At 37.1% G+C, this 144,179-nt stretch overlaps 2 protein-coding genes across 3 annotated transcripts in view; one reads left to right on the forward strand and one right to left on the reverse strand.

The window, feature by feature from the left end:
* Positions 1-2,054: 2,054 nt before the first annotated feature.
* LOC134533929 (translation elongation factor 2) lies at positions 2,055-119,659 on the forward strand. The gene is made up of 12 exons (XM_063371746.1): positions 2,055-2,354; positions 2,740-2,954; positions 16,841-17,034; positions 38,340-38,548; positions 40,889-41,013; positions 48,602-48,710; positions 52,190-52,303; positions 91,668-91,916; positions 99,239-99,655; positions 102,907-103,612; positions 116,639-116,763; positions 119,388-119,659. The coding sequence occupies exons 1-12, from the start codon at positions 2,352-2,354 to the stop codon at positions 119,454-119,456; spliced, it is 2,535 nt and encodes an 844-aa protein (XP_063227816.1). The 5' UTR covers positions 2,055-2,351; the 3' UTR covers positions 119,457-119,659.
* A 24,408-nt stretch (positions 119,660-144,067) lies between these two features.
* LOC134533936 (ras-related protein Rab-43) overlaps positions 144,068-144,179 on the reverse strand; it is a 16,129-nt gene continuing 16,017 nt past the window's right edge. For both annotated transcript variants that reach the window (XM_063371758.1, XM_063371767.1), the window contains exon 5: positions 144,068-144,179. This exon is cut by the window's right edge and continues 299 nt beyond it. The gene's annotated coding sequence lies outside the window, so the exon portion shown is untranslated.

Below are 144,179 nucleotides of genomic sequence, written 5' to 3' on the forward strand. Positions count from 1 at the left end.
CCAAGACACATAAATAAGGGTTTAGGTGTTGAATATGCAATACCTGTACCCTAACCATATTCCAAGTGCACTAAACGGCTGCCTATCTGATACCTTACAGGGGTTCAGTTAGGACTCGTTTTGGAATATGACCCGAGAGTTAGGGTACGGCAGTTGCCCAACAAGGCAGTGCATATTCGCTACCTTACTCAAACGTCTTGGAATACCGCCCCAAAAATTAGTGCCCTAAAAATAAGGGACTGGCTGTGTTCTATCGTGCACTTGAAATATTTTAAGGGTACAGGTTTTGCATATTATAAACCTAAACACTTTATTTTTGTGTTTTGGAATACCGGCCTAAATTGTTTTATACTTAATATCTACTAGAGGTGGGTCGAAAAGTATCACTCTAATACTTTGTCACTGATACGCGCCTGTATCAGGAACGGCAAACGAGTACACTTGAAAAGTATCAGAGACTTTAGTATCAGTTCTTAATTCAGCTGGAACAACACCACGGCCAATGAATACAGTACCCGATCGCAGATGACGGTCACTTGGGCGGAGCTTGTGAAAGGGGAGGGAGCAGGAACGACGAATAAGGGATAAAGAAGGGAAAGAATGTAGGGGAGGAAGCGCAGGGGAAGGCGTTGAAGCCTTGAAGGAGAGGCGCAAAGCGATATTGTTACAAGCAGGGCTGCCACTCATGGGTTTTTCCACCCAGATCTGGGTTTTTCCAATGGTGTTTGGGTTTCTGGGTTTTTAAATAATGAATTCCAACAATTCTAGGTTTTTTATAATTTTAATTATTTTTATACCTAAAACAATAATAAAGGTAGTAGCTACTGTATCTGTTGCAATATCTGTTTGATAAATGCAAACAAGTCTATGTGTTTCACACACAAAAATACATATAAACACAAAACTAGTTTTCGAGAAGCTAAGTCGAATATTAAATTAGACACATTCTTCAAAGAGGCTTGCAGAACACAAAACCAATGCAACAATTAACCTTCAAACCAATCTTGTAGAATCAGACTCTGAATAAAGACTAACGTACATGATGCAGTTTTATAAAAACAATTCCTGGTTTAAAGGATGCAGTGATGGTGTTTGTTTTGTCATGTATATATTTGTAGGTTTTTTTATGATATGTACTGGTCCAAGATTTACTTATACAGCCATTTTGCTGCAGTGTAATTTTCTTGTATTGGTTGTATTTAACCGTGTTCAGTCTTGTAAGGTAATTAATTGTTTTATATTAAAACCAGTTATGTTTATATTTTTGAATTAGTACGCAAACATTTTCAACGATAGCATTTTAGACGCATCTGGGTTGTTTACCCATGTGTCTGGGTTTTTTTGTAGGTTATCTAGGTTTTTCATGAATATCAGAGTGGCAGCTCTGGTTACAAGTCGTTTTGTTTATTGTCCTACTTCAAAGTACGCTCAGTGCGCAGTGCGTGCACCGTCTCGTTCTATAATAAAACTAATGAAATTTTAATATTAAAAAGTACATTAATACAAGATATAATATTTATATTTGTGCACCTAACAGCTATGAAAATGCAAATAAATTCTCAGTTGACACTAATAACAGATGTAATCAACATATGGACTTTCTTTTTTCGAAAACAATTAGTAACTAGTGTTTTTATACATTAAAAATTCACGATTTTATCAAAAATAAAAAATAAAAAAACAGATAGGTACATTAGTGAGCATACTATATCAATGTTTACGTTTCAAATGTTTCTTCAGATTAGTCGATGATTTATAACTCAGTTTTTGTTTACACAAATTACAATTAGCAAACTCATTATTTTCCGTGAAAAAATTCCACACAAATGAAGTCTTTTTCGTGCACTTATCCATTCCTTATTTCACTATAAAGATACTAACTACAAAGCATGACAGCCCACAAATTGGTGATACACGGCCAGGACGAACTGCAGTGAATGTTGAACTGATTGATACTGGCTGTATCAGGCGGGCATGAGAGTAACAGAGGTAGAGAATTACCGGGCGTGATAAATATTGTATCAGATTCTCCTTCCGGTCGCACGGTCTGCGTACGCGGAGCTTTGTTGCTTCCTGGGACCGTCTGATACAGAAGTATCAGAGACTTGTAACTAGGTTTATTACTGAATCAGTATCAGGTTGGGACTGATACCGAAAATTGCTGTCCCAACACACCTCTAATATCTACTCTATGATAAAAGTTTTCTATAATATGTCTCTTCTATGTGCACCATTTCATTCCGTTCCAATTTTGAATAGTGGCAACTCGTGTCTTGTTCCTTTCACAGGGAGTCCGCCATTGTTGGCGATAGGTATTTTACGCTTGCACAGGAAATCGATTGCCATCCAAAATGGTAAGGCTAATTTCAGCATTATTTTAACTTATTGTTGTTGTGAATTTGTTGTTTTGTTGTTTGAAATCGAAATGTTGATATTCGGGTTACTTTCAGAATTCAATACTGTGATGTAAAGATAGGTTGCTCAACACTTTGAAATATAGTAATCCCTTCTCAAAATACGGTTTTTAGAATGTTTACGGGGATTTACGCTTTACAAATTATTCGTTGGGTTGCACTTTCTTAGTTTTGTGTTTTTATTACTTTTTAAAATAGTTTTTAAGCTGCAAGCTGGACAGAAAGTTGATTTAGCGTATGGTATGTGTATTAGTTCGTGATTGAATTATTTTTGTAATAAAAAAAACATTTTATTGCTTTACTTCGTTGATATTTTGTGTTCTAGGTGAATTTCACTGTAGATGAGATCCGGGTGATGATGGACAAGAAGAAGAATATCCGCAATATGTCTGTCATTGCCCACGTGGATCACGGCAAGTCAACACTGACAGACTCCCTGGTTTCAAAAGCTGGAATTATTGCCAGTGCCAAAGCTGGTGATATGAGATTTACGGACACGAGAAAAGATGAACAGGAGAGATGCATCACTATTAAGTCCACGTAAGTTACTTTTATCGGTACTCTCTTTATGTTTTTGTTGAAGTATTTGCTTCCAGCACACAATTCACCATGTTTTAGTTGTGTCGTGGGCCAGTTCCAAGAGCGACAGTGACAGTGTTTACCGTGTTATCTATTTGTATGTCCAGTTGCATCATGAGTTTTGAGTGCTACATTATTGTAAATGTCAATCTAGGGTAGCAGCAGCAGCTGGCATGTACTGCCTTAAAATAAACGGAGATGAACAAGTGAGATTAAGTCTTGCAATTATCACTTTGCAGCAAATGACTGCCCTAGATAATCATGAAATGCTAATTTTTTTTTACAATACTGTGATGTAAGTCATGCCTTAGATTCGCCTATGGCCTTTTGCACTGCTACTTGACCATGGTTTTACAAATTATGGTTTGAAAATGATTGTAAGCTGTTGGAAATTTGCAATCAAACTGGACTCCTTTGCTAAAACTCATTAGATTGTAAGTTAATTTGAATTTACAAAGCAGCAAGTGTTGATAAAAAATTAGGCACATTTGTATTGGTTGGATTAATGTTACACCATTTTGCTGGTATATTGATTTTTTATTTTTGGCAGAGATTTGAAATGTTTATAGTTGGCTGCCTGTTTTCTCGATAAATGGTTGTTGCTGAGGCCACAAAATAGTGCCTGTGGTCACTGCTTGTTTGTTTTTTCATAATTTAAAAATGGGTAAAATTGATTTAGCTGCAGATTTTTCGTAAAAAGAAATCAAATTGGGAAAGTTTTTTTTTTTTAACATTGCAGTCCTTCCTCTCTACAGTTTTGAAAATTACTATTGGATTCTGACAAAATTTATGTTTATATGTAAAGTAATTTCATTTTAACATTACCACCCTGTGTAAATACACGTGTATCTGTTTTGGTAGAACTTGTCATGTGTTAATTTGTATTAATATGGAAAACTTCCCGTATATTTACTGTTTCGGTTTTGTGTTAAATGTGGTTTTTTATTAAAAGGAAAGTACTCACGTAATCTAACACATATTTTCGTGATTGCTACTATTTAGACAAATTAATTTTGGTAAACCGCAGGTTAAAGTGGCCACAGTCTGTGCTTGCTGTAGTGGTTTTGTTGTGATTAGTAGCATTTGTTTCTATTTGTTATCTCCCGGTTTGTTATCACTGCTCTACCATTTACTCGTTACTAGCTGCAACCTGATATTGGTTCTCAAGAGATCCTTAGGATTATAGTGTAGCTGAGATTGTCTTCTAATAGAAGGGACTTTAATGTCAATATGTTATGGCTAGGGCCAAGACTGTCTTCCATTCTATTTGGTTTTCACTTGAAATGGAAATATTAGGATGGACGACTTGGCCCCAGCCGTAATGTACTGGAATTAAACATACCTGTTTTTGAAAACAGGTTTGGCTATGTTATGTTCATTAGGATTTCTCGAGAATAACAGGATCCTGTTACAGCTATTTCATGAAAACAGTTGGGTGGCGACAACAATCAGAATCAGGCCATCTCTCGTGGAAAGCATTTTTTTATACTAAGAAAGCACGTATGGTGATGGCCGTGTTACTACACAGGCTACTTACTGTGACCCATAAACTGTAATTTGTTAGAAACCAGTAAGAATTTGGAAACTGTTCTTAGGGTTCGGATAATGTATGTAATGTTAAAAAAAAAAAACTTGGATTTTTATATAAAAGATTAATGGGGAAACCATGATTTTTAAAATTGCCTAAAATTGAACATACTGATATTAGTATATTTTTTAAAAATACAATTCGAAAATTAATGCAAGTGTAATAAAAATCCAATTTACAAGTGTTTAAGGCATTTAAAAAAATGTGTTCTTAATGTGGGAAGTGTTTGTAAGTAGAAAAAGAAATTTGATTACAAATGTTTTGTTTATGATCTGACATTTTGTAAATCATTTCTGTAAAATTTGTGTCTGATAATAATAACCTACATAAAATCTGTTCAGATTATAGAAACGCATACAACTACTATGCCAGTTGATAATCATGGTTTTAAATAACCAGTTCAGTTGGTTCTTCCCAAAGTTATTTGGCTCTCAAAACTCAAATGGTGTTTAATCATTATAAAATCTGTTCATGAAACATGTTCAAGCAAGAACTCAAATGGTACACCTGGGAATTATCAATATAGTGCTGTTGACTGCTGCTACTTGTATGCTAATAGCTTCCAGCACACAATGCGCCATGCCGTAGTCGTGTCTTGGGCCAGTCCCAAGAGCGACAATGACAGTGTTGGCTGTGCTAATGGAAGCAGATAAGTGCAGGCTGCCATAACGCTACTGCAGGACCTCTATCTTTATGTCCAGTTGCAGCATGCTGAGTGCAGTGTGCAACATTATCTCTGAAAGTTAATGGTCGAAGCTGATGACACCAGCATTCTCGCTTTGAATCTTGGATAGCAGTTAGTGTCAATTCAAATGTAACCTTGGGAGGATTTTCCTTCTCTATTTAAATCAATGTCAATCTAATAATTTTGTTTCGCGAATAGCCATGCTTCTGTACTAGCATTCTTACATTGATTCTTAGGCGGCAGCTTCTGACATTTCCCATTAATAGAGTGCTGGGTTGCTTCAGTTTGAAAAGTTTAGGGAAATTAAAATGGTCACAAAGAATTCCTTTGAATTTCTGGGAAATTGCCAAATATTTCTGGAAATTTTTTTTGTGTGGAAGCAAAATCAAATTGATAACAGTTCTGTGAATGTATCCCATGATTATTTTTCCTTTTCGTGAAACCACTGGCTTTTTATTTTATCATAAAAAAGGGGGGGGGGGGGGCTTATTTCCATATATTTACAATTTCAGTAGCAGACATTCAATAGTTTTAGGTGAATTGATAGGAATTGTTTACAAATATGTGTATCAGTCTGAAACCACATTAATTTTGCTATGCTGTCTTATTTTGATGTACTTACATCACTTGTAATCTATGCAACATAGTTATTTCTAGTAATTGTGATGATTTACTGGCATCTGCATATTAGTAAAGATAAAATTCGAAGACTTAGGAATGGTAGAATAATTATATTGTGTGTATGAAAATTTCAAGTAAGCTCTTTCTCATGGTAAGGAGATAATGTTTGAAGTGTTTTAAAGAAGAGTATATTTATTTGTAATGTTTTCACTGTTCATGTTTACTGAATGCTTAGTTGAGCCTATGTGTTATATATATATATATATTATTTTTTTATTTATTTGGAATTTGTCACATGCCCACCAACAGTCGTAGACTTTAGTGGTGGGCACTACATGTAATACAGGAACACAGTTATCACTACCAGTGTATGGACTCCCACCTCCGTCGGTACCATAGGAGGAAAACATCTATAGATGGCCAGCAAACGAGAGCAAGAGTACCGCACACTAGCAGTGATAATACCAAAACAGACAAAACACTAACAAAGAACCATAACACAACACATAAAACATATAGGTAAAAACATATTAAATGTTAAGAGAACAATTAAAGGGAAAAAATATAGATATGACACATAAATCAGAATTTATTATTAAACACTGTTGGAATTCAAAAATAGATTATGTATTGTAGTTTGTTATAAGTCTATAAATAATATCATTATGAGTATGAAGAGTACACAGAGTAGACCGTAAGCGGGAACTGAATTGGGGAATTCTTAAGGCAGTATTAGTATTGTCAAGAAAATAAGGACATCTGAATTTATGAATGTAACAATTATGAACAAAAAGGGCATCATGATATGCCCTGCGGTCTACCAGGGGTGTCCAAGTGGGGTGTGGGAGGTTCCTCGTAATATTTAAATCTATAACTTTATTGTGAATACTTCCAATTTTTTCAGTATCCGTTAAGTTGATGCCATTCCAGATAACAGAACCATGTTCTAATTTTGATCTTATAAGTGCCATGGGGCTTGAGAGATAATAGAATTTGCTAATTTGTATGAATATTTAATTGGATGGTATTACCTAGTGAAAGATAGGACCTTGGTTTTATTTTTGTTTAGTTTGACCAAGTTTCTTAGACACCAATTATTAAATTTAATAATATATTGTAATAATTCACAATCATCTAAGGAATAAATAATTTTATAGATTTTTAGGTCATCAGCAAAAAGAATGCCAGTAGAGTAGCAAAGTACTTGTGTAATGTCGTTAATAAATATATTAAAGAGAAGAGGTGAAAGAGTACCTCCCTGGGGAACACCAGAACACGCATTATACTGAGAAGATCTATGATTGTTGATCGATACAAAAAAACCTCTGTTGGAAAGGTAACTTGAGAACCAATTGATATAGTTTCCACAAAGACCAACATGGGATAATTTAATAAGAAGTAAGGAATGGTTTACAGTATCAAATGCTTCAGCTAAGTTGAAGTAACAGGCATCGGCCTGACCCCTATTAGTAACTATATTATATACAGGATTAAGAAAGGTAAGAAGATTAGTGGTAGTAGACATACCAGACCTGAAACCATGTTGATTATTGGAGAGAAAATTACGAAGTTGAAAATTTAAAAATTTAGCTAATTTTTTAAAAAATTTAGGAGAACCCATTACATATTGATATTGGCCTGTAGTTTGAGACATCTAATTTTGAACCATTTTTATGAATAGGAATCATTTTTGCTATTTTCCAATTATTGGGAAATATATTCGTTTTCAGACTGGTGTTAAAAATGTGATAAAGTAGAGGTACTAAAAGTTGGGTGCAGCCTTTAAGAATAAAATTGGGAATACCATCAGAACCTGTGATTTAGTAGATTTTTAGTCCTTAATTTCTCAAAGTATTAGACTTACAGAAATTTTAGGCACAGCTATAGTCTCAAAAGACATGACTGACGTAGTTATTGGGGGAGAAGTATTTGGGGTTACATATACACTAAAGAAATACTGAGCAAACACATTCGTTATCTCAAAAGAAAAACTTAACTGCACATGTTATGTCAACGAAAAAAAATTCATCGAGAATCATTTAGACGTTTGGGACAAAACACAATGTGTTATGACCATGATCACCGCATCAGCAAGGGGTTGGGATAGTGATTTATAAAACTGTCGTTCAATGTTAGGTAACCTCAGCAGACAAAACTGGCAGCCTCAAGAATAGATTAAAATAATGAATATAGTTTAATATTACATACCTGCAATCTGCATTACATTAAAATTTTTGTAATACATGTTATACTATTTAGTGTCATGTTTTTTTTACTACTGAATTTTAAATTTGCTTTACGTCCCTTTTTCCATTTGTTAATCCCAATCTTATTAATTTTTTCCAACTTAATTTCGCAGTCTCTTTTAGTACTATGATTGCTGCATAAGTGCATTAATATCATCCATCATACAGTCATATTTTTTTAAATGTTTTTTTTTTATAATAAAAGGTTATACGGTTATAGTATTGAATAATTAGTTTCAATACGGTGAGTTCTACAGAGTATAATCAACTATAGGTGCAAATGAAATAATTTTCTGAATCTTTTCTTCTCAGAAAGGTGATTATCATGTACCTAAGTATTATTTTCTTAGAAGGTATAAGTTTTAAGATTAAAATGATGTATTTTAATGGCAACACAAGTGGGCTGTGAGATTATTGGTGTCTGGAAGGTCAGGGAAACTTGTGGATTCAGGCCTGAAAAGTCAAGTAATTTTAGAATTCCAAGTGCATGTAGCAGTACTTGATATTGCAGCCATTATCAACATTATTAAATGTTAATTTTTGACTATACTGTAAGAATGTAAGTCTTGGCATACATTCTGTTAGTGACTCGATGCTGTTGACTGCTACTACTTGTATGCTAATAGCTTCCAGCACACAATGCGCCATGCCGTAGTCGTGTCTTGGGCCAGTCCCAAGAGCGACAGTGACAGTGTTGGCTGTGCTAATGGAAGCAGATAAGTGCAGACTGCCATAACGCTACTGCAGGACCTCTATCTTTATGTCCAGTTGCAGCATGCTGAGTGCAGTGTGCAACATTATCTCTGAAAGTTAATGGTCGAAGCTGATGACACCAGCATTCTCGCTTTGAATCTTGGATAGCATTTAGTGTTGATACTGTAACGCAAGTCACAGCATAGATTCACATAGTGACTCAATGCTTTTGACTGCTACTACTTGTATGAATAGCTTCCAGCACACAATGCGCCATGCTGTAGTCGTGTCTTGGGCCAGTCCCAAGAGCGACAGTGACAGTGTTGGCTGTGCTAATGGAAGCAGATAAGTGCAGACTGCCATAACGCTACTGCAGGACCTCTATCTTTATGTCCAGTTGCAGCATGCTGAGTGCATATTGCTACAAAATAGTTTACCTCGTGTCACTGGAGTGTTGTGAAATATCTCTGCAACTTTCAGTACTTTAAGTAAATTTATGCTACAGTATTGACATTAGGGAATTTACTAAATTAACTAATTAGCTCATTATGGATTGTGGACATTGGCGCCACCACGTGGACCCGTCTCTGGGTCGTGATGTCGCCTGTATGGGTGCTAGGCTCGATCCCCCCAATACAGCATTAAAGCCTACCCTACTAACCCACTCTGAGGGGGGGGGGGAGGGAATGCTTTTAGTACACTACCGATCATGGTTGTCAGTGGGATCTTCGGGTGTCCCACATTCTCTGGTCTCCTATGCAGGAAGCACAATCATGTACTCACATATCTGGTTGGAGGGTTTTACTCTGGTTGAGTCATACATGTACAAACACATTTATGTAATAAGCTGTAAAAGATGCCAATGGTGATTCAACTGGTTTAGGGGAAGACCAGGACACAGTGTGGTCTTGTCTAGAAACTGTCGCGTAGTTTGATTTAAAATGTCCTCCAGGACTTCTATTAATTAAACAGTCTACTACCCAGGATAGACCTCAAAGGTGAAAAGTGTTTAAAAAGACTTTTGACGCCAGGTGTTAAAGATAGGTTGAAATGGAACGGTGATGTTGACGAGATGCGTAGGTTGCTTCTACCTAGGGCAGCACATGAAAGAAACTGGGTGTGGTCTGACTGTCATTGTTGTAGAAAGCAGTTGAATTACTGTTAGGCCCTTTATAATTACATGAAGCAACAGGTAACACTAAGAACCTCCTGAACACTAAATAATAATTCACATTTAATTATTAAGTATTAATTACATTTATATTTAGTAAGTATTAATTAAGTTCAAAAATAAACTGCCTGTGTAGGGGTGCATTCTGATATGTTTGTGCATTGCGCTGCTCAGCCCTTATTCAAGCTGAAAGAAAACAAAAGTCTAAAATATAAGTAAAATTACCAATTATTAGTTAAATTATTATTTTAAGGCTGTGGGACCCAGACTATTATTTTAAGGCTGTGGGACCCAGACTACTTGCCTCTTGCGGGGCGGGCAAACATATGCTCGCACACGTTCGTTGGTGCGATGTTTGAATAGGTGGTGGTGGGAGAAGAGCAAGGCACATCGCACTTAGGGAGGGCGTAGCTGCGATCGATGTCAGTATATTGTGAATATGGAGAATGAAGGAAACTTGCTGAATGTGGTGATATTAGATTTTACTTGTTAAGCTATTATTTACGAAATTGATTTCAAATAGTCTTGGTTGTTGGCAATTAGTTCTTAATTTTTGTATCCTTTCCATTCCGTTGTTTTTTGTCAGCGTTGCATTCAAGCTCCTCTTAACAAGTACAATGAGTTTTCTTTACTTGGATGTGCTCATTAATAGGTGTCTTATACCACAAAAATTACATTTTTCTAATTATGAAATTTTAATGGTTTGTTTAGTAAAACTTTTGGAATGATGCATTAAAAAGTTGGTAAATATGTAGTGTAGCGGTATTAATGGGAAAAAAAATGTTAACATTCCGAAAATACTTTTATTATATGCTCTTTCACTTCCTCTTTTCATTAAACACGGCGGAGATAAGAAATTCCAAATACTTTAGGAGATAATCGCCATTCTTATTTTGCAATACAAGACCTGTACAATCATTCGACCAACGCCATGTTTTTTTATTTTGCCGTGTGTTCGTGAATGCCTAATTAATTAAAATGGTTGATTAGGTCAGGTCAGTTACATTATAAATACTTTCAAACTGACATTATAAATAATGTGAATTTATTTTAATGGTTCTTTAGTTTTAAAGTATTTATAATGTAAATGCCCTGACCAAACAAACCGGGACAAAGGATGAACAGTCAGGGTGGCCAGCCAACCGGGAAATCGGGAAATACGGGAAATAGCCAGGATTTCTTAAAAAAACCAGGAATACCGGGAATCAACCAGGAATTTTTATTAGAACCGGGAATTTTTTTATGAAGTAACGGTTACAATAACATACGGCTGTTAAATGATCACGTTCACCACCCGTCGAAGCACGACAGCGTGCTCGTGTGCTATATTTTGTGAAAGTTAATTTGTTCATATTGCATTTAAAAACTTTTGTAGTACGTAAGAAACCGTTAACAATTCAGACTTCCATACTTATTATGTTTCTGTATTCAAAAGCAACAGCATTTTGGCTGAAAACGTTGTTGTAGGGTGGTAGTAATTTCTCGCACTGCATGTTGGTAGCACTAGTTTTGTATGTATATTTGTTTCTACTTTGCGCTCATGTTGTTGCGTCACGGTATCACGGATACTTTTCTCGAGTTTTTTTAAAAAGTTTAGTTGTGCGGGACGTTGTTTTGAATTTTTTAAACTAACATGTAATTGGCGCAGACTATCAAAATGTGAACGAGTTCGGTCACCACGTACAATGACAAATATACGGAAGAGTTTGAATGGGTGGAGAAAGATCCAAAGTGCAGGACACACGCTATTTGCAATTTGTGTAATGTTAAAATCAATATCGGTAGCATGGATGGGAAGAACAGCATTAACCAGCCACGCAAGAGAGGCAAAACACGTGCGTTTGGTGTCAAGTAATTTTTGTGACGTGAGATTATAAATTTTTTGTTGGTGGTAGGTTTTGTTTTAAGCAAGTTCATTGATTTAATTTTTAAGCCTATAGTTAAGTTGTCGATTGTTTAACGCCAATAAAACATCATATTGTGTGTGCTTTGTGTAACAAAAATGCAAATTGTAGGCAAATATTGATAAAAACCACCCTTGAAAAAACCTGGAAAAAACCAGGAATTTTATTATCCCAGAAGAGTGGCCGCCCTGACAGTAGAAACTCACGTAATTTTTTTTTTACTTATTACTTGCGCAACAATATCCAAATAAAAAATAAAACATTAAAATTTGAAACGTTAAAAACTCACCTAAGTTAGAGGCGGGTACAATTCCTTTACCATTAGTAGAAAATGATGTAGTCGTTCACCTACGCCGCGAAAAAAAATAATTCATACTCGTAAACAAACAATGGTGAATGCCGCATGAATGCACATGTATTGTGATGGAAATTAAAAAATTCTATATCTCCTAAAGTATTTGGAATTTTTTATCTCCGCCGGGTTTAATGAAAAGAGGAAGTTAAAGAGCATAGAATAAAAATATTTTCGGAATTTAAAATTTTTTTTAAACAAATATCGCCCAAACTATGAAAATTAAAAAATTTGATATCTCCTAAAGTATTTGGAATTTCTTATCTCTGCCGGGTTTAATGAAAAGAGGAAGTGAAAGAGCATATAATAAAAGTATTTTCGGATTTTTAACATTTTTTTTTGCAAATACCACTACACTACATATTTACCAAAAGGTTTTAACAAAGTAACTACACAAACCATTGTAGTGAAAGGTCTTAAATCTATTATGTTTCGAAATACGGCCTTGCCAAATTAGGGCATTGGCAAGATTTTTTGAATGTTATGTTAATATATAGTTATAACAAATACTATAGAAAAATCAACATACTATAAAGTATGAAACTATTTCAAGACAAGTTGTAAAAAGCTGCTTTATAGAGTAAAAAAAAATTAGTGTTGATAGCACTCAAAAACTAATTACGGAAAGGTACGTATGCAGGGTGTCTACCGACCGGGAAAAACGGGAATTGTACAGGAATTATACTGCCCGGGAAAAATACGGGGATTGTGCGGGAATTTATCCCGATGTCCGGGAACTTTTGACTTTTACCCGCCCGTCAACAACATTTATATATTAATATTAAAAAGGGAAGATTTTACTGCAACACAATCGTGAATCGTGTGATTATTGCTTCTCTACAATATGCTGGTGCTTTATTGCAGAGTGCTGAATGCAGACGATGGGATCAACCAACACAAGTTGCCGCGTAATCGTGATAACCACTTGCGTAAGACGCGTGGACTCACCCAGTTTTTTTTTTTTTTTTCTGTGGTCGTTCGTTAATGGTCGTTCCCGCTCATGCTTAAATTTTCATCCAGTTTATTTTTGCGTGTTGTATAGTGTGGTTTTTGTTGAAGTTCGTCCGGTTAAGTAATACTAATAGTACTGCATCTTTGTGTGTGTGCAGAAGTTATTTATGATAAATCTTTTTATTAAAATTTGTTTTTCGTTTCGTGAACATCGGAAGAAAGTAGACAACATACCTGCAAAATTATATCGTATTTGCCGGCGTATAATGCAAGAATTTTATGCTGATTTCAGTGGTCACGAATCAAAAATCATATTATATGCCGTGTCATATTATTTTTGTATACAAGCGACCATTATCACGTGTGTATAAAAATTAAGCGCGTAAGACAAAGTTAATTGCGCCGGCCGGCGACAGCTGCAAGCCAGTCTTGCTCTGTGTGAGTATACATCCACCCCTCGAAGTAACGCTGCTTGATTAGCGCCAATTAATTAGGGCTCTTTTTGAAGTATCGTTCTTTTTCGTCCACAAATTTTTTTATTTACACGCGCACATAATGGCAACGGCACTCTTGTATCAAACACAATGCAACATAATAAATCTCGACACTTGTACAATTTTAATAAAAGAACGAATTAAAAAAAACGTTAGTTTTCACTTTTCCGTAATAGTTATTCAATTTTTTGATGCCTGTTTTCTTATGTCTAGTTAAAAGTTTTACAAGCAATAAAATTACGTTAATATATCCGTGGAGCGTGTTTATACAGCCATGTTTATGCTACTCCTTCCATCTGGCGAGAAAGGTCAGAAGCTTTCGAGGTATTTTAATCTCATGCATGCCAGGTTGCGCTAGTTGAAGTTGACAGCGCATTACGTTTCCAGAAAAAAAACTTTTTGACGTTTATAAAGTGATGTGAAAAGTTATTATTCCTTTATTATTAAAATAAAAATGATTCAATTTTATTCATAAAAGTATGCAATCATTTCATCAATGTTTTGTTATGACGTCACGTTAAAACTATCGTCCATAAACCGACTTTACAGACAACCAATTTTTAAACGGGATAAATGTGGAGTATGGTACAGTAAACATACATATTTCAAAGGCGGGAAAACCAATTATTTTGTTTAACATGCACTCTTATGTTAAAAACGTATTTGATTAGCGCTGTTTTGATTAGTGCTACATTTTTCTTTGGATGGATTACCGTGTTTCTTCGAGGGGCGGGTGTACTTTACTCTGTTGGACAGGAACTTGGTTGGCAAAATTGGCATTTGGCAAGTGGCATATCGCGCGCAAGGTCATGCGAGTTTTATTTATTTGTTTATTTATTTTCATCCATTTGACCATACAGACATTTGTACAAATGGTATAGGACACGTCAACAAATATAAGTTAATACACAAACAGTTTTAAGTTAAATATACCAAAAATACAGACATGGGAAACAAAAATAATAAAAACAAAACTGGTACAGGTATATATACAGCCTCTAAAGATAAAAGTTAAAAATTTGACAGTTGCCATGTGGCAAAGTTTGGCTGCAGTGCAAAGTAACCTAGAATGAGCTAAATTTTATCAACATAAATGTAGGCCTAACTGTTCTGTGACAAATTTTCTTGAAATCCAAGTTTTTGTTAAAAAAAATTTTTTGTGGACTTTTTTGTACAATTATTTTTAACATTGCTATTATCCTAATTAGTGATAGTGTAAGCTGTAAATGTACATGAAATTTTTTATTAGTGTACAGGAATGTACGGGAATTGTACAGGAATTCTGTGACTCAACATGAGTAGACACCCTGGTATGAAGTGTTAGCTACTTTGAAACAAAAAAATACAGAAATGATAAACTCTTAGAGATTTAAAAACACTGGCAGCAGTAATGTGACCTGGCAGCAAAGCTCAACGGCTGGAATCAACCTGCATAATTCTGAACATGAGTGGCATTATTGGTGCAGAATTTCAGACCCTTATTTGTATCGCTTTTTATGAAAGGCAAACCTACTGATCAATGATATTGAAATGGTGGATAATTTGTCATATGAGTGTAATAGTAATGCGTTACCACAAGGCCAAAATGTATCATAAAGCCAAACAAGCAAATATAAATTTATAAATTTTAATAGGATTAACTAAGCATTGTAGTGTGTTGGTTCAAAGTTTCAAAGAGTACTCAAAACAGTTTAAAAAAAAGTAAGTACATGTGCCAGTACTGCTTTGTTTTCTCACTTGCAGCCCCACCTACACAAAATGTGATTCCTGTTCGTAAAGTGTTTTTGTTCTGCTAAGTGTTTATCTATAATTTCAGTTCACTGTGCATTTAATTTAAATTTTAATTGTGATTCCCCATTTGGCAAAAACATCAACTGATGGTATAAGCAATTCAAGATGATGGAGCTCTTTCTCTGGCCTACAAGTTCGCCTGACATAACGCCATGCAATTTTTTTCTGGAGCGTTATATAGAAGATTGTTTCTACATTCCACCGCTGCTTAATGATTTTTCAGAGTTGGCACAAATTTGCTTCCATTACTCTGGACTTGTTAACCAAAACGTGGATTTGTGCTGTATAACTAAGGTTCATATATTGAACATTTGTAATAAAAACTAGGTCCGTTTACCTTAAATTTGATGTATGAATTGTTTTTAAGAGCCTAAATAAACCTTTATAATATATCATAGAAACTGGGATGCTCTTTTTTGGATGCACTGTACATTGAACAAGATAATGTAATGGTAAAAATGGGGCTATGTTAGGGAGAACGTAAGTTTAAATTTTGGTAGAGCTACTCTGTAATAGTTTTTATCATTGAAATGGGGGTTCCATATAATAGTGCATTTTCATTTTTCCTGTATTGTACTTCTTGTAGATGCAAGTCAGTAATGATGTTAGTTTTAGTAAGTTAATTCTTTGTCAAAATCTTTCTGATGGTGTTAATGGTGATCAAAAATATAATACTGCTTGTTTAAATTATTTCTTATTTTAAGTAATTTTTTTGTCAAAATCTTTCTGGTGGTGTTAATGGTGATCAAAAATATAATACTGCTAGTTTAACTGTAATTGCAATATGTGGGATTTTGTTGATGTTAATATGTGTATCTTTAATTAGGTTTTACTCTTATATTAGGAATTTGAAGATTGTATGTGCAAACAATTTTTACCGCATTTTAGTTGTATTTTATAAATGAAAATCTGTTTTGACTGTTTATATCTAATGAAAAACACTTTTAAAGAATGTCAGCTATGTACAGGATGATAATTGTCACCTTTAAGCTATTGGGTAACATAAAAAATTTAAATTTTTTTTGTTGAGAGATTTGAGTGGCAGCTGTATGAATGCTGAAGGCATTTTTGTGTTTGAGACCTTTGTAATTCACAATATGTAAACCTAAATGTAAATTGAAATGAGATTATTTTAACTATAATGGTTTTGAGAAACAGGTGATAGCAGAATTCTTAGTTAAGAAGTGTGGTCTGATACTGATGTCAGTTAAGTGTCACAAAGTTAGACATATTTTGGATATTACAGTTTTTAAGATTAAGATAATTTTAGATTTTTGGGACATTGGTTTGGTGATAATTTGCATTTCCATTTAATTTATGTAACTAATGGCTTTTTTTTTGTTTTATCCAGTGCCATCTCCATGTACTTTGAGCTTGATGAAAAAGACTGTGTCTTTATTACCAACCCAGACCAGAGAGATAAAAACGAAAAAGGTTTCTTGATCAATCTAATTGATTCTCCGGGCCACGTGGACTTCTCGAGTGAGGTGACTGCAGCTTTGCGAGTCACCGATGGTGCATTGGTGGTTGTGGATTGCGTCTCTGGTAAGTACATGACATCAGTGTGGCTAGTAATTAAAAATTTTTGCTATGTTAACATAAGTTTGTAGTACATTCATGGTGATATCTATTGTAGTTTGTCGGGTGGTTATGATGGCTCAAGAATTGTGCTACAGTGAAACCTCCTTTGTTTTTGGCCCAATTTATTTTCTATAAGGCGGTATGTCGTTTTCATGCTTGTTGCGTTGGAAAAGTTTCTTCATTCCCATTATTAACGTCTCATTCAGTGTTTACAAACATCGAAACATGGCCGCCATAGAAGAAAGATACATCAAAAGCTGCGTATGTGAATGCGTTCGCACCGTGAACAGTGCAAGTAACTTTGCACAATTCGCAAGGACTTCTATTTTCACAGCTTTCCGCTACAAGCGCTGGTAGTATCATTGGCTTTAGCGGTAAATGTATTTGACACATCTTTAACTCTTTGTCGTTTTTAATATCTGTGAGAAAATGGAGAAAGGGAAACTGCGAAAAACTATAACCGTTGCCGATAAAATGAAAATAATTGCAAAGTTCGACGAATATGTTTGATCATATGTGGACCTTGCGAAAGAACTTTCAATCCCTGTGAGTACACTTAACACCATCATCAAAAGCCAAGAAATTATTTCTGCAAATACCGCACAATGTGGGCCAAGTGTTAAAAAACGTAAATATGTGAAGGACCCAAAATTCAAACTGCTGGAAGATATTCTTCTTGAGTGGTTTTCTGGTGCACGTGCTGCAAATTCACCAATAAATGGTACAATACTAAGAGGAAAAGCATCTGTTGTTGCCTCTAGCTTCCAATGGATGGATTGATCGGTTTAAGCAGCGTCACAATGTTGTTTACAAGGTGGTTTGTGGCAAAAGCAAAAGTGTGGATGTGGAGACTGGAACATTGGAAGGAAAAGCTACAGGAAAAAATTGCTGGGTTCGACCCAAAAAATGTTTTCAATGGTGACGAAACAGGGTTGTTTTTCAATGTTCTACCAGACAAAACCTTTAGTTTTAAAGAGGAAACGTATCATGGAGGTAAGCTCAGCAAGCAACGGATTACTGTGTTATTGCTTACCAATGCAGATGGAAGTGAAAAATTCCCCCTTTATGTCATTGGCAAAGTGAGGAAACCTTGGTGTTTTAAAAACATCAAGTCACTCCCAACAAAGTACGAAGCAAACACCAAAGCCTCGATGACCAATGCTTTGTTTCAGAGCCAGTTGCATGCATTTGATTCAAAAATGGTTTTGCAAATTAGGAAAGTTCTTCTTTTCATAGATCAGTGCTCTGCTCACAAAGCAACCATCCAGCTTCGCAACACTGATATTGTCTTCTTCCCAGCAAACTGCACGAGTGAGCTACAAACCCTTGACTTGGGTATCATTCAGGCATTCAAGTTTTTGTACCGCAGATACCTAGTTTCAAGGGCAGTAACAATGCTTGATGTTGGAAAAGACCCTTCTTTGATGAAGATAAATCTGCTGACTGCATTGCATTTTAGTGCAAGAGCCTGGAAAGAAGTGAAAATATCAACAATTCAAAACTGCTTTGCAAAAGCTGGATTTGTGTTCCTAGAAAAGGCTTACACTCTCAGTGAAGATGATTACAGTGACATTGAAGATGTTGAAGGACATGAGAGGGTGTTGCAGAAGAAATTATTTCAAGATTACGTGGATGTGGACAGTCAGGTGATCACTTCGGAAGTGCAATATATAAAAGATAGGTATTGTAGAAAGCCATGTCAGTACTTCTCAACAGGATACTGACGAAGATGATGATGAAGAAGTGACAACACCCACGAGTTAAGATGCTCTTGCTGCTCTTCAAACTCTGCGAGACTACATTGGAGTATCTGCTGGTGAAAACTGTGATGGTGTTTTTGATCATTTTTATACTTTAGAGAAGCAGATCATGTGCATGAACACTCTAAGATGCAAGCAAACCAAGATTTCTGATTATTTTACATAGAATAGGCCTAAGTTAGGCTTGAAAGTTTTTGCACATGAGCCTAAAAAACTTTTTAATGGTAACATTTTATCATGGCACAAATAGTTTCAACGCTGTTGTGACACTCTTTTGAGTGCCACGTTTAGGTTTGCTTAGGTTTTGCGTGTGATCGTGGCGCGGGCGCAGTCGTGCACGCTATCTGTGTGCGAGAACGTGCGGCGGTATGGTTAGTTGCTTTTTTGTAGGGATGTGCGAAAGTGACTTTATCCACACGAAATGAAAGTGAAAGAAAATTTATCAAGTTTCGCGAAAGTGAAACGAAAATGAATTTTTCTATGAGATAAATATATTCTTAACGAAAGTTAAGCGAAATTTTTTAATTAACAAAGAAAAAAAGTGCCCCAAAATTTGCTCTTCAGTAATAAATTCTATTACATAAATCATTTTGGTACCTTTTGATGTATATATAAATATTACTATTTAATAAAATCAACATCCACCCTAGACCACACAACACAGCCCCATGTCACTCGTAAATTTTAAGAATCAATCCAGATCTTTCAGCGCACAGACTATTTCCTTTACAGTCGTAATGTCGCAGTCTATGATAATATATTTATCACGTGCATGGTACTGATGAAAAAATACGTGAATACTGCGGAACGGCCGCCATCTTGCACCACTGTCACACATGGCTAGCTCAGGAAGCTGTAAACTAGGCAATGGACATGGTCAAAACAAAACATAACAAATGGTTGCTGCCAAGTGGTCATTACATGCAGTGACTTGTTGATCTTTTTGTCTAATTGGCTGTATATTATGAGGATTTTATATGCCAGTCAGAGTATGTAAAATTTAAATAAAGCAGACGACAATGTTTTTGTTTGGCTGTGCGCGAATAAAAGTAGGTACGTTCTTTGTTTATGTGTATACGGTAAATACTACTAGTGTACTAACAGTTCTGGAATGTATGTTTTACGAATATAGTACCTACACTACTGTTTGAAAGCAAATGAATCAGGTAATTTTTCAAATATTGCATGATTTTGTTTTGATACCTAGGCCTACTGTAATCACGGTTGAATTTTGTTTACTTTATCTGCCATGTTTGTTCAAATTATGATTTTACCGTATTTTCATTAACGTGAGTTTTTTTCATCACCACGTAAATTAATCTTAATGGAAATCTTTTTTCTAATTAATGTCTTTATATGATTTGCATATGTTATTACATTATTAGTAATAACAAGCAAATCATATGAAGACATTACAGTAGAATCTCAGTGCTAAGTACTTACAGGTACCTCAAGTTTTTGTACTTAGCACTGAAACATGCATACATATCTTTACAAAGAGAAAAAAATATATAAAAAAATAGCTACAGGAGAGCCGCAATGCCATATGTATTCGCAACTGCGACTTGCTTTTTTCCCCGTTTCTAGTTCTCTGAGTATATCCACTTTTTCCTTAAGCGTGAATTGCTTTCGTTTCTTTTTATCTCCAGGATCATTCATATTGTAGCACAAATACAATGCGGTGTTTAAATAACGTAACCTGAAAATAAACTCAACAATAACAATAAACAATTCCGGCACAGACATCAAACAGTATTTTTAGCGTAGCGTAACACTTTTGTCTAAATAATTAATACTTCTCTCAAACCTCCGTCTTTCGATGTATCGAATGGTGTTGTGTTGCTCACGTCGCATACTACGTACGGTATAATCTATGGTTGTGCGCGCAACTGTTTGTTAACTTTGTTTTGAGAATTTAGAGGTTAGAAAATACGTTGCGTTGGTATTTGCAGACCTGCCAACTCTCACGATTTTGGAGTGAGGCTCACGATTTTAAGGTCCATCTCACGCCCTCACGCCTAAATAGTGTTTCCTCACGATTTTTTGGGGCCCCAAGATTTTGTTTGTAAAAGTTACAAAACAAGTTTTACGAAAGCTTACAGTAACGAGTTGCCATCAATACTCGAGTCTTGTAAAGGAAGCAATTTTGCATTTTTTAGCGTGTGCCGTGCTGATTTTTCTATCTCACATAGTGGAAGAGGAGACATTGTGAAACATGTCACTACAAAAAAATACAACTAACACGTGAAGTGTATTGCTTCCAATAAAAAAAATTAATTTTGCTGTGAACAGTGATAATAATGTTACACGAGCAGAATGTTATTTTACATCATTTTTAGTTGCGGCCCTGCATGATCACTACACGACAGCGCTAAATTATGTTCAACTAAATTAAATCTGCAACCTATAATTTGTTGAAATAAATTTTGAAGCAGAGACCATGTAACATATGTACAGGTATGTCACTTAAATTTAAAGATTTTCATTTGTTGTTTTTTATATCTAACCTGTATTTATGGGCCTGAAAATTTTTATCGAGGACCTCATGATTTTTTAAATTTGAATGTTGGCAGGTCTGTATTTGTGTATCTTTGTTCTACTACATTAATCATTTAGCTGGAAATTTATTTACCAGTTTAAGTAAATTTTGGTGTAGTAATGCCACGCTACTAGTAGAATTTATACGTTATAGTGAAAATGATACTTTAAACTGAAACCGTTTTGCATGGCGAAGATACGATTTTTGGCGGGGACTTAAAAAAATTCGTTAAGTGAAATATATTTTATAATAAGGAACGTTATTGTACCGGTATTATACTGTACATTTTTATTAAATTACGATTTCTTTTTCAACTAGAACAAACGAACTTCGGTAAGCTATTGAACTTTCGTTTGGCTCGAAATATTTAGCTAAAAACGAACTTCGACAGATGAAATTCTTACCGAAATCGAAAATGAAAGTAGCGAAATTTCGATTTCGGTATCGGTATACCGAACATTCGCACAACCCTACTTTTTTGTCATGTGGCGCTGCGATCTTGTGTAAGTTTGACGCGTGAGTGCTGGCGTAAGTGCGGCTGGCACGTGAGGGAATTTAGCGCTGAGTAGAAGGAATTGTTAGCAGTGGTTGCACGTTAGGTTTTTGGGTGAAACAGCTGGTTTGGAGAGCCTGGGGGAGTAATGTCGTACCTACTGGAGAGAAGAGTTGGAGCAGGAGTTAAAACGGGTTAACTGTACAAGACTACACAAGAAATGACTGGCATGTTTAAAATGAAAATTCAGTTTCGCGCCCGAGACGACAGTACTACGGAAGAGGTTCACCTTACATCGATTGGCGGAACGAGAGTTATTAATTCAATGAGTATTACCTAATTTAACGAAGGGTTGTGATTATTATTAAGCAAGTGGAGAAGAAAATGAAGCTGAACTGCGTCGGAGCATTGGATTGATTACAAAAAAAAAGTTTTGCTCCTATGAATCTATACATTGGGCTACGAGAAGTTACGATTATATTATTTGCTGAGGACAAGAGTGTAGTCTACTGCAGAGAGATTAGGCATCCTCAGTATTAATTTTTTGTCTCGTGGAGTTGTACTCTGAATTAATGTATTGCTTTTTTTTGTATGTAACATTGAGTCGCGGCTTCTTTGTTGTAATTTTTTGAAGGCGACTTAGAATTCGGCTGTAAATCTGGCAATTAGGTAGCATTGAGGCTTAGACGGGTTTGCCATACAAAAAAAGTATAAGTATTTTGTGATAAATAAACATAACTTTTGTTGTGGATATGTTTACGAATAATTAATATTGATTTGAGAGTTAAATCACCATTCCTGTTAAAGTAAAGTTGATTATATTCTGTTATTTTAATAGGTTGATGTTTAAATTATGTTATTATATTTATTGGTGCTTACCCTTGTTGAAGTTTATAATGTAAATTCTTAAAAGGAAATAGTAAATTAAGGAAACATTTGATACATGGTTAGGTATAATTATAATATTTGTATGGTTCTGCGGCATTATATTGTTGTTACAAAGTACATAGTAGGTATAGGATATATTGCCAGCCTAGTTTGGGGATTTGGTTTATTTGTATAATATTTTTGGAATTTAATTACATATTCTTGGTAGAATTTATTTTATTTGGTGTTTTAATATGAATTTTTTTTATAACTAGTGGAGATACATTCTCAAATACTCAGTAACACACTATCTCTTTGGTGCTGAAAATATATTTATTAATGTTGAAATGCCAGTGAGTAAACGTTTATGATATTAATGTGCTTAATAGTACCTGAACAGAGTTATTTAAATATTTTTATGTAGACTTTTTTACACATTCTATTTTGTTATACCGTATTTACCCGAATATAAGACGACCTCGAATATAAGACTACCCCCAAACTACAGCCTCATGTTTTCAGGAAAAAAAATTTTTTATTGTATTAAACACATGCCAAAAAATTAGATATAAAATTGAAAATATGAATTTTACAAAGGTTTTCAACCACTACTTTTGAAATACTGTTAACAGTTTATGTACAAACAGAAATAAATACCTAAATGGCTGCTACTGTAACTGTTGGAAACTGTTATAGAGTATCATTATGCTGATGCATCATCTTCATTGTTGTCATCTTCACTGCTGTCTTTAAATGGTTTGTTGACACACACATCTAATACCTGCAGCTTTGAAGTCATGCCTCCAGGAATAATAACAAGGTCTGTGTTCATACCTTTAATACATGATTTCACCTCTGGCGTTAAATGTCCTTTGAATGCATCTAACACTAACATCTTTCTTCTTTAAAAGTGCCCCAGGCCTTCTATCCCAAACTGCCTTTAACCAGTCTTGCATCAACTCACTTGTCATCAAACCTTTTTTCTTGACATCTCACTATTACCCAGAAGGCAATTTTTCTTTTGGCATAGTTTTACGGTTAAGGGCGCCGTCTGGACGATGGAAGGAAGCCACTGTAGACATTTACCTCTATATCTCTCCTTTGGAAAGAACTTGAGATTTTCAATTTTTGTTTGGGCAGGAAAGGAGTAAAAAGAACATTCGACGTCGGTCTGGTGGATTTAAGTTGTCACATACCCACCTTAACACTTTTGCGACCCCGCCAATATCACGAAAATGGCTCTTTTCAACCTATTTTTTTGTGCAGTAAAAACCGTCACAACTTAAGGAACTCACCAGTCAGACGCGCCCTGTACCTTCTTGCATTGATTCCTGCATTTAAACAGGCATGTCACAGCGGAAAATTCTTAATGGCAATACTAGAGGTAAACGTATGCACGGGCGAAACTGCTAGCCACCTCGTGGCGCCCTCTGTAGCTGTACCGGCAGCCGGCTGCTATCTCTCCCGCCGCGGTGGCGTGACGTGTAGTCGGGAAGGGGGGGGGGGGGGGGGCGAGGCCTTGACTGCTCAGGGCGATAGTGGCCCTTCTCCTCCTCTTTCCCCTGTCGGAGGAATAACTGAACAAGGACGTGTAAAGGAATTACGGAGTGATATTCACAATGGACCATTTCATGTATTCGGGGACCATTCAAAGTGCAGTGAACGAGAATACTATTGTGATGGTTCTAGAAGCACAGATGAGAATATAGTTCCAAGTATGAAAAGTATGGGCATGTGGGATGAAATAATGTCAGAAAATAATGTGGTAGTTCATCATGCAGAAAGGCTCTTGAAAAACATGACAACAAATAGAGCTGAGTCTTTTAATAATACAGTTGCAAAGTTTGTTAGTGGTAAAAGAGTCAAATTTTCTCTCCGTGGTGGATACCTTACCATAAGTGAACTTTCAGTTATTTCGTGCAATGCAGATGGTAACGAACAAGCCGAAATTCACAAAAAATTCACAAATCACAGTCCTGGTGAATATTAAAAAAAATATATTTAAAAGCAAAAAAAAAAAATTCTACTGAAAAAAGAAGAAAAGAGGCGCTTGGAAAACCCCACAAAGAATACTAACAAGAAAATTAACTTTTCAGAAGACTCACGTTATGGCAATGTTTCTCAGATACCAGACATGAATCCTGAAGAATACGAAAAGAAAAAAGAAGAATTTTTGAGAGGACTGCAGTGTGACAGCAAAAAAAATTCAGGATATCCAGTCATCAACCACTGGACAAAGGCACTGTATCTTGTGGAAATGTGAAAGAGCAAAGCGTCTGATGGCTTAAAATTTCGGAAAAATATGTCAAATGAGAGAAACAACACCGCACTCTAAAACAGTTCAATCTATTTTATATTCAACCTTCTCTGGAAACAAAGCAACTAAATATGGAATTGAGAACGAACCTCATGCAGTCACTCAGCTGGAACAGGAGGTGGGCTTAGTCATAATTCCTTCAGGACTTTTCATTGACGAAAATATACAATTTCTAGCAGCATCGCCTGATGGGCTCATTGGTAGTGATGGCATCATTGAAATCAAATGCAACTGCCAAGACTATGCTTCCTGAAACGGTAATTCTGGAGAAAAAAAAATTCTTTTTTGTGAATTGAAGGATGGAAAAATGCTCTCAAGATCGGTCATATGTACATGTACCAAATTCAGGGACAACTCCATGTTACAGGTCGCTAATTATGCCTTTTTGTCGTTTGGACTCCAAAAGGAATGCTTTTTCAGAAAATCACAAAAGATTACCATTTCTGTAAAAGTTTAATGGAAGAAAAACTTATACAGTTCTACATGAATTCATTACTGCCAGTAACACTAACGTGTCATGATGTAGTCCTTCAATGAAGATATTTAGAAAACACAGCGGTTTTATTTCAACTTAAATATTGGGTTTTACAATGTACTTTTTATAGGACTAGTATTTATACAGGTAATATGCCAAGTGTCATTCTGATTGGGAAATTATGTTTAACAAGAAAACCAGTTTAAATGTGCTCGTGCATATGTGTATTGTGAGTTTGAGAAAACTGAATGCAGAAGGTGATTTCAAACAGAACATGTATAATTGGTATCTGCATAAATAAGAAAGTACTTAAAGGTGTGAACATTGTTGGAAAAAATGTTTATTTTGGGATTGTATGTAAATACATTCAAAAATTTAATTAATATTTAACACAGTTCTATATTTAAAAACAATTTTATTTTATGGGTTATCTCTATGCATTATTTTCTTCTTCTATTTTGTTTGGTTTGTGGATTCTTAGGTATATTTCAAAGAAAGACTACCTATTGTTATTGAAGCCGTTTCCAAAGTGCGACTGCAGGAAAATTTTAAGATGATTTTTCGTTTAATGTTCTATAGATACCGAAGCCATCGTGAAATCAAACGTTTGTGTGTATATACATATACAATTTATGGACACGATACTGCCTTAATTGTGCACAAATCATTTCCAAACTGGTAAATAAAATATAGTAATAAAATTTTGGTCAAATTCTTTAATGGGAATAATCCCACCAAAGTGGTAAAATGGGGAAGGTTTTGATTAACGTAACAATCGCTTTAAATCCCATAGTATGACAAATACTGCATCGTTTGAACGTATTATAACTCGTAGGAGTAATACCAAAAACCTTTGAATACATTTTTTTGATACGACCAACCATAAATGCAAGGGTCGGAAAAAACATGAGTTTGAGGACAGAAAAGTTTGTAACTTCCTTAGTAGACACATCATCAAATCTGTTAGTATTGTTTGTAAATGTTATAATTTTTAACACAATTTTTTGTCTGAAACAATTTTTGATAAGCCAAACGATTGCTCAAGGGGTTGTAAATAGCAAGGATAGAAATATAAAAAACTCAATTCCCATAGGCCTACTATGTACAATATTAAATACGTTATTATTTATGGTAAAACCCTTAAAAAAATTAATTATATAACAATTAATGTTAAATGTATATTTTTATTTTTTATCTAAAACTTTGGTCCAAAACAATTATTGATTAGACCGCAAGAAGTTGAAAAAAAACTCATGTGGAGATAAAAAGAACTAAACAAAACTTCCGTACCATGTACCAACACTATCAAAGTCATTCATATTTTTATTTTACTTTCTATATATTGCCAAGAACGTTTATATGAAGTAAAATATTATGTAACCAGCCATTACTCCAAGCCGTGGGAATAAAAACGGTTAAAAGACAAAAAAAATCATTAACTTTTTAGTTGATATACTATCAAAAATGAAATAATTTATGCAAAACTCCTAAACATTATCCAAAACCTTTGGCTGAAACAATTATTGCTACGACGAACTATTTACAGTTATAATAGAGGTTGAAAACAGTTTTATAGTTCCTATCAAATATGTTGAAATTTATTTTTTACTATCTTCATATTATCATAAACAATGATCCAGAGCAATTTTTTGTGACCACTTTACGTTCTATGGATGAATTAAACTAAATCTTTTAAAATAGTTTTGGGACATGGAATAAGACAGTGTTCATTCGATCAATTTTGAATATTGTAGAACGTACAGGATGCTTAAAAAGTTTCAGAAGTTTATATAAGTTTTTTGAACATTTCATGAAGTGATAGGTACTTCGAAATCTACCTAAACCTGTAGTCTGTGCCGAGAGGGATGGATTTCGTTTACTCAATTTGTCATACTGGAAAAACTGTGTAGTGCAGTGCTTATGAAGAAAGTTGAATGACAAAAATTTATTTTGCAGCTGCCTTGAAGAAAATGTTTTTTGCTGTAAGGTATATTTTTATTTTGTTACTCGAAGATTTAATATTATTGAATAAATGTTTTTTTTTATTTAGATTTGTTTCATTTGTTATCAAACTTTTTTAAAACTTATCTACTTTTTATTTCATACCAAACATTCTTAAACTTAAAAAAAAAAATTCCATTATTAAAACTCAAAATGTAACAGCCGTTAGTAAAAATGTGTGCCTTTTAAATTATTTGTATTTAAAATATCGCTACTACTGATTTTAGTCTGGAAATTTGCCTGTTTGCCTACGTATTTATGACACCCTTGAGACTGAATAAAACTGCCCGCGCCCTTGGTGCAGAAATTCTGTTAATTTAGTAACCGATCAAAATTTAAAAAAAATATATAGATAAAAATTAAGAAATAAGTTCAAAAGTTAAACATTTTTGGTATTAAATATATGTAAATTAAAATGGTCATTCACAGCGTGACTGTACTGCTGGCACCATAGAGGTTTTCAAGTAGTTTTGCGAATAACCGGGAAAACATCACATTGTAATCAATCATCAATGTAAAGTAGTGTCCAGACATGTATTTCTAAGTCAGTAATTCAGACAGAATTATTTTTTTACGTATGCAGTCACATTTGTCTGTGTGACATATACACAATAACTTATTGTTAACACGTTAATATCAACCACTAAAATAAGTATTTTGCTATATTGCTACACACTAAACATATATGCAATTGGCACGCCAGCTACGGTAAACTAAAGGACGCAGAAAGATTCAGACACATAGTCCAGGCATTTTATAAGAAAAAGGGGTCGATTTATGGACAAATTGTAAGAAAAGGTTTTATTTTATCAAAATTTGCAGAAAAATTCGTAGAATATCATGTCCAAAATCCACCGAAATCCACTTTATTTTGGTAACGTTTTTCCGGGATTTGTCCTGGAAAAATGGGGAATAAATTAATAACTGGAAAACGGTGCGTTCTACGAAGAAATGTATAGACACTAAAATTAAAGAGAGCTAAATTTACCATAACATATCAAAAAAGTACAAAAATCCACTAATAAATACTATTTTGTTTTCTGGAATTCGTCCCGAAAAAACGTAAAATATTGAAATAAATTGAAAATGGCGCATTTTATAGCAAAATGTTTCATGACAAAGTTAAAGTACACAACGATTTTCATAATACATTACAAATACACAAAAATCAACACAAAATAGGTTTTTGGTTTTCCAGAAAATTTCCTGAAAAAAAAAAAAAAATACAAAACGAAAACGTTGTATCGTACGTCAAAGAAAGTCGTGACTAAAATTAAAGACTTTTTTGTATTAAATATAATTTCAATTCACCAAAATCTGCTCATATATATATACATATGTATATAGTTTTTTTTGTGACTCGTCCTGGAAAATCTTTAAAAATTCAATAAAACGAAAACGGAACATCGTATTGAAAATGTTTCAGTGGGACAAACAGAAGCACACAAGATTTCCTTTACTAAATCCTAAATTCACTGAAATCTGGTAAATAGAATTTATTTTGTGATCGGCCACGGAAAAAGTATTGAATATTTAGGCTAAATAACAGAAAGAATTGTATCCCATGTCAAATTATGTCAGATCCGAACTATATTCATTTTCCATAATATATTTTAAAGTCACTTAAATTATATTCCTTTTTCAGTTAGTGATGTGTTAAAACGTTTTTAAAATCTACCTTAATTATTTTCCAGAAAAAAATCAGACTCATTTCAACTGCTTATCGTTTGAAAGATAAATTCAACACGTCCATTCTCACAAAATATACCATACAATTAAATTTACACAAGATTTCCAGTGACCTGTTTCGAGAAGAAATAGAAAAATATACACACATTGGGATGCACTCTGCAACACACAATACTGAATAAACATGCATGGATATGTAGGAACACCCTACCTTAAAAACCGTCACAGTAACTGCAGTCCTCGGGAGGTAATTCACGCCGGTTTTTACAGGTTGATCCATGACAGTTTACAGAAGCAGAAGAACATGAGATGCCGTGTTTCCTACTACTGCAGTTGGATGCACCGCAACCATCTTCCTTGCAAGTGCACCTGATTACCTTCAAAAGGCATTCCGAAGCTGTTGACTTGTCTGTCGAAATTGGCAAGAGAAGGTGGCCACATTTTCTCCATCCCCATTCTTCTGGATTCATCTTAATTCCCTTCCATTCTTGTATCTGATAGAAAACCCTTAAGAAATGGAAACGAGCTGAAGCACTAGTTGGAGGTAACTGTTCTGGTTGTACACATTTGTAACTAGTAGCTGCTTTCTCACTAAACACTTTAAAACGCAAAGTGTCGAGTGTGTCACTTCTCGACCCATTGTACAGGCGTACTGGCAGCTGTTCTCCCGATTTTACAATGTCTTCTTTTGATACACTGGGAATACTATCTGAAAATACTTTCGCAAGTTGCCTGAAGGCACTGTCATTCTGGATCAGATTCAATATTTTCCCCTTTCCTATACCATAGATGTGTGATGTTGTGTCACATCCCATGAACGCATGGCAGAAAAGAATATTACTACAAATTTCATCACCGAGCTTCAGCTTTAGCTCCTTAATGTGATATGTTTTCTTCTGCCTTTGTTCACTTTTTAAACACAAACAGTTATGTGATTGTGGATCAAAGTAGTAGAGTAAAAGGACAAATAAATCTGTGTCTGTTCCTATAACTGTTGTCAACTGTTCTTTTGCACATTTTAGAGCTTCTTGGACTATGTAAATATCTGCATCACCTGGTGCTTCGACAACAGGACATTCTGCTAGGCGTAAATGTATTGCTAATAACCTTAAAAATTGTCCTTTATTTCGCTCGTTCAAAAGAAACATATCTTTACGGAGTGATAGTTGCATTTCTCCTGTGAATTCAACTACAGGTGATGCATTACCTCTTTTTCTTCTCATATGTGCTGTGTCTTTAGTACTGTGAGTTTTCCCATATCCATCAAATACAGTAGTTGCTAATCCATAATTTTTCAAGATGAAACGTACAGCTGAGCGATCTCGTTGTAAATTGCAGTATGGGGCCAAGGTAACTGATAAAGTAAATATCCTCCATCAATGACATATTTAATCGCAGTTGCGTTTTCATTCACTCAGTACAAGGGAATGGGAAATCAATCGTATAAATAGTAACTATACCAGGACAATAGTGCATAAATTTTAAGCAAATTTTGATAAAGTTCAATTATATAATGCAACCTTTTGCCCTTAATTTAATTCACGATTTATTTTGAAGTACGGTGCACGGTTTCCGTTTTTTTTCTTTTTATAACTTTTTTCCGGGACATTTCCTGGAAAACAAAAAAAAACAATGATGTTGATCTGTGTGAAATTCTAATATATTATGAAAAACATTGTTTACTTTATCTTTTTCCTAAACCATTATGCTGTAAAGTGCACAATTTTTCGATTTATTTCATTTTTAATATTTTTTCCGGGACTAATCAAGTTTGAACTTTGGATATGTTATGGAAAAGTTAATTTCCTTTAATTTTTGTCTCTACAGATTTTGTCGTCAGATGTACCGGTTTTGAGTTTTTTTTTCCCCGCGTTTTTCCGGGACAAAACCCGGAAAAAAGTTACCAAAAGAAAGTGGATTTCGGTGGATTTTGGATATGTTATTCTACGAATTTTGATGTAAAAAAACCTTTCCTTGCAATTTGTCCATGTTTTTTTCATATATGTACATATTTCCTGGACTAACATGGCGAGGCGGCAGGGCGGCTCTTATCTGGCCAGCAGTGTCGGCGTGAGGAGGAGGGTGGGTATAGTGGGGTGGGGCAGTGAGGAGGAGATAAGAGTAGTTTCGAATGTCGCCACTCAGCTCCGAGCAAGAACAACATGCTATGTACGCGATCACGCATTTACTCTAGCCAGACGGCGCCCTTAAGAATGACAAAAGGGAACAATTTTCTACCATCAGCTAACACTGTAAGCATCACTGTTATCCTCATTTTCTCATTGCCACTTGTCTTCACATTAACTGTTTTAGTTCCAACAGCATCCACTGAATAATTTGAAGGCATATCAAAATATACAGGCATTTCATCAGCATTTAAAATGTAAATAACATAACTCGCGGAACCATTCGTCTAACTTAAAAAAATAATCACAGCAAAGAAGTACTGTATAAAGTATAACCTACATTAATGTTTTTGTACAAGAAAATAATTGATAAGATGGGCGCCATCTTGTGCTATAGAACATTCCAAAAACATCGGTCATAACGTGTGCAGCCAGCAACTACTGCACAACCTGAAAACATTGACCTAAAATAAGTATGTTTACCTAAAATCAATGTATCTGAATATAAGGCGACCACTTTGTTTTGAATTATAAATTATGGTAAAAAATGTCTTATATTCTGGTAAATACTGTATTTATATTATATTTAGGGATGGTGATTTTTTGTTTTCGTGAAATAGATGCAAAAATATGCTAAATTATATTTTTTCTGCTATAAAATGCAAAATCTAGACTATTCCGAGATAAATGTGAAATCAAGGTAAAAAACGTAGATTCGTCTTCATACACAATTTATTTACAGATTGCAGGGTGGCCAGCCAACCGGGAAATGCGGAAAATAGCCAGGATTTCTTAAAAAAAAAACCCAGGAATACCTGGAATCAACTAGGAATTTTTATTAGAACCGGGATTTTTTTTTATGAAGTAACGATAGCAATAACATACGGCTGTTAAAAGCCTATGATGGAGAAACTTGAACGTGAGCACATTCACCACCCGTGGAAGCACGACAGTATGCTTGTGAGCTATATTTTGTGTAAGTTAATTTGTTCATATTGCATTTAAAAACTTTTCGAGTATGTAAGAAACCGTTAACAATTCAGACTTCCATACTTATGTTTCTGTATTCAAAAGCAACAGCATTTTGGCTGAAAATGTTGTGTTTTGGTGGTAGTAATTTCTCGCATGGCATGTTGGTAGCACTAGTTTTGCATATATATATATATATATACTTTGCGCTCATGTTGTTGCATCATGGTATCATGGATACTTTCTCGAGTTTTTTAAAAGTTTTGGTGTGAGGGACATTGTTTTGAATTTTTTAATCCAACATATAATTTGTGCAGACTATCAAATGTCAAAGAGTTCGGTCACCACATACAATGACAAATATACTGAAGAGTTTGAATAGGTGGAGAAAGATCCAAAGTGCAGGACAAACGCCATTTGAAATTTGTCTATGTTAAAATCAATATTGGTAGCATGCGAAGAACAGGATTAACCAGCCACGCAAGAGGGGTAAAACACGTGCGTTTGGTGTCAAGTAATTTTGGCTACGTGATATTATAAATTTTTTTGTCGGTAGTATGTTTTGTTTTAAGCAAGTTCTTTGATTTAATTTTTAAGCCTATAGTTAAGTTGTCTATTGTTTAACGCCAATAGAATATATTGTGTGTGCTTTGTGTAACAAAAATGCAAACCACCCTTGAAAAACCCAGGAATTTTATTATCCCAGAAGGGTGGCCACCCTGGATGGTATTTCATTTCAGTTCAGTATCAAAAGAAACCATCATTTTATGGCGTATTCAGCACAAGTATCTTATTCACAACTATTGTTCGTAAATATTGAATGAAGAATGGCCATCCGTGCCTCGCGATTGTAAACAAAGCAAAGATCAACTAGCTGGAAGATTGTCCATCATCTTGCAGTGAACAAGTTTTTAGGCCACCATATTGCGACATCTCTGCTTCGCCGCGCTAACAATTGTAAGTCCCATTTTCTGGCTGTGTTTCACAGGAAAGCCGCGTTCTTGTGTAGTCTGTGGAAAGAGGTGTGTTTACAAATACGTGCATACTCGTGAATGTGTTGTATACTGTTATTTCTCGTGGTAAAAATGGGACAAAACGTCATTTCCATTCGCGATTGCATAAATGAATACAAAAGTGAACAGTTCTACGAAAGTGATACGAATATTTTAATGTGCAATTTATGTAATCGCCGTCCTGAGTGGAATATTTTGTGGTTGTTTAAAATTAATATGTGTATTATTTAATGATTTTTAAAAATATACTTTTCTTCAGTAATGTAAAATGAGAGAATTGACTAAATCTTGTTTTTAAAAATGCAACAAAATGCTCAATTTCAAATTCAAAATGCTAAATGTTATTATTTTAAATGCTATAAATCACCATCTCTAATTATATTTTAAGAAATATTTTTTAATGGGGAAAAGGGGTGTGGTGTAACCGGTGCACCGGACAGGGGCAGGTGGTTTAATAACCTGCGAGGCAGGAGGTTCTGTATTGGAGGGGAACTGCCTGTATGCCGTCATTGCTTGAGACCTTGACCCCCATTGGTTATCCTAACTGTTATTATGTGCCGTTATATGATTTTAAGATGGTTTTTGCCTGTGAGAGAATTAATGAGTTTTTCTGATGTGGAATAGTTACTGTTTATATTTTTCTTGTTTAACTGAATGTTATGGTGGTAGATGTTGGATATTTTTTTGAATATTATAAACTAATACCATCAGCTTGGGTTTTATTATTGTAATCCAGCCTTCTGCTTGGTCCCAATTAGTGTTGATCAAGCCGGGCACTGTTTTTACACAATTTTATAAGTTATTTATTTATTTATTTATTTATTTGAATTTTGTTACATGCACACCAACAGTCCAGGGACTTTAGTGGTGGGCACGACGTATACAAAATATACACAAATACATAAAGAAACAAGAAACAAAGGACAAGACATCCATACACACAGACAACACAAGGACAAATACAAATATAATACTTAAAATAATAATTAGTACAAAGTAGTAAGGTAGTAAGCAGCAAGACATAAAATTTAATAGAGTACAATAATGTAAACGTGAAAGAGAAAAAATACAGACTATAATTAGTATGAGGATATAAATTACATTAAATACTTTAAAACATAGCTCTGTACACAATTAATTTGACTTGGTGTTGTGTCTATTATAGTTTTTAACGAGTCTATAAATAAGATCATTCTTGTTATAAATAGTACATAAACTAGAAAAGAGGCGAGAATTGAATTGGGGGATTCTCAATCTGGTGTTCTCAAGAATATAGCTACATTTAATTTTATAGTTATAAATGTTATGTACAAAAAGATAGTCCAAATGGGCTCTACGGTCTGCTAGAGGAATAAGATTGGGATGCGGAAAACCTCTATGAATTATTAGTTGAGACAATTTGTTTTGTAAATTTTCTAGTTTCTCAATATCAGTCGACCCAATGTCATTCCAGATAGTTGAACAGTATTCTAATTTAGATCGAATTAATCCCAAGTAAAGAGAAATAATTGAATCAGAATTGGTAGCATAATTAGTGATATATTTTATAATAGCAAATGTTCTTTTTGAAATGGAGTTTAAGTAGTCGATTTGTTTATGAAAAAATAATTTTGAATCTAGAAAGACACCAAGGTCTTTTATAATGAAAGTTTTTGAGACTGGGTTACTATTCAGAATGTAACTATAAACTATATGTTGTAAATTTATTTTTGTTTACATAGGCCTAATGAAGGATTTTTTTAAAAATATTTAGTTCACTGTGTCTTTTTTTGATGTCTCTGACTACTGAAGTAAAAGGAGTGCATTAAACCAGGAATGTTACATTTTAAAAATATGTGCCCCTCAATTTACACTTTCCTGGTATTTACACTTTTTGTCTCTGTTCCCCTGAAAAGTGTAAATAAGGGGTTTCACTGTATATAATGTTCCTTTGTTAGCGACAGTATTTTTTTTATTTTAAATATTGACTTAGTAGTTGGCAGTACTTTTCTACAGTAGTTTCTCTTCTGAAAAAAATTAAGATTAAATTTTGTGAAAAGCATTTTTCTTAACTCCTCTCTATTTGATAATATTGATAAACTGAATTGCCATATTTAGGGTAGTAAACAGTTTAAACAGTTGTTATGTAAGGTTAGCCACATTAAAATTACTGTGAATTTATATAAATTTTAAATTGTGACCATATTAAATTTTTGGTACTATTAGTACTCAAAATACCATATTTTCAGAACACCTACTTTAAACAATTTCTATATTAACTTACCAGTGTTCATAGAGTTAATGGTAAGTGAAACATGAGAGGCTGTCATTTACCACTACCATTAATATTCTTTAAAAACGGTTTTAGTTTAATACCATTTTAGTCTGTTAACACCATGATAAGAATTATCTCCCCTCTTGTCCCAGATTTTAATTTGTTAGTCTCATTGTGATTGTTGGAGTGGTGCAACTGTTACTATTTGTAAATTTATGTGACAATAAAACCTTTGGTTTTCCCCTTTAATTCATTAAATGTGGTTTACTAAGTTCTATACATGCTCAAAATATAATACTTTTTGACGTGACAACATCTAATAAATCGATGAACGCCGGCTGCACGCACAAAAAGTGTCCCGAAACGCACATTGTCCCACTACGGATGTGTCCCGTTACGCTCATTGTACGCATGCGCCGCATCTATCTTCCATTCGATTGGAACAACCATTGATTTGACTTTTCAATCATGTTTTCATCATTTGAATTATTAATATCATGTAATTTAACGATCGTCCACTGATTTTCAGCACAATCCGTACAGTTATTTAAAAGTAATGTTGAATTTTCAAATACTTTTTTTTTTGTATGAACAATGGTGTTTTACAGTTACACATAATAATTCAAATTACACCCGGGATCTTTTGCACAATGTTTTAAAAAAATATTGTAACACATTATAAATAAGTTTGGTGTATTTGGGATGCGTATTTGTAATAAAATTGTATTATAAAAACGAAATATTATTCCCTATGGTGCTGCCATCTACCGTGGCGGACGCGAACTGAATGAATCGCGCTATCTATACCTGCCACAGCAATCAGGCACTCGTTAATACATATTTTCCTTTATTGCGAGGGGCATTATTATTAATGAATTATATATAAAATTTTGTGTACCTTAGTTTTATTATCGTTTAGGTTGACCAAGTTTAGAAGACACCAATTATTGATTTCATTAATGTCCCTTTGTAGTAGAGCGCTACATTGACTGTAGATATCATTTTAGAGATTTTCAGATCGTCGGCAAAGAGTACACCAGTTGAGTAATTAAGGACCATAGCAGACCTGCCAACTCTCACGATTTTGGTGTGAGGCTCACGATTTTAAGGTCCATCTCACGCCCTCACGCCAAAATAGTGTTTCCTCACGATTTTTTGAGGCCCCAAGATTTTGTTTGTAAAAGTTACAAAACAAGTTTTACGAAAGCTTACAGTAACGAGTTTCCATCAATACTCGAGTCACGTAAAGGAAGCAATTTTGCGTTTTGTAGCATGTGCCGTGCTGATTTTTCTATCTCGCATAGTGGAAGAGGAGACATTGTGAAACATGTCGCTACAAAAAAAAAACACAACTAACACGTGAAGTGTATTGCTTCCAATAAAAATATTAATTTTGCTGTGAACAGTGATAATAGTGTTACACGAGCAGAATGTTATTTTACATCTTTTTTAGTTGCGGCCCTGCATGATCACTACACAACAGCGCTAAATTATGTTCATCTAAATTAAATCTGCAATCTATAATTTGTTGAAATAAATTTTGAAGCAGAGACCATGTAACATATGTACAGGTATGTCACTTAAATTTAAAGATTCTCATTTGTTGTTTTTTATTTCTAATTTGTATTTATGGGCCTGAAAATTTTTATCGAGGACCTCATGATTTTTTAAATTTGAATGTTGGCAGGTCTGCCATAGTAATGTCATTTATAAATGTATTGAAGAGGAGAGGTGAGAGAGTGGCACCTTGTGGTACTCCAGAACTAGCATGGTGTAAAGAGGATTTATGGGTATTGACAGATACAAAAAAATATCTATATTGAGATAGCTAGAAAACCAGTTCAAGTATTTAGTACAAAAACTAAAGTCTGATAGTTTTTTTAAAAGTAGTGAATGGTTTACTGTATGGAATGCTTTGGCTAAATCAAAATAACAGGCATCTGCCTGACCTCTGTTAGTAACTAAATTATGGATTGGGTTAAGAAAAGTAATTAGGTTAGTAGTGGTGGACATTCCAGATCTGAATCAGTGCTGACTGGCTGATAATTTATTTTGAAGTTGAAAATTTAAAACTTTGTGTATAATTTTTTCAAATATTTTTGCGAAGCCATTAAGTAAAGATATTGGCCTATAGTTTGATACAATCAATTTAGAGCCATTTTTGTGTATCGGAATGACCTTTGCTATTTTCCATTTGTCAGGGAAAACTTGAGAATGCAAACTGGTGTTAAAGATATGATAAAGAAGAGGAACTAATAAGTAGGAACAGCCTTTTAATATAAAATTAGGGATGCCATCTGGGCCGGTGGATTTGGAAGATTTGAGAGCCTTGATGGCCCGTAGAATAAGGGATTCAGAAATGTACCTAGGACATAGGAATAGAATCCGAGGACATGTTTGAAGACGTCACATTATTGGTTGAAGTCTTGTAGACTGGAAAAATATTGTGCAAAAACATAAGATAAAACAGTTGGATCATTACAAATATCATCATTGATTTTTTAATATTGTATGAGTACTTTTTGTCAATGAGGCATTGGAGTATTAACTAGTGTACTTGTCCTCATGTTGCCAACTATGCCAGGTGCAGTTTCTTTTTGTTTAGGTTGTGGATAGAAATGACTTCCATACATTGGTTCCAAATTGTTCACTAGAGATGGAATTCACTCAGTCGTATGGCATGTTGCTCCTCACTGTGTGTGAAGTTGTGAATGAAATAACAGTAGTGCCGTGACGAGCTTGTGTAACGGTGTGATGGCGTTGCAGGCGTGTGCGTCCAAACAGAGACAGTGCTGCGTCAAGCAATAGCGGAGCGCATCAAGCCCGTTCTGTTCATGAACAAGATGGACCGTGCGCTGTTGGAACTGCAACTAGGAGCGGAGGAACTGTACCAGACATTCCAGAGGATTGTGGAGAATGTGAATGTCATCATCGCCACCTACAGCGACGACTCGGGCCCCATGGGCGAAGTGCGCGTGAGTATGCGTTCCACTACCGATACCTTATCATATCTTGGATATTGGTAACTGTGAAACGTAATTTGTAGGCAAATATATTTAAATGGTATTAATGAAGTATTTTGGAAGGCTTTTGCTCAAAATAGTGTAATTTGCATAAAAATTGGGCAGTGGTAAAAAAATTTATAGAGAACATATTGTCTCTTGAATTTATTAAAATAAATTTTACATCTTGTAAGACTTCGTCAGGATTAGTTTTCTTTTGATAGGTTTAGAATATAAAAAACCATTAATGAAACTAAATTTAAGCAAGGGTAACCCAAAAACGGGATAGTTTGGGCCTGGATAATTGAGATTTTACTGTACTTAAAATACAGTGTTTTATCACATAATCGTCACACTTTTTATACTAAAATCAAGTGTGAAAAGTAGGGGTGCAACGTTTATGCAAAAAAAATCTATTTAGGTAAAGTTATTAATAAAAACAAAACCCATTCATGGAAAGTACGTTTATTTAAAATAGTGGAGCATAAAAGAGCATGCCAAATAATTTAAATTAATAAGTCATGCAACAAAAACCTTTCTTCAACTTTAAATAGGAAACAATAATGTGAATGCGAGCGTGAACTAACGCATAACTAGAGAGGGTGAAAAATAGCATTTATTCTGGTCATTTATAGCATTTAAATATTTACTTGTAGCATTTTTATAGCATTTATCACCAATATTATAGAATTTTATAAGCACTTCACCAACCACAGGGATATAATTTTTCCTCAGTGTAGATGCTTAGGGTATGTCCCCAGAACCAGGAATGTACTTGTTGATGTATTCCCTTACAGCTGAATCATCGATTTTTCTAAGAGGGATATTAGCCTTGAGAAACATTTTCACAGTCTCTTCAATAAATTCCTCTTTCTCAATTAGTTATAATTTTTTACACATATTATTTGCCTAGGTTTTTGTAGGCCTTGTATGTAATTTTTCCCTCTATCTCTCATATTAGATAAGCTTCAGTCTCTTTGCATTTGCAGTGTTATCCTTGTGCTTCAGTGATGATCGTTTTTACTGACCTATTCATATTGATGAAAATAGAACGGCCAACTGAGAAGCATAAGGTTTTTACACAAGGTTTAAGGAGCCCGCTTAAAGTGCAAATACATGTGCAAAACTTGAGCTGATTTGTTTCACTCGCCACTCGTTATTTCTTCCCAGGGCCTTAGTTTTAATAACATATAAGTAGGGACCCAGAAAAATGAAGTGCAAAATGCGATGTAATCCTGTTAGGGTAAGTAAGGGAATTTTCTTAAAATCCTAAAAAAATATATATATTTTCCAGATTGTTTTTAATTCATATTCAACTCTCTGTAATATGGCATATGTGAGGTTTGTTTGAACTAGTACAGCTGTATGGATGGTATGGCTGTATTGTCATTATTTCTTTCAGATAAAGGCAAAATATATAAATTATTAAAAAAAAATTGCCAGGGAAAATTGTAATTTTGATTATGTATAGTTAGGAAAATGTTTTTACAGATTTGTGTGGACACCCTGTTATTGTTATACCAAAGAATTTCAATCTCTTCATTGTAGGATTTTTTCTTTCAACACCTATTATTAGTACTTATGATGGCACAAAAATGTTACGTTTGCTATGCATAGCCAGGCAAATTTTGTCAGCGTAGCTATGCATGTTCTATCTTTGTATGTTATTATGTAGGAAAGTGAGATGGTGTCATACAAGTGAAACTACTAGGTTTTTTTGTTTATATCAGGTGTTTTTGGCCTGTGTAAGGTAGTTTTATTATGTAGGTACTTTATTAAATATAAATTATGCCAAATTAGTAGATTGTATCTGTGCGAAACCGGGGCGGAAGCTAGTCAGTATAATATATCAGAAATATTTATTTTCTGTTGGTGATCAGGTAGCAATAATCCAAATAAGTAAATTACAAACATGATGTATACGAATACCAAATTGTTTACAAAAAACCCCGTACATTTGCCAACATTTTTTGTGTACTTGCATGCAATGGTAGAGTTTCACTGGTGTGTATTGCTCAAAAACCAGATGATTTATTGTTAAATTATTAATTTATTTTGTTAAGCTTATTTCTTCTGAGTGAAGATTACTTAAAATGGAATATAATATCTGTTTTGGTCACAAATGTTAAACAGATCATTGTGCGACCATTTTGATGTGGAATTTTAAGAATCTGATTATTTCAAGTTTTGAAAATTCAAGAAAGGGTATTTTAAGGTTCCTGTATTGAAGCCATTTGTTACCATTAAATGGAAAGGGAACTCCGTGTTTTAATAAATATGTAGCATGCATATTATTGGCCTGTTTTATTTTAGGTTGACCCCAGCAAGGGTAGTGTTGGATTCGGCTCCGGTCTTCATGGTTGGGCTTTCACATTGAAACAGTTTTCCGAGATGTATGCTGAAAAGTTCAAGATTGATGTTGTGAAGCTAATGAAGAGGTAAGGGTTTAGTTACCTCCCATGATTGTGTTGCTTTAGGGTTGTGCAAATATTCGGTAAAATGCATTTGTCTAGAAGAACTAATTGAAAGTTAACAGATTAATTTTTTTGATTTAACAAAATATTAATGCCCAATGAACATTAATTTAGTTCCTATTAAATTTTTTTTCTAGTTTCGGAGTTAACTATAATTAAATTAAAAAAATCAATGTACCATTTTGTTTCCTTAGTAGGGCTCGAAGTAATGCTGTTCGATTTGCAGTTTTTAAGTAACAATGTCAATATATTACGACATGCTTTGAAGTTACGTGCATAGTCATAGATTGAAAATAGAAATTTTATACAGTAGAATCTCGTTAATCCGTGACGCGCTAATTGGGTAATCGGATAATCCGGGATGATTTAAAAGTGCAGAAAAAAAGAGAAGTAAAAGTGGTCAGTGCTTGAAATTAACGTCACGTGGGCCGGCGACTGGCCAACACTGCAAGCCATCGCGTGGGCCGCCAAACTCTGCAACGCTGTTTGTACCGACCCTTTGTGCAGAGGTGCCAAGTTCTACGAATTGTCCGTAGTTTATACGAATTATTGTGGCTTGCTACGGAAGTACGGATTCCGTTTTTAAGCTACGGAATAATCAGCTTCAGATAAAAAAAACGGGCCATTGTCTTGTGCACGTACGCATCTACAGCTGTGTATATCGTATGATGCATCATTTTCCCATGCTCAGGGAGAGTTTTGTTTTCACTTTAAAATTGTGTGGAACTAGTCGAGTTAGCATATTATTGTGAATTATGTGTTTTGTGTATAGATAAGTTGTTTAAACGCGTATGGTGTACAACGTCCCGCTTCGCTTCAAGATACTTTTGTATTTGTATAAGCACGAGAAAAATATCGATTATATACAATCAATCTGTGTATTGCTTCGGGCGTGTGGATTGGCTTTTCGACTCATTCATCGATACATCGATCCGTCCAGTTGTTGGTTGTTCTTTGTGCGGGAAGCGTCATGTGTAGTTATCAAGTTTTACATTTGAAGTTACCTTAAATATTTGGGAAATATAAATGTTGCGTGCGTGTGAACTCAACATGGCTTCCAAACCAAAAAATTCACTAAAGTATAGCAAAGAATATTGCAGTTGTGGACAAGTCTAGCCGTGTCTAGTGTATCTGAATACCACGTGTTTTGTAATTTGTGCAAGTGCGATTTTAGTGTTCAACATGGAGGTAAAAACGATTGCCAGCGTCACGTAAGTAGTAAAAAGCACATGGACAATTTGCAAGTAAAATATGCTAATAAAACTTTAACGTCTTTTTTTAAAACTGAGACTGCTGATCCCACTACAAACGCCGAAGTTCTTTTTACTTCATTTCTCATCGAGCACAACATACCACTTGCTGTTGCAGATTATTTCAGCCCTTTATTAAAATCAATGTGTCCAGATTCAAATATCGCACAGAATTATGCTTGCAAGCGAACAAAGACTACTGCAATTGTGAAATCACTTGCAGAGACGTCCCAAGCCGAAATAATTGATAACTTAAAGCATTCAGCTTTCAGTATTGCTACTGATGGGAGTAATGACAATGAAGAGGTTACATTATACTCCATCGTCGTAACGGCCTACAGATCCGATCTAGGAAAAATCATTTCAGAAGTTCTTGCTGTTTGTGCTTGCAAAGTTCAAAACACAGGAGAAAACATCTTCATTTTGATTAATGAAGAGATACAGAAGAGGGGTTTGACATGGAATAACTGCTTGTCATTTGGCACAGATAATTGTTCAACAATGATTGGCAGACATTAAGGAACAGCTTCCTTCATAAAGAAAGAAAATCCAAATGTGTTCATGCAGGGTTGCGCTTGTCATTCAATACACATTGCTGCACAGAATGCTGCAAAAGAATTGCCAGTATGTATTGAAGATCTTTTGGTTGATTTGTACCACTACTTAGATAGAAGTTCTCTTCGTCATCAGAAGCTGCAGCAATGTCAGGTTCTGTGCGATACTGCCACACACAAAATTCTAAAGCATACAAGCACTAGATGGTTATCATTAAAGAATTGTATTGATAGGTTTTTGGAACAGTGGCCTGCACTACTCAGTTTTGTTTTTGGTGAAAAAAAGTGTGATGAACGTAATTTGAAACATACTGCTTGCATTTCAGCTGGTGGTAATGAAGTAGGAGAGGCTGGGTGCATACCTGAAATTACTAGTACTTTAGTTCCTTTGAATGACAAAGCAAGGCAAAAAACTTCAAATGTTACCAATATCAAGTCCAATTCGTACGTTCTTGAGAGGCCAAATGCACCTGACAGAGACTCCATACCTCGAGATGTTGCAACGTCTACAACTAAGAAGCACGCTTCGTCTAAGTCAAAGAATGATGAAGCTCCAGCTCAATCAAAATGCAAGATTGACATCTTAAGCAGTCAAAATCCAAAATCAGCAAAAAAAAATAGCAACCAAGCCTACGCATCACAGTGTGAATGTACGACTTGATAGGATTAAGCAGGCTTTGTCTTCGCCTGTTACAAAATTGTACTGTTTGTTCCTCCAAAACACTACCCCAGTGTTTACAATAATTAATACGGTGCTGCAAAGTGAAGAACCGCTAATTCACATTCTCCATAGTGAGCTATTGTCACTACTCACTGAGCTTTTTATCAGGTTTCTGAAGCCTGAAGGTATTCGGAGTAGCAAAAGTATTTTAGATGTCAAATATTGGGATAGGAATCAACAAAAAGACAACAAAGACCTAGTTATTGGTGCAAAAACAAGAATGTACATAAGTGATAAAGATGTGGGTTTAAGTGAAGAAAACATGGTGATTTTCTTTACCTGTGTGCGAAAATATTTTGAATCTGCTTGCAAATACATTCTGACCAAGTTTCCACTACAGAATGAAACTGTAATCCATGCTGCTGTAGCTGACATACAAAAACGTGAAACAGTTTCCTATGAATCTGTTCAGTATTTTTGTGTGAAGCATTCATTCTTGTTGAATGAACAGGAGAGCTCTGATCTGGAAGTGGAATTTGCTAGGTATCAGTGTGAAGATCTTCCTCAGGAAATCAAATCGTGTAACAGAAATAGAATGTATGTTGCATGGCATTTTATTACAAAACTGAAGAATGCTGATGGACATAAGAAATTCATTGTCCTTCCTAAAATAATGTTGGCAATTCTTACGATACCTCATAGTAATGCTTCTTGCGAGAGAATTTTTAGCATGGTTAGGAAAAACAAGACAGAATTCAGGCCTACAATGGGTTCTGAATTACTAGAATCTTTGGTTATCCAGAAGACACACATGCTAACAAGTGGCAAAGCTTGCTTTGATCAGAAATTCTCAAGTGATGTGCTTATCAAAGCAAAGAAGGCAACACTCAATATGCTCCAGAAATCCTAGACTTAAGTGTGAAGAAGTTTCATACAAACAACATGTGTAAGTTATATCAGGGTGGCCACACACCGGGAAAACCAGGATTTATCAGGGAAATGACATTGATCGGGAATTATCAGCGAAATGTCATGGGATATTTTTAAAAACCGGGAATTTGTTGTGTCATGTATATTTCCGCAGAGCTGCCAACCATTACGGATTTTCCGTAATTATTACGGATTTAACACAATATTACGGAATTACAGAACATCGCTGGTTTATTACGGAAACGAGGCTTTGTGCTGCTGGGTAACGGAAAAAAATTCCGTTTCTGGTGTGCTGTGTGCGTGTTTCGTGAACGCAGTTCGAATACATCACGTGGTTGCGCAGATAACGGAACTGATAAATGTGCGCATGTACTGTCGAAATAAGTAGATTAATTGTTGTGTTTTGTAATAGAAATGGTACGGTATTACGTCCGTTGTACGATACAACTAGTACATATTCTCGGTCTTTTCGTTTGTTAGCTACTTACATCACGATAATTTTTGTACGGTACTTTGCTTTGGCTAACCTGTCTTGTGTTATTTACTTTCTTGAAAGCCATTTTTTTCATCAAAGTGTTTTTGTCGTGTGTACAGACGTGAAACCTTTTTATGTTGTTCGATAGTGTTGTGTTCTTCAGTGCCGGTTGTAGAAATGAAGCGTGTGACAGAACAATGTGTATCTGGGGCAAAAAAAAAAGAACGTTATTCTTCAGAACTTTTGACCAAACTATATAAAAAAAATGGCCATGCTTGTCATCTTCAAATGTTTTGGAACGCTACGCTTTTTGTAATGTATGCACGTGTGACTTTTCGATTGCGCATGGTGGAAGGGATGACTGAGGACGGCATATTGAATCAAAAAAAACATGCAGAACATTTTAAAGCCGTGACGAGCAATAAATCTATATCGTCGTTTTTCGCTACATCTGAAGAAACGAAAGTAACAAACGCAGAGTTATTGTTTACAAGTTTTTTGGTAGAACACAATTTACCGATAGCAGTAGCCGATCATTCGGGTAATTTGTATAGAGCTATGTTTCCGGACTCAAAATTTGCACAGAAATACAGCTGTGCAAGAACAAAAACATCTGCCTTAGTGGAGTATATGGCTGGTGAAACTAAATAGAAACTGTTGAATCTTTAGTAAGTGGACCATTTGCATTAGCTACAGAATGCAGTGAAGATTCATCCATTAGTTGTTTCATTTTTAAATCAAACACAAGGTAAAATTTGCACTGTACTGTTATCCCTTTTTGAGAGTACTAAGCCTAAGAATATTTTACAACTAGAAATGTTACACTTCAAAAATGAACGTAAGAACAGTTATCAAAAGTTGTGTGAAAAAATGTTTGAGGGCTCACCACTGAAATACCCCATTACATAAAACATAACACAGACTGCAGGTCATTGAACGGGGCGCTATAATGTAAAGTGACATTTAAAATGTATTTGTTACTTAACGAACTTCTGTATGTATATAATGAAGAAAATACAGCAGGGTTAAAATATGAGTAATCTGTTTCTATAATATTATATTTTTTCATCAAAAGTATGTTTTTTTGTAATTGTAAATATCAGGGAAATTTTGAATTTTTAATCAGGGAAATCAGGGAAAAATCAGGGAATATTTTTGGTGACTGTGAGTGGCCACCATGTATATACCTTTCTTGTTTTATTATAGGTCATGTGTGTGAACTTTGTCGAACATCTACTTCCACCCCTCCCAAAGCTGGATCCACCCCTGATTTAATTCACTACTGAAAATATTCTAAAACTACTGATTTTTTTAATATTTACTACTGATTGCATTGGTAAATGGTTGGCACCTCTGCTTTGTGTCACCCCCCTTTCAGCTGTTGCATTTGACACTCTTTAAACTTGAGGGGGATGTCTTGACTTCTGCTTCCCGTCTCCCGTTTGAATGTTGTTTCATGTGCTGCTGAGTTTTTTTGCGCCCGCCAACGCACGGTAGGCGCCTGGCGAGTGATGTGTCTGGCTGGCATTCGGCTAGGGGGGGGGGGGGGGGGGGGGGGCTACCCAATATTTATGCACATTCTTATCTTTCTCTCGTGGGCTGTTGTAAATGACCGTGAACTAATGGCTAGGCAGTGCTGTATTTTTTTAAACCGAGACACTAATTCGAAGAGGGCCCTTACTGTTAACGGATTATCGGGGTTTATTTTTTTTACAGATAAAGAATTTTAATTATCCGGGCATCGGCGGGTCCCAATTAACACGAATAATGGGGAGTTTACTATTTTTATCCATCTGCTGCCAAGGCGCAGTAAGCCTCGGGAGATGTTAGGTCACATGACCTTGGCCTTAACCCAGCTGCACGCCGGTGTCTGAGAAGCTTGACAAGACCTTCCGTGCTTATAATCGCTAGTCCGTAAAATTCGGTAATCCGTGATTATCTCGGTCCCGACCAAAACGAATTAACGAGGTTCTACTGTATATATATTTTTTCATTTCCCTACATTTTTATTTCCGTGCACGCACAAGGGCAATGATAGTTTGTACCATTAAATGCAATCCAATAAATTAATAATTCCTACCTATTTGGTTCAACTATTGCAAATTTACATAGCCTTTTTAATATAGTTTAGTGGTTTATATTAAACAGAAATATATCGAACCAGTGTTCAGCCTGTTTCAAAATCATCACTTCTGGCTAGCTCAAAATTAGGTGATGAATGAACATACAAGTTGGTAGCAGGTCACAAAGTAATTCTTAAGCAGTGTTTTTTGTGTTAGCTGTTGTTTACTATTCACTTAAAATTACCATATCACTGTAAACTGAACAAACACAAAAAATTTTTAAATGTACATCCAGAAAAGAAAAAAACACAAGACTCTTCTTCCAAATTAAATCCTGTGGTGATAACTCATGGTACATTGCCTGGATAAGTTCTGGGCAGCGATGGCTAAACAAAGGCTTTTGTCGCCTTGCTGCGGTCTTTGCCAATGACTACGGTAAAAAAAGTTCTAATTTATAAAAATTTCCAAAAAAGGTTATCTATTTTGGACTGTTGTCGTAAAGTTATACTTTAAAAACAGAACATTATGTTAGTCGAACCATCGCCAGACCACGACCTCTGAGCACAGTGCTTGAACAATGACTAACCATACAGCCTTCCTTCCCTTTGTGCAAGCAGTGTTCTGGGCTCACTGGCGTAATTCTCAGCCAATCACGGCATATACCATCAGAAACTTCCACAAAATTTTTAAATCTGTTCCCACTACCCGATCAATTCTGTCTCGCTCTAAAACAATCCCTTGACCATGAATCAAAGCCTAGTGTGAAACAAAGTCTCGGTCATGGAAATCACCAAGGAGAATTGCGTCAGCACGTCTTCCCATACAAAGAAACCAATAAAAAAATTACTTGGAAAATATACTTATGCGTTATAAAAACAAAAGTGTTAAACCAGATGAATTACGTTCATAATACCTGACATGGTCAGTTCAAAATTACTTCTAAAAGGAAAAACTTTACATCATTTGATAACCTAACCTGAAATATGACAAAAATTAACAAAACATTATTTCTGGATTGTCATGGGGAAAGCTGTAATCTGGGTTTTACAAGCCAATGTTTGTATCATGTCTTCCCGCATGTCCGTAACAGCTCTGTTGAGAAAAACAAGAAGCTTAATTTTTGTTTTAATGTTATGAGATTTTAATTGTCTACGACATTAATAACATAATTTGTAACTCAGAAATGTTGTCAGCACCTACTTAAGAATGTTATTCCCAAGTTCTTTTAGAAAACTGAGGCCTGGATTTTACTTTTACACTAATTTAATGTTAGGCTTATTAATCTCGAAATGTTTTAAAAAGTTATTTTAGTACATTTTAAGTATATTAGTACAGTAGAACCTTCTGCTTCTGTGAGAGATTTTCTTACATATTTTCTTTTTGTACTTTGTGTGTTAACATTTAATTAATTTCAGATTTTTATCACAAACAATTTTATTAAATTAACACAACTACAGTAGACTCCTGATTATCTGGAGTGATGATTGGTAAGGGGTCTATGGATAACCGAAAAACACAGTTAAGCAAAATAACTTAAAATTTTTTATCTACGGTATGCGTTACCAGAAGTAACATATTTTTGTTTTGTGGAACTGAATGAATTAAAATTTTTGTTGCAGGTTGTGGGGTGAGAACTTCTTTAATCCCAAGACAAAGAAGTGGTCCAAACAGAAAGATGATGATAACAAGCGCTCTTTTTGCATGTATGTGTTGGACCCAATTTACAAGGTAACAATTAATGCCGATAATTTCAGTTAATGTGTTTTTATAAATGTGTGGGATTAAATTGTAATAGGTTCATAGAATGGAAAGATTAATTTTTTTATTGTTTTTATGAATGTTGTACATACATCACTAGTATCTTGCATAAATAGATAAAATTACTTTAACTGGCATTTATCACATTTTTATATATCAAACCAGGAAATTGTTTTATTGGAACAACTAAAATTACATATGTTAAGCAGTGGGGGGAAAAACATTAAATGACTTTTGAATTTCTTTCTGAGAAACTTATTCAAAATTAAACTTTTATGTTCTGTCACTGTCTTATTGATTATTATTGAAATGCTGTTAATATGAATCAGAGTTAATATGGAATGTTAAATATACAGTATTCTTTTGTTACTTCATATCCTTGTGTTTCTAGGCATTCAGCTGTGTCTGTGATTAGAGAGATATGATTTATTTAGTAGATTGCACTGTTTTTAGAGATTTTTTAAATTTTTTCTTACATCCTCATTATACTTAAAAGCCATATACCGTAATCACTCGCGTAATGTCCGCAGTAATTTGACCACATTTTTGGCCAAAAAAATGGGGTGCGGACATTATGCGAGGAAATATAAAAAAATACAAAATTTTGTGTCTTAATTATTACTAAAAACGCACAAAACGTATCTAAAATCAATTTGGATTTCACTAGCTATTTTAAAAGAATATTGCTGCGGGATCGCTTGCAAACAACCCGGCTTAGACAATGTTTACTTTGCTGTAATTGCCACCGGTAACTGTCTCGCACCCGCCGGAACATAAAAAAAAATTACGCGCTACACTGAAATAAGTGTGGTTACGTGTGCCTTTAATGTGATTAATATGTGATGGATTAAAACGGCTATTAACGGCACGGCTGCAATATTTTAGCCGTACCATATCCTTACGTGCGGCGCGTAGGGAACCAGCGAGCTGGCAGCAGCGCAGTGACTCACCAGTTCCACATCTGCTGCGCACTGTACTTCCCCCCCCCCCCCCCCAGCAATCTGATGGCCTTCGTGACGTAGAGAAGGAGGAAGGGGAAGGAAACATTTAGAGCGTGAGAATGGCCAAGGGAGGGATTCCAACCAAATGTAAACAAAGAGGGGTTCTGTTCTGTCCTGACATGTAAAACAGGGCACACACTAATTAAAGTTGACGTTCTTTTACGCTGCGCTGCGTGTCTTACCTCAACAGAAAACAAGACTGATCCATGTCAGCAAATGGGATGTTAATTTTTTTTTATAAATTTAACATAACATTAAAACAGTTCAAATAATGAACTTACTTACCCAAAAAAACTGATACTGCAACAGCACTCAAAATATTAATTTAGTCTGCATTTTAGTAACTGCAATTTCAAATAGGTAAATGTTACGAAAACCTAATTTAAAAGAAAATCATACACTTAAGAGTTTAAAAAAATGTAAGTCTTTCTCAACACATCACTTTCTAATCTGCTACCGACGCGTCGCTATCATCTTCTTCGGCGTTACTGCTTTCTGCGTCAGCATTGCTCCTGTCATCATCTGTATCTGGGAAGATTACATCGTCTTCAGTTCCGTCGAGGCGAACACTTTTTTCGTGCACTTCAAACTCCCTTTCAGCAGCCCTGTTCCCATGCTCTTCAGCATAACGAACAACTCTTAATTTAAACCGCGCAATGAAGGATTTATATTTATCCATTCTGTACTCTACACTACAAAACTCGATGCGAAACTCATGCCTTGAACTTGCGTGCGTGTTGGTCAGCTGTGTTTACTGTTACTGTGCTTTGTTCAGTTCAACGAATTTCCCCACCCTTTCAGGACAGGAGAAAGGACAGCTCAAGGCCACAGCTTTGTTTACAGAGCCGTCAACTTTACATTCGTACTGCGTCCTTTAGGGGTGGCCAAAGTTGTGTTGCCCGCCGTATACGACTGGTGTGGACATTATGCGAATTTTTAATTTTTTCTTTTAAGGATATATAAATAAAGGGTGCGGACATTATGCGAGGGCGGACATTACGTGAGTGAATACGGTACAATAACTAAATAAGTTTATGTACATTACCCGTGGGTGGGGGGGGGGGAACTTTTTTTTTTTTTTTTTACAAAATTCCTGGAGTCATTTTTAAAGTACTCTTAATTAAATATGATGCACTTGTCAAGTATTTTTTTCCACTATGAATCACCTCTGGAAGTCTTCAACTTTCATATCCTTCAGTGCCCTTTGTGAAGTTGTTTTTACTGCCTCCACATCATCAAAATGCTTTCCTTTTAGATTTTTCTTCTTTCTCGGTAACAGGAAAAAGTTGTGCAGGGCTAGGTCTGGTGAATACAGACGGTGGGCAATGGCAGACTACCCCTGACAGGTAAAATAGTGGTCCACTCATAAGACTGTGTGCACGGGTTGTTGTCGTGATGAAGGAACCAGTCACTTTATGCCAAAGTTCTGGGCGTTTCCTCCACACATCCTCTCGCAAATTTCCCAATAAAAGCGCTGGCTAACAGTCTGGCCATTGGGAACAAATTCCCACTGCACAATTCCACGACCATCAAAAAAAAAATGTTCATTGTCTTAACATACAACCTAATTTTTTTTTTGTTCTGGAATTGTTGTGTCTTCCACTGGCTTGACGTTTGCTTGGTTGCTGGGTCATACCAGTAACACCAACTATCGTCACCTTTAATGAGTTTGATCAAGAAGTTAGGATCACTTTCAATCTCTGGCTGAAATTCAGTCAAAAGTTTTTTTGTTCCTGTTTCAGAAGGCAAGGAACAAATTTAGGGGCAATATGTCTCATTTGCAAATCCTCAGTTAAAGTATGCTGGCACTAGCCCCAATTCACTTTTTTTTTACTGAAATTTTGTTGATTGTGAAACGAGGATCCTAATTTATTTTTTCAACTTTTCATCATTTTGAGATGTTGAAGGGCGCCTAGAACGAGCATGTTAACACTTATCTCACAACATTTAAAGCGCCCAAACCACTCAAAAACTGGTGTGTGGCTCATAGCATCCTCCTTGAAAGCCTATTGAATGAAGCATTTGGTAAGCTTCCGTTGCTGATTTTTCTAGCAGGAAACAAAATTTTAGACACACTCTTTGTTCTTTTTAAACTGCCATAACAACTTCTCACCAGAACATTAGAACCGTAATAAAAAACTATACTATGATCAGACAACCTACAAACTGCCTCTGTCTGAGCAGCTGTTTAGTACTTATACTGTGTTTAAATTTGTACTATTTGAGTGTTGCAATGATTGCCTTTATTTGGTGTTAAAAAGTAGGATTTTTTCATATATTTGCTTTTTGTAACTTTTTCCCCTCACAATTTTGACAATAAACTATATACTACCTAATTTTTAATTTTTCCATAGATAAAAAAATACAAGTTTTTGTCAGATGTAGATTTTTAATCTATCATTAAACATGTTGATGGTTGGCAATCACATAGAAATTTTTTTTTTGCAGATGTTTGATAGTATAATGAACTACAAGAAAGAAGAGGCGGCCAGCTTGTTGCAGAAGCTGAACATTGAGTTGAAACACGAAGACAAGGATAAGGATGGGAAGGCTCTGTTGAAGGTATGTAAATGATTCCACCGGTTCTACCTGGTATTGGCAGTCGATTCATAAACTATTAGGAAGAATTGGACCATGTAGGGAATCACTTCATATTTAGAATATTAGTTTGTAACAACTGTCAAAAATTTGGGCATAAAATAGATTCACATAAAATGATTGCCATAATTGCTGTTATTTTCTGGCCAGTAAGCGAACAAATTTCTCGCAACTCACCTAACACTAATATACAAATGACGTAAATTATTTGAAGGCTAGATCCTAATCACAATCACTAATATTTATTTGGAACATTACTATGGATGGGCCTGTCAAATCCTCAAATCCACCGAATCTCCAATATTTGTAAGATTCAGGATTTGAGGAAATAAATTCAAGATTTGAAGGAAAATATACTAAAAAAAATATTGGAGTAAAACTAGTAAATTAATAATTTCAACATTAGCAAACTTTTAAGTTTACTAGGCTAATTTATATTTATACTTAATTCTAATACCGTCCTCCAAAATATTATTCTTTTAGTGTATGCATAAAGTCAATTAAATACATATTGTTTACTCATCTGGAAAACTAGTTCATGGAACAAATATAAATGTAAAGGTTTTCATATTTAGGGATCTAAAAAAATGAAACTTGAAATTTACAGAAAGCTACAATATTTTGAATATACCATATTTTGAAAGAACGTCGCTTTGATCGCTAGCAACAAGGGCCCTCACTGTGTCTCCCGTAATCTATGGAAAGAGCTCAATACTTTGTTTATTTTATTTTTGGGGTTAAGTTTAGTTTAAATTACCGGGAAATAAAGGATCGTACCAGTTTTTTTTAAGTTATTTTCAGTGATAATACATGTAATTATTAGAATGGCTGATAGTTCTGGAAATGTTCAAGACCGTAAATTGTCGCACATTTGGAAATTTTGTGAAAAACGAAAGGGTGAGTGCAAAGTGTGCAAAAAATGTATTCAGACGCTGACTTGTTCAACAAGTGGTCTGTTGCGACACTTGAAACTTCATCCAGCCGCCGAAAAGGATTATTTGGAATTAACTAGTGCTGGGCGAAGTTCGAAAATTTCGAACCGAACCGAACCCTTACGTTCGGTTCGGTTCGAAACCTTTTAAAATATATTCGAAAAACCGAACGTTTGTTTAAAAAAAATTACGTTTTTCTAACCCCCATTTGAGACCATTCACAAAACAGCACAACAAAATTCCATTACTTGTAATATTCCGACTTCTATCGCATAATCGTCGCCTCAACAGTTTCAAGCGCAGACAAAATAAATATAAAAAAATTATTAATCGTCGAATAACTCGCATAGCATTTTTTCATATAGGCGCGCTTTGTTTTTTGTTTACTTTAGAGATTTTATGCATTTCTCGTACTACGTAATATAAACTATCGTATAAATGCCAAAGGTATTGTATATTATACCTTTAACTATAGTGCATGTACGAGACGTGTTGTAAAATCACTAAAGATACGTACCCCATACGTTAAACTAAAGCGCATGTACGAGAACTCTCGTATTTCGGCAAAACTAACGTGATCAAGTTAACACAAGACAAATGCGGTAGGAAATGATTACGTAAATTACGTATTTTAAATTACTGGGATGTACGTATTTATTTTCTTTGGCTTTTTTGGTTATAACAGTCAGGTACTGAAAATATTAATTTAATCTTGTTTATTAAAAGTACTGGTCCAGTAAATTTTACAGTACGGTACTAAGTTGACTAGCGTAGTCGCGGCAGCCATCATGATTTCTCGTGTTTTCTTTTTTCCGACGCAAATTTCTATAACCACACTTCTTACGTTAAGTTTACAATATTATTGTTCTTGAGGTGATTTGCGGTGAGCAGGCTCACGTCGTTTAAGTTTTCCAAATGGAGAAAAGATAATGACGACCCAGATGACCAAGAACCACCCCTAAAAATGTCAAAAGTTTCTACTGACGAGCAGCATTCTTCCAAGAAAACAGCAACTGCAGTCAGCGGGTTTTGTAATGTAGATAGGTAACTTAATTCACATTCGACTTTTTTTTAATGTCCTATTGATGTTAGGTTATGTCTACCACAAAAATATGTTATGTGGCCTTATGTTGAATGTTCGTCATCTTTATAATATATTTTTTTAAATGAAGGTTAGTGTACAATGAAAAAGAAAGGTAGTCTTTTTGAAATTTAGATGGAACTTCTTTATGAATTAAAAGTATGTATATATATAAAGAAATAAAATGTGAAATGATTTTCTCTAAACTGTTTTCTTTCCTTCATTATTTATTGCATAAACTTTATTTATAAAATGTTTTGCAATGTTTTAATAAAGCTAAGCTATATATTGTTTTAATTATACATACATATGAATGGAGAACCTTTCTTTCTCACCATTCAGTTAAAGACCAAAATGCTGGTCGTCAGTTCATTTTAATTCAAAACAATTATTTCTGTATGAGGTTCGGTTCGGCTCAGTTCGAAATTTTTTTGCTATGGTTCGATTCGGTTCGGTTCGAAACCAGAGAACTGAGGTTCGCCCAGCTCTAGAATTAACAAAGGAAAAAGCTACAAAACAAAAAGAAAATTCTTATAGGTAGTTACCAATCCAAGACTGTCTCACAAAGAAACAAAAAGTTAGCGAAGCTAAAAAAACACAACTGACAGGATAATTGGTGTAATGATGGCATGTGATTTTCAGCCATACAGCATTGTAGAGGATCACGGATTTAAAGGACTGCTCAATGAATTAGAACCAGGTTATGAAGTACCATCTCGCACTACATTTTCCAGGTCTATTGTACCAAAAATTTACCGCGAAGAAAAAGCCAAACTTGCAGAAGAAATAATGAGAGATATTGATGATGGACTTCAGTCTGTTTCATTTACTACTGACATGTGGTCATCCGCAAGGCAGGACAGTTTTATTTCTCTCACAAGTCACTATTTAAAAAAGACTTTGAGTTGAAATATCATGTCCTTGGAAATTACCACTTTTCAGGTTCGCACACTGCTTTGGCAATACAAGAAAAGCTGACAAGCAGCTATAGACAAATGGTATTTTCCCACCAATTCAATACAATTGTACGTAGTTACAGATAATGCTAAGAATTTCACAGCTGTCATAAACAAAACATCATGGATTCACACACGGTATTTTGCCCACACACTACAGTTGGCAGTTCAAGATGCTAAAAGTGAACACAATGTTGCAGACCTTGTAGCAAAAGGCCGGCCAATCGTGGGACGTTATCACCACAGCAATATTGCTCGAGAAAGGCTTCATGCTCTGCAGCTAAAGTTGCTCTGCAGCTAAAGTTGAAGAAACCTGTACTCGAGCTTTTACCAATAGTGCCGACAGGATGGAACAGTGAGTTTATAATGCTCTCCCACCTTGTTGAGCAGCAGATACCCTTATCTGCAGATCTAGGAGATTCAATGGCAGTAGAAAATTTCACATTGAGTGAGTGGAAGCTTGCTGCTAATGTAGTAAGTGTGTTGCAGCCAGTAGAACAAGCCACAAGAGAGCTGTGTTACTCTAAATTTCCCACTATCTCTTTCAAAATACCATTGCTGTATGGCATTGAGGCAACACTTTCTAACTACAGCAAAACCCCTTATTTGCACTTTTCATGGGGACAATGTAAAAAAGTGTAAAAAGCGGGAAAGTGTAAATAAAGAGAAAAGTAAGAAATATGTTAAAGTTAATTAAAATACAGCCGCATCCTGTAGCGTTCATAACAAATGCGGGCTACATTACACATACGCATTGCACCACAGTAAAAAATTAAAAAAAAAAGGCCGCAAATTGTAAATTTACCGTCAATAGCGCGCCGTGCACGGAGAAAGGTCATCGTACTCAATCGGCTGTTATGATGCGGCGTAGCCGCCGGCTGGCTCTCTGTTGTCTGAGCTGTGCATGCGCAGTATAACTCACTCAACGCTCCGCCCAGACTCGTGACGTTCCTTCAGCAGCCAGCCAATAGATGCGAGCTTAGCGGAAAAAAATATAAGCTCCACCTCCTGTGTACCAGTTTTGTCCAGTTCTAATACCAGTTTATTGGTATACGCACCAGTTTTCTAGCTGCCGTGACGTGTTCAAGTTTACATTCATCTTGATGTCTTGATACCAATTATTAATTATTTACGATCCCCAGATATAAATGGTTAGTTTAAAAAATTTGCGTCAACTGTACAATACTTCCGAAATTATAAAATACGTTTAAAACAGTTACCAAGACTCCGCTCATTTTATCTAGTGAAGTATTTCGGCTAAGTTGTGACATAAATATAGTAACAACGTTTCGTGAGTTTACGTTTTTCCCGAGTACATTTTAGATTGTCTCCTGCTATAATTACTCGGACGTTTACACGCCTAGGCTTAAATTATTGTATGTTTAGAAATAAAAGCAACTTTTCATGTTATAAAATATGTTTATTTTGCGATTTAAAATGTTCACTGCCGACTATAAAAGTTACGTTTTTTACAATGTTTTTAGGCCTACTATCGTTGTTACATGACGTAAATAGCGGGATGGATTAGATTTTTGAGACGTAATTCGCGTGAAAGTATTGTATTAAATGGGAACCAAACGGGACCTGAAGAATATAGTGCAAATAACGGGAAAACGTAAATAACGGTAACGTTAATAAGGGGTTTCACTGTATGTTGAAGATCAAAGTAACCCTGGAATTGCATTTACTATCTCTCTTCAGAAAAGTATTAAATCTAGGTTTCGGTTGTACACAACAGTAAAAGAAGACATGATTGCAATGGTACTTGACCCACACTTCAAAAACATTTTGCTGCAAGACCACGAAAATCTTATTTGTGTGCAGCGTACTTCAGATCTCAAAGTGGTTGTTGATAAGAAAATCCATCAGATACAGTTGAAGCCACCTGTTCTCTGTTGAATACTTTTGAACATCTGAAGAAATCAAGCTGTTCCTCAGTACGTGATTTCCAAACTGCACTAGATATCCGACTGGAGTCTGTTTACGAAAAGCATTTAAGAATTTGTTAATGCCCAACTGGTTCTTTTGATATCGGATCAAGAGGATTTAGAGGAGATAAAATGGCTAAAAGGCATGTGTTCGAAGTTTTAGGTGTAAAAAACCCGTTACAAATTTCTTGAAAGTATCAGAGGGAAATGCATTACACCTTTATCTTTATTTTTCCGCCATGTAATGTTACGGTCACCGCTCAAATTTCACAGTTATCTGACGGGAATGAGATGACTGCGCGCCAGTTTAGAGCCTTGCGCTAGAACTACCATTGAGCGTCGCTCTTATCATCCCGCTTCGCTAACACACACGCTGACCCGACGGCGCCCTAAAGCTGATTAGAGGAAGCACTTAGAAATGCAAGGCAGGAAATTCTTCCAGCTTGTCAACCAGGACCCGGGCAAGTCTTGACTATCAAGCTTTTCACATGAAAATATGAGAGACCTGTATTGTGTAATTTCGGTGTTATTTAGCGGTTTTTCTTAAAAATCGTTTTTTTCGCATTTTCCATATAAATTCGCGGAATTTTTCGCGATTTCGCGATTCACCATATAATCGTGGCCCTATTCATTAGACATTAAAAAAGCACAACTCTTTAAATTTACAACTTTTTGAAAAAATCAGTCACTTGCTTTTGTTTCTTACCTTAGAAACAACTTTTCTTAATTCGTGATTGAATTTCTGCAACATACGTTTTTCAGCCAACTGCGCATCGTCGTCTTGTTCCTCTAAATATTGAAGCAGTCTGACAGTGTGTTGCAAAACTGCTTCGTGAGTCATCTGCGCCTTCGCACTGGGCTTGCCTTTGGCGTTTTACTGTATACTGCACATAATACACTTGTCAGATAGAGTTCAAATTTGCCCACTTGTAATAAAATACAATTTACATATGTACTGTATTTTTTTCGTAGAATGCGCGCATCATAGGGAGTTTGCTGTATTTTTAATGGGCTAACTTAATCAACCAATCATTCCACCATTTGTAGTGTACACAAACGTGTACTTGAAGAAATTAATATTTTCTTTTTAAAATTACGTATGAACTCTATTGCAGGTATTAATAACAGGGCGCCAGAGGTATTCAACATGTGACAATAAAATAATACTCTTAATAATTATTTTTATTGAATTAAACATAGCATGAAAAACCTCGAGTCATGTTATCACAAAAACAAATATTAAGTAACTAATTTATTCCAGTCTATGGGATTCTGTAGACAACCTGACTCTTAAACAAAATAAATAAATATGTTTAAGTTCCTGGAAGTGTTCACAACGTAACAGTTTTGGGGTTTGCTCCGGCTTGCTCGAGCATGAAATTCCTAGCTTCTGGACCTCTGAACCTGTGTGTGAATAAATTGTGGTTCTTAATTAAATTGCCGATATTTGCCGAAAGTCAATGGTTACGTAATTTAATAATACATTAAAGTTTGTTCTAATAATGTTCAATGAAGTTGACGGTAAAAATTACGTTAGCATCCCAATACAAAGACGATGCAGGCCATACCTTATCTCTGGACGATTAAGATTGTTCAGAAAATACGTCGTAACTCATGTAAATTGAATGCAAGACCTCTGCATTCAATGTCAGGGCGTATCTGACTATTGCCCTGTATGCAGACGTAATTTTCACAGTGCTAACGCAGAAAATAGCCTCGCCACGTATAAATATTCCCCGAGGGAATAAACTTCACCACGCACTAAATGGCATCATTTTACACTCTTTTTCCTTCTCTCTTGCTTAAAATGAATTGTTACTTGAAATGGGCCAATCACGGCCGCGACGCGTAAGCGTTCTTTTTACCTAGGCCAATAAAACGTCACTTTGACACAAGCATAGGCTCGTCGAAGCTGTTCCAAAAGCCGCGTGATTATTTATATCAGCAGTTGTCATGACGACGCAGCACGAGCTGCGCGCGCCGCCATGCGAGAAACAAAACAAAACACTGCCGAAAGTCCGGGAAGCGGAATTAATCTCGAACGTGAACGTAAAACAATAACAAACAGTTTCAGTTAGTCTGATAATACCGTAGTATTACAGTAGTGTAGCTAATGTAACCAAACTGACCATTTGCAATGCAGTTAACCTAACCACGTGTTGAAAAGGCTAACTGATGGTAAAGAAAACTTGAAAACATAAGAATTTAAGCAATTTAATTTTGGATTTTTTCTTCTTAAAAATACTCTTTCAGAATTACTAAGTAACTGAAAATCATGTCAATCAATATATATATGAGGTAGAAAAGGCAGACATTTAGTGCTGCTTTCGAAGCTCACTTGAAATTTTATTTTATTGCTTGTGCTTCAATGATGATTAGATTTCACAGACCTGTTCTGATATGTTTATTGAGGAATGTGTGAAACTGAGAAGCAGGTGATAATATTGTAGCGTCCCAGGACTGCACGAGTCCCGACAGATTATAAGACGGCGAGAAAGTCAAAACAATAATTATAAACTAGGGTGGGTTCTAGTACCGTGTTTTCTCGCATAATCGTCACACTTTTTATTCTAAAACTAAGCTTGAAAAGTAGGGGTGTGACGATTATGTGGAACAATTTTTTTGTTAGATAAAGTTATTCCTAAAAACAAAACCAATTCATGGAAAGTACGTTTATTTAAAACGTGATGTATAAAAGAGCATGCCAAACTATTTAAATTAATAATTCATGCAACAAAAAACCTTTCAACTTTAAATAGAAAAACAAAATCTGTGATCCAAAGAAATGCAAGCCGAATGAAGTGTAACTATCGCCGCAGTAAGTACATACTCCAGGAAAGAGAGCGGACCATCAGATGTAGTTAACTCGGCACTCGACAGAGAGCGCGCATTGTATGCACTCGGCGAGATATCTTTATTCAGCTACGTGTGCGCGCTCTATACGGGAAGCAATATAACCAAACAGAGCGCGTGCGTTGCATGCACTCGGCGAGATATCGATATTCAGCTACGTGTGCGCGCTCTATACGGGAAGCAACATAACCAAACATTAATGATTGCAACGAACGCTTGCTACATTTTTGTAAGCGGTACACCACGGCGACGCAGACGTAAAATAAACGTTATAATGTTTAAAAACGTTTTTAAATGAAAATGTACACATCAGTTAACTACGTATTTTCGTTAATTAAATAAGTAGGAGGTAATGTCCGAATAAATATTAGATTTCTATTTTAAAATACATTGTTTTATACGGAAAAAATACCCACTCAAAGCACTGATAATCTAATAGAGGGACAGGTTAGGACGCGATGGTTTTTTTTTATTCAATTTTTGACGCCCAAAAATATGGGTGCGACGATTATGCGATAAAAGAGGGTACTCAGTGCAGAGCGCCAATAAATGTGTGAAATTACTTGTTAGGTAAGTTTTGGTTATATTTATTCAAAAACATGAAAAAGGCAAACAATAGAACATATGCACAACGTGTTACATGTTATACAAAAATTAAAACAGCATAGGGAATACAGTCAAACCTCTATCTATCGTTTTTCAGGGGACCAACAAAAATATTCAGTAGATGCGGACATTCAATAGATGTGGACTTCACTCTTAAGAATTTTTAAAAAATAATTAACCTCAAAATTAGTGTCAGAAATATGTCAGTTACTTGTCATTAAAGTTAAATCAGTTGAAAAATAAATAAAAATGGAAGTATTTTACTTAATTCAATTTACACTTGCAAAAAAAAAAAAAGTAAGCACAATAAATCTACATGGAAATTAAAGTCGTTTTCAATATCCTGAAGTCTGAAATATGTTTACTCATGTCATCAAATGTAGAGCTGTCCTGAAGAAGCCGAATTTGCCAATATTTAATTGAATCGGCATTTCTGCCGACTTCCGATACGCTTGTTAATTTTCGGCCGATATTACTGAAAAACTAGAGAGACTGCCATAACCTAAAAATCCACGACTACCCTTTTCATTTTTCGTAGTAGTACTGCATTATTTCAGATCGCATTATTTCTTCGCAACATGTGCCAAACGTACATATAAAAATTTAACATCCTTTTTTTCAATAATGTTCTTTAATTTTAATATGTCATAAATAAATACATCACCGTCACGGTAAATAGACATCTCGGTTGTTACGGTAACTGTAGTGCAAATGTGGTAGCATTCGTGCTTCTGTAGTAATTATGGTATCGACAAAGAATCTTTAGTTCTTTTTGTGGTAATTATCTTAGGATAACAATTGGGTTTGTACTGTAGTTATGGTACATCATCCATATTTATTCGTAAGTTGTTGTTCATTTGTCTTTTCTTCATATTTACGTGCTCCATTACTTGGCTGCAGATTTAAGGTGATATTTACTACTGTATACTATCATTACTGTTTTTATGACGGTTTCTTTCTAAGAAATGGTTATTTCTGCAAAATCTTTATGGTTAAACGATCATCTATTATAATTTATAGTGACGGGACCACATATTTTGAACGATCAATGCGGACAAAACGATAATTCGAACATCGGTACAAGCAGACTTTTTTAACCTTAGTTGTATGGCAATTTTGCCGGGACCGTAGAAAGTATACGATAAACACGGACAATCAATACATGCGAGTTCGATAGATAGAGGTTTGACTGTAGTACACATAATGGTAATTAAATTTGCATGGCTAGATTAAGCCAATACAAAAAACTGCCAAATGCAAATAGTGCGAATTTCAGACACATTAATATACCTCGTGGCTGTAGCCATATATGAGACACTAAATTAATTATTCGCGACCGGTGCACGCATGCATTTATAACTTTTACTTTACGTTTAGTGTACCGGGGTACGTAACAAGTTATGCCTAAAGTACAGATACATCAAAAGCTTATATGAGCCTGTACTGCTCCAAGGTATTCAATTACAAAAAGCATGACGTGAATGCTTAGACAAAAGCTAGCGTCATTACAATCTTTACGTCATGAACAAGCGTCGACACAAAACATACCGAAAGTCTGGCGTCTGGGACACTGGCACTTCCTGCATGCCCTTGTGGTTGTTCCTCGACTTCAGTGCACAATATTACTTTAATTCATTGAACCACAAAATATATACAATTAAATTTAAATGATGGTGATCCAAATCAAATAATAATAAAAGCAAAAGCACATGAAGTAAATTTACGTTACTTTACTGCAGCTGCCGTAACACACTTATAATGACCCGTGGAAAATAACTGAAAACATTTAGTTGAACTAGGCCATGCAAGGGTGAGGCTCCCATCGCAGAGTTAAAATACAAACGCGATACTCAAAATCAGGCCTAAAAGAAGGCGGAGGCCTCACAGACACCCGTACATATGCCTTAACGCACGCACCACAGCGCATGCGCAAAGCACACACAAAGTGATGTCGGAGCACTGTGGTGGGGAAGGAGTGGGTAAGGAGGAGAGGCGGTCGGCACGTGAGCAGAGATCTTCGTGGTGAGGACCACTGTAGTATGTGTGAGATAGACAAGGTAGACATTTAGTGCTGCTTTCAAAGCTCACTTGAAATTTTATTATTACTTGTGCTTCAATGATGATTAGATTTCACAGACCTGTTCTGATGTTTATTGAGGAAAGTGTGAAACTGAGAAGCATGTAAAATATACATGAGAGACATCTACTACTGCTTTCAAAGATCACTTAAAATTTGCTTAAAATGTGCTTCAATGATTGGTTTACATGTTGTGATACGTTTGAGGAATGTGTGAAACTGAGCAGCAGATTATAATAAGTTAGGTAGACATTTAGTTCTGCATACAAAGTTCAAATGAAATTTTATTAATAATACTAGTGCTTCAATGATGATTATATTTCACAGACCTGTTCTGAAATGTTTATTGAGGAAAATATGAAACTGAGAAGCAGGTGATAATATATTAGCTAAAGGCATACATTACAAGGTTGCTATAGTGATAGAAAACCTGGAAATGTCCGAGAAATCAAATGCGTATATTTCTGTAATTTCTATACATACGTATGAAATAACACACTTTTTCCCATTCTTAATTTTTTTTTTCTTTTTAAGAAACATTTTTGTTTTCTCTTGATTTTTAACTTTTATCACATCGCAAACACAACACAAGATGACATTTAACAAACCACAATAGATCTTATTGTGTGTCCGGCAATTTCATCTAATCAAAAGGCACTGATCTTGCTGTGGTGTACATTGAGACCAATACTTTGGCAATTTTGATTAATCAACGTGAGCAGTAGGCAGAAAAATTCTTGTTAACTTCCATGGAGTGCTGTGATCATAACCTAACTATAATCAGAAGTGGTTCAAGTATTGCAAGTAAAAAATAAAAATTTAGAAGAGGCTGTGAAGGAAGCAGGACTATTAGAAGATTAAATCTCTTCAATTACAAAGCAGCAGATGATTTTGCTTACCTACTTATAGCAAGTTTTTAATTTTATTATTGTATGGTTTTGTGTGTATAGACTAGAGGTGGGTCGAAAAGTATCAACCTGATATTTTGTAACTGATATACACCTGTTTCAGTTACTGCATACGAGTACACTTGAAAAGTATCAAGTACTTTAGTATCAGTTTTTGAATTCGCCTGGAACAACACGGCCAATGTGCGCGTGCGCAGAACCCGATCGCAGATGACGGTCACTTGGGCGGAGCTTGTGAAAGGGGAGGGAGCGGAACGACGAATAAGGGATAAAGGGAAAGAATGTAGGGGAGGAAGCGCAGGGGAAGGCGTTGAAGGAGAGGCGCAGATCGAAATTGTTAAGAGTCGTTTTGTTTATTGTCTCACATCAAAGTATGCTCAGTGCACAGTGCGTGCACCGTCTTGTTCAATAATAAAACTAATGAAATTTTAATATTAAAAAGTACATAATACAAGATATAATATTTATATTTGTGCACCTAACAGCTATGAAAATGCAAATAAATTCTCAGTTGACACTAATAACATGTAATCAACATATGGACTTTCTTCTTTCGAAAACAATATTAGTAACTAGTGTTTTCATACATTAAAAGATTACGATTTTATCAAAAAAAAAATAGATAGGTACATTAGTGAGCATACTATATCAATAGACATTTGAGTTAGGTATATCAGGCAGATAGCAGTGCCAATATCGATAAAAAAACAACCACTTTGCAAGTTCAGTCACTATTTAACAAATAGTATTGCATTATAACTCAGTTTTTGTTTACACAAATTACACTTAGCAAACTCATTATTTTCCGTGAAAAAGTTCCACACAAATGAAGTCTTTTTCTTGCACTTATCCATTCCTTATTTCACTATAAAGATACTAACTACAAAGCTTGACAGGCCGCAACAATGTACATGGTAATACACGGCCAGGACGAACTGCAGTGAATGTTGAACTGATTGATACTGGCTGTATCAGGCGGGCATGAGAGTAACAGAGGTAGAGAATTACCGGGCGTGATAAATAATGTATCAGAGACACCGATATCTTTCTACGCTGGTGATGACGGCACGGAGGATGTGTAACCTGTAACGAGAATGCTGATATCTCGTTGCTTCCTGGGACCCCTACTGCTCTATCTGATACAAAAGTATCAGATACTTGTAACTAGTAAATTACTGTATCAGTATCTTGTTGGTACTGATACCGAAAATTGCTGTAACAACCCACCTCTAGTATAGACATCAGTATTTTGAATTGTCAGAAATACTGTACATTCTACAAACATTTTATATCTTTGCTATTTTTAACTTGCAAAATAGCAACTTTTCCATTCTTTGAAATGTGTAAGTACTTTTTAAATTTAATCTTTTGGTTATAATTGTGTTTGTTCAATTGTGGGTCTACACATCTGAATACTAAAAGGTCATGATTTGGTACATTTTTCGAAGTTTATTTATTTTACTTGAAGTATAAATGCATATAGTTAAACCACTCATTAAAAACAGTACTTAAGCTAACTAATGCCAAGAGGTTTAACTTTTTGAAAGGGCATCTCATACAAATTATCATCAGATAGTCTAATTGCAAATATGCTGGAACAAAACTGTCGTTTACTAACTTTCCAAAAAAATTACCAAGTATGATTCCAATTATATGTAATAGTCTGGAAAATTTTCTATATATAAACTGAAAAACTTGGAAAAGTCTGAGAATTTCATATTTAAAAGTGAGTTAATGCTTCTTGCAAAACAAAAATGAAATTTTATTAATAATACTTGTGCTTCAATGATTGTTTCACACAGACATATTATGATATGTTTATGGAGATGTAGTGCTGCTTTCAAATTTCATGTAAAATTTTATTTGTGCTGGTGATTGGATTTCACAGACTGGTTATGATATTTTTATTGAGAAATTTAAAAATCTAAGAAACAAACTGGTGATGTTACCAGTAAGATAAACATTTGGTGCTAATATTTTGTGTTCATTTGTATAAAGTTTTAAAAGGTAAAGGTAAAATGTATTTGCATTCACTGCTACCTTAGATTAAAGGGTCTACAGTAGGCGCAATATAACTCCGAGCTTGAGCTACGTCACTTATGAGGAGTAGGGACTGCAACACGTGTGGGGAGTCAGGTGGAGGAGGAGGGGGTATAAGCAGATACGGCGACCTTTCATAGCAGGTAGAGAAAAGCAGAAAATATTGACCACTTACCACTGACGTTCCAAGCACTACCTCAGTTCAATGCCACTGACTGTTCCATCCGAAGAGTCTGATCTGTAAACGTCACTGCTGTCACTGTTTGCATCACCTAACTGAACAATCACTTTATCAATTTCAATGTCAAAACGCACATCCTTATCCCAGTATTCGTTCTCGAGTGTCTTGACGTGATTGCAAATCAGTATCCAATCTTCTGGACCCATTCGGTTAAATATCTCCTCGCAAAGTTTTTTTACATTTGCCAAATTGCAAGTATCATTTCTTGAAGCAACTTCTCCTTTAACTTTAGCCCATATGCTTTCTATCGGATTCAAATCCGGATGATAAGGGTGCAGACGAAGTAATGCGTGGCCACTATTTACCAATAGTCTACCGCACTTGCGAAGGTTTGTGCTTTATGAGGTTATACAAGTTTGGTTTGAGCATGTCGCTAGCAAAGGAAATATCGTCGGCTTACTTCTAAAACTTCGTAACTTCATTGCAGTTAATTTTACAGGGGAACTTATAAGCTTTTGGATCACGGTTTCGACTGACAAAAGATACAAGGTTTTATAATTTGTGAATAGAAAAGAGACTAAGTAGAGTTGACTTACGAGGTTTTATCAGCATATGCACTATGAAAAATGGAAAAATACACCAAACACATCCGGAACATAAAACTGTGAAAATCTGGACTTACGAGGTTTTAGAAGTAAGCCGACGATATTCTCCTTACTTAACCACTGCTGCATTTCCAATTTTATCGAGCTGTAGGTAGGCGTTTTATTTATTTTTACATTGTGATAGGGAGCATTATCTATCACAACAACACTGTTTGGTGGAAGATTTGGTATTGTTCAGTGAGCCATTTTTCATAATTATCTTTATTCATGTTTTTGTGATAATCCCCTGTTGCCTGGTGCAACTTCCACATTGCAAGAGCATTTGGGATAAAACCTTTTTCGCCACCTGCGTAAATCATTGTTAATCTTTGACCCATCACGACAGGCACTAGTAAACCATTTGAGGACATGTCACTCCACATTTTATTTTTTACATGAGATGACAATATGTACGACTCATCCATGTATATAATTGTGTGTTCATCGTTTCTATATTGATACATACTCTATACGTTTTTGCAGAATATCTGATTTTTCTATTAAAAGTAAGCGCTGCAATTTGGTTATTTGCCACCTGAATCCTAGCTTCTTCAAAGTCGTCCTTAAGGTTGTATTGCTACCTTGGTAATTTATGTCATTCTTTAGTTTACGTCGTATAGTTTCTACAGTTAGCACACGTTTTTCAAGTAAGTAAAAATTGTACACAGTACGTCGTACCACAGCTTCATCAAAGGTGTCAAGTTTGTGTTTACATGTTTTCTTTCGCTTCTTGTTGGGCGTCTCAAAAGATGCTCCTTCACCAGCTTCATTCCTCTTAGCCTCCCTTTTAATTGTTTGTACAGTTGTGCGAGACACACCCGTCGCCTTAGCTGTTCTCAGCTGTGCTTTCTCTAGTGAAATGGAGGGTTCCTGCAATTGCGCTTCATTTTCTATAAACTGCAGAACGTTATAGACGATTTCCCGCACCTGCGAGTGCAGTTTTTTACTCTTGACTTTTGACAACACTGGAGACATTTTATGTATAAAGTTGTACTTTACTGAAGTACTGCACTACATATGTAACATTGGCTCTGAACAAAAGTGATACACTACATGCACACAAACCTCAGATCCAAACTGTAAACAAAAACGTTTAGTAAGTACCACGGATGTGTTAACTAACTTATTCGTCGGATTTCACCGAAGGACTAAGTTTTCACTTTGTGCAGTAGCGTGTAGCCCCTGTTATCAAGTTACGCATTATCGCTCGCTGCGCCACGTCTGCCTTCTCCAATGTCGTGACTCACATACACACATTGATTTTCTAACCGTCACCCAGGCTCGGAGTTATGTTGCGTCTACTGTAAATAAGTTATATTTTGGTTGTAATCAACTTACTCGTGTGTTTTATCAAGTTATTGAGCACTCGTCATGTAGTAAACTAAACTAAATATTTATGAGTTCAAATTGTCTGAATACCCAGGCATTTTTGGGTTAAATTGCATATACTTTTTGGTTTGTATTAATTACACTTTTTGTTTAAACCTGAAATAATCATTTATTTTTTTGCACAATATCATTCATCAATTTCTCAAGTTTTTTTCCTTGATTTTTATTTTCATATAATTTTTATTAATACCTGAGGAATACTGACAAAAACATGTTTATTAAACTTGCTTAGCATATCAGAGCTGCCAAACATTACAGATTTTCCGTAGTTATTACGGATTTACCACGGAATTACGGAACATCGCTCGTTTATTACGGAATCCAGGCTTTGTGCTGCATGGTAACGGAAAAATATTCAATTTCTTGTGTGCGTGTTTCGTGAACGCAGTTCGAATACATCATGTGGTTGTGCAAATAACGTAACTAGTAAGTGTGGGCATGTACTGTCGAAATAAGTAGATTAATACTTGTGTTTTGAGATATTAATGGGTTGGTATTACGTCCGTTGTACGATACAACTAGTACATATTCTCAGACTTTTCGCTTGTTGGCTACTTAACAATACAATAAATTTTGTACGGTAATTTGGCTAACATTTTTAATTTATTTCTTGAAAGCCATTTTTTCCATTAAAGTTTTTTTGTCGCATCTACAGAAGTGAAAATAGTGTTCTTCAGTGCCGGCATGGTTGCTACAAGACTATAAAACCGGGAAACCCGGGAAATGTCAGGGAAATTAAAATGGTTAGGGAATTCCGGGAAATGTCAGGGAAAATTCTACGAATTCTGGAAATTTTAAAGTTGCGTACAATTCAAACAAAGTTTTGTTTTGATGCGCTTGTACCGCTACCGAACGACTCCGCTAAAAGGCTGCTGCTTAAGGCAAACTGCAACTGCAACTTTTTTTTTACTTGGTCTACTTTTGTCCGTTGCAATAGGATGTTATAACCACCCACCATAACTTCTGGCCAATCTAGGCACTCGTTTGTTCACTTGCGAATCCTGGCCTTCATTTGTTCGTGTTTTGCTCCTTTTTAATTTGCCCTTGAGACATTGTATTATGTTCCGTTCCATGCAGTGAACATGGTTGCTACAGGACTAGAAAACCGGGAAATGTCAGGGAAATTAAAATGGTCAGGGAATTCCGGGAAATGTCAGGGAAAATTCTACGAATTCTGGAAATTTTAAAGTTGTTTATAATTCAAACCAAGCTTTGTTTTGATGCGCTCGTAGTGCTACCGAACGACTCGCTAAAAGACTGCTGCTTAAGGCACACGGCAACTGCAACTTTTTTTTTACTTGGTCTACGATTGTCCGTTGCAATAGGCTGTTACAACCACCCACCAAAACTTCTGGCCAATCCAGGCACTCGTTTGTTCACTATCGAACCCAGCCTTCATTTGTTCGTGTTTTGATCCTTTTTAATTTGCCCTTGAGACTTTGTGTTTTGTTCCGTTCCATGCAAGAACTACAGAACGGGCATGGCGTCGTTAATCTTTTTAAGGCTATTTTCACGTGGAATAAGGTGAGTACAAAGCTTATTACGTGAATTTAAAGGCGTTGTTTCAGGTGAAGTTAGTTTTTGATGCGATCATAAGAAAATAAAGTGCATTTTGATAAAGAAGCATTACCAATTCTCATTTTGAAAACTACCAAGCTGATACGAAAACACGTGGCTTTTGTGTGCGGTTATGTTTTTGCATTTTTTCTAACTATTTTTTTTAATTACCTTTTTTTTCAACCGTTATAATCCGTGAGTTCTGTTGCGTGACACTTACATTGTGTATAAAAAAATATGCATAACTGAACATGTTTTTCCCCAGAATCGTTAGTTAACATTGTAAGAATGTAAGAGTATTGCATGTTGTAATGCTGCTATTGTAATTATCTAAGTAGGCCCGTTATATTGCTAGGTGTGAATTTGTAATGGTTTTTGTATTTGTGTAGTAATATTTTTTTAAGAATTCATAAACAATTCCTTAACCTAACCTGAAAATATTATGTACTTTTTTTTTTTAGATTAGAGATGTCGAAGAACACTACTTTTAAGGAGAATTGGCTCAAGGAGTCACAGTTTTAGCATATCAAACCCTCTGCTAAAAACATAAATTCTGCGTACTGCACTTTGTGCTACAAAAGTATTCAACTCAGCAATATGGGCCGAAGAGCTCTCACCAGCCATGTCGAAGGGGAAAAAAAAAAACATTCACAATTTTGCCGTCAAAATAACACAATAAAAAAACTATTTATCCTCATGTTGAAATTTTTATATTATTACATTTAATCATATGCACGTTAATATTTATGGTATGTACTTCATAAGAAAGTCAGGGAATTATTCTCTTAAATTTCTGGAAAACAGGGAAAAGTCAGGGAATTCTAAGATTCTATTTCTGTAGCAACCATGGTGCCGGGTGTAGAAATGAAGAGTGTGACGGAACAATGTGTGTCTGGGGAAAAAAGAAACACAATTCTTCATAACTTTCGACCTAACTATTCATAAGAATGGCCATGCTTGTCCTCTTCAAATGTTTCGGAACGCCATGCGTTTTGTAATGTATGCACGTGTGACTTTTCGATTGCACATTGTGGAAGGGATGACTGTAGACGGCACATTGAAGCAAAGAAACATGCGGAACATTTTATAGCCATGACGAGCAATAAATCTATATCGTCGTTTTTTTCCGCTAGATCTGAAGAAACGAAAGAAACTAACACAGAGTTATTGTTTACAATTTCTTTTGTTTCTCCTCTGTTTGTTTACAAGACAGTTCTTATCCAACCAGGATAAAAAAGCAAATAAAAAGACAAGTTCAAAAATTTAACTTTGAATACTACTTTAAATTGAAGATTCAAAATTTACTGTAAAATTATTGACATTTCTTACATATTCAGATAATTGTATTGTTCAAATAATTTTTTTTATTCATTAATTTTTATTGTATTAATATACATAGGCCTATATTTTTCATATTTTTGCATCTCATTTTCCTTGTTTTATCTTGTGTGTGTCATAATTCCCTAGGGAAAATTTATCATGCATGATTAACGCATACTTTTTTCATATAATTGGCATTACTGATGGGTGCGATTTGAGGTTGGCAGCTCTGGTATATAATAAGAGACATAGTTATGTTATTTGGCAAAACACATTTGTTTTTTCCAAGTACATCAAACTGCATTATTAAAAATAATGTTATTTAACTAAATATACCTCAACATTGTTTTACAGCTGAGACTTGTGTACAAGGGCTAAAAGTGAGTGTTGTGGTATAGCAAATGATCAAATCAATGTGGTATTGACAGTTCTGTATACAGTATCATATGCTTCAATGATGATTGTGTTCAATGATCCTAAAATGTGGTGATGGACATAGAACGGCCAACTGAGAAACATGTGATAATAATCAAAGCTGAAGGTAGAAGTGCTTTTTCACACAATAATGTCTCTAGATGTGCATTCTCTCCCCCCCCCCCCCCTTTTTTTTTTCTCTCCACCAATACACATGCACAAAAAAAATATGGTCTTGTCGCTACTCCCAGTTGTTGAAACGCTTTATGGATATATTATATACAGTGAAACCTCATTAATAAAATACCGGTTATTTCGAAGTTCGCGTTTATTCGAACACTTTTAATTCCCCTTCAGACTGGGATAGCATATTTAATGTCAATCAAAGCGGTTAATACAAAATATTCGTTATTATGTATTATGAAGTAACCTCACGTCCGCTCACGTAGTGTACTATCGTTTTATTATCGGATAAACCGAATGGAATTTTAGAACAAGAATCGCACACTTTAATCACGTGCACGCAGCTTCACTATAATTCTGTTAACGGCAAATAATTTGTACGGTAAATGGTCTACACTATCGAACTCGCATGTATCGATTGTCCGTGTTTATCGTATACTTTCTACGGTCCCGGCAAAATTGCCATACAATTAAGGTTAAAAAAGTCCGCTTGTACCGATGTTCGAAATATCGTTTTGTCCGCATTGATCGTACAAAATATGTGGTCCCGCCACTATAAATTATAATAGATGATCGTTTAACCATAAAGATTTTGCAGAAATAACCATTTCTTAGAAAGAAACCGTCATAAAAACAGTAACGATAGTATACAGTAGTAAAAATCAACTTAAATCTGCAGCCAAGTAATGGAGCACGTAAATACGAAGTAAAGACAAATGAACAACTTACGAAGAAATTGGATGATGTACCATAACTACAGTACAAACCCAATTGTTATCCTAAGATAATTACCATAAAAAGAACTAAAGATTCTTTGTCGATACCATAATTACTACAGAAGCACGATAGCTACCACATTTGCACTACAGTTACCGTAACCGAGATGTATATTTACCGTGACGGTAATGTATTTATTTATGACATATTAAAAATAAAGAACATTATTGAAAAATAGGATGTTAAATTTTTATATGTACGTTTGGCACATGTTGCGAAGAAATAATGCGATCTGAAAAAATGCAGTACTACTACGAAAAGCGTAAAGGGTAATCGTGGATTTTTAGGTTATGGCAGTCTCTCTCGTTTTTCAGTAATATCGGCCGAAAATTAACAAGCGTATCGGAAGTCGGCAGAAATGCCAATTCAACTAAATATTGGCAAAATCGGCTTCTTCAGTACAGCTCTACATTTGATGACATGAGTAAACATATTTCAGACTTCAGGATATTGAAAAAGACTTTAATTTCCATGTAGATTTATTGTGCGTATGTTTTTTTTCAAGTGTAAATTGAATTAAGTAAAATACTTCCATTTTTATTTATTTTTCAACTGATTTAACGATTTAATGACAAGTAACTGATATATTTCTGACACTAATTTTAAGGTTGAAATATTTTTTAAAAATTCTTAAGAGTGAAGTCCACTTCAGCATTAATTGTCTTGGAAAATGTTCTGGCTGCTAGTGATGTAGACACTGATGTCTTGTCTTCCTTCGACAAACTTTGCAGTGCAGTAAAGGACATTTATGCAACTAAAAAAGTGCAGAAAAAAATCAATGAATTTTTCAAGCCTCTTTAATACTCTGACTAATTTTCAAGTAAAAAAAAAATACTTGATTTTGTCGATTATTATTAATGTGAGCATATGCACCTGTTAATACAAACCTTGTTAATACAAACTGCAAAATTTTAGGTCCCTTCAGGTTTGTATTAAAGAGGTTTCACTGTATATGTATTTATATTATACATATATTTAGTTAGGATGTGCGATTCATGAAGTAACATTTTTTAATTCAACTTGTTAGAGTTTATCCCTTTCATTGCTGTAAATTGAACTGCAATATTTGCTTAGTAGATAGTAAATAACACTTAAACAGATAACCACAAAATTTGCAATGTCATATATTAAAATTTTAATTTAAATTGTTATTAATGTTATGACAATCACTTTTTGAAAGAAATTTTTTTTTTTGCAATAAACACATTTTACTCCTAGCCATTTTTACTATTCAGTATTGCTGGTCTCAAAATACTTAATCAAGCTCAGCAATTTTTTGGTAAAATAAATTGCCAAACTCAAAGCTGTAGATGTTTGTAGATCTACATTGCTTACAGCTTTTATTCTCAACTAGTCATGTTATTGGAGGGACAATATTACATAGATGAATTGCGATAAAACTATTGTATTTTGCATCCAGTGATATGGCATTAAATAGGTTTGATATTCCTCTTTGAGGTGTGTAATTTTATATCTCTATAACTTAATAATTTTCGTTCGGATTTTGATAATTTAGCACACTAATTTGCAAATGTCTTAAAGAAATGATGATCTGATATGTATCAGGAAGAAAATTTTTTATTAAAATTCCCTGTACTCTTATAATCTAGCACAATTGATAGTGAATGCAATCTGATTTACAGTGAGTGCTGCATTTGACAGCAATGTTTCTCTGTTAGTGAAAAATTGATGTATCAGTGATATTTTGGCATGTGGGAAACTTAAGGTTAAAAAAATTGAAAGATTGTCATTAGTTTAATTAGCATTTTTGCATTTTGTGTTTTGACTGGTTTACTACATGCAAGTATATGAGAATTTTTCATTTCTGTAAGAAGTTGAGGGTCCAAATGATAATACAGTCAAACCTCATTATTACAAAGCTGAAGGGACCATAATTTTAGCACTTGTAATAACGAGGGTTTTTATTAACTATACTATTGGGATATCATGACAAAAATATTGATTGAACTTTAAATGCTTATATTTACAACCATAAAGAAAATTATATATGTATACTGTTGGTAGTATGAGCTGGCTTCACTACATTCATAACAATTTGTAAACACTGAAGAAAACAAACAATGCAACACTTAAAGAATAAATCATAATACAAACTTCAATTTCAGTTTTCATTCTCTCTCCATTGTCTACTTCTTTGATAATTTTAACTTTAACTTGCAATTAAGGTCGTTGCGTTTACGTTTCGCACTCATATTACAAAACAAGGTTAAGACACGTGCGTAAACAATGAAAAATATCAGAATTTTTTTTCCCATAGATTGTTTAAACTTCTACGTATGTACACTTCCGATGACTAATATTAATAAGATATAGCAGGGTGGCCACTCACTGGGAAAACCAGGATTTATCAGGGAAATCACGTTGATCGGGAATTATCAGGGAAATGTCAGGGAGTTTTTTAAATAACCGGGAATTTTTAGTGTCGTGTATATTTCCGCAAAGCTGCCAACCATTACGGATTTTCCGTAATTATTACGGATTTAACACAGAATTACGGAACATCGCTGGTTTATTACGGAAACGAGGCTTTGTGCTGCTGGGTAACAGAAAAAAAATTCCGTTTCTGGTGTGCGTGTTTCGTGAACGCAGTTCGAATACATCACGTGGTTGCGCAGATAACGGAACTAATAAATGTGCGCATGTACTGTCGAAATAAGTAGATTAATTCTTGTGTTTTGTAATAGAAATGGTACGGTATTACGTCCGTTGTACAATACAAATAGTACATATTCTCGGACTTTTCGTTTGTTATCTACTTACATCACGATAATTTTTGTACGGTACTTTGGCTAACCTGTGTTCTGTTAATTACTTTCTTGAAAGCCATTATTTTTTCATCAAAGTGTTTTTGTCATGTCTACAGACGTGAAACCTTTTTATGTTGTTCGATAGTGTTGTGTTCTTCAGTGCCGGTTGCAGAAATGAAGCGTCTGACAGAACAATGCGTATCTGGGACAAAAAAAAGAACGTTATTCTTCAGAACTTTCGACCAAACTATTCAAAAGAATGGCCATGCTTGTCATCTTCAAATGTTTTGGAACGCCACGCGTTTTGTAATGTATGCACGTGTGACTTTTCGATTGCGCATGGTGGAAGGGATGACTGTAGACGGCATATTGAATCAAAGAAACATGCAGAACATTTTAAAGCAGTGACGAGCAATAAATCTATATCGTCGTTTTTCGCTACATCTGAAGAAACGAAAGTAACAAACGCAGAGTTATTGTTTACAAGTTTTTTGGTAGAACACAATTTACCGATAGCAGTAGCCGATCATTCGGGTAATTTGTATAGAGCTATGTTTCCGGACTCAAAATTTGCACAGAAATACAGCTGTGCAAGAACAAAAACATCTGCCTTAGTGGAGTATATGGCTGGTGAAACTAAATAGAAACTGTTGAATCTTTAGTAAGTGGACCATTTGCATTAGCTACAGAATGCAGTGAAGATTCATCCATTAGTTGTTTCATTTTTAAATCAAACACAAGGTAAAATTTGCACTGTACTGTTATCCCTTTTTGAGAGTACTAAGCCTAAGAATATTTTACAACTAGAAATGTTACACTTCAAAAATGAACGTAAGAACAGTTATCAAAAGTTGTGTGAAAAAATGTTTGAGCGCTCTCCACTGAAATACCCCATTACTAATGGCAGGAAAAATTTGCGGGTTCAATGACCTGTAGGCTGAACTCCATAGTTCTGCGTACTCGGTCAAATGCCACCCACTCATTGGCTGCTGTCTTGTGAGACGTCCCAACGTAGCAGCCTTAGATTCGATAAAGCTTTGGTCGGGTGTTTCTCATTGGCCCAGAGTCATCCAGGTGAGTAGTGAGCCAATAGCAGAGGCAGGACTGAGGTATAACTATTTGTATTTTAGCCTATCGCGAAATGAATTAGTGAATTTTTCCGGTCTCTAGACATAAAACGAAACACAGACTGCAGGTCATTGAAAGGGACGGTATAATGTAAAGTGACATTTAAAATGTATTATGTTATTTAACGAACTTCCGTATGTATACATACATACATACATACATACATACATACATACATACATACATACAATGAACAAAATACAGCAGAGTGCTAAAATGTGATTAATCTCTTTCTATAATATTATATTATATCATCAAAAGTATGTTTTTTTTTGTAATTGTAAATATAAGGGAAATTTTTAACTTTTAATCAGGGAAAAATCAGGGAATATTTTTGGTGACTGTGAGTGGCCACCATGTATAGAGTACTTTTTTTTTTGTTTTCCGTTTACAACATGGCATCTTTTCTAGTTTAGTTACTAACATCACCACTAGAGTTGAACTTTTCATCTTGTTATTCAACCATTTTACGCTATAGGATTCATACATACATCTTTGGAGAAACGTTTGTTTACATGACGGTTATGAAGACGTGATTTACTTTAGACTTCGGCAGTGAAATTCGTATTAACCGTTAACTTATACACGTTAAGAGTCAGTAACACTACCCAGGTAAACTCCGAAGCGTGGCTGTATGGCGGACTGGAATGTGACGGGGGTAGGGGGTGGTGGGGACCTATTTTGCAGACTTGCTTCTTCTGTTTCTTTCTCTCCACTTCTTCCTTGACCAGCCATCCTCAAACCGGTTGTCTACCCCTACAAACTTGAGTGGCCATTACGAATGACAGTTGTTGTCCTGCCGGGAGCTCGGGGCAAGGGCTGGACACAGCGTGAGACATTGATGAAGGGATTTATATACCGAGAGAGCTGTCGCAACGGTAACACATTTGACTCGCATTTAGGGAGATTCGGGTTCGATTCTCAGTCTAGCCATCCTGCATTAGGTTTTCCATGGTTTCCATAAATTACTCTAGACAAATGTTGGGTTGATTCCGTAGCACAAGCCGTGGCCGATTATTTCTCCAAACCCTGTTTTTGATTAGAGTTGTGCGTAACCATCTATAATCACCTCACCGTCAACGAGACGACGTAAAGCCTACTCATAAAAATTGCTCTTATTTTATGATTTGCTAAACGTTAAATTTAAACCGACTGAACTTAAAATTTTCACAAATTGCTAGTCCTTTTTTTATTTTATGATGGAATGTTATGATTATTGATTTAAAAAATTCCATAATATGTGACTTTAAAAATTAGTGATGTACACAATTTTTTTCTATAAGCAATGCTATTTTCTTATGATATTGATTTTATTTTTAATAATTTTCATTATAGCTTACATGGCGCTATGTAAATCAGCGTTCTTTGAGTTTAGTGTGGTATGTGTTGCTATTAATAAACGTCTGAATAACTTCGTCGTTGAGGTATGTGTTTTTCAATAATAAAGCAGTGTGTGCAAAAGAAAACCTTGATAGATTTTAAGACTATATTGATTTTTAGAGACGCAATGCTTTATTATAGTTAGTGTTCTTTGAGATTTTGAAAACCAGCTTTTAACCCAGTTCACGCCATGAGCTTATGCACCTTACCTAACCGAAAGGATCTCTGGGAGAATTCTAAAACTTCTAGCCCTCATTAGCTTACTTGAAAACATTTTTAAAATGTTGTTTATTTCCAGCTTTACGCCAAAAAACTTTACTTCATTGACTGCCTTTTTTTACGTTCACCTTCGTCATTTAATTGTATCATTAATTATTTTATAAAGAATTATTTGGATAAAGAGTACGGAATAAGAATACCAAATTAAAAAAAGAGGGTACGAATTGGCTATCTAAGTAGCCTTTACATAAAAACATGTTAACACATTTGCAAAAATTTTATTTTCTGTATTGATATAAAGTACTTTAAATAATGTAATAACCACTTTAAATTATTTTATCCTAACAATAAAAAAACAAGTCAGCATATCCATTTTCATATAAATTCCCAAAAAATCTGCCAAACATTACGTAGGTACCCTATTTTGACAGTAAACAAATCTTGAAGTCATAATATAGTTAATTCATATATCAAATATTTAAACTGTACACAGTAAAACAAAGACATATCATTGTTAGAATAACCACATCTTGTAGTAAAGTTGGCAAATTCGTAAATCCTTTGTAATAGTTAGTTAGATACTAGGAGTAAGAAATATGTATGGCACAACCAAAATAAACGGGAAAAATTCTTATAAATGTAGCAGTCATAAAAAGCAATGTCACAAACAAAACACAAATAAAATATGTCCAATACGAGTACTGTTAGTTTTCAGCATAATGAACGTTCTCATAGACGAAAATAGCAAATTTTCTGTTATATAAAAAAAAGGTAATTTTGAGTACCATAATCACATCTACACTAATATTATAAAGAGAAAAGATTTGTTTGTTTGATTGTATTGAATAGGCTCCGAAACTACTGGACCGATTTGAAAAATTATTTTTCAATTAGAAGCCGACATTATCCCTGATGAACATGGGCTACTTTTTACCGCGTTATTTATTAACCACATTATTTAAGCAACATATTTTAATTTTTCTATCCCTGATGAACATGGGCTAATTTTTACCGCGTCATTTATTAACCACATTATTTAAGCAACATATTTTAATTTTTCTATCTTTGTAATTCAGTAACTAGCAAATGTCCGTCGTCGTCGTGTCTCTCTTGACGCTCGCGTTCCCACCACCGCCTGCCTCTGCTCCCGCGCCCCGCCCACACCCCGCTCGGCTAGCTAGGCAGCAGCAGTGTCACAAAATAAAGTGCAGCGCGGCTCACTTGCGCGGTCGGCTCCCTACGCAGCGGTTGTGTGCGATTTAGTATATTTTTCCTTGAAAATATTTTGAATTTTTTTATAATTTTTCGATTACCACTTCATATATAGGCTAATTCCTGTTCAACACTTTGTCTGTTTTTGTTGTATAAGTGCGCACGCATGACACAATTTATTTAAATATAAAAGATAGACAGAGATAGAGTGATATATATTTATATTTATATATATAGTTAGATAGAGAGAGACGGAGATTAGTTGAGATAGAGCGAGCTATAGAGAATGAAATGGGTTAGATAAAGAGATATATAGATATAAAGAGCTATATAGAGATTTATATATAGAAGAGATAGAGATAGTGTTAGGTATATATGTATATATGTAGATATAAAGAGATAAATAGCGATAGAGAGATACATAGATATATAAAGATGTAGATATAGATAAATATATGTTTAGAGAGATGGATAGATGATTTGTATATGTGTAACTACTTCAAACATATTACAAAACAAAACTGATTGAGGCATTGCAATGCATGCCGAGCATTAGCTAGATAATGGAATCTTTTCAATACCTATTAGTAATCTCTTATTTTTCAGCTTTTTTCTATAGTGCTTTTTAGAGTCTAGATTACATACAGATTATATACAGGTAAATAATTATACACTGGCAGAACAACGTCTGTCGGGATCTGAAAGTGATATAAATTATTTTGCACACTTGACATTCAAATTAAGAAGACAATTACTAACTACATCTGATTTCGAAAAAGGTCCCCTTCACTCTGTGTTCAGCCCGGGCAACGCCGGGTACTGCAGCTAGTAATTAATATCTTAATAGACAAATAAATTGGTCGCTTTGCTTCCAGCACTTGGCAAAAGTTTAAATAAATTAAAAGTATTAAACTATGCCAATTTTAGAAGCGTATAACACACAATGAGAAAACAAATGCTATTCTACATCAGTTAACCGCAACAATACTACAACTACGAATAATGATTATTTATTCCTAGTGCATATTAACAATAACTGACATAAAAAAAACTGAAATGCGTTTGTGTGGCTATACACACAAGTCGTCGTTCATATAATGCATTAAAAAGATATGCATAATACAGTAGTGTTTGATGAGCACATTTTATTTATTATTATTTTTAAAAGTAAGCTTATTTCATATTTAAAATGCATGAAACAAAATCACGTGGCTTCTACAAATACATTTGATTTTCATTATTTTTTTCTTGCAGTTTTGGCCGAACGATTTCTCTGTGCTTCCTCGATACTCTTGGGATTCCTAATTGGTATTGAGCGCGGAAAGCGGGGATCAACAATCTCGGGGAGAAGGCATTTCATGTAAAATGTACAAAGTGTTTCTTTCATTTCGTTCTCCCAGAAATTGTCATCACGTTCTACGCGAATGGTGTGCAGCCCAAGAGGAGTCCAAATGGAAAAAATACAATAATATTTTTTTTTTGTGATCTGAAGTTGTCCTTGAACTTGATAGTATAATAGTTATGTTATTGGGTCATACTGTAATTTCCTTCCAAAAAATTCACAGCTTTAAATTTTCCTGCCATTATGGCATCGGTAGGGTGCGCAGACATTATACCATACGGACACTTCACTTTTACTATTCCTGAACTGTTGTCCAGTTAACCGTCGGGTGTGGCTCCTAGGAACGGAATATCAGCATGTACAAAAAGTCCACTCTGACTTATTTTCAGCCCGGTTTCATTTTCTACCTCCCTGAGTGCACGTTCTTCGTTAACCTTCCCATGCTGTATATGAGGTGTATTGGGCGAATAGCCATACAACATTTGTTTCACTAGACAATTACAACTTGTCTGACAACTTGTAGATACTACAGTCTCCATCTGCAATTACTTTAGCATATATGCATCCGTTCATGTCCATACTAGAAAGGAACCCCTCGGCGATAATTGCTGCCTCCATACTACTAGAACTCTGGTCAGAATTCCAGTTTTTGAAACAGGTATGTTCCTTTGGTGTTTCACTGCGCACCTCTGCACGGTGACAGAATGAGCAATAATTATTTTTGACATCTATAAGTATTACTTTTTTGGTGTAAAAACCCACGAAAGCTGCCTGAAAAATCAAACGAAGAAAAATAGTTAGGTTTATTTTTAGCAGAATGCCCTGTACTTAATAACAATTAGGATTTATGAAACATAATGTTATCTGGAATGGTAATCAAAGTATCTTAAAAATGAAACCATAAGTATACTTGTAGACTGTTAAGTACATAAGAAAATCATAAAACGCATGATATAACTCTTATGGGAATATTTATAGATATATGTGAAAGAATTGCCGGAAACTTTAATACGAATATATTTTTAAAATAAAAAATATCAATTGCATGAGAATACTGAAACAAAACATATTATTTGCATATTATATTTCATTGATACGAGACCATAAACATTTTAACATGTAGTCTGAGGCAAGCGCATATGAGTGCTGAGCATTGAGTTGGTAATTGTAGTGCTCAATTAAATATTTTATTAGAGCAACAATGTATGTATTCGTTTCATCATATACAAACGCATATTTAGTACGCTTAATGAAACCTTTCTCTCAGTGTGCATTTCACACCGGTATCCAATTACTTAAATTATGTTTTTATTAGATGTAAAGTTTCAACAACGAACTTTGCAGAAAAATATGTCTACAGATGGTACCGCAACAATACCGCAACATAACTTTAATACATAGGTTCAATAAGAACTTCGTAGTTTTGTCATAATACTCTAAAGTGAAGATGTTTGGGTATGTTTTGATATCTAAGGTCTTGAAAACCCATATAGGTGAAATGAGGTGTTAATAAAGCAGCTCCAAAATGAAGGGGGGAAAATGTATGCGAAAATCTCCAAGAAAACACGCCAATCAGCGGCGTCGTCTGAAATACACTGAAGTCGAGACTAAAATACTGAAATGAGAATGTAAAGACGTAATTTGATATATCTTACCATTCCTGAAAGAGAGTTGTAGTTAGTGCGATGTGAACGTTTGGGCCAACTACCGTCGACAACCACCGTCAACAGTGGAATTCCATTTTCATCAACATGTCCTCTTTTGATGGCTTCTTGTATTTCTAGCTTGGCAGCTTCTGCCATCTCGTGATGCGCAGTCTTTTCCCAACCAAAGTACTAATAGTCATTTAAGAGGAAAATATTGCAAATGAAATTTGAATTAGATTTATTTATTATTATTTTTTATTATTATAAAAAGTGGTACATATCTCCGCTAATTATTATTTGTTAATGATTTTATAAATAATTCAGAATACTTACAGTCAGTAAAAAAAAAGTACTGATAGTCATTTAACCCATTAAAGCCCACAATTATAAAATTATGTTTTTTTGTATAAAAATCCTTACACATGTATATCTAACCACGAGGAACACTTAAACAAAGTTGGTTTGCAATTATTTATTTTTTTAACCTGTTTTTTGACATGGCAACTTAAGTTGCCACTGGGCTGTAACATAGTCGAAAATGGATAAAGTTTATCATTACAATATAAAATGTATGTTTTACTACATATTAAAATTCCAAAATAGTAAATAAAATATTTTTACAATTTTTTTTGGTTTATATATTATAATAATTATTATTTATATATATAATTATTATTGTTATAATGAATAATTATTTGAACTATCAAAACATGTATGTACATTATTTTCATATAATGAACAGAATTTGTGCAAAGTTTTTTCCGCTTGATTGTTCTGAAATTTACATTGTATGGAATGCTTTGAAACACTCATTAGGGTGAAGTGGAGCATCACATTTCTTGCACACATAGCTTGTCCTGTTAGTGCAAACCTTGCAGCGCCTGTATTTCGAACAACCTTTTGTGATAATGTGATCAATACGGTCGGTGCGGATTTCTTCAAGAACTGATGAGAATGCCAAAGATGGACGAACTCCTGGAGAAGCTGCAGGTTTGCCATGTGTTTTCAAGAGGTTAGTTGCACACTGACGACGAAATTCCAGTAATGACAAGTCGTAGCCTAGTCTTCGGTATAACAACCAGCCCTGAACACAACATACATCTACAGTCCATGCAAAGAATGGCCACCACCACTTTTTTGATCTGATACCACATCGGTTTGTAGAAACAAATTGATCACAAAGGTCCACACCACCCATGTTGGCATTATATTTGGCAATTGGTCCTGGAACTTCAACAATTACAGTTTTCTTTTCAGCGCGAGAATAGCGGGGTGACTTTTTCTTAGGCTCAACTTCATCACAGTTTGTAAGAACAGTTACAGCATTATTGTCATTCCACCTTACTGCAAGGAGGTCATTACATGATGACACTGCCATGTGTCCTCGTTTGTTTTTTCGGAATGCTTTCTTGTCTGGTAGCTTCATTACAGCTGCGCACCTATTCTCTCTCAGTGTCCCTGTAGCCCCAATGCCATTAGATTTGAGTTTTCTTATAAGCGCAATAGAGGTGAAAAAGTTGTCAAAGTACAGCCTGATTCCCTTTTTGAGTTTCAAATGATCTACAAGACCCATGACAACATCGTTACCTTGCCCATAACCTGTGGTCGGAAATCGAGTAGATGTACCGCAGTATGGTTCAACGTGGAAAATATAGCCAGAGGGATCAGCAGCTACCCACAGCTTGAAACCAAATCTAATAGGCTTTCCTCGAATAAATTGTTTAGCACTGTGACGTCCAAAATATGGAATCATACTCTCATCTATGCTAACTGAATCACCGACAGAAATTTGTTTGAAGACAGAATTCAAATGATCAAACAATGGACGCACCTTGTACATTCGGTCTGTACCATCCATTTTTGAATTATCTGCAATGTGTAAATACCGCAAAATTTCATCGAAGCGATTACGGCGCATAGCTTCTGCAACAATAGACACATGAACATCTGGTTGTGTCTGCCAGTACATCCTTTTATGAGGTAGAGAATGGTAACCAGATAACAGCATTATACCTAAAACTGTAAGTATTTCGTTCAAGGAAACATTTAGGTTATGTTCAAGATGCTGACCTGCATACCGATTTGTTTCTTCTACAATGAGAAATACAAGTTCGTGACTGAAAAAGGATGTGAATGCATCAAGCGGGCAATTTATTTGTTGGCGGAGAAAATCTTCAGCATTTGGTAGAAATTCAACTTCACGCTCTGGAATTTCGCTAGAAAATATCTTATCGTGAGGTAGCCAATGAACTGTTTCAGGTAAACATCTGCGCTTTGGTGGTGGCATTGCTGGTGAAACCCCCATTGTTGCAGTACGCCTCTCTGTTGACGTACTTGGTGAACAATTATCAACACCAAAGTCAAAAACATTTTTGTCTGCAGTGTTAGAGTATCTTACTAATACCTGGCTTCTCAAGGAACGGCTCGGTAATCTGTCTAAATTACCCTGTGCTTCTCCATCGGATTTATCAGAATCTTCGTCGCTGTCAGCGCCAGGTCCTTCGTCAGGTGGAGAAACAGCTACACTCTCAGGCATTTCCCCATCATCTTCTTCCTCAAGAGCTGCCAAAATTTCATGAAGAAGCAGTCCTTGACCATCTCTTCCTCTGACGAACCTGCAAACATTGATGCGTACACAATTTGTATTACATCAATGATGATGAAAATAATATCATATTATCTAATTATGCACGAGTTCTTGAAATAATAAAAATCAATTTGGAAGTAAAAAAAACCCTTATACACATTGAACTTACAGAATAACTAATATTGTAACATTGAAATGAATATAAACCTCTTACTTCCCAGTGGCAACTTTAGTTGCCACAAATATTTGAGAAGCTGCAACAGTGAATGAATATATAAAAACTGCCAGTTTAAGCGCACCTAACAAAAATTTATACTTTTCTGTTTATTTGAGTAATATGTAAAGTAAAATTATAAACAAAATAAAAAAACAAACTTACTTTGAAGGTGACCATGCCATGATGATGATATCCAAGCATGCGCAGGCTCTCACAAGAACCTCACTGCACCACAGACTGTGAAGAACTGAGCTCCACCAAAGAGATATTCTTCAGGCAGAAGTTTCAATGCGTAGCTAAGCCAAGGAGAAATAAATTCTAATCCATAGTTAGCAAAGCACACAGCTGATATTGGTATGGCAAATAAAGTTGCCACTGAGCTTTAATGGGTTAAGAGGAAAATATTGCAAATGAAATTAAAATTAGTTTTTTATTATTTATTATTGTTATTTTTTATTATGAAGCGTACAGATACTGTATTATAAAAAAGTGGTACATTTCTCCGCTAATTATTATTTGTCAATGATCTAATAAATCTCCTCTCCCCAAATTCACCCCTTTCCCAAATTTGCTTTATAACTCCGCCTAGTAATTAGAATTTACAAAATCTTTCGCATCACGGAGTCAAGTGGTCAGCACGCTGATCTGAAACTAAAGGGGTGATGCTTTTTATTACAAGTGGTATTTTTGCGTACTATGATGAAAGTATCTTTACGCTAGTTCGACACCTTGAAAACTTGTAAGTGTACCAAGGCACTGGCACATCTAACACCAATGATTTCGCCCAAAGCCTGCCCCACACGACACCCATTTCCTTAGCAGTTTTCATGTAATTTTTATGCTAGCGCGCCTGCTCCCGTGTGGGTAACATTTCAGCACCCTTCCAAGGGGTCTGGCTCTGGGTATAAAAGTTTTCATAACCGAAGTCTTAGCCAAAACCGTAATAGAACGTGTTCTATTTTTCTGCTATGCCCACGAGCTGGAGCCGTCAAGATGGCGGACCCACGTGTTGCAATATAACCCCGTATATAGTCTGTATTGTCAACATTAAGGGACGTAACAAATGTAATGGTATGCCAAATGAAACTTTATAATAGTAAAACTACTATGGAATATATTTGTTAAGCTGAAATTGCCACAGAAAGAAATAATCGGAAATTTTAAAATACGTTATGAAAATACGTTGCAATCTATATTATCCATTATCTCCTATCATTTTTGTAGAAGTTGCGGTAGCGTAGTGGCGAAGGGCACGGTGGCAACGGTAGAAGGGTGATTTTGAATGTGGTTCGAATCCTCATCAGTCCAATTTTTTTTTTAATAACAGATAATTAAAATGTACATACTGTGCTTTCTGCAAATATAAATTATTAGAATTAATTTATGATATAATATTATTAACTACATTTAGGTGTCTCAGTCCATTGATTTTATTCATAGTACTACGTACCTAGATTTATTTTTACTTTTAAAAAAGTAAAGTAAAATCACATGTTCACAAATAATTTAAACCAAAAGTTAATTTTATAATTAAAACGCCAAAGTTTATTAAGAAACGAGTGTCCATAAATTAATAATGAATAAACTGATACTTCATAGCGACACACCTGTGAGGGTAAAAAAGAACATGCAAAATGTTTTTCTTCACCTAAGATTTAAATTTATTACGCGATATGTGCGTGTTTATTAGTCTCACTGGGTTACAAAAAATATTAGTTACAATTCCTCTAATTATGTAGTTAAATATATAAGTAATCAATAAATCTTATATATAACATATATGAATCTGTAGCATTTTTTTACTATTACAATGAAATTAGCTTGATTAACTGTATAATTAAATTAATATTAGAATTTAAACCGTACATAAACTACATTTAGTAAACCCAATGTCCCTTGTATCATTTAAATTTATATATTTTTAGATTTTGAAATTAACCTACAACTTAATATATTTGTAATTCCAAAATTGCTCTTAATTTGTTTTTAAATACTAAACCAATTTTGTTATTTATTTGCAAATGAAAAATATAAGATAAAATATCAAATAATATTTCCGCAAGTTACATAATTTTTAACACAAACAGGTGTAACTTTCACTTTTTTTTTTTTCCAGTATTTTGATAAGTTGACTACGACAGGTTTATCCTCCCCTGATATGTTTGCTTTGGTCGGCAACTGCGTTGGCTGGTTTTCTGTTAGCATTCTAGGTATCGTGTGTATGGAGTAAAGAAATCTTTCTGCGGTTCTGCTATACAAATTTTTATGAAAATTTTTATACCCATGGGTATAACAGAAGTTATAGCAGAAAATGGGCATCGTGTGGGGTGGGCTTTACTGCTACCTGGAAAGGCCTCTAGCCTCCCTCCGCTTCAAAGCTGACAGCTATTATTGTCCTGTCTCTGTGCCCTCTTCCTCTTTCCCCCGACGCCAACCCCCCCCCCCCCCCCCCCCCCCCCAACCTCCCTGTCGGACCAACGCTCTGGAATGCGAACGGGAGAAGCCCACGCACATAAGCATGACACTAGTGGTGGTGTTGTACTTTACTCCTTCCATCATTACGACTTAACAAAAAAAAATTAAGAGTTCCCGTTAAGTAATTCATTATTTAAAATTCACTGACTTTGCTCTTTGTTTGGCAAAATTTATCTACCAGTTGCAGAAGTGCAAAATTATTGTACTCAAAATTGTCGATTTAAGGGAATTTTATTAATTTTTTTAAAGCACAATTTAAAATATATATATATATATATTTATTCAAAATGGAAGCGTTTATTGGACATGCATGCACACACACAAAAAATTATAAAATTTTAGGTAGCTTCGTTTTTCTGTTATTATGGAAGTTACATCACCTCTTGCATAACTTCTTCTCCAGGGGTATTACTGACTCTTAACAGCTACTTGAGGGATCAAAACAACTTCGTAATTCATATTAACCGTATTTCGTATTATAAGTACTGAATAACATAGGAAAGCATACTTTATTTTCTGCAACTGCGAAAGTACTTCGCATAAACGGGAATTTCGTACTAAGCGGATTCGTATTAATGAGGTTTGACTGTATTAGGTAATGTCACAAATGGAGAATTTTGTTCTATTGAGTTAAACCTATCTTTGAATGTCAACATGGGGTACAAAAATGTTCATGCCCCAATTATTATATTTTGAAAAAAACATACACCTGCCTCTCGAAGTAATGCTGTTCAATTAGCATGGTTATTTCTATGTGTGTACAATGGCAACAGCACTTGCGTAGCATTAAATAAAATTCAACAAATTAATAATGTCATATCGTTAACAACAAACAATATTTTGATCTCTCCTTAGTAGTTAATTTGATTTCTTCATTGTGTGTTTATTTACCCCATCCGGCATGTGAGCCCTAGAGAGAGCCAGAAGCTTTGAGGGATAGTTTACTTCATGCCCACTTGGGTGCGCTAGTGGCAAACCATGTCACACGCATTTAGTAAATAACAGTCAAAAATTGTGTTAACAGGGTAAATCATTTTTCTAATACAGTAGAGCACCCTGTATCCGGAATGGTCGGGACTTAGACTATTCCGGATAGTAGAAAATTCCGGAAAGTAGAAATTGACTATAAGGCCCCCTAATTGAAAAAAAAAAATTGCTCCCGAAGTTTGTGAACATCCTGTAGCTGTAGATGAGGACGGCAAGGGGGGTGGGGGTAGGGTGATGACAGCTACATCCGGTGGTGTGACCTTGCCACGGGCACGCTTATCAGACCTTGCCTAGAAGCACGCTACAGCTACGTGACTGTACCATGATGTCCGCGCGAAGAAAGCAGACGTAGGCGAGACGTTTGACATTCAATGAATTGTGTTACAATTATGTAATTTACATAGTTTGTACAGTGATTTGGTGTATCCACATGTTGCATAAATAAAATATAAAATAATAACACATGGTACAGTTAGGTACGGTACATTACAAATAAAAAAACACTTACCATGACTCACTGTAGGCTACACATGTCCCGCGAATAAAAAATAATGTCCTAGAACTTAGATAAACTGCATTGAAATAATCACTGTATACGGCCCCACTTGTCTGTGTGTAAGAAACATTGTTTAACAGTCACATTAATTTAAATTTAAAAAGCTAAACAACAAATTACCTAAATCGTCACACATTGTGAAAGACAGGAGAAGTTAAAGTTAATCACTGTCACTGTCACTCTGAACGTAACTGTTTACGTTTGTGCCACTGGTGCCAGGTGTTGGATCGTCAATGTTCTCACTCGTAGTTGAAGCAGGTGTGGAAACAGGAGCTTTTTTGAACATGTCACTAATGCGTTGTTGCCGCACACGTTTGTGCTTCTCTTCAGTCAGCTGTTTTTGAAGCATATACAAATGCATAATTTGCTGGTCGTTGATATAACTTCGTTGCTCTAGGCCAGCTATTAATCGTTCAATGTGGTGAAGGCACTCATCTTGCGAGATTTTCTCCTGTGGTTCATCTTCATCGCTACTGCTTTCATTGTTTCCGTCGTCTTTGTTACACTTAACAGAGTCTAATATCTCCTTATCCGAAAAGTGATGCACAACGGGAACATTATCATCAACACAAAACCATTCCACAATGTTTTGTTCTTGCAATTGTAAGTCTTCTAGTTCTGGATTTGTTATGTTCTTGGCATACTCCAGCAGTTCGTTCACGTTTTTTTGTTCAAAACCTTTGAAGTCGGCTTCATTTCCCTTGTCATGAACCTCGTCACGATAAACCAAAGTCGGCCACAATTTAAACCATGCCTTGTGAAATGTTGACACAGGCATACCTTCCCATGCACGAGCTAGTGACCATATGACATCCTTTATGGTGTATTCCTTTTTAATTTCTGAGATAGTTTTGCCGCCATTCAGATAAGATAAAAAGTGCTTCATGAACTCCGTGCGATAACGACATTTTAGGGAGCGTAATATTCCCTGATCTTGCGGTTGGATTAGTGCAGTGCAGTTAGGGGGCAGATACATGACAGAAACATTATCCCTGTCTAGTGTTTCAGCTGCAGGATGCGCGGAGCAGTTGTCTAGCACAAGGACAATCTTGCAGTGCGGGTCTAAGCCTATCTTGTTACAGTGTTGCCGGCTCTGGCGCACAAAACTGTCAAACCATTCTGTGGTTATTGCAGATGTTATCCACGCGGTTTTTGTAGCTCGGTATTCAACGGGTAACACTTTAACACCCTTTAGCGCCCTTGGGCGCAAGCTTTTGCCAATTACGAGTAGCTTCAGCTTGTGGGTACCGGCAGCATTTGAACAACCAAGCACGGTCAATCTGTCTTTAGAATCTTTCATCCCGCTGTGAGGATTATCTGCAGTGCACAGCGTGCTTCGAGGCATACAACGCCAGTACAAAGCAGTCTCGTCCGCATTGTAAACTTGGTCTGCTGTTAAGTTGTTGTCCAACACATATTCTGCGAACTCAACAACAAACTTTTCCGCCGCCGCTGTATCTGCAGAAAGCTTTTCACCGCTAACTTTGAAAAAAGAAATTCCATGGCGTTTTTTGAATTTATGAAGCCACCCTAACGAATAGTCACAATCGTATGTTAGATTCAGTTCGGCATGAAACATTTTTGCCTGTTCTATCAGCATCTGTCCAGAAATGCTAACACCTTCACTTCGCCGCAAACGAAACCATTGATAAAGAGCATTATCAAGGTCGCTACATTTACTACCCTGCATTGTTTTTCTGTTTTCAATTCCTCTCTTCGTATCACTGTCCGAATAAAATTTACACAGTTCATTCTTTTGTTTCTTTATGTCGTAAATCGTCAAAATGCCGACATCATACGATTGGCTGAGATTTTTAACAGAAGTCCCAGCATCTAGTTTCTTGAGAATCTCAACCTTTTCTTTAATGGTAAGAACTTTTTTCCTTCGTTTACTACTCTTTTCCTCATCACCAGGAAGTTTATGTTTTGAAAACATCACCTGTCTGCAGGAACGTACATACTAGCGATCGCGCACCACAAGCAAGACTGACATTGAACGCACACAATACACCACTCCCCCTCCTCTACAACGCGTTATCACGGCGCGCTCACGTGTAGGCGGGGCCGCTGCCGCCAATTCCTGATATGCGCTCGACGCCCGTGCACTGCAGTCGCGAGACCGGAAGCCTTGGCTTCCATCATAACTCGCTGAGTGTTTATAAAATCAAGTGCACCCTGACTGACTAGACGGGGCGTGAACTGCGCAAACAATCGGTATTTACTTCCGCGGGAATAATATATATTATAATTCATTTAAAAATATATAAATTTTTTTAAATTTTGTAAATTTTTTTTAACTCTCGGAAAACATCCGGATAGTAGAAATTCCGGTAAGTAGAATTACGGATACAGGATGCTCTACTGTAATAGAATATGTTATGTTTATGCTTTTTTAAAAATTCTTATTAGAACTGAAATATATTTCGTATGTTAATTTAAAAAAAAATTTTTTTGGTTGTTTAATCTCAAAATGTTATTCAACTGTATTAAACATGTATTTGAACAGTATATTAACTTTAACTGGAGCATTGTCTTGATTAACATGCACTTTTAGGAAAAACATATATGATTAGCGCTCTGTTTTACTGAAATGAATTAGTGTTACTTCGAGGAATAGTGTATTATACAATTAAATATATTCTGACCTCTCAAAACAATATAAGAATATTTCTGGGGTTCGAATCAAATTTAAATTGTGTTCTCTCAAAGCACTTTGTATTTCAAAAACTATTTGTTATTTACCAGGTATAAATTTTAATGAGTTTGACTCTAATTTTTGATGTTTGGTCCATTTCATTTAAGGTTTTGTTCCACTAGCAGCTGTAGAAAATTTTATTTCTGCATATGCATACCATTTTTGATAAAGTTTACTTTTAAATGTTTATTGATGATAGGATTGAGACAACTGTAAACCAACTAAATTGTAATAAAATCCTTTATTGCCATGATTGTTGTTTTGTCGCAGGTTGTGATGCGAACGTGGCTGCCGGCTGGAGAGGCTCTGTTGCAGATGATAGCCATTCACCTGCCATCGCCAGTCGTGGCTCAGAAATACCGCATGGAGATGCTGTATGAGGGGCCTCTTGATGACGAGGCAGCTATTGGTGTCAAAAACTGTGATCCTAATGCTCCCCTCATGATGTACATTTCGAAAATGGTACCGACTTCTGATAAAGGCAGATTCTATGCCTTTGGTCGTGTTTTCTCAGGCAAGGTTAGTTATTACATTCCAAATGATTGCAGAGATTTTTGTTTTATGTATAACTGAGCAAGTTGTATGCTTTTGAAGTGGGCCAACTGCAATCTTTTTTTAAATAATTTTAACTTGAAAAGTGTTCACAAGTAGTCTACAGGTCCCTTAAGTCCTGAAAAAGTAACTATGCTGAATGACTAGTCACAAGGTAAACAGTAACTGTGTTAAGTAACAAAACATTAATTTTCAGTAGCCATTTGCCAACTTGGGTTTTTCTATTTTAACCCCTCACTTCAGTTTGTTACACATTAAATAATTGGTGACCATCCACTTAAATTATGCAGTGCTGCTAATTATTACAGTCATTCCATAATTGGTACTGACTTTAGATTATTTTAATTATGGAGTGTTGTTATAAATACAGAGAAACTTATAACACGTCAGAAATATCTTTTTTCTACAATAAATTTGGCTGCTTTGGTTGTTAGCTGCAAATATTGCACAATAATTCTGTTGTCTGCTCAAGGAACCACATTTTTGGTGTTAAGTGTAGGTAATGTTTTGGCGACCATGTAAATGGGTTGCAACAGCCCACAGCGGAACAAGCTACTGTTGTGTTTTATTTAGTGTCGACTTTAAGTTGCTGGAGAAGTAAACATTAAGCGTGCTGCCATTTTTATGCTTCAGACTTGAGCGGGTAGTGTGAACATTTTGTGATAGCTGCACAAAAGTGTGGCTGCAGTGTGGCCACCCGTCTGGGAAACAGAACCACTTTGTCTGTGTTACAAATATACAGGGAATGTAACTATTGCAGACTGGGCCATATAAGAAGCCGGGGGACATGTAAAAAAAAATTAATAACTTTTCCATCAGACTTTATCCATTTTCTGTTAAGTAAAATCAGAAGGCTGCATTTGTTTTGCAATTATGTGAAACAGTCTCATGATTCGGGCATGGAATGTTAACACAGGGTTCTTATGCCTCCTTAATATCCTTAAAAAGTCCTTAATGTTGTGATACTAAAAATAGTGTTCTCTTAATATGAGTAAACAACATGGAGTAAAGGGTCCTATAAAAACTTGTTAATTTTTGATTGCCAATGAGGGCACAAATTTTTATTTTTTATTTTATTTTACAGCTCTACTCTCAATATGTTTTTGTTGTGAATGTGGCCCATTCTGGTCTTGCTCTGTGTCACCTGGTGTACCATTCACACTCGGTTAGCATTTCATTATTGGAATATTTTTTTTGTAGGGTTTGCATTAATAATTTCACCATACATTTTCAAATACATGTTCTCATTCCCCTGTGCTACTCGTTATCTTCCTACTTAAATTTTTTGTATTATAAATGTTATCTTTATTATGTAAGTAAATAGTGTAAATAACGTGATATAGAATTTTTTCCCAGTCAATTTTCCATATCTTAAAACAAAATCACATAAAATTTAATCTGAGAATATTAACACTGGTGAAAACTGTTACCAGCCGTACAGTATGCATCCAAAAGAACTTAAAGGTAGACTAAGATTTGAGAAAATGATAATAGCCTGGGCTGCTCACTACCTAGTTGTTGCTAAGGTAGCTTAGACAAGAGAGAGATTTGGGCACTTTTATGGTCAGAGAGTTTGTTCCTTTGTCACAAAACAAATTTCAAAGCTAACATTTGCTTTTCCATGTCTTTCGAAAAGGTAATATGTAACTTCTTGAAAGTTAACTTGTTTCTACTAGATGTCGGTAGAATTTTACTTAAAACTTTCCAAATAAAATTTGAACTTTTTACAATATTTTTTTTACATTAACTGAGAATAGGTAATTTAGGGACCCTCACAAATTTGAGTTATTTACTGAACTAAGTTTTAGTTGGAAAGGCTCTACTTTATAATTGCTTATTTAATAAATAGCCATTAGAAACACTGCTTGAAAATAAATAAAAAATTTACATGGTGTTGAAATTATTATTATATTGGACAGAATAATTTTTTATGGTGTGGTTCTTTTTCTGTTCAAAAATTTTTCTACCCATTAAAAATATTATGAAATAAATGTTTTCTTTCATACATAACTAGGTAACAAATATAAGGACTTAAAAATGAGTCTGTTTATCTTCCTAGAAATTTTGAAAATTGATTTGATTAAATTTGTCAGTACTAATAGCAAATTTTTAGTTCAAATCAAATTTGAATTCAATTGGCAAAAGTATGGAACTACTCTTCCCCTCTTTCCTAATTTTTTTACTAGTTCATAAGTCAAAATTTAAAAGATATTTTTTTTACTTTATATATAGATGTGTTTTATGTTACACCATTCATAATCTCAATATCTATTGTTACACATAGATATAGGAATAATTAATTTAGAATACAGTGTTTTCTCGCATAATCGTTGCACATTTTATTCTAAAATCAAGTATGAAAAGTAGGGGTGCGACAATTATGCGGGAAAAAAATTTTGTTAGATAAAGTTTGACGGTGTGTTGTTCCGCCTACTCTCTTCTCTCACCGATGTCTCTTGGGTGAGAGCCAGGTATCGGGTGGAGAAGGTCCAACTGCTGGTCTTGCGGCAGGATTCACAGTTGGCTGGTGAAGGCAAATAGCTAATGGGTGAGGGATAGGGGCTAAGCTATTCATTGAAAAATGTAGGTATTTTACACGGAACTTTTATTGACCTGAATTGTCCAAACAGTTCAATTTGTCGCCTGCGTCGGCTTTCATTGCATACACTGGATTGAAACACGGTACACCCTATCGTCCAGAAAGGGGTGGGGGGAAAGGGAGACAAATTCCCTAGGCCGAGATAGGTCCTCGGATGGCCTAACTCGCGAAGGAGGGGTGCGAGCAGCAGAAAACGGATAGCCAGTCGTTCTGCTGCTCCCCCTATGATCGTCCTATGGCCAGTAGGCGGAATCCAGCCTCACTGGCCGTCGGGCCGATCAACTGACTTCAGGTGGATGACCTCGCCTTTATATAGGGAGAAATGCGCGGGAACGAAGAAAAAGAAGGGAGGGGCGAACTAACTCCTCTTTGGAAGGGATGAGATGCGTGCGCATGAATCTCGCCGAAATTTCCCTGCCCTGGTGGTGGAAGTATAAACTAGATATTAATAATTAAAAAGAAAAGATAAATGTGGCATAAATAATTATATGTTCATACATATATATTCAATCCTATGTATTAAAAAGTATTTAAACTTGCTATCACAACTTAATTAGTTAAATTTATACTATTATAAAATATAAATACCGTTGGTAGATCGCCGGTCACAAGATGGCGTCACAATGTACATGTTTAGCTGTGACAAGAGAAAAATATACATTTGTTTACACAACTCGTCCATATTTACTATTATATTCTGAAGTACATTAATATGTGTGGTTATAGCGACGTAAAAAATAAAGGGCGAAGATGGTTGGTTGCTTTAATGAATTATTCTATTGTTCGTTGCTTTGTTTAGAACCTACGACGTCGCACAGATTCGTCGCCGCATATTACGTGAGTAGGCCTATTGCTGAAACACCTTTTTCCCCTGAATTGCTTCTGAACTTATTAAAACTCGTTTTTGGGTTTAATTATCACGTAAAGTAACGTGATATTTAATATAGGAAGGGCGGGCACGCGAGTAGTTATTCATAAAAACAAAACCCATTCATGGAAAGTAAGTTTATTTAAAAAAAGCGAAGTATAAAAGAGCACACCAAGCAATTAAAATTAATAAGTCATACAACAAAAACCTTTCAATTTTGAATAGAAAAACAAAATCTGTGATCCGTATGAACGTGTAACTATCACCGTAGTACATACTACATACATGGGAAATTCTTTACCAAAATGTGAGAGGACTGAGAACTAAATCAATAGAATTTTATAATAATTTAGCTATTAACAATTTTGACATTATTTGCTTAACTGAAACTTGGTTTAATAATAATTGTATTGACTCGCATTACTTTGACGATAGATATTTGATTTTTAGAAATGATAGAAACGCAAAATTAACATACAAAAATAGAGGTGGTGGGGTTTTAATTGCTATCAACAAGCAAAAATTCAATTCTGCTTTCTCGATAAAGATAACTAAGCATCATAAAATTGAATCTATTTGGGTTAAGGTCAAAACATCACATACCAACTTCTTAATACTTGGCAATATTTATATTCCTCCTGATACTTCTACGGCAACCTACCAGTCCTACTTTGAAGATCTCGAAGAAAAATTTTCAAATTGTTTAGATAACGTTATTATATTTGGTGATTTTAATGTGCCTGATATACATTGGCTAAATTCTCAGTCTGATAGTATAAATTATAGAGGCTTATCAGCCAAAGCTATGGCTATATGCAATTTCACAACAGGTTTAGGCTTGTCTCAATTCAATTATACTCAGCAGCCCATCCATCTTTTAGATCTTTGTTTCTCTAATTTACAATATTGTTTGGTCAGCAAATCATTAAATCCTCTTGTTACGGAATATATTTATCATCCTGCTATCATAATTCATATCAAAATGGATTTATTAACAAGGGATGTTATACTACGTCTTCTTATCTGGACTACAAAAAAGGTGATTATTTAAGTCTATTTATGGCAATTAAAGAACATGACTGGTCTACACTGTACAAATCTGATGATGTTAATCTGATGGTTGATTTTCTCACTACTACTTTGATTAACTACATCAAGAACTACATCCCGAATAAAAAAAATAAAAAAATCCAGTTACCCGCATTGGTATTCCAAACAACTTATAGAAATATTAAAATCCAAAAAACATTTCCATAAGTTATATAAAAGAAATATGAACCCCTATTATTATGATTTATTTTCTCAGTATCGTAGAGAGGCCAAAAGTCTCATTTCTCGGGACAAAAATTTTTGGCTACAAAATCTTAACAATAAAGTTAAAAAAAATCCAAAAAAAAATTTGGCGCTATGTAAAAATTATGAAAGAAGGATACAGACAGAAATTATCTCTTAAAATCAATGATAACGTTACCAATGACCCAGTACTTATTGCTAACAGTTTTGCACATCATTTTTCTAGCATTTATGTAACTCCTACAAATAATTTAAATTACTCAATTTCGAAAACAGTAAGTGCTCTATTCCTATGACTACCATATCTGAGAGCCTTGTACTTTGAGGAGTTAAATCATTAAAATCCACTATGTCAACTGGGCCTGATGGTATTCCAAATTTTATTATAAAAGGATGTGCTGTTATTCTGGCCCCTATACTTAACTTTATTTTCAATACTAGTATAAATAGCGGAATTTACCCCAAAAAATGGAAAATTGCAAAGGTAATACCTGTACATAAGAAAAAGAGTAAACTTAATGTTGCAAACTACAGATATGGATTTGCTAAAGTATTTGACAAAATTATATGTAAGGATCTTGAATTCAATCTTAAAAATAGACTCCGACTGTCAACATGGGTTTAGAAAGGGGAAATCTACTACTACTAATTTAATTAGTTTTGTTAACCCAATTTATTCAGAAGTAATAACGCGGGGTCAAATTGACGCATGTTACTTTGACTTAGCCAAGGCTTTTGACACGGTTAACCACTGTATTTTACTAACAAAATTATCAAATATAGGATTAAGCGATAAATATCTAAAGTGGTTCAATAGCTATTTATTAGAGAGAATCTTTTATGTTTCATTTAATAATATTAAATCTGATCTACATATAGTTAGTTCTGGTGTACCCCAGGGTGGAACATTATCCCCTCTTCTCTTTAACATTTTTATAGATGACATTACCAAAGTATTACAATTCTCTAATTGCCTACTTTTTGCTGATGATCTTAAGATTTACAGAAAAATTTCTCTTCATCTAGACTGTAAACTTCTTCAAAATGACATCTCATCAGTTTTCGAATGGTGTAAAAGAAATCTTGTTGACCTTAATTATGAGAAAACTACATCTATAACCTTCTCCAGAAAACATCATATCATTGCTTCTGATTATAAACTTGGTAATCATGTTATCTTGAAGTCAGTTTGTGTTAGAGATTTAGGTGTCTTGCTTGATAATAAATTGTACTTTCATAACCATATTGAATCTCTTAGATCGCAATGTAATAGATTGTTAGCGTTGATTAAATATATTACTTTCAATGCCACTAATTTTGATTCTATTGTTAGTTTATATTTAGCTTTAGTAAGATCCAAGATGGAGTATGCATCCGTGGTCTGGAACAATATCATTAATCAAAAGACCATTACCAACAATTCTAATAGTCTATCCTCTCTCAGATCTTTAGCTCTAAGAAGATAGCTATTAGATGCCCTTTTTATCTATAACTGTTATACCAATAAAACAAAATGCAATTATATTCTAGATAATACTGGGATTAAAGTACCCACCTATAACAGTCGACAGACACCGTTATTATGCTCCTTAGGCAAATCAAATGATATATTATACAGAATTATAACAAATTTTAATAATCATGGTTGCTATGTCTCTATCAAAAAATAATTTAAATATAAAACAATTTTTCTTATCTTAATTTAATTTGAATGTGGTTAAGGTTAATGATGCTATCGTATTTTTTTTTTATAATCACGTTCTGGATTATCATTACTGTTATAGAATTATGAAACTTGTTCTTGTTTATCTGTTAGTTGCTTGCTGTATTGTATTGTGTATGTGTTATTATAGTATTGTCCTCAATGTTATTCATTTTGTTTCATGTATTTTTTTATGTTTATCGTTCCTACCACCCATGGACTTATGCCGTTGGTAGGCATGTAACAAATTGATAAAATAAAAAATACCACGAAAGAGTACGGGCCATCAGATGTTATTAACTCTGCACTCAACAAAAAGCGCGCGTTGCATGCACTCGGCGTGATATCAATATTTGGCTACGTGTGCGCGCTCTATACGGGAAGCAACATAACCAAACATGAATGATTGCAACGAGCACTGGCTACATTTTTGTAAGCGGTAAACTGCGGTGATGCAGATGAACATATAAAGGTTATAACGTTTAAAAAGTCTTTAAAAGAAAATTCACGCATCAGACAACTTCGTATTTCGTTAATTAAATAAGTAAGAGGTAATGTCCTAATAAATATTAGATTTCTATTTTAAAATATTTAGTTTCATACGGAAAAAATACCCACACAAAGCGCTTGGAATCTAATAGCGGTACCAAAAACATAATATGACGTTTACGCGAGAGGTTTTTTTTTATCCAAATTTTAATGCTCTAAAATATGGGTGCGACTATTATGCGTGTGCGACGATTATGCGATAAAAGAGGGTACTCGAATAGTGATAGTGGTGAGATTGAAATATGTTTTGTGAGCTTAGAAATATGTGTGGTGTGCAGGTGGCCACGGGAATGAAGGCACGCATCATGGGGCCCAACTACACCCCGGGCAAGAAGGAGGACTTGTACGAGAAAGCGATTCAGCGCACCATCCTGATGATGGGGCGTTATGTAGAGGCCATCGAGGACGTACCGAGCGGCAACATCTGCGGCCTGGTGGGTGTGGACCAGTTCTTGGTGAAGACTGGAACCATCACCACCTTCAAGGATGCACACAACATGAAGGTGATGAAGTTCAGTGTGTCGCCGGTGGTGCGTGTCGCTGTGGAGCCCAAGAACCCGGCCGATTTGCCCAAGCTGGTGGAAGGGCTCAAGCGCCTGGCAAAGTCCGACCCCATGGTGCAGTGCATCATCGAGGAGTCGGGCGAGCACATCATTGCTGGCGCTGGCGAGCTGCATCTTGAGATTTGCCTCAAGGTACGAGAATAAGAGTTAGTAAGCGCAAGTGGGCCCTTGCAATGAGGGGAGCTTAATTTCTGGGCTGAGGGGACCAGTAGTTTAGTAGTATAGTACTCCTTCGTGATTTTGTTTTTATTTTGTCTTGCATAAATTTTTTTTTCTTAGTTATACCATTTTGTTGTGTGATATGTTCAAGTAAGTCTTTGTTTGGTATGCCTGTGTAACTCATAAATTTTTTTGTATTGATTTATGCTTGTATTATTTTAGTTCACCGCAGAGACAAATTTTTCCCATTTAATTACAGTAGAATCCTGCCGTTGTGATCCCTCTGTGATGCTTCTATTCCGTTTATACGACCGTTTTTTGAGAAACCGTGAAACATTTGAGCAGAGAAAGTCGAAAATTTGAGTAAAATCGGCTGAAAAACAAGTCTGTTACACTTTGTTGGGCGCTGTGTGTTCACGTTTATCTTGGCGAGCGCTTTACTGTAAACAGGCAGGCATACAAAAGACGGCTTAATATATACCACCCCTCTAGACTGTCCACGCTAGCCAATACCGGTAAACTGCGCACATCACCTGATAGCATCTACGGGCGCGTCTATTGCCGTCCCGGTCCTGTGTCTTTGTCTTGCGACTGGTTAGTGTAGTGTGATCTTGCTCACTTGTGGATACGCTACTCTCACTTGTTGATTCGAATTTCTCATCGTTTTTATTAGTGATTGTTGACGACTTAAGCTTTGTTTCTTGGACGCCGATTTGGTTACATTACTGGCTTGGTTTTGTGAATAATTGTTAACGACACACGCATTTGTTTTTGGATTTTGATTTGGTAACATTGTTGGCTTGATTCTATGAACGATCGTTGACGACAGTTTTACACAGATTTTTATTTGCTTACAATTTTGGCCTGATTTTGACGGTTGTGACTCGTTGCTGAAAAATCACTAATTCCTCGAATTTTATAGAATAGAAAAATTTAGCAAGGCCGTAAATATATTTATTTTACTGCATAGTTACTTTCCATCTGCATTCCAAAGTTTTTTTTTCTTTCTTTTTTTTTTATGCTGTGAAGGGACGTGGAAAAGATAATTGCTTGAGTTGTCAAAATAAACATCGCTGAGGCAAGGGCGGGAGCGCATCTTGTCGGTCTGTCGCTGTGATTATCTACTCCAAAAACATGTCACAGCATTTCAGGATAGCATTGTTCTTATATCTTTTGTTTATAGCTGAATATTTTCTACCTGATCCACACAAGTTCCTTCTCCACGTTTTGAACGAAAATAACAACCAGCTGGCTAGCATAGCCGAACTCGCGTGACGTGAATTCACTTAGTGCGAGTATTTATCGGAACCCATTGTTCGGGGTATGCGAGTCCGAGGTGTAATATGAATTTAAAAGTTGTCTATTTTACATCATAGACTATTTGAATATGAAATCTATGCGAACAAAGGTGATTTTTTTATGTATTTGGATATATTTGGGGGGGGTTGGCGGGGGGTAAAAATTGGCCCGAATTATCTATTGCGACCATTCCGTTTATAAGTCCGTTTTTCCGGAAACCGTGAGGGATCGCATCAGCGGGATTCTACTGTATTTTGAAATAAGGTGTGTTTCTGAAAACAGCTGTAGTGAAAAATTGAAATGTTTAAGAAGTTATTTGTGAGAGTTTAATACCGTGTTTTCTCATATAATCGTCGCACATTTTATTCTCTCGTATAATCGTCCCACATTTTATTCTAAAATCAAGTTTGAAAAGTAGGGGTGCGACGATTATGCGGGGGGGAAATTTTGTTAGGTAAAGTTATTCATAAAAACAAAACCCATTCATGGAAAGTATGTTTATTTAAAAACAGGTGGAGTATACAGGAGCACGCCAAACAATCTATATTAATAATTCCTTAAACAAAAACCTTTCTTCAACTTTAAATAGAAAAACCAAAACTCTAACGCGAACGCAAGCCACTTGAATCTGACATGAACTAACGTGTCGTAGTACACACTTGCCACGAAAAAATGTGGGCTATCAAATGTAGTTAACTCGGCACCTGACAGAGAGCGCGCGTTGCATCCAATAGGCGAGATATCGATATTCGACTATGTGCACGCACTCTATATGGGAAACAACATAACCAAACATGAATGATGCGCTGGCTACATTTTTATAAGCGGTATGCCGCGGTAATGCATACAATCAGATAAATGAAATACAGTTTAAAAACATCTTTAAAAGAAAATTTACACTTCAGACAACTTTGTATTTCCGTTAATTAAATAAATAAGTGGTAATGACCGAAATTAAATTTTAGATTATACCTACACCGCGGCGACGCAGACGATCAGATAAAGGAAATAACGTTTAAAAACGTCTTTATAAGAAAATTTACACGTCAAACAACTTTGTATTTTTCCGTTAATTTATTAAGTGGTAATGACCGAATAAATATTAGATTTCTACTTTAAAATACATTGTTTTATAGCGCTCGGCATCTACTAGCGGGACCAAAAACATCATGCGACGTTTACGCGAGAAGTTTTTTTATCCCAATTTTGACAGCCTAAAATATGGTTGCGATGATTACACGTGTGTGACGATTATGCGATAAAACACGGTAATAGTGGACTAATTATCCAGGAAAACCGTGTCAAAAGAAAAATATTTTGAACTGTTTGAAAAATATCTTGTAAATTTTATTGTGCAATATTTTGTACAGAATGTCTATGAGTCATGAAAGTTTGAAAAATATCTTGTAAATTTTATTGTGCAATATTTTGTACAGAATGTCTATGAGTCATGAAAGTTGTGAAAAAGTAAGGAAACTTAAGAACTGGGCATAAGCTTGATAAACAGTTACAGCCTTAAAACTTAAATTTCTGGCAGCCTTATACTATCTTGTATTTTTTTTTTGAGCTTCACTGTAGTGTATAGTCTCACAATAAGTATAGATACTGTCCATTTAAATAATGTGAAAATTATTTCGAGCATTCTAACGTAAAATTGTAAGGTGTTCTGGTGAATTGGAATATATTTTGTAATGGAAATAATTTTGGTTGTTTTAATACAAAAATGATTCTGTGATATAAATAGTGTAACAGTAAGTAAATGCTATCAAAATATTCTGAAAAATTTTTCAAAATGTTTCACCTGGTAGATGGCTCATGGTAGGTTTTATTAATGTGTAACATTTTTCTAACACTTCAAAAATGTAGTTTTTAGATATTACATTCGTTTGTTCTTTCAAACTAAGAGAAATAATTTGTGATTTCAGGATTTAGAAGAGGACCATGCCTGCATTCCGATTAAAAAGTCTGATCCGGTCGTGTCTTATAGAGAAACAGTGTCCAACGAGTCAGACCAGATGTGCCTGTCAAAATCGCCCAACAAGCACAATCGTCTGTTCATGAAGGCGTGCCCGATGCCCGATGGTTTACCGGAAGCCATCGACAATGGACAGGTGAATCCAAGAGACGAGGCCAAGGTCAGGGCTCGCTATCTTGCCGATAACTTTGAGTATGATGTGGTGGAAGCAAGGAAGATCTGGGCTTTTGGCCCGGACGGTACGGGCCCCAACCTGCTGATGGACTGCACCAAGGGAGTGCAGTATCTGAACGAGATAAAGGACTCTGTGGTGGCAGGCTTCCAGTGGGCCACGAAGGAGGGAGTTCTGTCGGAGGAGAACTTGCGAGGTGTGCGATTCAATATCCATGACGTCACCCTCCACACGGATGCCATCCATCGAGGCGGTGGCCAGATCATTCCGACGACTCGTCGCTGTCTCTACGCCAGTATTCTGACGGCTGAGCCCCGTCTCATGGAGCCCGTGTACTTGTGCGAGATACAGTGCCCAGAGGTAGCAGTGGGTGGCATCTATGGTGTGCTGAACAGACGTCGTGGCCACGTGTTTGAGGAGATGCAGGTGGCTGGAACACCTATGTTCGTAGTCAAGGCGTATCTGCCCGTCAACGAGTCGTTTGGTAAGTGTTCGAGTATAGTGCTTACATCCTAGCTTTAATATGTTTTAACATCACAATTTTGATTTTCTATGTTAAAACTATGTCGCCAGCTCTGATCCAGCTCTGATTAGTTTCATTCAGAACAAGGTGGCAAAGAGAAAAAAACTTGCATAGATTTTGTGGAAACATCTGGTTGCATACTCACAGTAAAGATTTCTAAAGTTAAACAACTAGGGCTGTTCTGATACCTCAATTTCCGATACCACTGCTGATACCAAAACCGATACTCTCGATTTTTGTTTTCTTACAAAAAGTTAAAATTTCAAGTAAAATGTATGTTATATTGTAATATGCTAGACATTTTTTAATCAATTGTGTTTATTTTATTTACATATTAACAAATTCTGATTTTGCTCCTGAAAAGTAACTGTATTTAGGAGTGCTTGAGATTACACTTCAAAAAAATCAACTGATTCACATGATCTGGCTCTGGCAGCAGAAATGACCTGTGGTCAGTTACAATCAACCCTGCTTGAGAAAATATTTGCTGTGAATAAACTGATCCTGCAGGAACTCCAGTTCTCTGCACATGAATGGTTGAGTGAGCAGAGTGGTGAGCTCAGGTAACGATCAATCTCTTTTTCTGACAACAGTGGTGCATCATAATATGAGTTTCCGGCTCCTTTGCTGATAAGCTGCTTCGTAATCTTTTTTTTTTTTTTTTTTTTTAAATACTGGCACAAACATAACACAAACAAAACAAAAACAAAATTTAACATCTTTTTTTTTTTTTCAATAATGTTCTTTAATATTAATATGTCAATAAATTAGGGGTGTGCGGGATCCCGACGCTTCGGGAAAAAAGTCGGGAAAATAGGCTTCCCGAAATGCCGGGCGGGAATTTTATTACTCCCGAATTTTTCGGCAAATTGTTTAAAAATTTACAAATGTTTACTAATCATGTGAAAATGTTTTCTATCAATTCAAACTGTTTTTATAACAATGTTTTTTATGGATTCGTACATTTTTTAAGGGTTTCCGTACTATTTAAACTAGGCATGTGCGAGAAAGACTTTTTTGAATTCGAGACGAGATCGAGAAAGCAATTTAAAAATTCTCGAGAATCGAGTCGAGATCGAGAAATCTGTACTTTAGTTAACAGGATAATATGATCCAAAAAAGTAAAACTCAATAATCTGACAAACATACATAATTATTCAATAATTTTATCAAGTATCCACAATTGCAATTGCAATTACAACTTTACCTTTACACTCAACAGTTTATTTGCCTACTGTCGTATGTAAACATACGTTATTGACTCCATAGTCTATACAGTTTCCTTGAGCCATGGACGGTACGTGATCATGAAAGTCTGAACATTCACCACTATCGATATGTCACTATCGATACGGACCGCAATTTAAACATCATGTTGCTTGTTATATACTGCTGGCCGTGTGTATAACCTAAGGCCATAAAACAAAATGCAATCGCGGAAGAATTCTGCAGTCATGTTTATATTTTTATTTTTTACCGTACCGTTTTACGTTGATACTTGATATTGATACCGAAAATGATTTATTTTTAACTTTAATGTTGGTTTTATTAACGGAAAATAATAATTTTCTTCTGTAATTTAATGTGATAACCACAGCACAATTCATTGTTTACGTTTACCGTTTCATGTAGTGACTTGTGAACGGAAGTTGTTCGTTTTTAACTTTTTAATAATTTATCGTGTATACTATCGTAACAAGTATATTTTATTTTATTCGATCTACGTTACGTTGAAGATATGTTAATTAATTCAACACGCAACGCAAAATGCTGCCTCAATATATTATATTACCTAACCTATTTCTTGTTTACAAAATTCTCGAAAATTCCGAGCCAAAAAAATTATCTCGAGACGAGATCGAGAAAATTTCTGTCTCGACTCGTTCTCGATGATGCCGAGACTCGCACATCACTAATTTAAACGCAAAACATCTTTTAAACGTATGCCGATCGTAGCGACAGCTGTGGTGTGCAGTGAATTATGATAATCGTTTACACATATCTAATTGGAATATAAAAAACGTACATGGAGTACCTTAAATATTGTATGCGTTCATAAATATATTTCTTCAAGGGTACAAATTTGCAAGATACGTGAATAGTCAGTTATATAACGTTATTGCCGTCACCATCGAATACTTAACCTAAAACCACGTGTGTCGTTAGACACAAACAATACACATGCGCAATCCAACCTTTTCGCCAAAGATATAAGAAATACTAGACTTGCGTTACGTAACGAAGCGTAACCGTTCTCATTACTTGATAGCAGTGGCGATGTAGAGAACTGTATTGGCACTTTGTAAAATATGAAGTCACGTAGCTTTACACCACTGCTCACGAGTATCTAAACATCTATGATTTTGCTTTCGGAGAAAAAAATAGTTGTTTACTGTTTAGTTTGGCGGGCTTTGTCGGCTGACGTTACGTTATTAAGGCTTGTGCAAAGTATCTGTTCCTATTTTCGATGCCGTTGTATATTAAAACAAACTAGCAGCCTACAAATAATGGATGTCGCAACCGATCAGCTTGTTACTTGTAAACCTAAAAGTGTTTGGAAGTATTTTGAACGTCTGACAGTAAATCCCTGGCAAAGTGTGTCTCGTGTGAAAAATTTTTGAGATGCGAGCATGGTAGCACGTCTGGCTATAAAAAAAGAATTTGAGGATGCTAAAAAAATATGAAGTCGTCGCTGAAAAAAGGGCAAGTGAAGCAGACAAAAGAAATATCAGCAAAAAAACAACTTACTTTGCAAGAAACGTTTAAATGGCCATCTTCTCATATTATAATTAAAAATTTGCTTTTTTTTTTTATTTAAATTATCCCGTCCCGTTTCCCGCGGGAATAATTTATTTTTCCCGAAAATTTCCCGCAGTACAAAAACCTATTCCCGCACACCCCTACAATAAATACATTACCATCACGGTAAATATACATCTCGGTTGTTACGGTAACTATAGTGCAAATGTGGTAGCTATCATGCTTCTGTAGTAATTATGGTATCTATAAAGAATCTTTATTTCTTTTTATGGTAATTATCTTATAATATACTATTGAGTTTGTACTGTAGTTATGGTACATCATCCATATTTCTTAGTAAGTTTTTGTTAATTTGTCTTTTCTTCATATTTAATTTACGTGCACCATTAGAAATGGCGACACCACCACAACAGTGATGGAATACGTATTTTCTTGTCCCTGAAAAACTTTTTTTTTCTCTTTTAACAAGTGCGTAGATAGCCGAATCATAAGTTTTTGGTTGGAAATTAGGAGTAAAAAAGGTGGCCGTACACGATAAAATACGGTATGTTGTGTATCTACAGAATCGTGATTGAGAGGTTTTGTGTCGGTCTTGGTAAATAAAGCTAATTAATGTACCTTTTCGTTCATTTCCATGGGCTTAATATGCACTGAACCAATAAATTACTGTTGGTTTCAGTCTCCTCAATTACTGTAACTTCAAATATCTGGATTTGTTTACTTTAGGTAAGCAATGCCCTAACCTGAAAAAAACTTCCTATCTTGTTTGTATGTTGTTTATTGTTTAACTATGGAGATTTGTTTCTGAAACATGAGAAATTCTTTGTTTGTAAGGTAAGTGGTAACAGTATTTATGGCTTGGACTTAACCGATATCTGCACCGATACTACTACCGATTACTGTGAATCGGCTATGACCTTAATATCGGCCAATAACCGATACATGTATTGGTATCGGAACAGCCCTATTAACAACCTATGACAACATTTCTGGTGGATTAATATGCAGTGAAAGTTGACCTGATACAGGCCCACACTTACATTCCTAGTGTAGTCACAGCTCAGGCAATAATCTTGTCATGTGTGGCCTAAAAAATAGTAACATTAAGAAGGGGAGGGGGTATAACTTTGCCTCTTACCAAGCACACTTACACTGGACAGTGAAAGAACAACACCCTTAGCAGCTACTGTGTTTCTACTCTGTAGTTAAAACCAGCCAAAAAATATTATCCATAATGTTTATATATGTTAATAGAAATAACTATTTTCACTTAGTGAAACTTTCAAACAAGTTATAAATTGGTTTAGGCTTACCGTGTTTTCTTCTAAAGTCAAGTTTGAAAAGTAGGGGTGCGACGATTATGCGAGAGAGAAAAATATTTATTAGATAAAGTTATTCATGAAAACAAAACCCATTTATGGAAAGTACGTTTATTTAAAAAGTGAAGTTTAAAAGAGTACGCCAAACAAATTAAATTAATAAGTCATGCAACAAGAACCTTTTTTCAACTTTAAATAGAAAACCCAAAACTGTGATGCGAACGCAAGCCACTTGAATCTCTGACGTGAACTAACGCGTAACTATTGTCACTTGACACGAAAGAGTGCGGGCCATCAAATGTAGTTAACTTGGCAGTTGACAGAGAGAGCGTGTGGCATGCAATCGGCGAGATATCAATATTCGACTACGTGTGGGCGCTCTATACGGGAAGCAACATAACCAAACACGAATGATGCCAACTAGCGCTTTCTACATTATTTGAAGTGGTACATCGCGATGATGCAAACGAACAGATAAAGGTAATAACGTTAAAATAAAGTCTTTAAAAGAAAATTTACACGTCGGACAACTTCGTATTTCCGTTAATTAAATAAGTAAGTGGTAATGTCCGAATAAATATAGGATTTCTTCTTTAAAATACACTGTTTTATACGGAAAAGATACCTACACAAAGCGCTTGGCATCTAATAGTGGGACCAAAAAAACATGCGACGTTTACGCGAGAAGTTTTTTTTATCAAAATTTTGACACCATAAAATATATGTGCGACGATTATGCAAAAAAGAGGGTATGTCAATAATTTAACTATAGATTAAAACTGCTCACTGCCCATTCTTTTTAAACTCACCCTCTTGAAATTTCTTCACACATACTGCAATTGCCTTGCATATTCACGGTGCACTGTTAATTAAAAAAAATATATTTTTGCAATTCCTATTTTTATTTACCATGAAAATAATTTATTTTTTCCTTCCAAAATTTTAATATTTGAACAAAATTTTAGGATTCTAATTCTTACTATTCAAATTTGAGAATAATTTAATATTTGTATTTCACAATTTGATTCTAACTAAAAAAAACTGGTATAGCACCTGCATGTACTCGATGTTTGAGTTTATTTGTGATGACTCGAGCTCATTGCTTTTCAGAAACTCAAGACCTTTTTTTTTTGGTTCTTTACCTTATGATAATTATGACTGTCACTAGTTTAGAATAAGTCTTACTACCCTAGTATCGTATACTTTATAATGTAAGATGGTCTACCGTATATACATAAATACATTGGAATATCATTAACTATCCAGGATTTACAAATTCCCATAATGAGTTTTTTTTTACTTGTATTACTTTCCCACTTTGAAGGAAAGTATTTCCTGCAGTTTATGTTGCAACAATGCATTTAGTAGCAAACTGTCAGAAAAGTGTGAATTCTATTATACATTACAGTGAAACCTCTCTGAAACGACCCCTCACGGTTCCCAGGAATAGGGTCGTAATAGAGGGGGGGTCGTAATAGATTTTTCCCGAAATTTTCAGTTGATTTCGACCCCCCCCCCCCCTTCCCCCACCATCAATTACTCGTCAAGAAACCAGCCGTACAATGGCAGGATGCTGTCACTCACAATGCCAGTCGGCTTGCTTTAAACCCACTTCAACCTTCATGACAAGTCCGTCGCCCTACAGGCCACCTCTAAAGAAAAGACAGTTTATTTTTAGTGATTAGTTTACATGTACGTTTTCTTGCTTTCCGTAGTTAAATAGCTATGCAGCAAGCTTTAAGGTCAAAATTATTAAATTAATAAGTTTCAAAAAGATGGTATTTTCAATGCGCTGGATTTAAGAGATGATATTCTAATGTAGAACACAGCTTGTCTCTGGAATGAACAGCGCTTTTATACGGCTGCAGTGACTCATCGGCAGCATACGTCTTAGCTTGGTTTGAGGGAGGGAAGGGGGTGGCTTGCTGCAGTCTGCTGTTCCTCTGCCAACTATTAATACTATTAATACCCAATTTTATGAACCCCGGATTTTACGAAGCATCAAGATTACGAATATATTCTCAAGAACCGTAAAAAAAAATCGGAAATTTTGACACTAGGTACAACCAAAATCTGTAAAAAAAAAAACTCATAACAAAAGCTTTTAAAAAGATATTATTTACCGCACAGCGTATATTTTGTAAGGGCTTTTCATATTCTAATGTTCGTATAAGAAGAACAAAAAAAATCGGACATTCCTTTTAAAACACGACGGCCGTAGCTTGTACGACGTAAGTGGGAGCGCGGGAAATTCGTCAAACAGGCTGGCTGCAGCTCTCCTTCCTTTGTTCATTCAAGGTTCATCCCTCCCAGATTCCACAAACCATCCTGTCTCGCTCTCTATCTCTCTCTCTCTCTCTCATCCCCCACCCTCCTATTTTAACTTCTCCCACCTTCTGCGTGAGAAACTGTGTACAACCTTATCCCCTCGACCCTTCCCACCCCCTCCTCCCCCCTCGTCACCTCTTCCTCACTCCGTTGCTTTGTGCGATGAAAGCCAGGTTGTATACTCCATTCCCGGTAAAATAAAAACATTTTGAAGACCCCTCGGCACCTACTCACCGTTAAGACTGTATGTAGTTATGGTACAATTTGTTTATAAGTCACAGAACAGTATTTCTGCTGGAAAATCACCGAAACTTAAAAAACTTCTTGTATGGAAACATTTAGTAGGACCATAAAAGTATTTATTTACCGCAAAAGAACTATACTCACCATTCCCTCCGTTCAACAATACGGGTGGGTGACGCATGGCTACGAAGCGTTTCCCTGTCAACATGTTTCACACTTCAAAAAAAAAAAACTTTTTTACCTTAAAAAGTGTCACTTAGGGTGGCTGGATGGATTCAATATTCACCATAACATCAATGACCATAAAGCGAAAGTAATTCTGTTCGTAGGGTTAACTAGCCACGATGTTTTTTTTTTTTATTTAAATAGTTTTTAGGCTTAGTAAATATGTTTATACCAATTTTTTTCATAATGTTAAATGTATGCTGCAGTGAATGGTGGAAAGTGTTTTAAATTTGGCTTCTAAGAGCACAATGTACGGTAACAGCCTATAATCCCCTCAGTAGTAAACTGGCACGGTAAAAATAAAAATAAAGATAGCGCCCCTCAGTAGCAAGCTGGCATGGTAAAAATAAAAATAAAGGGTCGTATTATCTGCTCTCCACAATCTACACCAGCCACGGCAGCAGAGTAAAAAATAAATTCTGCCTGGACAGCGGATAAAAGAGGCATAAGTGACACAGACTGGACTTGTCAAACTTGTACTTTTTGCTCTACAATGCTGTTTCAAGACCTAGAACCACAAGGACCGCAGTTTAAAACATAATACCCCACAAAAGCAATCTAAAACATTCTTGGCCACCTACCATCTCCCCTCTAATTTATCAAAATAAAAAGTGGGTGGATGTATTACGTGGTTGTATACGGTAAACAAAGATGTGATAATAAGTTAAATTTGTTTAACTTCAAAAATAATTTACGATTTTGAGAAGCGGGATAGTTTATTTTACCGTGCTGTTTAGATAAAACAGCATTTATCTTTTAAATATTCAGTGCAACCGCCCCATCATTGTTTTAAATAATTTAATTTATTTTAAAATTTACACAAGTAAATTCAGAATTTTTTTTAGCAGTAGACTAATGCAATGCAAACTTAAAGAGTTCTGCTTAACGTTTAACATAAAAGTAGGCCTTTTTACAAAACCATCACCCATACAATGGCAACATCCAGCACTGAATATAACTCACCCGTTAAGTCATAATATCCAACAACGTAATTGACGTGACAGCTGGTCATTATGTTGTAAACACTAATACGTGCTCTACATACGTAACACACCAACGTATGTTTTAATGAACATGTAAGTTAAGTTACATATTCCACACTGTTAACTTTCACTTCAACAAAGAAATGTTTTAATGTACGAGGGGGAAAAAATATACACGTAAACTCATTTAATGAAAAAAAATCAAGTTATATTAAAACTGCCCTACTTTTTAAAAAAGTCCTTAATTGAGGTCTGTTTCTGCTTAATGGCAGCTTTCTCGACAAATTCTTTCAATTTTGTAAAGTGAGACCACATCTCCTCACTTGCACCATGATGTCGTAGCATTGATGCATAGACGTCTCCAGCTTTGAGGACGTCTCTCGTTGTGGGAACGTCTTCGAGTTCTTCCATTTCTCCTTCCCCCTCTTCGTCACTGGAGTCTTGCTGTAATTTTCCGGCATCATCAAGGGCACCGCAAACTGCGACGTCATCGTCCACTCTCACAAATTCCTCAAATGTACAGTCTGGGGCCAAATGCTGCCACATTTGATCGTCGCAAGGCCTAGTAACAGTGCAAGGGGAAGGTGTCAACACTGTCACAGGGCCCAGCTCCGGTTCCGTTGAAGGGCCTGGCTGGGGTTCGGCATCCATTGTCGGCGGGTCGTCCGGGTCTTCAGAGTTGGCAGCAGCAAGAGGCACATGGACGGTAGCCTCTTTGTCGACTGGTGTGACAAAGTGGGCATGTCGGAAGCAGTTGGCGATAATTGTAGGCTGCACGGCCCTCCAACTAGCAACAATTGCTTCTATCCCTCTAAATACATCCCACTTCTTGACATCTTTGCCAATTTCCATTTTTAAAACCATGCTCCGCACGAGCATTTCGCGGAACTTCAGTTTCACTTGCTGTATTATGCCTTGATCCAGAGGCTGAAGCACACTGGTGGTGTTCTTTGGCAGGAACACCAGTTCAATGTTCCTGAGGTTGTCGACAGCAGGATGTGCTGGGCAATTGTCGACAAAGAGAACAACTTTTCGGTTGGCTGCGCCCATCTTTGCATCAAAGCCGCGAAGCCATCTCATGAACACCGTTGAAGTCATCCATGCCTTTTTATTAAAATCGTAATCACATGGAATTACATTGCCCTTGAATCCTCTGGGTTTCTGGAATTTTCCTATCACGAGAGGCTTCATTTTGTCACTGCCGTCCATGTTGCAGCACAGAAGGACGGTGAGGCGCTCTTTGCTTCGCTTTGCACCCTTGCACATGTCACCTTTCATAGCTAGAGTACGATCTGGCATCAGATTATAGAACATCCCCAGCTCGTCCGCGTTGTAAACATCGCGAGGCGGGTATCGGCAAAGGATGTTTCCAAGCAAGGGCAACCATTCATTCACAGATTGTGGGTCGACTGACGCACTTTCACCAACGATTTTACGACTCGATATGCCATGACGAACTTTAAAACGATCCAGCCAACCGTTTGAACATTTGAAGTTCTCAATGCCTAACTTCAAGCTTAATTCGTCTGCCTTTTTCAGCATCATGGGTCCGCTTACAGGCAGGTTTTGCGCCCTAAGCTGGCCAAACCACTCCAGCATTGCTTCCTCCAGATTCGCATGTGTCACGCCCCTCAAATTCTTCAGCTGGACGTTGCGGCCGTCCTTCAAAACGGCATTTACTATTTCTTCCCTTTTTTTTATTATTGTGAAAAGAGTTGATTTCGGAATGCCATGTCGTCGCGCGATATCCGTCTTCGACAGCTTCTTCTCATCCACTTCCTGTATTATCTCGTACTTCTTAATGAGTGACAAGCTGGCTCGTTTAACACTCATTTCGTCAAAACCGCAAATCCGTATGAAATAAAACAAATGTGTAAATCGCCAACAGTCGTCACAAAACCCAACCTTTCAGGTAACCAAATCGGGGGGAAAAAATTTGCATAAGTCGTCAACAATAGTTCACAAATTCAAGCCAGAAAATATACCAAGTCGCGACTTCAAAAACTAAACATTGTTAACCAATAGTAATTAAAATCAAGAGAAAGCCAGCAGGTAGCTTTGCCTAATTGGGTATGACATTAGACACTCGCAAAAAGCTAAACGTAAAAACGTCGCCACAAAAATCTTTAACTGCGCACCCTGCCAGCAAAAGGACGTGGAATGGGGGTTGTCAAGTGCTGACAGCGGTCGACAGGAAGTGGTATCTATTTTTAGATACGCGCTGCCTGCAGCAGTACAGCACTCGGCAAGAGAAACGCAGTAACACGCTACTAACTACAAAAAATTTATTTTCCATCCGATTTTCTTCGGATTTTCGGCAATTTTTTCACGGTTCCTCGAAATCGGGTTGTAATAGAGAGGTGGTCGCAATAAATGGGGTCGCAACAAAAAGGTTTTACTGTACTATCTGTGGTCACTGCTGCTTCATTTGCCTTTGTAAGACACCTAGTTTTTTTTTTTTGGTGCCACATTCTACGGTAAACCATATGGCCATGAACAAAAACTTTAGTGACGTGAAAACCAAAATTATTTTCAGTTTTATATTTCATCCCTTTAAAACTTTAATCTATTATGCATGAAACAAGTTGTAAAGGCATTTTTATTTGAACAAACAATGGATTACTGGACCCTTATTTAAATAAGTTTTAAAGAAACGTACCTAATTCCTGTAAATTTGGCATTTTCATGCATGTTCAGCGATGCTCATTTTACCACATTAGAAATATTTTAGAAAAGCAGATGGCACATAGAATTTCTAAACATTACAACTAGCACTGGAAATATTTGTTAATTTTTTCAATTACTAAACAAACTATAATTTTGAAAGAAATTTAAGAAAGTTTTGAAAGAACGGAATTTTCATTAGAATCTCTTCTACAATAATTCCCAGATCAATAATTATTTTTACTAACAGTTTAATACAGTAAGTCCTCTATTTACGTCGTACCGATTTACGTCGTTTCGGATTAACGTCGCTAATGTTCGAGTACTCATGTTTCAATTTAAGTTGCCACCGATTCACAATAACGTCATTTACAATGACCGTAAATCTTTATTTTAACCAAAACACAGTATATAATTCGTTTATAATTCTTTGTTTCCTTCGGTAGTTAATTTATGCTATGTAGCGTAAGCTACACGTTCACCGCCTTATCTTATCATACATCATGAGGGACGCTTCCTGCTCTCCGCGCGGTGATGCAATACTACCAGGCCGCCCGCTCTGCCACCCACGTATCTCGCACGTAGAAGTGTTATCTACATCCCGCAACGACACAGCATTTTCTCCTACCCCTGTTCGTCCAGCTCCTTGGCACTTCAGTAGAGGTGTAAAAGTAACGAAAAAAAGTGTACCCGTATGTATTCGTTACTATAACAATTAGTACTCGTTACTTTCGTATCGTTACTCGTTACTTCTGATACCGCATAACATGCTATGTTATGTAACAGCAACGAATCGAGTCGTATTTTGTAAGCGTACAGTATGACGTCGCGTAAATAATAATAAATCGAATATAAACAATTTAAAGTATTTGATAATTAACAGCTTTTGTTAACCAAGAAACAATAAAATCTCATTAGAGCAGCTTTATTATAATATCTCTTTTAAGATAAGAACAAAAAACGTGAAAATTCGCGATAATAAAAAACAAAAACATACATATTTATAATTTGTAAAAAATACTTTCTTACGTTGTTTCTGTTCCAATCTCAAACTTTGTCTACACACACAATACCTTTAATAAACAGTAAAAAACTTGGACGGCGAATTTCCAAATTATACTTTTCTTAATAAACAAACATCGTTCTTTGTAACGAATAAGCGCGCGCATGCGTAAAACATACGAAAAATGCGAGTAACGAAATGCATTCGTGTGTAACGTTTCGTTACTCGTTACTAGATGCCGCACCCGTTACTAAGTAACGAATACATACGGTTTACTTCAGTCGCTATGATATCATTGAGTTGGCCGGAGTTTTAAACGTGCCGTTGTTAACTTTATCGTGATTAAATGCGTTTGTAGTAGGCCTACAGTATCAGCTCACTGCAATTTATGATTTTTTCTTCATAAGATGTCTTCCAAACGACTATATATCTGTTTTTATATTTCAATCAATAAAGGTAATAAAGCAGCTGGTTAAATAAACATTCTATAAAGCTGAGAAGTACTAGTTTGACTTGTTTCCCACGCTGTCGGTTGTCATTTGCTGATAAAATTGCCCGTTGTCACGTCTGTATGCCAGCGCTTCCGGCCGACCTTGGGCCGTGGCCGGCCGGTGGCATGAAAAATGGCTCATTTTGCGTCGTTTCTATTTACGTCGCGGTTTTCAGGAACGTAACCCCGACGTAAACCGAGGACTTACTGTACTGAATACTACCGGAATTTGTGTGTTACATGGTTGAATTAATGAATTTTTTTGTTCAGAATTCATAAGGTCGTAACGAAGTTTGCAGAATTTAGTTTTTATTTTTACTTTGTGAAAGAAATAATTAAGTGTTTTTGTATGTAACATTGTCTTAGTCTTCACAGTTTTCAGCAAAGTTGGTAATAGTATCGAACAAAATTATGGAAGTTGTGATGCATTGAATTTTTTTGATGTAAAGTTTAATGAACATACATATGAAGACCACATGGAGACAGTGCCACATTGTTTTCATTCGAATGAGCTAAGAGACAGTACACAGACTTTACTTGTGCTCGGAATTCTACTGAAGACAAATAATGTGGTGTGGCTCTTACTGTGAAACTGATTAGCCAAGTTTTTTTTTACAGGTTTTTAATTATTTTGTAATCTGTAGGTTACAACTAACACGGATAATCGAGAGTTTAGTGTAAATTAATTTGAGAAACATTTTCAAATGCAAATTTAATTAGTATTTTTTGTATAATTTTATTCAACCATTTATATAATTGAAAATTAAATTGTTTCTACAAGAATTGTAGCTTTTTGTTAATTTGTTTGTGTATATGTTAAGCATACTATGAAGGAGAATAAATATTCCACTTCTCACGTTAGTTTTTTTTAAGACAGTCCCTTGAATAACATCTTAAATAGGTTTCAGTGTAACTGCAGCCAAAATGTGAAATGTAACCCTGTTTTTTAAAGGTTAGTGTGTTTTTGTGCAGGTTTCACAGCAGACTTGAGGAGTAACACAGGCGGACAGGCATTCCCACAGTGTGTGTTTGATCACTGGCAGATCCTGCCCGGGGACCCCCTGGACTCTGGTACCAAGCCGTACTTGGTTGTGCAGGTCAGCATTTTTAGTAGCCAACTTACTGTGAAATCCCATTTCAAAGCTTAAAGGGTTCAAAATAAATTATGCTTGTTTGTTGTATGCAGTTATTAATTTTGATAAGAATTTATATTAGTGATGTCAAAGAAATAAAAAAAATTAATTAATTATTTGAGCGGCCAGCAAACAAGTTTTGGTATTACAGTGAAACTCCTTAAACTTTGAGAGACCAGTAAAATAAGTGTAAATTATAGGTCAGACTTCTTTAAAAATTCTAAGCATATAACTTATAAATTTAATTCATGTATGATATTATATTATCATATTTTAGCATTTGTAATTCGTTTGAACCATTTTGATAAACTTGGATATTAAATCTAGGCATCTCAATAAATCAGCCTGGGGAAAGGTTAACTCAGTTTTTTTTTTCCTTCTACCTGTTTCTGCTTAAAAATGTTCTCTTACTTAGTCACAGTACTAAAACTTTTTAAAATGTTAAGTCACCTTTTTTTTCTCTTTGATAAAGTGGCACAATATCAGTTTTAAAATACATAATGGCCTTTTTATGAAATTACTAATAAAAAATATTTAATATACCATTTTTTAAAAACAAATTAAAAAGTATAAAACAATTTCTCTTAGTTTCATAAAATGTCAAACCCCATTCACATTTTTAAAATTGTACAAATTTCCCCAAAAATTTGTAATATTTTTTTTTCAATAGCTATAATGATACTGGTAATATTTAAAATGAAAAACATGGAGCGCATGTGACAAAGAATTGATGTTTGTTGTAGTAATATTTTGACTAACAATTATCATGAGTTTCCTCATTAATACATACTACTCTCTAAATGTTTAACATTAATGTATTAATAGTTCAACTAAAAATTTTATTTCACTGCAAAAGATATGGATTTAATCATGAGTTTTCTTATTAATACAGATTATCAACATGATTAACAAACATACAGCAAAACCCCTTATTTGCACTTTTCATGGGGACAAAGTAAAAAAGTGTAAAAAGAGTGAAAGTGTAAATAAAGGAAAAAGTAAGAAATACGTTAAAGTTAATTAAAATACAGTTGTATCCTGCAGCGTTCATAACTAATACGGGCTACATTACATACGCATTGCGCCTAAGTAAAAAGTAAAAAAAAAAGGGCTGCAAATTGGAAATTTACCGTCAATAGCTCGCCGTGCGCGGAGAAAGGTCATTGTACTCAATCAGCTGTTACGGCGCGGCTTAGCCGCCGGCTGGCTCTCTCTGTTGTCTGAGCTGCGCATGCGCAGTATAACTCACTCTATGCTCCGCCCAGACTCGTGACCTTCCATCAGCAGCCAGCCAATAGATGCGAACTTAGCGGAAAAAAAATATAAGCTCCACCTCCCGTGTACCAGTTTTTCCCAGTTCTAATACCAATTTATTGGTCTACGCATCAGTTTTCTCGCTGCCTTGACATGTTCAAGTTTACGTTCATCTTGATGTCTTGATACCAATAATTAATTATTTACGATCCCCAGAAATAAATGGTTAGTTTAAAAAATATGCGTCAACTGTGCAATATTTCCGAAATTATAAAATACGTTTAAAACAGTTTCCAAGACTCCACTCATTTTATCTTGTGAAGTTTGTCTCGTACCAGTATTTCGGCTAAGTTGTTACATAAATATAGTATCACAACTTACAAACAGCCTCGTAAAGTCGTAATATTCCCGACATTCCCGGTACGTTTATACATTCGTGAGTTTACGTTTTTCCCTAGTACATTTTAGATTGTCTCCTGCTATAATTACTCGGACTTTTACAAGCCTAGGCTTAAATTATTATATGTTTAGAAATAAAAGCAACTTTTCATGTTATAAAATATGTATATTTTGAGATTTAAAATGTTCGTTGCCGACTATAAACGTTACGTTTTTCACAATGTTTTTAGGCCTGCTATGGTTGTTACGTGACGTAAATAGCGGGATGGATTCGATTTTTGAGACGTAATTCGCGTGAAAGTATTGTATTGGACTAAATGGGAACTAAACGGGACCTGAAGAATATAGTGTAAATAACTGGAAAACATAAATAACGGTAACGTAAATAAGGGGTTTCGCTGTATATTGCATATACCCCACATTTTTCATTTGACGAGACATTACCAGTGTTATCATAGCTATTGAAAATTCACAATCACAAATTTTTGGGAAAATTTGTAAGATTAAAAAATGAGTGAGGGTTTTGAATATTTATTATACTAAGGGAAATAATTGTCTATTTTTTAAGTCATGTGTGTGAAATTTTGCCATCAGTTTTAAACACCTTGACGTGATGAAGTATGCAAACATTTTTAGGGTTTATTTCAGTTTTTTCATGTTAATATATTTGAAATAAAAATGTTACAAATGAACAAAAAAATTGCTTTATTGATTCTGAGAAACATTGTTTTGGGCGAAACACTATGGTCATGGCGAGGTAATGAACAGAAGTTGCCCAAAGGAAGCTAATAAAAACATGGTAAAAAAAATAAAACTGACTACATTTTCAAGAATATGAACATAAGAATTATCACACAATCAACTCTTCATCGTAAGAAAACTGCCTAAGTAATAAATAAGACTGCCTGTTCAATAATGTTCTTTATTGTTTTCAGGAGACACGCAAACGGAAGGGTCTGAAGGAAGGTTTGCCAGATCTTACGCAATACCTGGACAAGCTGTAAGAAAAGGGGATTTTAGGGAGCTGTATAAAGTATTATTGGTTCCAGTTCTTTGGACCTTCAATATAATGTAATTGCAACACCAAGGAAACAGCATTGAGACTCCCTGCAGCAAGACATGCTGTTGAATTATATATATCTTTATTTTAATTGATTTGTGTATAAAGGAGGGGCTGAAGAGTAAATAAAACGAAGGTATCGAGTTATTATTGTTTGTAGCTTCTTACTCCCGTTCCTTGCATGAACACATTTTTTAATATTAATTGTTTTTTATCTAAAAAGAGGTTGACATAAAATAGGTACAAGATTATATGTAGTCAAATGTCAATATAAATAAAACATTATTAATGCCAAAAAAATTTTTACTAAAGTATTAACAAGTCTTATTGATTTGTTTCACAAGTTATAAAAATGCCTTTTGTTACAGCCTACACGCATAGGTAGATTTTGAAGTGCCTATTTATTCTGGAAATGTTTTTTAAACTTCTAAAAACTCCAAGAACATTTAAGAACCTAATGTACATAACATCCTGCATGTTTGTCAATATTTAAAAAAAAATCGATTAAACTTTTTCTCATATTCCATGCTGTGAAAATATTTTAAATGTTTTTAACTCAATGCATCCAATTCAACTCAATGCATCATATTATGCAGGGGCGAAACAACTAAATTTCCAAAGGGGGGGCAATATACCTATTTATAAAGAATCATCGATCCCCCCCTATTGAAGCGGGGTGTCCGGGGGTCCTCCCCCGGGAAAATTTGTATTTCAAGGTGGAAAATGGTGCTATTTAAGCAGTTTTATTATCTAAAAATTGATTACACAGCACTTTCTTTGCCCCCGTTTGCCCCCACTTCAAGGTTTCAGAGGGTGGAGGGGGGGGGGGGGGGGCAAAATACTCTTTGGCCCCCCCCCCCCCCATGTTGTTGGGCCCGGATATTATGCCTACTAAGGTAGTTTTATGCATTTTAGCCAAAGGGTTAAGGTACTATTAAGATGGTTAAAGATTATTTCTGATTAATTTGATACGAAGAACTTTTTATTATTTTTTTTCTTCAATTTCAACCCCTGTTTTTATGATAATAGTTCGTTTCAGGAAAAATGTTTTCAACCAAAGGTTTAACATAAAGGAATTTCACAATGAAAATGGAATTGATAGTGTTTCTATTAGAAAAAATTACTTTTTGGTCCTTTCTATCTTTATTTTTTTCCCCTTGCAGTAATGGTTTGTTACATAAAATTTACTAAAGACAAAAGTTTTAAATTAAAATTTAAACAAAGTATATACAGTAGAATCCCGCCGATGCGACCCCCTTCTGATGTCCATTACGTTTATACGACCGTTTTTTGAGAAACCGTGAAAAATTTGAGGAAAATCGGCTGAAAAACAAGTCTGTTACACTTTGTTGGGCTCTATGTGTTCACGTTTATCTTGGCGAGAGCTGTACTGTAAGCAGGCAGGCATACAAAAGAAGGCTAAAAATAGATACCACCCCTCTAGACTGTCAACGCGGCAGGCAGTGTGCTCGGGGTATCCACTATGGCACGAAAGTTTTAGTTATTATGATACAATTTGTTTATTGTTCACACAGCAGTTTCTGCTGAAAAATCACTAATACCTCGAATTTTATTGAATAGAAAAATTTAGCAGGGCCTTAAATATATATATTTTACTGCATAGTTACTTTTCCATCTGCATTCGGTGTTTTTTCTTCTTTTTTTTTTAAGCTGTGAAGGGACGTGGAAAAGATAATTGCTTGAGCTGTCAAAATAAACATCGCTGACCGCAAGGGCGGGAGCGCATCCTGTCGGTCTGTCGTTTATAGCCGAATGTTTTCTACCTGATCCACACAAGTTCCTTCGCCACGTTTTGAACGAAAATAACCACCAGCCGGCTAGCATAGCCGAACTCGCGTGACGCGAATTCACTTAGCGCGAGTATTTATCGGAACCCATTGTTCGGGGTATGCGAGTCTGAGGTGTAATATGAATTTAAAAAGTTGTCTTTTTTACACCATAGACTATTTGAATATGAAATCTATGCGAACAAAGGCGATTTTTTATGTATTTTCAGACCTGCCAACTCTCACGATTTTGGTGTGAGGCTCACGATTTTAAGGTCCATCTCACGCCCTCACGCCAAAATAGTGTTTCCTCACGATTTTTTGGGGCCCCAAGATTTTGTTTGTAAAAGTTACAAAACAAGTTTTACGAAAGCTTACAGTAACGAGTTTCCATCAATACTCTAGCAGGGTGGCCAGCCAACCGGGAAATCAGGAAATACGGGAAATAGCCAGGATTTCTTTAAAAAAACCATGAATACCTGGAATCAACCAGGAATTTTTATTAGGACCGGGAATTTTTTTTATGAAGTAACAATCGCAATAACATACGGCTGTTAAATGAGCACGTTCACCACCCGTCGAAGCACGACCGTATGCTCGTGAGAACCCCAGATTTTGATGAAAAATTAAAAGATTTACAATGTGAACAGATTTGATGGCATGCCTATTAACAAGGGAATAATTACTGTGTGTTATTGCATAATCATAGCACATTTTATACTACAATGAAGTTTGAAAAACAGTACATCTTTTAAATGAAAAAAAAATTGTTGGGAAAAGTAATTGATAAAAACAAAACCTATTCTTATATACATAGTATGTTTATTTAAATAGGTAAATTACAACCGTGACCTGAACATCACCCAGAACTAACGGATAACTTGTACACACCTTGAAAGAGTATGGGTTATCAAAAGTAGTTAACTTAACACTTGACAGCACGTGCGTTGCATGCAATCAGCGAGATATCCATATTGACTACATGCGTGCGCTCTATACAGTAATCAGCATAACTAAACATGAATAACTAGCTCTGGCTACATTGTTGTTAGCGGTTCACAGCGTTGATGATGACCAGATGAAGGTTATAAAGTTATAATGCTTGGAAATGTCTTTAAAAGAAAGTTTACACTTTAGACAATTTTGTATTAGTTTCTTTAGTACTTCAATCCCTCTATCTACCTCTTGTAGCAATGGTCTGTGGCATGGGCATGCCACTATATATTATTTCTTAATGTACTTATTTTCTGATTATTTTAGTAATTTCAGTTTTATTTAAATACATCTGTAATTTAGTTATTTACTTTAAATTTCTTTACTTTTGGTAAATTTTGTTCTTAAAATGTCAGGTTGGCAATGATTTCTAAAAGGCAAATGAGCTGGAATCTTGGAGAAACAGCTGCTATATTTCATTTAACACTAGTTAACTTTTTATCTAACTTTTAAATGGTCCTGTTATATTTAATTTTTTGGGGAGCATAGACACTAAGCCAATATTCTTATTTATATTTGTTTTTATATGTGCAAATATAAACTACAAAGTGCGAGTGACTGGGCGTGAGTGAATGCAATTTGTGGCGTGAGGCGCGGCAAGTGTGTGCTGTAAATTTGCTCAAATAATTTCCACGCGGATAATGGGGTAAATCTTGGTCAAATTGTTGACGAGGGGCAGTCTAGCCAAGGCCTTCGGTTGTGGCAGGTCGCAAGAGCCTTGCCCATAGGTTTCAAAGGCGTGTTCGGCACAATGCCTTGAATGGAACTTTTTATGTATGTGATAGTGTCAAAGAGAATGTGTGTCACGCCTGTAATGAACCTTATAATAGAATGTTTACTCGTGAAGTGGATATTGGCTAGCGGAATTGTGCACACACCATGTTCGGCTGCTACGGGGCAACTGACGGTGAAACCTGATCTGAACATATAAGTAGTTTTGCTTCCTTTTCATTTACTGCGACTTGAGGCATGAGTTACCTCACGCAAATGCTGTTCCAATCTGGACTTAGCAATTACAAGTGAGGCCCCATCTTCCTATTTGCCTAGTTGCAAGCCATTCAAGCCCAAACAAGACCATTAGTCTGATTTGAAGAGAAATGCAGTGAAGTTTAAGATATTTTTGCACACTAAATATATCCTGAGTCACGACTGACCTTTTTTTTTTAAGTTAATTATGCCAGCATAACTTTTCAATAAATGTTTTGTAAGACCTTTTCATGTAACGAACAGTTTAATTTTTTGACGTGACTTCTAATAAATCGATGAACGCTGGCTGCACGCACGAAAAATTGTCCCACTACGGATGTCCCACTACTAATGTGTCCTGTTTGCTCATTGTACGCATGTGTGGCATCTCTCTTCATTCTCATTGTACGCATGCGTGGCATCTCTCTTCCACTCGATTGGAACAACCATCAATTTGACTTTTCAATCATATTTTTGTCGTTTGGATTATTAATATTATTTAATTTAATGATTGTCCACCAATTTTCAGCACAATCGGTACGGTTATTTAAAAGTAATATTGAATATTCAAATATGTTTTGAACCAACGATGATGTTTTACAGTTACACATAATAATTCAAATTACACCCGGGATCTTTTGCACAATGTTTTAAAAAATATTGTAACACATTATAAATATGTTTGGTGTATTTGGGATGCGTATTTGTTATAAAATTGTTTTATAAAAATGAAATAATATTATTCCCCTACCGTGAACAAAATTTTTATAAATATTTATATATAATATCTAAAACTACATTATTCCAAGTATTGCCTCGTGGCCACGCGGTTAACGTCGCGGATTTTGAACTGAAAGGAAGTCAGATTGAATCCTGGCAGCTGCAAAAAAATTTTTTGGGTAAATATGTATTGTACGGATTAGTGCCAAAAAAAATCGTACAAATATGAAATAACTTTCATTATATGCTACCTTACGTCCTCTTTTCAGAACCGCCTGCGGAGATAAAAAATTCCAATTACTTTAGGAGATATCGAATTTTTTAATCTTCATTTTTCAGCGATTTTTTAAAAAAAAAATTTTTAAAAAATCCGAAAATACCTTTATTCTGTGCTCTTAAACTTCCTCTTTTCATTAAACCCGGCTGAGATAAGAAATTCCAAATACTTTTGGAGATATCAAATTTTTTAATTTTCATCCTGTGCACTCATGCGGCTATACCAGACGTGTGTAATAATTTAACCGTCGCCATTTTATATTTTGCCGTGTGCGCGTGAATGTCTAAATAACAGAAATTTTCCATTAGGTAAGGTTAGTTACATTATAAATACTTCAAAATAAACGGAAATTAAAAATAATATCAATTTATTTTACATGTTGTATAGTTTTAAGTATTTATAATGTAACTGACCTGACCTAACAAAATGGGACAAAGGTAGATTAGGTCAGGTCAGCTACATTATAAATACTTTGAAACTGAACGGACATTAAAAATAATAAAATTAATTTTATTGGTTGTTTAGTTTTAAAGTATTTATAATTTAGCTGACCTGACCTAACAAACCGGGACAAAGGATGAACAGAATAAACTCACGTAAGTTTCTTTTTACATGATGTATTCGTTCACGTGAGAGTCCTAAGATCCACATTAAGTTCTGCCATTCCCGATTACACCCGAATATTCACCTTTGGCCAACCTCGGGATTTATTTATTTTTGCGCAGGAAAAATGAATTGACATATTAAAAGTGGTCGGATAGGTTAGCTACATTAAAACACTTTAAAACCCTTTGGATGGTTAGTTAGGTTAGTATAGCTACATTAAAATAAACAGAGAAATATAAATATTAATAAATAAACCCGAGGTTGGCCGAAGGTGAATTGTTCGGGTGTAATCGGGAATGGCAGAACTTTATGTGCATCTTAGGTTTCTCCGTTCAGGAACATCGCAAAAAAAAAAGAAATCATACCTGTAGACAAGCAACCGTTATCGCCGCATGAGTGCACAGGATGAAAATTAAAAAATTCAATATCTCCAAAAGTATTTGGAATTTCTTATCTCAGCCGGGTTTAATGAAAAGAGGAAGTTTAAGAGCACAGAATAAAGGTATTTTCGGATTTTTAAAATTTTTTTTAAAAAAATAGCCAAAAAATGAAGATTAAAAAATTTGATATCTCCTAAAGTAATTGGAATTTTTTATCTCCGCAGGCGGTTCTGAAAAGAGGACGTAAGATAGCATATAATGAAAGTTATTTCATATTTGTACGATTTTTTTTGGCGCTAATCCGTACAATACATATTTACCAATTTTTGTACTTGTAAAAATAAATATTGTGCACGCAACATTTCAAAAGTAATAAATATATTTGAATAAATGAATACAAATAAAAGTAAATTTATTAATTAAATTGTACATTTCATTTCACTCCTTTATATCCATACAAAATAGTGATAATTCAGTATAAGTGATTCAATTTTATTCATAAAAGTATGCAGAGGTATATTTTTTTTTCATACAAAAAAATAGAAAAATTAAAAAAAATTCTTCCTCAAAGAATATATTTAATGCCTAATGGGTTGGTTGCAAAAACCTATTACGGCTCAGTCTCAGGCAGAATATAATATTTCCTTTTCTTTTGGATCAATCATTTCATCAATGTTTTGTTATGACGTCACGTTAAACTATCGTCCGTAAACCGACTTTACATACAACCAATTTTTTTTATGTTGTATCAACGAAAGTTTTTAATAATTATAATATTTTTAAGGTCCTTTAAAGTGTCTAAAAAATTTATACTTATTAAAGTTATGGTATTTTTTTGTTAAATTGGCAGAATATTCTAGTTTGCTTTGTGTGGAAAGTGAACAAATAACTTTATTATTGCTTTTTGTCTCACACACCCAATAAATGTTAACTTTTTTCAATTGTAAAGGTAATTTTCACTAGCTGCCTTTGGATGGATATTTTGCCACACTTGTTTATATCTTATTTCTATTAAATGTTAAGCAACCTACATGCTTTGCTTTCTTTTGATTTATTTATGTCATCTGCTTGAATGTTTGTTTTGGGCCCATACCTTGAGTTCGTAAATGGTCAGGCTGTTTTTTTTTCTTCACAAAATTTTATCCTAAACTATTTCTACTTGCTTTGAAGCGTTGCTGCAATTGAAAACAGAAAATTATTAATGTTAAATGAAATCGCTGACGGACGCAGTCCTAACCTAAGGGTGTGGATGGAAGTTAGTCGCTGCAAGATACAGCACTGACTTTCAGGTTGGTTGTATCAAAACTTATTTCAGATAAAAGGTGTTGGTAATATTTATAAGGGTTTCAAAATAACTATAAATGGATTTGATAGTATGCCTACTAAGGTAGTTATGAATGTTTTTGACATTCACCCCCTGTTTATTCCATTCCTTGCAATAATGGTTGGTCGTATAAAAAAATTATTTCAGACGAATGATGTTAATAATAATTTAAGGTTTTGCAAGGGAAAAAACGGATTTGGCGTACTTTGAACGGGAATTATGATTTTTTTTTTTTTTAATTCTACCCTTTGTATTTTCAACCCTCAGTCCCCACTGCCCTGTAGTGCACCTTTAACAAGGCGTGCAGTCTCCAGAGATGCTCTCTCAAGTTTGCTACTGCAGTGCTGCCAACTTCCAGGCACACCTATCAATAATCACATTTAAGCACACAGTTCAACAATCACTATAAAGAGTTTATGTTAGATACTAGACTATAAAATAATCAACATCACTTCTATACAGTAATGAGATAATCCATCCACCCAGTAATGTGGTAGTAGGTGCTAACAACATTCCGAGTTACAAAATAGTGTTCTTAATATATGAGCTATCTCTCTATACATATATTTGTTATAATAACAGTTTTAAAAGTATAAACTTAAGTTTTCTATTAAAAACTATTTAACCTGCATTTTCTTGGCTTCTGGATGTAGGCCGTGTCAGGCAAGACAATTACCTGATGGCCTACACCCAGAAGCCAGGAAAATCCAGACAAATTGCAGTGAAAGCCTGAGATATTTACTATTTAACTCTTGACACAGTTGTTTACTAAACATGCATCTGCCATGATTTGCCACTAGAGCAACCTAGTAGGCAGGAGGTAAAATAGCCCTGAAAGCTATCTTTAATCTCCAGAGGTGCTGCTTAATTGCGAGATTGGATAAAATAAATGTTGGCTAAACACTTGCGCATCGTCCGAGATAAATTTGCAATGAAGGGAGCGAAGTCATTACAAAAAGAGTGATTGATACATTATTTGTTTATTTGACACATTTAATGCTACACAAGTCCTGTTATTGTACTGGCATGGAAATAAAAATTCACTTTACAAAAAAAAAAAAACTAATTCAAATCAAGCCTTAATTTTAATTTATTGGTTTAGCTAATCTAATCTAATAATACTACTTTGAGGGGCACGTTTACTTTGCAATACTGCTACCCATGACGTGCAACACAGAACTGTTATCTGTGGCAGGATGAAGAGGTTCTGCTAGGGGAGGTGGTGTCTAGCACATCACAGCACTTGACAAGAGAAACAAATGCAACAATTTGTTTGCCAATTTCCTTCAAACTTTTGTTTCAACATAAATTTTTCACTTCCTCGTAGTAAAAAAGTCATTAATTACCTATTACAAGTTTAACTTTTTTTTTAAGTGCCATGAGAAACTTCTTAATAGTGTTTAAATATCTGCAAAGCTTAGTTTAAATCACAATTACTCACTCTCCAGAAAATGCAGATATGGTCATCAATAAACACTTTATTGAATTTGAAAATTTTTGTTAGTAAAAGCTGTTAAAAAAATAACACACAAAAAGCAGTCTCAAAAATAAAATGATTGTAAAATTTGTAGTGAGTGCTACAATTAACAAAGTCAACAAGAGATTCATAATGTATACAATTCATGCTCATAATACAAATGTATCAAGATAGCAAAAAAAAAAAAAACACCTTGCACGAACATTAACAATTTTCATGTGATAGTACACAGTGTGTTTTACTATAATGAAAAATATATATCTTCAGGAAATAACTTAAAAAAAATGTTTGTAAATAATTAAATGAACTCTGCTTGTGCTTATGAAGTGACCAATTTAGAGTATTTGTTAAATATTTCAAACTCAAAATTTCTTGAGTTCTTACACCTCATTATGTGACCTAAAAACTAAGAAACTACATTAATCAAGCATTTTTGGCAGTTGTACATGGGAATGCACTAACTTACATTCTCATTCATATGAATGTACAATTAATAGGGATGTGCGAGTACCTGATATTTTCGGGTATGGTTCGAATCCACAATTACCCGAACCCGGAATCGTTGTACGTACATGGATTCGAACAGTATTACGAATATTCACAAAAGTTATAAATTAATTTAATACGGCTCAAAAATACTAGCAGTGCAAAATAAAATTAGGCTACTATTACGTAAGTATTTATAATATGATGTATCAAAGAAAGATGTGTAAATTAAATAATTAACACAGTGACATTAAAAGAATTTCTTGCCGCCGCCCGTCTCTCTGTGGGAGCTGAGGGGGAATATCTAGCGGGTTGCAGTGACGTGTATGTGGATTGAATGTCCGGTGGGCGCCAGGCTAGCCTGAACTAGACCATGAGATGAATCGTGGGTTCTTTCTGCCCCAGCGTGGTCCGCTAGATAAGTCGGCTTACGATGACGACGAACTTACTGTGTTGGTGCTGGATACGCCCTAAGCAATATAGGGGGTTGCATGCCTGGCTGATGGGATTACAAGAACACTGAAATTACACACGGGGACGTTTCTGAGTAACTTTATTAGTCGTTACTCACGAATGACAAGTTACGTTGGTACACGGTACAAGTTCCGGGTTACCCAATGAAAACACTAATTAATTATTACGCTACGATCTAACTCCGCGGCAGTCTTGCGGGTTAAAAGTTCACTGGAGGCGGCCAGTGCCGTATGTTACCATGGGGGGTCGCGTGATGGCGTTACGAAGCTTGGCGTTACAAATTATTCGCTCGTGATACCGGCAGGCATTTGCACGACATGTTAATTAAAAAGTTCACTGGAGACGGCCAGTACCGCAAGTGGAGCCAGTGGCGCAGTTGCACTCGATGCTCTTTAAGCCGGTCGGGATAGTCCCGGATCCGCGGAAAAAGGGCTCGGGGACACGTGGGCAGCTAATAAAAGGAAGTTTTGGGGTAATTACTCACATGGCAGAATGAGTGATCGTTGAATTCAAAGATGATGGCCGCTCACGGAACGTTAGTTGCGCCCCGGGCCTGAGCTTGGAGAAGACTGCCGGAAGATGGCCGCCGCGCGGGGTAGCTTCCGGGCTACCCCCACCACCCCGCGCCGCGCGCCAAGACACTTATATCACCTTACAACTATAAGTTTAAGTAAAAAAATCGTTCCAGGTACTTAATTACAAATTAGTATCTGGAAACTAATTGCTGAGGGCTTGATATATGACAAACTAGCAAGTAACTGTTTGAAAATATAAGTCAGTGGACGACTGTTGTTTACACGTAATTACACTGATGCGCATTGATTAACTAAGTAATTAAAGTGTTGGTGGTGATTGAAATTAACGGGACTGATCATTGTACTTATATTATGTTTATAAGTTATGCATCGAATTAGGTCCCGTGGCGGAGCTCTCACTTGACTCGTCCGGGGTTTGGAGAGGATGCGCTCCGAAAGGGCAACCTGCCACTGATCGGGTGAAACCGGCTTAAGGGTAGCGTCGGTACGACGTCAAACGCCCCCCCCTAGAGAAGCCCGGTTTTGCCGATTAGTCTCCGACGTCACTTGGTATCTTCAGCCAAATACAGCACTTGAACGTGTGCTGCATAGATATGGCGGCGCATGGGGACGCCGCCCCAATCCCTGCGATGTCAGCTGGGCCGGGAGGCGGCGTCGCGATGAACGAAGCGTTGGCGCACGGGGACGCTGCCTCAGTCCCTGCGAAGGCAGCGGGGCCGGGAGGCAACATCGCGGCGCATGGGGACGCCGCCCCAATCCCTGCGATGTCAGCTGGGCCGGGAGGCGGCGTCGCGATGAACGAAGCGGTGGCGCACGGGGACGCTGCCTCAGTCCCTGCGAAGGCAGCGGGGCCGGGAGGCAGCATCGCGGCGCATGGGGACGCCGCCCCAATCCCTGCGATGTCAGCTGGGCCGGGAGGCGGCGTCGCGATGAACGAAGCGTTGGCGCACGGGGACGCTGCCTCAGTCCCTGCGAAGGCAGCGGGGCCGGGAGGCAGCATCGCGGCGCATGGGGACGCCGCCCCAATCCCTGCGATGTCAGCTGGGCCGGGAGGCGGCGTCGCGATGAACGAAGCGGTGGCGCACGGGGACGCTGCCTCAGTCCCTGCGAAGGCAGCGGGGCCGGGAGGCAGCATCGCGGCGCATGGGGACGCCGCCCCAATCCCTGCGATGTCAGCTGGGCCGGGAGGCGGCGTCGCGATGAACGAAGCGTTGGCGCACGGGGACGCTGCCTCAGTCCCTGCGAAGGCAGCGGGGCCGGGAGGCAGCATCGCGGCGCATGGGGACGCCGCCCCAATCCCTGCGATGTCAGCTGGGCCGGGAGGCGGCGTCGCGATGAACGAAGCGGTGGCGCACGGGGACGCTGCCTCAGTCCCTGCGAAGGCAGCGGGGCCGGGAGGCAGCATCGCGGCGCATGGGGACGCCGCCCCAATCCCTGCGATGTCAGCTGGGCCGGGAGGCGGCGTCGCGATGAACGAAGCGGTGGCGCACGGGGACGCTGCCTCAGTCCCTGCGAAGGCAGCGGGGCCGGGAGGCAGCATCGCGGCGCATGGGGACGCCGCCCCAATCCCTGCGATGTCAGCTGGGCCGGGAGGCGGCGTCGCGACGCACGGCTCGCTGTCGTCTAGCACATAGTCCTGGAGCCACGTCGGCGGGTGGCGCTCCCGTCGTGGCCTTCCCGTAGCAATGCTTAGTGGCTCGTCTGGTTCCGTGATGACGGGGTTCGCGTCGGACATGTTCCCGTCAAGGTCCCTGAGCTCCGACGGCGTCGCCTCCGTAATTCGACACTGGCCTGACCAATCCCGGTCCGTTCCCCCTTGTAGGGCCACGTCGTGGGCGATGGAGCTCTCCCGGTTTGGGGAGTGTTCACGTCCGGCGGGTTCGCTGCGGGGCGACGCGACAGTGGCTGCCGGGTCGGGCGGCGGCGTTGCGGCGCCTGGCTCGCCGTCGTCGAGCACATAGTCCTGGAGCCACGTCGGAGGGTGGCGCTCCCGTCGTGGCCTATTCGTGCTCCGGCTGGAATCCCCGTCGGGGCCCATGAAGACCGTGGCCGGGTCGGATGGGGGGGTCCCGGGCGTTGGCGTCCCGGGGCCGGACGTGCCGAGCCGATTGTCCGTGCTGGTTCCCGGGCCGTCGCTTGGGCGTGTCACGCGGACTTCGCCTGTGGGACTCGTCATATTCCCGTCGGGGGCGCGGTCGGGGACACAGCCCCGACGCCGAGCAGGGCGGCGTCGTCTTCGGCGGGGGCGGTCTACTCTCTCGCCAGGCGACCCCTCGCCCCTCTGAGACGCGGGCCCAGCTCCGTGGCCTTCTTCGCCTGCCGTCGTGGGGGCGAAGCAGAGCCTCTTGGGGCGCGTGGTGCCCCGTTGAGCCCCTTGAGGGGTAACGGCCTGGTCCGGGGTTCCATTTGGGTTGGGGTGGGGCTCGTCCGCGGGGCCCATCCCATGCGGCGTCGGGCTCATGGTGGCCGGAGTTGTTTCATCGTCGTCTCGGGGTTCCACTGGGCCGTCGTCATCCGCTCCATCGGGCGGCGGGGCACCCGGTACGGCCGCTAGCCGGAGGTCGTCTCGATGAATTTTCCGGACATGGCGACCACCCAGGTTGATCCGGTACGAGGTCGCTCCCACGCGGCGTTGGACAACGTAGGGCCCCCGCCAACGGGGTGCGAGTCCGGCGCAGTAATTCCGCGGGGCGGTGGACAGCGGGTGGACCCGCACGAACACCAGGTCTCCCGTCCGTAGAGGGGGTGGTGCCCTGGTGGTCTGGGGGGTGATATGTTGGGTATACTGTTCCTGCTGTTGCCGGGCGGCATCATGTTCAGCTGTGCGCCGTTGGTCGCGTTCTCCCCCTCGCTCCTCGGGGTGGGGGACGCCGTGGGTGGCCCACTCGCCGGGCAGAGGGAGGTTGTGGCCCTGTACCATCTCCGCAGGTGTCATGCCGGTGGCGGCGTTCACGCGCCTCCGGACGCAGAAGAGCGCGTCGGCGACGTGGCTGTCCCACTGAGCATGATCGTCCCCGAGGCGGAGTCGTAGCTGGATCTTGAGCTCTTGGTTCCGGCGCTCAGTGGGGTTCGCCCTTGGATGGTAGGAGGGCGTCGTGTGGTGGTCGATGTGGGCCTCACGACACCAGTCCCTCCAACGTGCACCCAGGAACTGGCTGCCGTTGTCCGTCAGTGCGGATTGGGGGTAGCCCCAACGAGGAAGGAACTCGCGGGTCAGTAGGCCGATGATGGTTGCCGCCCGGGAGTTGCCGCAGGGGTAGGCCTCGGTCCACCTGGTGAACATGTCCGTGATGACGATCAGGAACCGTTTGCCACGTGGTGAGCGCGGGTAGGGCCCCATCACGTCGAGGGCGATGGTCTGGAATGGCGTCGACGGTAGGCGGGGTTGTTGTTGTTGCACCCCGTCCCCACGCCGAGCCTTGCGCTGCTGGCAGACCTCGCACCCCTTGATGTATTCACGGACGTCCCGAGCTACCCCGGGCCAGTGGTAGTACTGCCCGATGGCCCGGTGGGTCTGATCTGCCCCCGGATGTCCCGCGAGGTCGTGGTCATGGTGAAACAGCAACACGGCCTCGCGGGCCTCCGGTGGCACGTAGGTCCTCCATGTTCCCGTCGGGTCGGGAGACCTATTCATTATCCTGTCCCCTTGGAGGAGCCAGGTCGTCTGCCCCACTCTCTCGGCCGATTGCCGACGGCGGTGGGCATCAGGAGATCGCTGTTGGGCCTCTAAGACGCGGCGGTCTACGTCGGCGGCCGTGTTCGGAGGCGCGTCGTCCGTGGCCTCGCCTACGATGTTCTGAGCGTAGGCGGGTTGTTGGGCGCCTCGTGCCGTGGCGTAGTCTGGGGGCAGGACGTCTTCCCAGTCGTGGTCATCCACCACCCCTTCGCTGGTGTCGGGTTCACGGGAGAGCAGGTCGGGGAGCTGGTTCTCGACGCCGGGCACGTGCTCAACGACGAAGTCGAAGGACTGTAGGAGCAGTGCCCAGCGGATCAGTTTCCCCTTCCGCCCCTGCATGGTATGCAGCCAGGTGAGGCAGCGGTTGTCCGTGCGGAGCGTAAACGGACGGCCCTCCAGGTGTGGGCGGTACTTCTTAATCGCCCACACGACGGCGAGACATTCCTGTTCGTTGCTGTGGTAGCGTGTTTCGGCTGCCCCAAACTTAGCGCTAGCATAGTCCACTATTTGCCGCTCCCCTTGGTCGTCGACCTGGAACAGTACAGCGCCGGTTCCGAGGGCGCTGGCGTCGGTCTGTAGGACCAAGGGCCGGTCAGGGTCTATGCGCGCTAGTGTGTGGCATCGGGTGAACTCCTGTTTTATCTCGTCGAAGGCCAGTTGGGCGGGCGGGGTCCATCGATAACGAGTCTGGGGCGACAACAAGTCTGTAAGCGGCGCGATCCGTTGCGAAAAATTAGGTATATAGTTTCGCAGCCAGTTGATAAGACCGACGAATTGCTGTAGCCGTTTGCGCGTGCGTGGCACTTCCGCTTCAGCTATCTGCCGGAGATGACCCGGTTGTGGCCTGTTGCCGTCCTCGCTAACTATGTGTCCCAGAAAATCGACTTCGGTCGCCCCAATGTGGCACTTTGCGGGATTAGCGGTCAAGTGATTGGTGGCCAGTCTCTCCATCACCAGCGCCAGATGTCGACAGTGGTCCTCCCACGACTCCGAGAACACGATGACGTCATCTAAGTATGCCAGGGCGAACTCCCCGATGTAGCCCTCCAGGACCCTGGTCATCATGGTCTGGAAGGTGGCTGGGGCGCACTTCAGTCCGAAGGGCATGGCTCGGAACTGGAATCGGCGTCCGTCGGGTACCGTGAACGCCGTTTTTTCCCGGTCCTCGCGCCGTATCGGCACCTGCCAGTAACCGGACTTTAAGTCTAGCGTGCTGAATACACACGCTTTCCCCAGTCCGGCCACGGCGGCCTCGACGCTGATTTGAGGGGGCGGGGCACTAACAGTGACGGCGTTCAGGGGGCGGAAGTCGACGCAGAACCGGTTCGTACCGTCCTTCTTGGAGGCCAGAACGACACAGGAGTTGTAGGCACTGTGTGATGGCTCGATAACGCCGCTCAGTAGCATCTCAGTGACTTGTTCTCGGATGGCTCGCTGTTCGTGGAAACCATAACCTCGTGGTGGGTCGTACACTGGTTGATCAGAGGTGGTCGGGATACGGTGTTCTGCCACCGTGGTGCGTCTCAACGGGCCTGTTGTCATGAAGACGCCCGGTCGTCCCGACAGCACTCGGTTTATGTCGGCCTGGTGTTGTGGAGGGACATTATGACGGATGTCGGCTAACGTCGTGATGGTGCCTTCCGGCACGGGCGTCTGTCCCATAGCGTAAGCCACGTAGCGTTCCGTCCGGCCCAGGTTGAGTCGGGCATGACGTAGCTCAAGCACGGCGTCCTGGTCAATTAACCACGGCATGCCCAGCACGACCTCCTCGTTCAGATCCTGCACTACAATGGCCTTTACCCTGGTGTCGAGCTCCCGTAGGCTTACCTTGATATCCGCGCGGCCGATCATCCGTCCGGTGTGGGCGGTGGTGGCCAGGCGTAGTTCGCCCTGCTCCGGGTGCATTGTGCCAGGCGGCACCAGGTTGGGGCGCACGAAGACCGCACTTGCTCCGGTGTCGATCAGTGCGGTGGCTGGGTGTCCGTTGACCTCCACGAGCACACGCATAAGACCGGCGGGCAGGCTGTGCAGTTGCCCCAGGGTCGGTAGGGGTTGATGGGCGCTCGGCGGGACAGCTGGTGCCACGGCCGGGGGACTCAGTAATGGTCCCCCCGGGGCCCGTTTCCCGACATGGTGGGGGCGAACGGGGGTGTCTGTCGCTGCGGGGGCGGGTCCGGTCGTGCTGTGGGTGGCGGTGGGCCGGGTGAGTCGTTCCTCCGGGGGCAGTCGTTGTGCCAATGGAACGTGCCGCGCGGGCAACCTAACCTGCACTGGGGGGCCCGGGCTTCGGTTACCCTAACGTCTGGCGCTCGTCCGGCTGTCCCGCGTGACTGCTCCTCGTGCCCGCGAACATCTTGCGTCGCCTGAGGCGGTGGGGGTAGTATCGAAGGTCGTCGCGGGGTCGTGGACGCCTGATGACGCTGGTTCCCGGCGCCGAGGTTGTTTTCCGTGGCCTGTGCTTGTCGAGCATAGTCCACGACGGACGTGGTTTGGTATAGCCGCATGAATGGCTGTAGGTCGTCCCTAAGCAGTTTGGTCACGACTGGCAGTGCTTGGGCGGGATCCTGGTTAGGCGAAATTCGCCGAAACAGCCTGATCTTATTGGCTACGAATGCCTCCGCATCTTCACCCTCTCGCTGTCTAACCCCATAAAACTGCGCCGAGCAGTCTATGAGTGGGCATCCGGTATCGAACCGGTGCGTAAAGCTGTCGGCGAATTCGGACCACGGCATTCCGAAGCGCCCCCACCTGGTCCACCAAGTCCGCGCCGCGCCGCGTAGCTGCCCGCTGGCCCTCTCCGCCCATTCGGCAGGGTGTGTGCCATTATGCGTTAGCCGCGATGTGCATTGTTCGAGAAACATGCTTGGGTCCTCGTGTGGGGCCCCTCCGAATTCGGGTAGCGACATCGCCTGGCCAGTGCTCGGTCGTGCGAGTGTGGTCACCGTGGCCCAGTCAGGTATGTACCGCGTGGTGTCTTGTAACTGGGGCACGTGTTCGGCGTGATTTGCCGCTGGGCAAACAGCCGTCGCTCCGGGCGCGGTGAGTCCGTTGTTAACTTGTGTCGTGGGTTCCGTTTTCCCCTTTCCACTTAGGAATTGTACCCAGGCGGGTTCCGGTCCGGTTAATAAATCCATATTAGCCGGTAATCCGCCGCCCTGGTATGACATGATGTCTAGTGTTAACACGTAACTTTCGTCTCGTATGCGTGGCCGTGTGATGACACGCACTGTACGTGCCTGTTTTGTTGCGTGTCCGCGTGCGCGCTACGCCGGGTCGCGAGCTAGGTGCCCGGACTGTCGCATATAACAGAGGCCGATAATGGTGGCAGCTGGAGCTGCGCGCGCCGATCCAAATCGTCGGTGGAAGGGGCTGCCGCGCCGGCTGTGTGAAGCGAAGAGCGAGAACGAACGGTGGGCAGGAGGAATGCCCGGAACACCGCACAAAGCAGAGAGCGAAACGGTCGCCGCGGAGTGGGGGTAGTGTGACGTCGCCCGCCCGCGTCGCACGTCCTGCTGGAATGTTGAATCTTGAGGGGGTGGGGGGTGGAAAAACCTTTGTCTGCCTTCCACGTCACGCCCGCGACTATTCGCCCTTCGCTTTCTAAAAATGGTCGTTCTCCGTCGTAATTTCCTACTTTTCCTGCGAATTTTTCGAATTTTTCTGATTTCGTTTTTCTTGTCACGCACCACGCAGGGGCGCCATTTGCCGCCGCCCGTCTCTCTGTGGGAGCTGAGGGGGAATATCTAGCGGGTTGCAGTGACGTGTATGTGGATTGAATGTCCGGTGGGCGCCAGGCTAGCCTGAACTAGACCATGAGATGAATCGTGGGTTCTTTCTGCCCCAGCGTGGTCCGCTAGATAAGTCGGCTTACGATGACGACGAACTTACTGTGTTGGTGCTGGATACGCCCTAAGCAATATAGGGGGTTGCATGCCTGGCTGATGGGATTACAAGAACACTGAAATTACACACGGGGACGTTTCTGAGTAACTTTATTAGTCGTTACTCACGAATGACAAGTTACGTTGGTACACGGTACAAGTTCCGGGTTACCCAATGAAAACACTAATTAATTATTACGCTACGATCTAACTCCGCGGCAGTCTTGCGGGTTAAAAGTTCACTGGAGGCGGCCAGTGCCGTATGTTACCATGGGGGGTCGCGTGATGGCGTTACGAAGCTTGGCGTTACAAATTATTCGCTCGTGATACCGGCAGGCATTTGCACGACATGTTAATTAAAAAGTTCACTGGAGACGGCCAGTACCGCAAGTGGAGCCAGTGGCGCAGTTGCACTCGATGCTCTTTAAGCCGGTCGGGATAGTCCCGGATCCGCGGAAAAAGGGCTCGGGGACACGTGGGCAGCTAATAAAAGGAAGTTTTGGGGTAATTACTCACATGGCAGAATGAGTGATCGTTGAATTCAAAGATGATGGCCGCTCACGGAACGTTAGTTGCGCCCCGGGCCTGAGCTTGGAGAAGACTGCCGGAAGATGGCCGCCGCGCGGGGTAGCTTCCGGGCTACCCCCACCACCCCGCGCCGCGCGCCAAGACACTTATATCACCTTACAACTATAAGTTTAAGTAAAAAAATCGTTCCAGGTACTTAATTACAAATTAGTATCTGGAAACTAATTGCTGAGGGCTTGATATATGACAAACTAGCAAGTAACTGTTTGAAAATATAAGTCAGTGGACGACTGTTGTTTACACGTAATTACACTGATGCGCATTGATTAACTAAGTAATTAAAGTGTTGGTGGTGATTGAAATTAACGGGACTGATCATTGTACTTATATTATGTTTATAAGTTATGCATCGAATTAGGTCCCGTGGCGGAGCTCTCACTTGACTCGTCCGGGGTTTGGAGAGGATGCGCTCCGAAAGGGCAACCTGCCACTGATCGGGTGAAACCGGCTTAAGGGTAGCGTCGGTACGACGTCATTCTAGAGCTTAAACTATAATTACGAATTTCGTCGTATAGCAAACTATAAACTAAAAACAATTACGTACCTACAAGAAAAAAAACGTCTTTGCTATTTATTGGAGAAAAAATGGTTTCGTTTGCTAAAACGTTTATAAAACAGATTTCCCTGTGGCGTGCAGTTTATTACTATTGAGTTGGAGAATCGAATTTTTTTTTTTTTTTTTTTTTTTTTTCATATTTTAAAGTTTATTATTAATTAAGTTTACATAATCATAAAGATTTCAATTTGCCATACCTGCCAACTTTTACGGATTGTCCGTAAGTTTTACGGATTTGAATACTATTTTACAGTTTTACGGACGTCTTTAATATCTTACGGATTTATTTTTGCGTGGTGGTTTATTACCGTTCACTGTACCGGCCATGTATACCTGCCAACTTTTACTGTACCAGCCATGTTACCGACGCACCGATGGAAGGCGGAATGAAAACAAAACAAGAGATAGATAGTTATTTGTATATGGTTTTGACTGGACGGTCTACAGTCGTTTTCCACTTACCGCAACGAAAAAGTGCTTCCTTAAACGGAGGAACGGACCACAATTGTGACGTCAGCCCTACCTCCTTGGTCTCTTCCATGTAGAGGTGGGTTGTTACAGCAATTTTCGGTATCTGTTCCAACCTGATACTGATACAGTAATGTACCTAGTTACAAGTCTCTGATACTTCTGTATCAGACGGTCCCAGGAAGCAACAAAGCTCCGCGTACGCAGACCGTGCGACCGGAAGGAGAATCTGATACATTATTTATCACGCCCGGTAATTCTCTACCTCTGTTACTCTCATGCCCGCCTGATACAGCCAGTATCAATCAGTTCAACATTCACTGCAGTTCGTCCTGGCCGTGTATCACCATGTACATTGCGGGCTGTCATGCTTTGTAGTTAGTATCTTTATAGTGAAATAAGGAATGGATAAGGGCACGAAAAAGACTTCATTTGTGTGGAATTTTTTTACGGAAAATAATGAGTTTGCTAATTGTAATTTGTGTAAACAAAAACTGAGTTATAAATCATCATCGAATAATCTGAAGAAACATTTGAAACGTAAACATTGATATAGTATGCTCACTAATGTACGTATCTGTTTTTTTTTTTAATTTTTTATAAAATCGTAATCTTTTAATGTATGAAAACACTAGTTACTAATTGTTTTCGGAAAAAAAGTCCTAATGTTGATTACATCTGTTATTAGTGTCAACTGAGAATTTATTTGCATTTTCATAGCTGTTAGGTGCACAAATATAAATATATCTTGTATTAATGTACTTTTTAATATTAAAATTTCATTGTTTTATTATTGAACGAGTCTGTGCACGCACTGCGCTCTGAGCGTACTTTGATGTGGGACAATAACCAAACGACTCGTAACCAGGGCTGCCACTCTGATATTCATGAAAAACCTAGATAACCTACAAAAAAAAACCAGGTACATGGGTAAAAAAACCCAGATGCGTTTAAAATGCTATCGTTGAAAATTTTTGCGTATTAATTCAAAAATAGAAACATAACTGGTTTTAATATAAAACAATTAATTACCTTACAAGACTGAAAACGGTTAAATACAACCAATACAAGAAAACTACACTGCAGCAAAATGGCTATATAAATAATTCTTGGAGCAGTACATATCATATAAAAACCTACAAATATATACATGACAAAACAAACACCATCACTTCATTCTTTAAACCGGTAATTGTTTTTATAAAACTGCATCATGTACGTTAGTCTTCATTCAGAGTCTGATTCTACAAGATAGGTTTGAAGGTTAATTGTTGCATTGGTTTTGTGTTCTTCAAGCCTCTTTGAAAAATGCAAACAAGTCTATGTGTTTCACACACAAAAGTACATACAGTCAAACCTCTCTGAAACGACCCCTCACGGTTCCCAGGAATAGGGTCGGAATAGAGGGGGGGTCGTAATAGATGTTTTCCGAAATTTTCAGTTGATTTCAACCCCCCCCCCCCAACCCCTTTTCCCAAACCGCTACTCGCTAAGAAACCAGCCATACAATGGCAGGATGCTGTCACTCACAATGCTAGACGGCTGTGCTTTAAACCTTCATGACAAGTCCGTCGCCCTACAGGCCACCTCTAAAGAAAATATGTCAATAGACAGTTTATTTTTACTGGTTAGATTACATGTACGATTTCTTGCTTGCCGTAGTTAAATACACTAGAACCCCGATGTCACGAACCCCGGATTTAACGAAGCAGTGATTTTACGAATACATTCTCGAGAACCGTCAAAAAATTGGACATTTTGACCAAAATGTGAAAATCAGAAGAAAAAAAATTTAAAACAAAACAAAATGAAAGATTATTAAAATCTGTTAACTTTAACACACAGCGTATTTTTTGTGTCGGCTTTAATATTTCCAATAATGTTCATGTGAGAATAACAAAAAAATAATGGGACATTTCCTTTAAAAATACGGCAGCAGTAGCTTGTGCAACGTAAGTGGGAGCGCGGGAATATCGTCTAGACAGGCTGGCGGCAGCACAGGCGGCGGATGCATGACGTCATACGGCTTACCTCTCCTTCCCTTGTCTAGACTTCAAGGTTCATCCCTCCCAGGCATACAAACCATCGTGTCTCTCTCCCCCTCCTACTTCAACGTCCTTTGGCATGTGAAACTGTCAACATCCTTCCTCACCTTCACCAAACTGTGTGCGACTAAAGCCAGGTTTGTATAGTCCAGTTCTGGTAAAATGAAAAATTTTTAAGGGCCCCCGCGACAGCCATTTACCGTTAATTGTTTTGATACAAATTGTTTGTTAGTTACACAACATTATTTCTGAAGGAAAATCACTGAAACTTCAAAATTTATTTAATGGAAAAATTTAGCAGGGCCGTAAAAGTATTCATTTTTGCCGCAAATGAACTATACTCGCCCTTCCTGCCGGACAACATTCTCGGCGCGTGACGCATGGCAACTACAGTCGTGTGCCGCGCACAGCCACGAAAAACCTACGCAATTTCCAAACTATACTATATATCCGACTGGAGTCTGTTTACGAAAAGCATTTAAGAATTTGTTAATGGTTCTTTTGAGATAAAATGGCTAAAAGACATGTTTTCGAAGTTTTAGGTGTAAAAAACCCGTTACAAATTTCTTGAAAGTATCATAGGGAAATGCATTACACCTTTATCTTTATTTTTCCGCCATATAATGTTATGGTCACCGCTCAAATTTCACTGTTATCTGACGGGAACGAGATGACTGCGCGCCAGTTCAGAAGCCTTGCACTTAGAGGTTTTACCGCGCTAGAACTACCATTGAGCGTCGATCTTATCATCCCGCTTCACTAACACACACGCTGACCAGACGGCGCCCTAAAGCTGATTAGAGGAAGCATGTAGAAATGCAAGGCAGGAAATTTTTCCAGCTTATCAACCAGGACCCGGGCAAGTCTTGACTATTAAGCTTTTCACATTAAAATATAAGAGACTTGTATTGTGTAATTTCGGTGTTATTTAGCGGTTTTTCTTAAAAATCGCTTTTTTCGCATTTTCCATATAAATTCGCGGAAAATTTCGCGATTTCGCGATTCACCATATAATCGTGGCCCTAGTTATTGCTCGCGCGAGAGGAGAACGTGGAATGTTAGAAGAAAGATAAATGCGGGGTAGACAGACGGCAGCCAGTGTGTTTCCTGCGCGGGGAATAAGTGGCGTAGCCTTTTTTTTTATGCTGGGTGAAGCGACCTTTTTCTATCAACCCACGGGAAAAATTAATTGCTTGAGCTGTCAAAATAAACATCGCTGCGGCAGTTAAAACAAGTCGAGGCGGGCGTGCATCCAGTCGGTCGCTGTGTATTGTCAACCGATAGTAATCAAAATCAAGAGAAATCCAGCAGGTAGCTTTGCCTTAACTGCGTACCACACTAGACACTCGCAATAAGCTAAACGTAAACACGTTGCCACAAAAACCTTTATCTGCACCCTGCCGACAAAGGGACGTGGAATGGGGGTTGTTAAGCGCTGACAGCGGTCGACAGGAAGCACTCGGCAAGAGAAACGCAGCAACACGTTACTCACCACAAGAAACTTATTTTCTGTCTGTTTATCTTCGGATTTTCGGCAATTTTTTCACGGTTCCTCGAAATCGGGTTGTAATAGAGAGGTGGTCGCAATAAATGGGGTCGCAACAAAAAGGTTTTACTGTATAAACACAAAACTAGTTTTCAAGAAGCTAAGTCGAATATTAAATTAGACACATTCTTCAAACAGATATTGCAACAAATACAGTAGCTACCTTTATTATTACTGTTTTAGGTATAAAAATAATTAAAATTACAAAAAGCCTAGAATTGTTGGAATTCATTATTTAAAAACCCAGAAACCCATACACCATCGGAAAAACCCAGATCTGGGTGGAAAAACCCAGATCTGGGTGGAAAAACCCATGAGTGGCAGCCCTGCTCGTAACAATTTCGCTTTGCGCCTCTCCTTCAACGCCTTCCCCTGCACTTCCTCCCCTACATTATTTCCCTTCTTTATCCCTTATTCGTCGTTCCTGCTCCCTCCCCTTTCACAAGCTCCGCCCAAGTACCCGTAATCTGCGATCGGGTTCTGCGCACATTGGCCGTGGTGTTGTTCCAGGCGAATTCTGAACTGATACTAAAGTACCTGATACTTTTCAAGTGAACTCGTTTGCCGTTCCTGATACAGGCGCGTATCAGTGCTAAAGTATCAGGTCTATACTTTTCGACCCACCTCTAGTTCCATGTTCCTTATATATTTTGTCGAAAATGGCTGACTATTGTTCGTAGTTCCAATGTAGTGCTGCGCAACCGTTTTTTTTTTTCGTTTGTATTTACGTGATGGGAACCATGAGTAAGCTAGCCAACAAGAAATATATTCAGACTTACCGTGCTGCGTATAACAACGAATTCTCGTGTATTCTGAAATTGCAAAAAGGAGAAACTTTTGTGTTTTGCACAGTGTGCCGGTGTGATTTTAGTATTGCTCATGGAGGTAGGTCCGACATAACTACACACGTTAAGTGTCCTAAGCATAGGAAAAACGTGCTTTCTGAGGAAGAAAATAAGATGATTGATAGCTTTTTCACCAGTACTGCACACACAGGGCTGGAAGTGACGAAAGCAGGCACTGTTTATGTCAATTGGGCTGAATTATCAAGAGTTCGTGGAGTAGATGGCTTCCTGAAGTATAACAGACTGTCAAAGATAATGCTATCAATTCTGTCAATCCCCCACAGTAATTCAGAATGTGAGCGCATTTTCGGTATGGTCAAAAAAAAACCCAATTTAGGTCCTCCATGTGATCTGAAACTTTGCAGTCTATTTCTGTGTTGAAATCAAGGAATTGTGTTTGTTATGAACAAAGATTTGCCTCAGATTTTTTAGGTAAAGCAAAGAAGGAAACTGCTGCACATTCTAAGTCTTAAAATTGCATCAAGGATGATAATCAGGAGATGACTGAAATATGTAACAAACATGTGATATAGCATGGTATGTCTTTAAGTAATCTTGTTTAGTGAATACTATTGCTTTTGTTTTGTACTTGATCATTTTGCTTTTCATATGCATGCTGTGTAAATTGGCACATTCTGGATAGGTTTAGTTTCCCAGTACATTTACAATATTGACTGTATGAGGTTTTCATTCTAGGCCATCGATATGCCCTTCATGTCATTAGTAAATTAGCAGAAACCAAATGGAATAGAAAAATAGAAAATAATTGCACATAAAGCATGTAAAAAATTGCCGCATTTGATTTACGATACATTTTCCCAATTTAAAAGTTTTCTTGATGACCAAACTAAAAAGTTGGCAGGTATGAATTTCAGTATAATAAATAACTGCCAGTAGTTACAGTTAAAAAAAAGAAAACACACATTATTTTAAAATTAATCAGTTAGGTATTTTTAATTATTCTGTGCTTAATATTCAGAATCGGATTCATATCTCTAATATTGCCAGGGATTTGACTCGGATTCGAACCGAACTG

The sequence above is a fragment of the Bacillus rossius genome, chromosome 1, assembly GCF_032445375.1.
Source record: "Bacillus rossius redtenbacheri isolate Brsri chromosome 1, Brsri_v3, whole genome shotgun sequence".
Taxonomy (NCBI): domain Eukaryota; kingdom Metazoa; phylum Arthropoda; class Insecta; order Phasmatodea; family Bacillidae; genus Bacillus; species Bacillus rossius.

Bases quoted from the DNA above. Each gene is read 5' to 3' on its own strand.
- LOC134533929 (XM_063371746.1), top strand. The intron at 41,014-48,601 runs GTAAGGGTTTAG...TTTTTGTTGCAG, and splicing joins GTTGTGAAGCTAATGAAGAG to GTTGTGGGGTGAGAACTTCT. The intron at 99,656-102,906 runs GTACGAGAATAA...TTGTGATTTCAG, and splicing joins ATCTTGAGATTTGCCTCAAG to GATTTAGAAGAGGACCATGC.